This window comes from Papaver somniferum, unplaced genomic scaffold (assembly GCF_003573695.1).
Source record: "Papaver somniferum cultivar HN1 unplaced genomic scaffold, ASM357369v1 unplaced-scaffold_79, whole genome shotgun sequence".
Taxonomy (NCBI): Eukaryota; Viridiplantae; Streptophyta; class Magnoliopsida; order Ranunculales; family Papaveraceae; genus Papaver; species Papaver somniferum.
Window position 1 is genome coordinate 362,668 of NW_020650859.1, and position 142,329 is coordinate 504,996.

The 142,329-nt window shown below is 37.6% G+C and overlaps 12 protein-coding genes, 2 long non-coding RNA genes and 3 other non-coding genes across 25 annotated transcripts; 9 read left to right on the plus strand and 8 right to left on the minus strand.

Moving 5' to 3' along the window:
* Positions 1-12,841: 12,841 nt before the first annotated feature.
* Positions 12,842-14,103, minus strand: LOC113344656. The gene is made up of 3 exons (XR_003357889.1): positions 13,967-14,103; positions 13,730-13,857; positions 12,842-13,555 (listed from the first exon to the last, which is right to left on the minus strand). It is a non-coding gene; the product is annotated as an uncharacterized LOC113344656 (long non-coding RNA).
* Positions 14,104-19,343: 5,240 nt separating this feature from the next.
* On the plus strand, positions 19,344-23,986 carry LOC113344738 (probable pre-mRNA-splicing factor ATP-dependent RNA helicase DEAH5). Its single transcript, XM_026588673.1, has 2 exons — positions 19,344-22,770; positions 23,288-23,986. Exons 1-2 carry the CDS (start codon positions 19,487-19,489, stop codon positions 23,679-23,681), a joined length of 3,678 nt encoding a protein of 1,225 aa, XP_026444458.1. The 5' UTR covers positions 19,344-19,486; the 3' UTR covers positions 23,682-23,986.
* Positions 23,987-24,312: 326 nt separating this feature from the next.
* On the minus strand, positions 24,313-24,386 carry TRNAV-AAC. The gene has a single exon. It is a non-coding gene; the product is annotated as a tRNA-Val (tRNA).
* Positions 24,387-27,994: 3,608 nt separating this feature from the next.
* On the plus strand, positions 27,995-28,768 carry LOC113344570 (uncharacterized mitochondrial protein AtMg00810-like). Its single transcript, XM_026588520.1, has one exon. It carries the CDS (start codon positions 27,995-27,997, stop codon positions 28,766-28,768), a length of 774 nt encoding a protein of 257 aa, XP_026444305.1.
* Positions 28,769-32,807: 4,039 nt separating this feature from the next.
* Positions 32,808-56,592, minus strand: LOC113344694 (serine/threonine-protein kinase ATG1c-like). Of its 3 annotated transcripts, none has more exons than XM_026588620.1 (14): positions 56,543-56,592; positions 36,689-36,763; positions 36,540-36,598; positions 36,322-36,386; positions 36,058-36,151; positions 35,891-35,971; positions 35,684-35,792; positions 35,523-35,595; positions 35,243-35,413; positions 35,030-35,157; positions 34,561-34,916; positions 33,863-34,130; positions 33,582-33,652; positions 32,808-33,451 (listed from the first exon to the last, which is right to left on the minus strand). In XM_026588620.1, exons 2-14 carry the CDS (start codon positions 36,750-36,752, stop codon positions 33,212-33,214), a joined length of 1,779 nt encoding a protein of 592 aa, XP_026444405.1. In that variant the 5' UTR covers positions 36,753-36,763; positions 56,543-56,592; the 3' UTR covers positions 32,808-33,211. The 3 variants fall into 3 exon arrangements, with proteins under 3 accessions (XP_026444405.1, XP_026444404.1, XP_026444403.1); XM_026588619.1 differs by lacking the exon at positions 56,543-56,592 and adding an exon at positions 37,088-37,654 and having other exon boundaries at positions 34,561-34,784; positions 36,689-36,806; XM_026588618.1 differs by lacking the exon at positions 56,543-56,592 and adding an exon at positions 37,088-37,654 and having other exon boundaries at positions 36,689-36,806.
* Positions 53,271-56,102, minus strand: LOC113344695. Of its 4 annotated transcripts, none has more exons than XM_026588623.1 (5): positions 56,015-56,102; positions 54,381-54,539; positions 54,255-54,296; positions 53,752-54,176; positions 53,271-53,555 (listed from the first exon to the last, which is right to left on the minus strand). In XM_026588623.1, exons 3-5 carry the CDS (start codon positions 54,289-54,291, stop codon positions 53,376-53,378), a joined length of 642 nt encoding a protein of 213 aa, XP_026444408.1. In that variant the 5' UTR covers positions 54,292-54,296; positions 54,381-54,539; positions 56,015-56,102; the 3' UTR covers positions 53,271-53,375. The 4 variants fall into 4 exon arrangements, with proteins under 4 accessions (XP_026444408.1, XP_026444406.1, XP_026444409.1 ...); XM_026588621.1 differs by having other exon boundaries at positions 53,752-54,182; XM_026588624.1 differs by having other exon boundaries at positions 53,271-53,683; positions 53,752-54,182.
* On the minus strand, positions 55,207-55,925 carry LOC113344572. Its single transcript, XM_026588521.1, has 2 exons — positions 55,595-55,925; positions 55,207-55,505 (listed from the first exon to the last, which is right to left on the minus strand). Exons 1-2 carry the CDS (start codon positions 55,923-55,925, stop codon positions 55,246-55,248), a joined length of 591 nt encoding a protein of 196 aa, XP_026444306.1. The 3' UTR covers positions 55,207-55,245.
* Positions 56,593-58,400: 1,808 nt separating the features above from the next.
* On the minus strand, positions 58,401-60,531 carry LOC113344573 (endoglucanase 25-like). The gene is made up of 3 exons (XM_026588522.1): positions 60,372-60,531; positions 58,890-59,062; positions 58,401-58,784 (listed from the first exon to the last, which is right to left on the minus strand). Exons 1-3 carry the CDS (start codon positions 60,529-60,531, stop codon positions 58,401-58,403), a joined length of 717 nt encoding a protein of 238 aa, XP_026444307.1.
* Positions 60,532-63,769: 3,238 nt separating this feature from the next.
* TRNAV-CAC lies at positions 63,770-63,843 on the plus strand. The gene has a single exon. It is a non-coding gene; the product is annotated as a tRNA-Val (tRNA).
* Positions 63,844-70,193: 6,350 nt separating this feature from the next.
* On the plus strand, positions 70,194-70,267 carry TRNAV-CAC. Its single transcript has one exon. It is a non-coding gene; the product is annotated as a tRNA-Val (tRNA).
* Positions 70,268-71,660: 1,393 nt separating this feature from the next.
* On the plus strand, positions 71,661-76,167 carry LOC113344724 (PRA1 family protein A1-like). Its single transcript, XM_026588661.1, has 8 exons — positions 71,661-72,022; positions 72,132-72,172; positions 72,277-72,355; positions 72,448-72,534; positions 72,635-72,723; positions 72,836-72,907; positions 73,007-73,134; positions 75,761-76,167. The coding sequence occupies exons 1-7, from the start codon at positions 71,865-71,867 to the stop codon at positions 73,108-73,110; spliced, it is 630 nt and encodes a 209-aa protein (XP_026444446.1). The 5' UTR covers positions 71,661-71,864; the 3' UTR covers positions 73,111-73,134; positions 75,761-76,167.
* Positions 76,168-77,279: 1,112 nt separating this feature from the next.
* Positions 77,280-79,886, minus strand: LOC113344557 (uracil phosphoribosyltransferase-like). The gene is made up of 12 exons (XM_026588511.1): positions 79,632-79,886; positions 79,408-79,554; positions 79,256-79,334; positions 78,941-78,999; positions 78,769-78,846; positions 78,583-78,664; positions 78,357-78,405; positions 78,212-78,273; positions 78,024-78,091; positions 77,829-77,884; positions 77,685-77,732; positions 77,280-77,571 (listed from the first exon to the last, which is right to left on the minus strand). Exons 1-12 carry the CDS (start codon positions 79,725-79,727, stop codon positions 77,520-77,522), a joined length of 876 nt encoding a protein of 291 aa, XP_026444296.1. The 5' UTR covers positions 79,728-79,886; the 3' UTR covers positions 77,280-77,519.
* Positions 79,887-88,624: 8,738 nt separating this feature from the next.
* LOC113344561 lies at positions 88,625-90,674 on the plus strand. Its single transcript, XM_026588513.1, has 2 exons — positions 88,625-89,458; positions 90,487-90,674. Exon 1 carries the CDS (start codon positions 88,634-88,636, stop codon positions 89,360-89,362), a length of 729 nt encoding a protein of 242 aa, XP_026444298.1. The 5' UTR covers positions 88,625-88,633; the 3' UTR covers positions 89,363-89,458; positions 90,487-90,674.
* Positions 90,675-96,909: 6,235 nt separating this feature from the next.
* On the plus strand, positions 96,910-98,098 carry LOC113344541. The gene has a single exon (XM_026588492.1). It carries the CDS (start codon positions 96,963-96,965, stop codon positions 97,968-97,970), a length of 1,008 nt encoding a protein of 335 aa, XP_026444277.1. The 5' UTR covers positions 96,910-96,962; the 3' UTR covers positions 97,971-98,098.
* Positions 98,099-103,650: 5,552 nt separating this feature from the next.
* On the plus strand, positions 103,651-104,899 carry LOC113344574. Its single transcript, XM_026588523.1, has one exon. It carries the CDS (start codon positions 103,651-103,653, stop codon positions 104,725-104,727), a length of 1,077 nt encoding a protein of 358 aa, XP_026444308.1. The 3' UTR covers positions 104,728-104,899.
* A 14,801-nt stretch (positions 104,900-119,700) lies between these two features.
* On the plus strand, positions 119,701-122,543 carry LOC113344726 (20 kDa chaperonin, chloroplastic-like). The gene is made up of 6 exons (XM_026588662.1): positions 119,701-119,811; positions 119,895-120,064; positions 121,222-121,401; positions 121,488-121,643; positions 121,940-122,017; positions 122,159-122,543. Exons 2-6 carry the CDS (start codon positions 119,900-119,902, stop codon positions 122,330-122,332), a joined length of 753 nt encoding a protein of 250 aa, XP_026444447.1. The 5' UTR covers positions 119,701-119,811; positions 119,895-119,899; the 3' UTR covers positions 122,333-122,543.
* Positions 122,544-123,574: 1,031 nt separating this feature from the next.
* Positions 123,575-126,978, minus strand: LOC113344563. 4 transcript variants are annotated; one of them, XR_003357870.1, is made up of 9 exons: positions 126,811-126,978; positions 126,653-126,692; positions 126,485-126,539; positions 124,975-125,039; positions 124,692-124,727; positions 124,510-124,537; positions 124,240-124,316; positions 123,993-124,058; positions 123,575-123,906 (listed from the first exon to the last, which is right to left on the minus strand). It is a non-coding gene; the product is annotated as an uncharacterized LOC113344563 (long non-coding RNA). The 4 variants fall into 4 exon arrangements; XR_003357868.1 differs by having other exon boundaries at positions 124,510-124,580; XR_003357867.1 differs by having other exon boundaries at positions 123,993-124,067; positions 124,510-124,580.
* Between the last annotated feature and the right edge of the window lie 15,351 nt (positions 126,979-142,329).

Sequence of the window (142,329 nt, forward strand, 5' to 3'; positions counted from 1 at the left end):
TGAGCTCAAATTGTGCTCTGGGCTTTTGGTTAACTATGGAATGGGCCTTAGGAACTGTGGCTGGGCTTAGTGAACTGTGGCTGCAACAGCAGCAGTAGCAGGACTGCACAGCAGAAGGGCAGCAGCACAAAGTGAAGCAAACAATGCAAAGCAGCAGAAGCAAGAGCTGCACAGCAGAAGAAGTGGCAGCAGAAGAGAACAATGCAGCAAAGGAGTTGCAGCAGCAACAGCAGCAACACTGGCAGCTACACAGCAAGGGTAGCAGGTGCAGGAGAAAGCTGCACAGCAAGGCCAAAAAGAAGTAGCAATGCAAGCAGTGGTAGCAGTAGAAGTGCAGCAGCAAAGTGACAGAATGCACAAGGAATAGCAAGAACAGCAACAACAGGGTGAACAGCAACAAAATGAACCAACAGGGTGAATAGCAAAATGAACAGCAACAAAATGAATAGCAAAATGAATAACAAAATGAATAGCAAAATGAACAAAAATGAACAGCAAAATGCACAAGGAATAGCAAGAACAGCAACAACAGGGTGAATAGCAAAAACTAAACAGCACAACAGGGTGAACAAAAGCAAAACAAAACAAGAGCAACAGAAAACAACACAAGAATGAACCAAGGCCTAAGGCCAAGGGCAGGGTTGTGTGAAGAAACTGAAATGAGGCAATACTAAGGCAGCATACAGGCAAAAAGGAGGTATACTAAAAGAATGGAAGAGAACTAGCTTGCTATAAGCACTAGTTTCTCCCAATGCACAATCAACACTACAACCTAAGCATACACAAGAATGGCAAGAAAATCAGCTTGCTTTAAGCACTGATTTCTTGCCATTGCACAATCAGCACATTGCTTCACAGATACCTAGCCTAGCATTCCATCAATTGACAGTGAATTTAAACATGACAGTGAATTGATACTAACAGTGAACAATAACAGTGAGTAGAATTAACAGTGAACATCAAGCATTAACAGTGCATGAGACCAAGTATTAACAGGAACATTAACACAACTAACATGAACATAACTGAAACTAACAATAAACAATTAACAATGAACATGACTGAAGTTTAACTGAAACATGGATATGAAAATTAGCAGCAAATTGAACTGAAAAAGTGAACTGAAAATTAACAAAACATTTAACAGAACTTTGAGAGTTCTGGATGTTGGCTACTCCAAACATAGTTTCTACAACACACCCACAGTCTATTTATAGCTCACAAACACAATTTCCCTAAATTACAAAATTAGGGTTCTTCCCCAAAAGTCAGTTGAATTAGGTTTTTCAAATTACCTAATTTTATGGCACAATTTCTCCATTGTGATGTCGACCCATCCTTTCTCTGACTCTCCTGTATCACTCCATGCCTTCAATTTCACTCTAGCTCAACCTAATTTACCAATTTTGCACGCCTAGGGTTGCTGATAGAGAACGTGTAAAAATTGAGAAAATAGGTGGCTAAGGAGAAGGGAACAGATGGTATTGGTTGCTTTGATGGATAGGGTGATGATGGTGGAGGAGTGGTGGTGGCAGTGGAGTTGGTGGTGATGATGGTGGTGCGGCAGTTGCAGGGTGATGGCTTTGCAGAGGGGGGTGGTGGAGGAGATGGCTCGACTGTTTGGGAGAAGGGGGGTGTTTGGGTAGGTGGTATAGGTTCGGTTGCTAGAGTGTGAGGCGGCTTCATCAAATTTGATGTTCTGCGATGCTGAGTCATTGGATGCGAAGCTGGTAGGTAGATCGGACGGTGATGCGGAGGCAAGCGATGATCGACCGTTGGATTATATGATACAACAAAATGAACGGTACTTGATGGGGTTAGGTACTGTAGTGTAAGTCGGAGATATCAAACGTTGATGAACAGCAAGGGAGCGACCGTTGGATTCAACTACCATCTAATCTGAAGGCTTGGAATTTCAGCGCTGTGGTGCTCGGCATAGACTTCAGATTTTGATGATCCATGAAGGAGCGACCGTCGGATGCTTCTGAGAAATGATCTGATGGCTGAGAACGGAGGCGCTTTTGTGTGTAGAAAATGAGGTTGTGCGCACCATTCTTCGCGGCTTCCTTGCGTAATTTCTCCCGGCTTTTCACTACTTTTCTGCTCTTTTCGCTCCGTGACTCATCCGAACTTTATTTATTACCTAAAAATGCAAAATTAATTAATAAAAATATTTATTCTTGAAAACAATGAAAATACAGAATATGGGATAAAATGTAGAATTAATGCATAAAAGATGAGTTAAAATGCCAACAAAAAGGGATAAATATATACAATATTTGGCACTCATCAACATGCTGAGTAGAATAAAAGGAGAGAGAATACCCGATTGTACGGCGAAAGCTCGATTAAAACTCCGTTATTCAAGGCAAAAATCCATCATATTAGGAGTCACAATGGATGAGCACAAAATATATACAAAAGAAAATTTAACTAACACATTTTCTACAAGAAAATTTGGTTTTTAATGGGATTGGACTTTTTGGAAAAATTTGGTTTTGGCGGGAGACATTTGGTTTTGATGGGAAAAAGGAAAATTTTGGTTTTTATGGGAAACATTTGGAAAACTTTTTGGTTATTTAGGGAAAGAGTGGACCAGTTTAGTCCACATAGACCGGGTCCTCCAGGTTGGTTGTTTCAATGTCGGGTGGGAATGGTTCAAGGAATGGTTTTAATCTCTGACCGTTGACTTTGAAAACGTTCTTGTTGGAAATCCTCCAGCTCTACAGCTCCATGAGGAAAAACTGTGCGTACTAGGTACGGACCCTTCCATCTGGAACGCAGTTTTCCCGGAAAAAGATGTAATCGGGAGTCATACAGCAAACTTTCTGACCAGGAGTGAAGGATTTGCGCAGAATACGCTTATCATGAAACATCTTCATCTTCTGCTTATATAACTTGGCACTATCATAAGCCTCATTTCTCAATTCTTCCAACTCGTTGAGTTGAAGTTTCCTTTGAATTCCAGCTTCGTCCAGAGAGAAGTTCAGCTCTTTGATTGCCCAGTAGGCACGATGTTCTAATTCCACAGGTAGATGGCACGGCTTTCCATACACTAGACGATAGGGGGACATGCCAATTGGTGTCTTATAAGCTGTTCTATAGGCCCACAAAGCATCATTCAATCTCAATGACCAATCTTTCCTGACGGGTTGACCGTCTTCTCCAGAATGTGCTTAATTTCCCTATTAGAAACTTCTACTTGTCCACTAGTCTGAGGGTGGTACGGAGTAGCAACCTTGTGAGTTATGCCATACTTGCGTACTAAAGACTCAAAGTACTTGTTACGAAAATGTGAACCGCCGTCACTGATGATAGCTCTAGGGGTACCAAAACGTGCAAATATGTTTTCCTTTAGAAATGAAAGTACCACCTTGTGGTCATTTGTTCTGGTTGCTATGGCTTCTACCCACTTAGAAACGTAATCAACTGCGACTAGGATGTACAATCTACCGTCAGAAATAGGGAATGGACCCATGAAGTCGATCCCCCAAACATCAAAAATCTCCACAATCAAAATGGGGTTCAATGGCATCATGTTTCTCCTCGAAATGCTTCCTAGCTTTTGACAGCGTTCACAAGCAACACAATAATCATGGCAATCCTTGAACAATGATGGCCAATAGAATCCACACTGCAAGATCTTTGCAGCGGTTTTCTTGGCACTGAAATGGCCTCCACATGCTTGGTCATGACAAAAGATATCACATCTTTCTGTTCGGTGTTGGGGACACATCTCCTAATGATTTGGTCCGGCAGTACTTAAACAAATATGGGTCATCCCAAAGGAAATGTTTAACTTCAGCCAAAACTTATAGCGGTCTTGTCTCGACCAATGTGAGGGCATCCTACCTGCAGCAAGGTAGTTAACGATATCAGCAAACCAAGGAAGGTCTGAGATAGACATCAGCTGTTCATCTGGGAATGATTCTCTAATCAGCTCACATTCATCAATAGACTCTAAAGTTAATCTAGACAAATGATCAGCAACCACATTCTCACAACCTTTCTTATCACGGATTTCGAGATCGAATTCCTGTAATAAGAGTATCCATCGAATAAGGCGAGCTTTAGCATCCTTCTTGGAAAGAAGATACTTCAAAGCCGCATGGTCTGTGTATATGATGATCTTAGACCCTATCAGATAAGATCTAAACTTGTCTAATGCGAAAACGACGGCAAGCAATTCCTTCTCGGTAGTTGAATAATTGAGTTGGGCATCATTAAGGGTTTTGCTAGCATAGTATATCACATATGGTAGTCTATCAACTCGCTGTCCTAAAACAGCACCAACAGCATAATCAGAGGCATCACACATAAGTTCGAACGGAAGTTCCAATCGGGTGGTCGGACTATAGGAGCGGTGGTGAGAAGGGTTTTTAATTCCTCCCATGCCTTCACACAAGCAGCATCGAAATTGAAGGCAACATCTTTGGAGAGAAGACTGCACAGAGGTCTGAGATTTTGCTGAAATCTTTGATGAATCGCCGGTAAAAACCAGCATGACCTAGAAATGATCTGATCTCCTTCACAGAGCAGGTTGTGGTATGTTGAATGAGGTCACTTTAGCTTTATCCACTTCAATTCCTTTTTCTGAGATGATGTGTCCTAGAACTATTCCTGAATTCACCATAAAATGGCATTTTCCCAATTTAGAACAAGGTTCTTTTCTTTACATCTGGATATCACGAGGGCAAGATGCTTCAAACATTCGTCAAACGAGAACCAAAAACAGAGAAATCATCCATAAAGATCTCGAGAAAACTATCTATCATGTCAGAAAAAATGCTCATCATGCAACGCTGAAAAGTAGCAGGTGCATTACACAACCCAAGGGCATGTCTATAAGCAAATGTCCCAAAGGACACGTGAACGTAGTTTTTTCCTGATCTTCTGGTGCAATGTGAATTTGGTTATAACCGGAAAAGCCATCTAGAAAACAGTAGTGACTGTGTCCAGACACACGTTCTAGCATTTGGTCATGAAAGGGAGCGGGAAGTGATCCTTCCTTGTTACTGTGTTCAACTTCCTGTAGTCGATGCATACTCGCCATCCTGTGGTTGTACGAGTAGGGACTAATTCATTCTTGTCGTTCTGAACTACAGTAATGCCTGACTTCTTAGGCACAACTTGAATGGGACTAACCCATTTGCTATCGGGAATTGGGTATATGATACCCGCATCAAGTAGTTTCAGGATCTCTCCTTTGACTACATCTCTCATGTTAGGATTAAGTCTCCTTTGCATTTCCCTAGATGGTTTGGCATTCTCTTCGAGGTTAATGTGGTGCATGCAAATGGTGGGACTAATTCCTTTGAGATCTGAGATGGTCCATCCTAAGGCCTCTTTGTGTTCCTTAAGTACTTCTAAAAGCTTACTTTCCTGTTCCGTGTCTAAACATGATGAAATAATGACAGGTAAGTATCAGAAGAACCTAGGAATGCGTACTTCAACGTACTAGGCAATGTTTTCAATTCAAGCTTGGGTGGCTCAACAATGGATGGAATGAGCTTGGAATCAGAGAGTAAGGGTGGTTCCACTTCATATCTTCCTTCAGTGACGTCCATTTGAGGTACAGATTCGAGCAGAGATAGGACGTCACTACAGTATGCATCATCATAGGAATCTGAGTTAAAGTTCTCCATACATGCTTGAAAGGGGTCGGATAGAATGTTAGTCAACGAATCTTGTTTAATCCTTCAATCATATTAACTTCATGCACATCATCATCATCAAGATTCACAGGTTGTTGACTAATATCGAACACATTCAATTCTACCGTCATGTTGCCAAAAGACAGTTTCAACACTCCATTACGACAATTAATGATTGCGTTGGACGTAGCCAAGAAAGGACGTCCTAAGATGACAGGAATGTGACAGTCTGGGTTTTGTACAGGTTGAGTGTCTAAGACAATGAAGTCTACGGGAAAATAGAATTTGTCAACCTTGATCAAAACGTCTTCGACCACTCCACGAGGAATCTTGACAGATCGGTCTGCCAGTTGTAGAGTGATAGATGTTGGTTTCAACTCCCCAAGACCTAACTGCTCATAAACAGAATATGGCAGTAGGTTAACACTTGCACCTAGGTCTAATAACGCTTTATTGACCGTGTGTTCTCCTATAGTGCAAGAAATTGTTGGACATCCTGGATCCCTAAACTTGGGTGGAGTTTTGTTCAGAATGATGGAACTCACCTGCTCAGCTAAGAAAGCACGTTTTTGCACATTGAGCTTGCGCTTTTGAGTACACAAGTCTTTGAGGAATTTAGCATAAGCAGGGATTTGCCTAATTGCTTCAAGAAAAGGAATGTTGATGTTGACTCTCTTGAACAGATCTAACATCTCATTATAATGGGTACTTTTCTGTTGATAGATCAATCTTTGAGGAAATGGGGCAACAGGAGAATGAGTTGGCAAAGGGACATTCACAGCAGTAGAATTGTCAGGCTTTCCAACTTGCTCAGATTCTTTGGTTTTCTGGGGTTGTGGAGACAGCGTGGAATTTGTATCAGATTCATTAGGTTCGCCCACGTTGTTCTCGATGATTTACCACTTCGGAGGGTGGTAATGGCATGGACTTGATCGGGTGAGGTTTCAGTGCAGGATGTTGTGCCTGTTTGAAATATCCTCTTTGGATTTTGTTGGGGTTGGCTAGGAAGTTTACCCTTTTCTCTCTCACACATTTGATCCATCTTTTGATCTAATTTTTCTGACTTTGCATCAAACTCTGGAACATTCCTCTAGGGATAATCTCTTGTCGGTATTGTGTTGAGGATATGATTGTTGAGAGTTTGATTGTTGTTGAGGGTTTCTCGGGTGTTGATAACCTTGATTGTTCTGATATCCCTGATTGTTTTGATAGCTCTGATTGGGTTGAGATGGTCCTCCCTGAGTGGGTCCTTTGACCATGAAAAGTTAGGGTGGTTTCTCCATCCTGGATTGTAGGTCTGTGAATAGGGTTATGCTCTTGTTTTTGAAACATGGCATGTGCCTGTTCAAGCCTAGATTCCTGGACTGCAAGCAAATCGGGCAATTTTGGAATTGATGGTTGGGATCGTTACAAGCGGCACATACAGACGAAGCGACATGTTCTCGGAGAGTAGTGGTGGAAGGTTTTGAATTTTTATGTAGTTCTAACTCTTCTAATCTCCTAACTATTGATGCCATGTTTGCTCTTCCCTCGAAATCTGCTTCAATCCTAAAAGCCTAGCTTCGGAAGTAGTCTTTCTGGGTTCACGGATGGATTCCCACTGTTGCGTCTTTTCAGCTACTTCAATCAAGAAGTCCCAAGACGCATCAGCAGTTTTGTCTACGAATAGACCATTACACATTGACTCAACCGTTGTTCGGGTGGACACATCTAGACCTTCATACAAAATTTGCACAAGTCTCCATTTTTCAAAACCATGATGGGGACATTGGAGCAATAATTCATTGAATCTCTCCAGGTATCTAGCTAAGGTCTCACCCTCTAATTGCACAAAGCTATTCAGACTTTGACGAATTGTCGCAGTCTTGTGATTCGGGAAAAACTTTTTGAAAAACTCCTTTATGAGGTCATCCCATGTCATGATGGATTGAGGCTGTAAAGCATAAGCCAGGCCTTTGCCTTATCTTTCAGGGAGAAAGGAAAGAGCCTTAACTTTAGGGTTTCGTCGGACATTTGAGTGAAACGCAGAGTTCCACAAATTTCCTCGAATTCTCTCACGTGGTGGTAAGGGTTTTCATTCTCAACACCTCTAAAAATAGGGCATCTGTATTGTGCTTGATTTCAGCTCATAATGGCCATTAGCCTCGGGTAGCACAATACAAGAAGGTTGACTGGCTCTAGTTGGGTACATATAATCCTTGAGGGTACGGGGTTCTCCCATTGTTTCAGATTGGTCCGGTGTGTTTTCCTCAGAAGTTGTGGGTATGTCAATTGGGTCTATTTGATTTACTCTAACTAGTCTATTTGATTGGTCTCTAAAGGTTACAATCATATCCCACTCATGAAATAACAAGCCCACAGATAAGGAAGAAAACAGGGCCCATAAGGATTTGGTTTTGAAAGGGTTAAGTGGAATTTGGTTTTAAGGAGTGGAATTTTGGTTTTAATAAGGGATTTTGTTTTTGGTCTGAAATTGGGCTTTGGAAGAGTTTTTGAACTAAACCTAGCATAAATTAGCACAACCCATAAAAGAAAATAAAAACAATAATAATAATTACAAGCCCATAAAAGAAAAATAAAAGAAAATAAAAGAAAAAGAAAATAAAAATAAAAACAAAAATAATTATTACAAGCCCAAATTAAAAATAAAATAATTATTACATACCCAAATTGAATATTTAATGAGGCCCAAGTGGGTTACTCATGGTTTTAGGCTTACTTGGTTAAGGAGGGAAGCCCAGTTAGGCTTTTGTTCCCTTTTAGTTGCACAGCCCAGTTGGGCTTTAGGATCGTCCTACACAGCTCTCGCTCAAGCCCAGCAGAAACAGGTGGAGCAGAGCCCAGCAGCAGCAGCAACGAAGCCCAGCTCACAGAAGACCACGAGCCCAGCAACAAAAGGAGGCAGAGCCCAGCAGCACTTGGTGAAGCCCAATTCAGAAAAGTACAAGCCCACCAGCTTCACTTCAGTTGGCAGCCCAGCAGCTTCACTTGGCAGCAGCAGTTGCTTTGGTTCACCAGCAGCAGCAACAGCAGCAGCAGACTTTGGCTTGGCAGCAACAGCACAGCACAGCTTGGCAGAGAAGGCACCAGCAGCAGCAGCAACAGCAGCAACAGCAACAGCAGCAGCAACAGCAGTAGCAGCCTTGGCAGCAGCTTGGCAGCAGCAACAGGTGAGTGAACAATGAGCACAGCAAGGCCACAATAGCAATGAGCACACACAACTATGCAAGCACAGGCAGGCCACAACAGCTATGAAAACTTCAAAAATATGGCAGCCAGCTCCCCGGCAGCGGCGCCAAAAACTTGGTGTGAAAATGGGGAGCACACAAAACACTTGCAAGTATACAAGGCCAAGATTTGTAATAAAAGGATGAGTAGGGGTTTGTCCACAGGGAGAGGAGCATACAAGAAGTCTTCCTAGCTAAAGTGTGTAGTGAGCTAAGGGCAGTGAAGGGTGACAGTGACAAGTTTCTAGAGTAGAAGTGAAACAAAGGCAGCAACCTAAGGCAAGGGTATTGAGCAATAGTGACTGACAAAGAGAAAAATGCAGAATTGTGTGAAGTAACTAAGGCAATTGAATCCACCTTGTGCCCTAATCAAGCAATGCAATCTAGGTTTAGTTGGAGTTCCTAAGCATACATCTAGAATGAGATGAAAATCAGCTTGCTCACTGATATGCCCCTAGAATTGATTGTCTTTTGACAGCACAATCAATCACAGGCATGCCAGAGCACTGAGTACTTCTCATTGCTCAAGCAAACAGGCAATAAGAACACTATCCTAACCATGCATCATCCAACAGTGCACTAGGCTTCATCAGAGCCCTAGTTGCATTGAATTAGCTCATGCTAGACATGAGTATAACCAAAGCATTCATACAACAAACTAAATTCAAATGCAACAGATAAACAGGATACACACATACACACTGTTGCTAAACAGAAATTGGAAAATTGAGAATTGATTCAATAAATTGTTCACTGGCTAGCCCAGAGAGCTTTTCTACCACACCCATATCATCAATTTATAGTTTTTTACAACACCCTAAATTTCTACAAACCCTAATTGGAAAATCCCCAAATTTGAAAACCCTAATTTTTTTAAATTACAAATTAACTCACTGATTTTCTGAATTGGTCTCCCCAACGCTCGACCCATGCCCTGTTGATGTTCCCTCTGCTCCTCCTCAGCTCTACAGCTCCCAATTGCGTCTACTGATGCCCTAGCGTTTCTCTTTCTTATTTGTAGCACCTAGGGTTGATGCTAAGAACAAGAAAGGGACATACTAGGGAGCTGGATGATGGTGAAGCTCGAGGTGGTGATGGAAGAGATGGTGGTGGCAGTGAAGTTGCAGGCGGTATGGTGGTTCTGCAACTGATTTTGGGAGAAGGGGAGGGTGCTCGACTGTTTTGGGAGAAAGGGAGTGTTTGTTTGGGTATAGGGTATCGGGTTCTACGGTGTGAAGCGGGGATAGCGCGTTTTGATGATCTGCGACAAGGAGCGATGGATGGGAAGATGGTAGGTGGATCCAACGGCGATACGGAGGTAAGCGTGGAGCGACCGTCGGATGAAGGGATACAACGAAACGAACGGTGCTAGATTAGGTTAGGTGCTGTAGTGTAAGGCGGAGATATCAAACTTTGATGAACAGCAAGGGAGCAACCGTTGGATTCAACTACCATCTAATCTGAAGGCTTGGAATTTCAGCGCTGTGGTGCTTGGCAGAGACTTCAGATTTTGATGCTCTATGAAGGAGCGACCATCGGATGCTTCTGAGAACTGATCTGATGGCTGAGAACGGAGGCGTTTTTGTGTGTAGAAAATGAGGTTGTGCGCACCATTCTTCGCGGCTTCCTTGCGTGATTTCTCCCGGCTTTTCACTACTTTTCTGCTCTTTTCCGCTCCGCAAGTCATCCAGACTTTATTTATTACCTAAAAATGCAAAATTAAGTAAGAAAAATATTTATTCTTGAAAACAATGAAAATACAGAATATGGGATAAAATGTAGAATTAATGATCAAAAGATGAGTTAAATGCCAACAAAAAGGGATAAATATATATACAATATTTGGCACTCATCAATAGTATCCTTTTGATAGAAGTCAGTTCCCCTCTTGAGAGGAAATCATCAAATCCAATTGTATAGATGTTGCCTCTTTGACTCCGTAGACTAACCTCTGCAGCCCATAAACTGTCGGTCCAAAAATCAAGAAATTGAATGATAATGTTTTTCATTCAAAAGAAGGTACAATCCCTTAAGAAAATAGTATAAAAGTATCAGTTGCTAGCATATTTTCTCTACAGTTATTCAACTGAAATTAAATCCTCAATTTCATTACAGTTCAACAACTACATTTCCAAAGTGTGTCCTTTACAAGTTCCAAAACAAACCACAAAACCCCTAGAAATCACCAACAAAAACCCGAAATTAACAAAAATCACATCATCAAATGACCGATGAAACTTCAAATCATGATGAATCAAAAAATAAAACGTGTTTGAAGTTTATGTTTCTTCCCCTTACCACTAAACCAAAGTCAAAATCGAACCTATGAATCATAGTTTGTTAAAACCTACTTATTTGAAGATATGAGAAGATTTTGATAGTAAAATGTCTTAAACGTCGATTTCGCAGCCGTTTATCACCATGATTTGAGCGCCCAAATCCGAAGAAAAAAAAATTCCTTCAGTATGTGTTGTTTCTGCCGATAGGAGGAGGAGCTCAGTATTTCAATTTCTGTTTATAATGGTTAAGGGTTACTTTAGGTAAACCATATTTTTTATTTTTCCGGAGCAGACCGTCCAAATTGGTTAATAGAAAAGTATATTTATAAATATTTTCCATTTGAACAGTATCAAAAACTAGGAATCTATTTCATCCAGGAATTATTAATTTTGGTCTTTTTAACCAATTTTGTGTATATATTTTTTTTTTTATAAAAAAAGGATAAGGCGAAAACACCTTACCATAGGGATACATCTCCGATAACATTACAACCAGGACCATTACAGAGATATTGTAAACAACATGAATTACAGAAATAAAGTGAGCAACATAAAATCAAAGAGATAATTGAAAAATTTAAGAAAACTTGACAATTAAGGACATTAATAACTCTTGAAAAATGGCAAAGAGAATCACTAAACAATACCACCAGTTGGATCCTTCCCTTGTGAGGTTTAGATGGTATTATTTGGAAAGAAATGATTTCTTCCAAATCAATTAACAATTTTACACAGGGCAAAAAAGTTAGGATCCAAAAAAAGATCCATCCATCTCTCAAGGTTTTGGGTGTGTGGCAATGAACTTCCACACTTATTACTCCTCTCCTAGTCACGAACATGAGAGGCATGATCATACCATGAGAGGGAGGATCCACTTTTTTGTAGCAAAGTAACTGAAAGGGGACCAAATCGGTAGTGTTCGTCAGAGATGTAATCTTGCTTCTTTTCCTCTTCAAATCAGAAATTGTGATTTTTGATCTTGGAGTTGAATTAGTGATTTTTGTTGTTGTTTCTTCTGTGATTGTTGCTGCTGTAGTTGGATTTCTGGTGATTTCTGCTGCTGATTTTGAACCTAGTGACTGTGTTGTTGTTGTTCCTGATGTAAGAGATGTTGAAGGAGAAGTAAGTAAAACCGAAACCGTTGAGTTTATTGATAAAGAAAAAATTGTTGTGTGGTTGAAACATTGAGATCCATCTGATTTCCTTGACAAACAAAGAAAACCCATCTTCCCCTTGATTCAGAAGACCACTCAAACGAAGAAACAACAGACAGACTCAACCAAGTACAATCTAAACTAATTGAAAACTTAAAAAACTTAAACAAACGAGATTTTGAGGAAATGAAAAAGAGGAAACGCTGGAAGAAGATTGTTTGAGCATTTCCTGCTCAGATCTGCTAAAAAAAGAGCCGAACTGAGCAGGAGAAGGCTCCAACGGCGCTAGGGTTTGGTTGGGTTTTTTTTTTGGAGAGAAAAGTTTTTAGGAGAGAAGAGAGAGATGACAGACGAGGATTAATTTTGTGTTTTCTAAAAGGATATATGAATGCTGGTATTTGGCGACTACAAAAGCCAGCAATTATGTCAGGACATGGAGAGCATGATCTAGGCCTAATGAGATATCCAAACAGTAGATGAGGATTGCTATTCTGTTTAAAGTTTTCCCAATATAACAAAGATGGATTCCCAATAGATCTCACCAGGAGATAATCAAATGACCATTTTTAGGTGACTTTGATCAGTCACCATTTAAAATCATACTACCTTCCTACAAAACAAATTACGTAATATCCTAGAACTTCTAAGAGCATCTCCACTTTGTTGGTCCTTGGATCATATTGGTTATATGTACACATGTGCCAGTCCCATTGAGACCATGACTACCTCTAGGGGATTAATGATTATTAAAGCTTTCCTCCGTGAATGCCTTTTTCTTCTAAAAGTACGTAGTCTTTTGCTTATACAAGCTTGATACTCATCAAGCCATTCAAGGGCCTCTACTTCTGCCTCATTCTTCACTTTCTCATCTGATCATTCTCATTGTCCTGGGTCTTACACAACTCTCCAGAGTATTTGTATTCTTGTGTAAACAGGCATTCACCAGCCTTCTTCTGCTTCTTGCCTTCTACAAAAACTTGTTTTTCCAATTGCAATATTGCGCTTTTCTTCCATTCACAACTTGCTATACAAGTGCGGCAAACATTTCAATTTTGAGAGGAAAACTCATTAAGGTTCCTTTAACTTTTTCTTTCGAACGATGTGTCCCTAAGGTAAAGAAGTTTCTTCTTGTGAAAGTTGTGTTGGTTCATCAAAAATGTTGATTGTGTGCAAAAGAACAACTAAAATATTAAACAAGCAATACATGTTTTCAAAGAATCCACCATGTATAGAAACGACACCTGCAAGCAAGCAAGCAACGACTATTAGATAGAGGTCAAAGCAATTTCTTCATCTTAATAACAAATGACTAAACATTCTAACACTACTCAGTAGCTGCAAAATTATGATCAAATGCTGTTAAAATATAAGAAAAAATCCCACGAAAATAAATTGACATGAATCCATAAGTTTACCTTCATCTTGGATCTCCGTTTTCATCCATTGAATATAGAAATCTTTGGTGACGAAATCCATCAAATGAAGAGGAATCTGAAATTGAAGCTCGATTTCCTTCCACCAACCCAAGAATTAGCATAAGGATCTAATTCAGCATCACCAAAAAAAAAAAAAAAATCAGTTTTCAAAGAGATGATTTCATCAAAGAAAGAAGTCAAGATGTAATCAGCATTTCCTTGGCCCTGTGAACTTACCGCATATTATATGGAACCAGAATTATAGTGCATCAGAATATTGGAGATGAAAATCCTAATATCAGCGACTTTCGAATCTCGACTCCGATTCCTTCCCGTGTGTTTTTGAGAGGATAAGTCATTATGACATGATTGATTCTGCATATGCGATCCAGATTAACATCAAACGCCATCCTTATTGAACAAAAAAATCAAACTGAAAGTGTTTTTTGTTTCAGATTTGGAGGAGATTGAAAACAGAGAGAAAACGGCACAGAAGAAGATAGGATCTCCTTTTATCTAATAGTGTGTATTTATTATAGCAAGGCCATTTCGGAAACCCTAGGCCCTTATCAAGTTTATTTATTCTCACACCTTATTTACACCAGAGGTTGGAGGTAGCAAGACTGCATATGCTGACTGATCACCGGATTACTCGATAAGAAATCCAATCGATAAGAAACCTTCATCAATTTTGGCGGGATGTGGATCCCAGAACTCTTTCACCTCTCCTCACACAGGTTTGGCTACGGGATTTGCTTCTCATACACCAAGCATCATTGTGGTGTTTGACGGCACAAAAAAGAAATGAAAAGAAGATGGATAGGATGTGTTTTATTTATCCTCACACCTTTTTTACACTTGAGGTTTGGATATACTGTAGCTGCAGGTGTTTTTACTTTTTACTTTCAGAAATGAAAGACCCCGGCATGACTGCAATTCAGGTGACTGATCACCGGAATACTTTTCTGAACTTGTATATTTACTTGCGTCCTCTGAGCTAAACTACAATCTGCTTCATGTCAATTTTTTTGTTGTTGCCAATATCCTTCTTTCTGTTCTGTTGTAGTCTTATTTGTTGCGTCCTTGGGGAAAGAATCCACTAGAAAAAGAAGAATAGAGAATCAACTTTTTCTTTGAAACCACTTCCTTGTAGCGTGTTTTTGAGAGGATAAGTCATTATGACATGATTGATTCTACATATGCAATCTAGATCGACATCACATGCCATCTCTAATTGAACTGAAAAATCAAACTGAAAGTGTGTTTTGTTTGAGATCCGGAGTAGATTGAAAACAGAGAGTTGAAGACGGCACAGAAGAAGAAGAAGATGAGTGAGAAATTTGATCTCCTCTGGCTAGTAATGTTGGCTAGCAAGGCGCTTTCCGAAACCCTAGGCCCTTGTCAAGTTTATTTATTCTCACACCTTGTTTACACCATAGGTTGGAGATACGGTGGTTTCATGACTTTTTATTTCAGCAATAAGAGACCCAGGCACGACTGCAGTTTTAAATGTGACGGTTGCAGTTGGTCTACAGGGTGGGGGAACGTTTTATTTTACAAGTTTCTCGTGGTAATCTTCCTTCCCAGTAGACTGGTTCTCGTCAAGCCATTTTCTGGGTCTACTCTACTGCTGCATCAATCTACACTTTCTATCTGATTCTCATTGTGATGGGTCTTACTCAGCTCTCCAAGATGTTTCTGGCATCCATATTTTCTTTAAACTTCTTCAGAAAAATGTTACATAAAAAAGTGTACCTGCTTGTTGCTCAGCTGTTGGGAGCTGTCTCTTCATCCTATGTAACGAAGTTTCTACTTGTGGAAGTTCTGATGCCATCTATCTTGAGTTGATAGTAGACATTAAGTTCAGGGTTCATAGATTCATCAAAAGTGTTGATTTCCCTGCCAAAGAAAAGCATCAAATGTATCAAAGAAACAATACATATCTTGAATGTAAGGAACAACATCCAAATTCACAACATATCTGGAGCTGACAACAGCAGATGTATATGTATGCTTTCGATTGTAGATGATCACCTAATCGCACCATTTTATCAGCTGGACTATGCACCATGTATAGAAATCGACATTTTCAAAATTCAAGAATCCAATCAGTATACCTTAGAAGGGTGTCCACATTTGGTTCACCAGTTTCCTTGTAGTGTGTTTTTGGGAGGATAAGTCATTATGACATTATTGATTCTAGTTACACATGTCTTCACACTTTACTCATGATTAGGCTGACATCATTCAATACGTCATCACATCTGAGAGCGTGCGCACACTATTAATTATTCTTTATTCGCGTATAATATATGTGTGATATTCTATTCCTACATTTTGCCTCTTTTCGTTTCGTTCTTTCTTACTCAATGAGGGAAATGAGAAATTTAACTTGTCCTATCGCACATGCTTATCTCTTCAAATTCCATCTTGAAGACAAATATCAAATTCAAGTCTTCCTTTTTATGTGTGTCTTTTATACCACACATCTTTTGACACGTCTCTTCAACCGTCCTTTTTCACCCAATCAATCATTCTCATTAATGAGGTAAATTCCTTGAATACCGCGAGTAATTTCCCTCTATATTTTCATCTTCTTCATCTTCACTTCCTTTTTGTTTCTTCTTTCTTCTTCTGCTGCTGCTTTTTCCTCTACAACTCTCTTTTTCTTCTACTACTGTTATTATTTATTTTATTTTATTTTATTTTTTTATAATTCATTATTGATCTTATCGTTTTCTCATCTTTTCCCTTCAGTGTTTAATCTAATCTTAATTAGATTAAATCCTGATTTGTTCTTAATCCTGATCTTAATCAGATTAAATTCTTCTCACTTTCATCATTCTCATTCCTCTAATGGCACCAACCGCAAAGAAAAACGAAACATCCTTTAAAATTTTGAAGGTTCAATTCAGCACAAGAGGCTATTCACTTTCACTTCCTCCTGGATCTAATTGCTCGTCTAAACTTACTCTTGACTTAATCAACTCAGAAAAGTGGACAAATCAAAGGGTCATCGTTTCTTTAAAACAACTTTTAACCAGTCTCCCTTTCCCACTGTACGATCCCGATATTCCTTTATTTTATGAAATTTTAGGTGATAAAAGATTCGCGCGAGGTATTTTTCAACTAAGCGTTGATGCTATTAGGATAGTTCTGGAATATGCTCGTCGCGCAGCGGGTTTAGGAACTTCTTATGCGTACGAAGTACGCAACATATTGCATCGTGACAAACCAATTAATCATGTTGATTATACTCTTGATAATTTCTTTTAATCATTATTATGTGGGTCTCATGAAGAACGAATCCACTAAGTGGGATATTCGCATAAGAAAAAAAGATACTTATACTGAGGATGAGAAGATCATGCGATATGTTGATTGGAACGATAATTCAAATCATACTGCCCGTAGATCTAATAATACCATTTGGACGAACTGTCCTGTGATTCTAACGGGTCCTTTCGTATCTGATAGAGTTGTTGATCATTATGATCTTCCACTCCCTGGAGGGATTTCTAACTATCACCCTTGGGAACTTGTTCTGTCCAAAGAAGAGAAAGAGGTATGTTATTTTCGTATAAGTATCTCATTTGTATCATTCGCAAACTTTAAATTTCTTACGTATTTTAACAATATTACAACGAATTCAGGCTATCAAGGGAAAGAGTAAGGTTAAGAAATTTATGAGATCTAGTGATGCGACAACTTCGCAGAATGATGAGGTAAAGAACATTACTTATCTTATTTTAATAATATTGTTGCCTCTGTTGCTTATATGTATCATTCGCGCAGATGGAGACTTCTGGTGCTAGAAAGAGGGGTAGAGCCAAAACAAAGTCTACAAGAACCCGTAGCCCATCTTCCCCTTCTAATGTTGCTAAGAGGCGTAAAAAATTTATGATTCGGATTCTGAATCTGATGATGATGATTCTTCTCCCATCAAGGATTTAATTAATTCGTTTATGGGTCAACTTTCTTCTCTTTTTGCTGATTCGATGTCTATTATTGGTAATGACGAGTTACATCATTGTTTTTATATGGTTTCAAAGATCTGTGATGCCCCTTGTTTAGACGATACGTTCCTTCGCAGATCTTCAACCTTGCTAAGTCCGAGCTTCCAATTTACTCTTGGTTCTCTTGTAACTTCTATTTCTTTGTAATTTCCTTTTAAGAAATTTTAATCTTTGTATTCTAATATTAATCACTAACTCCTACAGGTATCTCGCATGTCGTATGCAATATCTTCAGATTATGAAAGAAGACTCAAATCTCTTCAATCCAAGCACGAAGCTGAATTTTCTACCTCTGCGGATACAATTTCAGAACTTCGCAAAAGGAACGATCAGCTAGCTGGTATACCTATTTTTCTCTTAGATTAATATACTTTGCCTTACTCATTCTTTCTATATTTTCTTTTAATTATGTATTCTTACAGAAATCTATTGTCTTTCTGACGAAGCAGCTTCTCTGTTTCGCTCCACTCATCATCCCATTGATGATGATACTCTCCTTAATTATCTCAATTCTTCCTTAAAAAACCTTACGGAAGATAATAAACTCCCTAACTCTTGAGAGACTCAGATCAGAATATCAACTTCTTAATATTGATCATAGAAGTGCTTTGACCACTTGTTATAGTTATAAACGTCGTTTTCTAGAATCCAAATCTAGGATTAAGGTTTTAGAAGCAAAAGTTAAATCCCTTTATTACTGAGAAAGATCAAGCTGTTCTCATGGGTGCAACAACTTTAAAGGAATTTCAAGGAACTATTCTCCAAGTTCAAATAGAACGAGACCTTGCCATAAAAGAGAAGAACGAACTTATTGAGTGAGAAAAATTGATTCGGTCTCAACTTCTTATAAAAAGCGACGCTGAATTTGATTGGGCTGCTAGGGTCTTAAGCAACGCTGGAGAAGGTTTAGCTGTGAATATGAGCCTTGAGTCCGAACATTCTGGCTTGATTAAAGATATTATGACCAATAATGAAGGTTAACTTTGACTTTGGGTTAAAGCATCTCTACCATCTAACAAATACTCCATATCAGAATCTCCATCAAGGGGTATGTAGTATTTGTTTTCTCTATCGTATAGAGATTCACTCATCTCAAATTTGTCACTGGGATCACTCATTTTGGTTGGGTGAATCAAAATCTAGGGTTTCACAAATATCACAAAAGTTTTTTTTTTTTCTTCTCCACTAAACTTTTTTATTAATAACTCTAAAAATCTGAGTTTAGAGTTATTATAAGTGAAAATTAATTATCAACACTAATCTTGGTTATCAACACTAAGCTTGATTATGAACACTAATCTTGATTATCAACAATAAGGGTTAATTAGTCATTTACAAATTTTTTAAAATAAAGGGCACTTGAATTACTCATGTAATGACCGTTTTTGTCTTATTAGCTTGCGGCCCCTCTAATGGAACTTGCCGCCCCTATAACAAGATTGTTGCTAAAAGCGGACCTGTAACCAAAAACAAAAGGTCCAAACCATGGTCTGCTGGTCGGTGGGAGAAAACCGAAACCGAAACCCAATCCAAAACAGAACCGGCTTCCGCCGAGGGATGGATCTGGATCAAGGATTTCAATGTTTCCAAACACACCCTCTCCTTCTTTTCACAACAAAATCAAATCCTGAAGTCGTTTTTTCCTTTTTCTTTTCTAGGGTTTACACCCGAAAACCCTTCTCCATCTCAAAATCTCCATCATCATCATCTCGGATTCTGAAGTTCTTATCATCAATCAATCATGGCGGAATTAGACAGAGTAACAAAAGGTTTGAAGGAACTGGAATACCTCTCACTTGTATCCAAGGTATGTACCGAACTCGAATCGCATCTAGGTTTTTCAGACAAAGTATTAGCCGAATTCATAACTGAAATTGGTCGTGATGCTGAATCTGTTGATGAATTTGATTCTGAATTGAAAAACAAAGGTGCTGAGATGCCTGATTATTTCGTTCGTACACTGTTTACAATTATTCATGCTATTTTACCGACTAAATCTAAGAAGGAAGATGATGAGCCGGTTTTCAAATCTCTTTCGATTGCTGATGGTAAAGCTAGGGTTAAAGAATTAGAAAAAGAGATTGAGAGAGAAGCTAGAGAAAGGCAGAGAGAAGAGGATGAGAGTAAACGGAAAGAAAGAGATCGAGATAGAGACCGAGATAATAACGATAGGCATCGAGATAGAGATGGTAGAGATGGTGGTAGAGGAGGTAGAGATAGAGATGGGAGAGATGGTGGTAGTGGAGGTAGAGATAGAGATGGTGGTAGAGATAGGGAGGCGGATTATCGGAGTGGTGGTGGTGGAAGGGATAGGCATAGAGATAGAGATAGATATGATGAAAGAGATGATAGAAGAGGGGAGAGATTTAGAGGGGAAGAGGATGACCAAGGTTATAATAGGAGGGACGATAGAGGAAGGGAAAGGGATCATGGTCGTGGTGGTGGTGGTAGAGACAGGGGAAGGAGGAGGGATGAGAATTATGATGTTAATAGAGGAGATGAAGATTACGGAGATGAAAAGATTGATAAGCGTCAAAGTGAGCCTGAATTGTACCATGTGTATGCTGGTAGAGTTGCGAAGGTGATGGATACAGGGTGTTTTGTGTCGTTGAATGATTTCAGAGAAAAAGAGGGTTTGGTTCATGTATCACAGATGGCTACTCGAAGGGTTGCTAACGCTAAAGAATTTGTGAAACGGGATCAAAGTGTGTTTGTTAAGGTGATTTCTTTGTCGGGACAGAAGATGAGTTTATCGATGAGGGATGTTGATCAGGATACTGGGAAAGATCTTATACCTATTAAAAAGACTGCTGAGGATGAATCGCACAGGACGAATCCTCAAGGTTCAAATCGTGGTCCGAATTCTAAAGTGGGGATTTCAGGGATTAGGATCTTGGAAGAGGATGAGGATACTGTTCCTTCACGCCGTCCATCAAAGCGAATGAGCTCACCAGAAAAATGGGAAGCAAAACAGTTGATTGCTTCTGGTGTGTTGGATGCTAGTGAGTTTCCTAATTTTGATGAAGATGGGGAGCCTGGAATGCTTTATCAAGAAGAGGGTGGCGAGGAAGAGCTCGAGATTGAGCTGAATGAAGATGAACCAGCGTTCTTGCAAGGGCAGAGTCGATACTCTATGGATATGTCACCAGTTAAGATATTCAAAAATCCTGAAGGTTCTTTAAGTCGTGCAGCAGCTCTTCAATCAGCTCTGATAAAGGAGCGTAGAGAAGTTCGGGAACAGCAGCAGCGGACAATGCTTGATTCTATCCCAAAGGATCTCAATCGACCATGGGAGGACCCAATGCCGGAGACGGGAGAAAGACATCTTGCACAGGAGTTGAGAGGAGTTGGGTTATCAGCTTACGATATGCCTGAATGGAAGAAGGATGCCTATGGAAAAGCACTGACATTTGGACAGAGATCCAAGCTCTCCCTCCAGGAACAAAGGCAGAGTCTACCAATATACAAATTGAAGAAAGAGCTGGTTCAAGCTGTGCACGATAACCAAGTACTGGTTGTTATTGGAGAAACAGGTTCAGGAAAGACGACTCAAGTGACTCAGTATCTCGCCGAGGCTGGTTACACAACCAAAGGTAAAATTGGGTGTACACAACCTCGTAGGGTTGCTGCTATGTCAGTAGCGAAGAGGGTGGCCGAAGAATTTGGTTGCCGTTTGGGTGAAGAAGTTGGTTATGCCATCAGGTTCGAGGACTGCACTGGACCTGATACTGTTATCAAGTATATGACTGACGGTATGCTTCTTAGGGAGATTTTGATTGATGAAAGCCTCTCCCAGTACTCTGTTATTATGCTTGATGAAGCTCATGAGAGGACGATCCATACTGATGTCCTTTTTGGTTTACTCAAGCAACTCTTGAATCGAAGACCTGACCTTCGGTTGATTGTTACATCTGCCACTCTAGATGCTGAGAAGTTTTCTGGTTACTTCTTCAATTGTAATATCTTCACCATTCCTGGGAGAACCTTTCCGGTTGAGATCATGTACACAAAACAGCCGGAGAGTGATTATTTGGATGCGTCATTGATCACTGTGCTGCAGATCCACTTGACAGAACCTGAGGGTGATATTCTTCTCTTCTTAACTGGTCAGGAGGAAATTGATCACGCTTGTCAGTCCCTGTATGAGAGAATGAAAGGGCTCGGGAAAAACGTACCGGAGCTGATTATCTTGCCTGTTTACAGTGCTCTTCCTAGTGAAATGCAATCAAGAATATTTGATCCTGCTCCTCCTGGGAAGAGGAAGGTGGTCGTAGCTACTAATATTGCGGAGGCATCTTTGACAATAGATGGTATATTCTATGTCATTGATCCTGGATTTGCAAAGCAGAATGTGTATAACCCGAAGCAAGGGCTTGATTCACTTATCATCACTCCCATCTCACAAGCATCTGCTAAGCAACGAGCTGGACGTGCTGGTCGTACTGGACCTGGGAAATGTTATCGACTGTATACTGAGAGTGCTTATCGTAATGAGATGTCTCCTACTTCCATACCAGAAATACAAAGGATAAACCTTGGATCTACTACTCTGCAAATGAAGGCGATGGGTATCAATGATCTACTTTCTTTTGATTTTATGGATCCTCCTTCACCCCAAGCTCTAATATCTGCCATGGAGCAGTTATACAGTCTAGGCGCCTTGGATGAAGAGGGGCTTCTGACCAAGTTGGGTAGAAAGATGGCAGAGTTTCCACTTGATCCTCCTATGTGTAAGATGCTCCTCGCAAGTGTCGACCTCGGATGCAGTGATGAGATTTTAACAATCATTGCCATGATTCAGACGGGGAACATCTTTTACAGGCCTAGAGAGAAGCAAGCACAAGCAGATCAGAAGAGGGCAAAGTTTTTTCAGCCTGAGGGAGATCATCTCACGCTTCTTGCTGTGTATGAGGCATGGAAGGCGAAGAATTTTTCCGGACCATGGTGCTTTGAAAACTTTGTCCAGTCGAGATCTCTGAGGAGGGCGCAAGATGTGAGGAAACAACTTCTCACCATTATGGACAGGTATGGTAACTAGTCTTGGATATATCATTATATTGTCACTTAGGAATCTGATAATTCTTTTCTTTCTCCAAGTTACTTTTACCTGGCATAGATCTTGCCTTTAGTTGGGGCAAGGGTAAAATGAGGTTTTATCAAATAATATCTTACTAGATTTTATTTCCATTGAACACTTGAGAGATTAATCAGTTATTCTTTAAAATCATTATGTTTGATAAAGCCCACTGGATTGCAGCACAATTATGTGTCTTTTATTAAAAGTCATGACTAGGAAAAGTCTTCAACTAGGAGGAGAAGTTATTGTCTGTTCCCAGCTCACTGTCACTTCTACACACTAATTAAAGTTTCGTTGTGTTGTCGTTTGCTGTCCACACCTATGATCTTGACAGATGTTTGTGCTTACTAAAATTAATTGGGCTGCACCATGGTCTCTCTGGAATTGAATGTTATGTATTTTTTTTGCTTCTGTTATGAAGATCCCGAGTGCTTAATTACATCCTGCTGTCCGTGTGCTTTACAGGTATAAGTTGGATGTTGTATGTGCTGGAAAGAATTTCACGAAGATAAGAAAGGCCATTGCAGCAGGATTCTTCTTCCATGCATCTAGAAAGGATCCCCAGGAGGGTTACAGGACACTAGTCGAGAACCAGCCAGTTTACATTCACCCCAGCAGTGCTGTTTTCCAGCGTCAGCCAGATTGGGTGATCTACCACGAGCTGGTAATGACTACAAAGGAGTACATGCGTGAGGTAACAGTGATTGACCCTAAATGGCTAGTCGATTTGGCCCCGAGATTCTTTAAATCTGCAGATCCGACAAAGATGAGTAAAAGGAAGCGGCAGGAGAGAATTGAGCCATTGTATGATAGATATCATGAGCCAAATTCATGGCGTTTAAGTAAACGTCGTGCATGATTTTGTAGCGTTATTTTCATTTTCTGATTAAATCTTTTAAGAAACGATCAGAGTGGAGTAATTTGTAAAAGATGAGGGATAATGTTGCTGAACTTGATGTTGTAACAAAATCCCAGTTTTGTACATTCTTTGAGTTTTACATGCCCATTCTCATAGAGATGCTTGTCGTTCCCTAAGTTTGTGGAACGTTTTGGTTTTTAAAGATTAAATTATTAGTAGAGTGAGGCAGTTTCTTTCTTTCTTTCAAATGTATATTGGATTGGCAGATAACCAAGGAATTTGAAGGCTACAAGGACATTTCACCATCCCCTTGTGTATTGCAGTAGTAAAGTTTCAATTTCTCCTCCATTCATCATCTGCTATCTGTCACTAGTTTGTCTATAAAAGAAGACCTGCATCTCTTTTGAAAATATATCTCTGTCAATTTTCCACCTTAGAATGGATCAACAATTGAAGCAATTTCCTGTAGTAACTCTGCATAATTTCAGTTGAGTTCGTCAGGTTTCTTGTTTTTCTTTCCAGTAATCATTCAACAGCATTTCCAGGTCAATTTACCCGGGCCGTTTACAGTTTTACTCTTCTTGCATTTTGCTAAAGTAGATCGTGAAAAAAGAACAAAAAAAAACAATCATGGCTTCGCCCAGGTTTGAACTGGAGACCTTCAGTGTGTTAGACTGACGTGATAACCAACTACACCACGAAACCTTTGTTATTAGTGTTCCTTATATACGTTGAATAAAGGTATCCAACCCAGATTCTTTCCTGATCAACCAGCATACAGATTTACACAATGCCGGAGTGTCTACAATAAGCCAAACTTTAAACATTCAGACGTTATTTCGTAATTATAATCATATATTTACAATGAACAACTAGAATAAACAATCTACAAATAGAATTTTTTCCAACGTTATGTGCCAAAATACTTGTTAGCTAGGCGTAGAACCCCAAACATGTTTGAGTGGAAACCATCAGCCAACTAGATTCTGGGAATTTCATCCATCCACATGCACAGTTGGATGCATATAATGTACAAACTTGGGGAAAATGGTTCCAAGGTTCTTCTACCATTGAATTTAAAGAAAACCTAACACATGCATCACCGACTCTCTATCTAGGTCATTACTACTCTTGTCTGCTATTCAACAAGACATAACTAAATCACATCACAAATCATGTATGCAGAAACACTGAAACAACCAGTATCTTCAAATTATATTCAAGATTCGATCACCCAATTTCTGGTATGTTTGTTGTAATTTTGCATCATTTCAGTTCAGACAGTTAGGCTGCTTGATCTTCTTGCGGTAATCATTCATTTTTCCACAACAATATTTCAGCGTCAATTTACCCGGCTAGTTTTCGGTTCCTGAAACCAAATTTGTCAAGATTTTGTTGCTACATCTGGAAGTTACTAAGCTTCTCAAACATCCACTCCCTTGGATAAGAATTTTTTATTAAGTACTTAATAATCATGTCAATTTCTTCTTGTCTCTGTATGTATGTTTTGCATAATAGATTCCATGACCCAAAAACTTAAGCCATTCAAAATAGCACCAAAAATTTCAATTACCTGCCAAGTATAATGACATAATCATCCAAATATTTTAAATCATTGTTAAACTTTGCAGCCTAAGGCGCATTGCACATTGAACTGAATTCCAAACTTGTTTCCTCTTTTGGTTTCGATTGCATTCATTGAATCTGAATTTCAGTCTACAACCTAACACATGCACCACCATGGTGACCATCAAGCTAAAGTCTAGACTTCAGCACTAGAACCACCATCATCATTTGATATTAAGGGCAACTTAATAAGAATGTTGTACAATAAATATTGGGTATTAAATGTATATTCTTGTATATATTGCAATATATTCACTTACCTAGATATAAAGATATTTACCTTTGTTAGGAGATTACATAATATCTTTTTGCATCAAAGCTTCTATATATGAGCCTCTTTTGTAACGAGAAAACCAAGAGAAATAACACCTTTCTTCTTCATCTTATTATCTTGTCTTGATCTTGTCTCGTCTCGATTCCATTATGGTATCAGATAAATCTACTTCATCTTCACCTCAAAATCATAATTCGCTTTATGCTCTAGCTTCAAACGATGGACCAGGAACTATAATAACTCATGTGGTTCTCAAAGGATCGAACTATGAAGAATGGGCTAAAGGGTTTCGTATTTCACTGGGTGCGAAACGGAAACTTGGATTCATTAATGGTAAAGTTACTAAACCTTATGCTGATTCTCCTGACTTGGACGATTGGTGGACTGTTAATTTTATGATTGTTGCTTGGATATTTAACACAATTGATCCAGTTCTTCGCTCTTCAATTTCTTATCGTGATACTGCATTTGATCTGTGGGAAGATATTAGGCTTCGTTTTTCTTTAGGGAATGGAATCAAAATCTATCAACTAAAATCCGATGTTGCTGACTGCTGGATCACGCATAGCCTCCTTGAATGAAGTTGGTTCAACATCATTGGAAATAGCTGCAACAAAATTGCGATGTGCAACAGAAAAAGCATTACAATTCACATAATGTGTTATAGGATAGGGAGTACCTGAGGACTTGATTGATATAGGTGAAGACTCGGGGGGAACCAATGTCGTGTTAGTCTTCTTAGGAATACCCTCCCATCGAACAAAATCCTTGTTTCGAGTGTTATCAAATTTGGTGCGTTTACCTCTTCCCAATTCTTTATTAGACAGGGTTACGGTATCTGGGGAAGTAATAGAAGTAGGAGATGCTGCTGAATTAGGAACCCCTTCAGCAGAACTCACAGCTGAGTTACGAGACCCTTCAGCAGAACTCACTGCTATGTCACGAACGTCGTCAGCAGGGCTCACTGTCAAGTTGCGAGCTTCTTCAGCAGAACTCACTGCTGAGTTATGAACTCCTTCAGCAGAACTCACTACGAAGTCACGAAATTCGTCAGCAAGGCTCTCATCATGTACAGCAGGCTCAGAATGAGGAAGCACTTGTACGTCTTCTTCTTCAGTGCTGTTGACTGTGACCTGAATTGTTTCCTGGGGTGCAGATGTACTTCCTGAATGCGCCTGTTGATGTGCAGTAGTGTCAGAAGTTGGAGCAGCAGTGGAGTAAGAACTAGTAGAGTGTAGTAAGTCACTGCAATCAGCCTCAAAGTGAACAGCAGACATGTCCCGACATGCTAAACCAACATCCTCATCAGGATACAATGAGTGCAGTTGCAGACGCTCCTTGCTGTTAGCTAAAGGAAATTGGTCTTCAAGAAATTTTACGTCGCGTGACTGAAAGTACTGTCCAGTATCTAGATCAAATAAGTGCCATGCTTTCTTCCCGAAGGGATAGCCAAGAAAAATACAACGACGACTTCGACTATCAAATTTATCGCAAGGATTAAGATTTTTCGCATAACAAAGACATCCAAACACTCGAATAAAATGAAGAGTCGGAGCTGAACCATAGAGAAGTTCATATGGTGTCTTGAAATTAAGCACTCGAGAAGGAGTTCTATTGATCAAATATGCAGCGGTTAGCACACACTCACTCCAAAAATCAATTGGTAAACAAGCATGAAAACGTAAAGCACGGGCCACATTGAGGATATGACGATGCTTCCTTTCTACTCTTGCATTTTGCTGTGGTTTCTTAACAACAGAAGTTTGATGAACAATACCGTTATTCCGAAAATAAGAAGATAGACCTTTAAACTCAGTCCCGTTATCACTACGAAAAATCTTAACTCTCTTTGTAAACTGTCGTTCAATCAACGCAAAAAAAGTTGTAATCAAACGAGGTACCTCGTCTTTGCTTTTCATCAAATATACCCAAACACATCTAGAAAAATCATCCACAATAGTTAAAAAATATCTTGAGTTACAGGCACGATTTGCACGATAAGGACCCCAAACATCACAATGGATTAACTCAAACAAATTAGCTGCTTTATTATCACTCAGCGGAAACAAATTACGAGTTTGCTTGGATCTATGACAGACTTCACAAGCATGAAAATCAAACTGACTACTACTACTGACTTGCGGTGGAAACTGCAACGCTTGTAAAGAAGGATGCCCAAGCCGTTTATGCCATAATTCTGTAGAAGCATTTTCTAACACGACGTTAACACGAGATGGTTCCCCCATTATCAAGCAATAAAGCCCATCAGTGAGCTTACACAGACAAATCTTCGTCCTCAAGGTATGGTCCTGTATAACACATTCAGAATTAGTGAATTGTAAACTGATAATGTGCTGGAAACAATAGAGTTGCCATTCGAGATTTTCAAGAGTATCTCAGCAAATGTTTTCATATGAAGGACTTGGGAAAATTAAAATATTTTATTGGTATTGAGGTAGCTAGAAGCTCCAAAGGGATCTTTCTTTGCCAACGTAAATATGCTCTAGACATTTTGACAGAAACCGGTCTACTTGGATCTAAGCCATCTAGTGTTCCTATGGAGGAAAACCATCGTCTAGCTCTTGCATCAGACACACTCATGAATGATCCTGCTCGTTATAGAAGGTTGGTGGGGCGACTGATTTATCTAAATATTACACGACCGGATTTGTGCTACTCGGTTCATATTTTGTCTCAGTTCATGCAACATCCAACTCAATCCCAGTGGGATGCTGCACTTCGAGTTGTTCGCTATTTGAAATCTAGCCCTGGCCAAGGTATTTTACTAAGGGCAGATTCAAACTTAGTTCTTAACGCTAATTGTGATGCAGATTGGGCTAGTTGTCCACTTAGTCGTCGTTCACTTACTGCACACTTTGTGTTTCTTGGCGGTTATCCTATCTCTTGGAAAACGAAGAAACAAACAACAGTTTCTCGCTCCTCAGCCGAAGCAGAATATCGTGCCTTAGCTTCAACAACTTGTGAGATTATCTGGTTAAAAGGATTACTTCGAGGTCTGGGTATAGGACATCCACAACCAGTTTCGCTTCAATGTGATAGTCAAGCTGCCTTGCATATTGCTAACAATTCGGTCTTTCATGAACGTACAAAACATATCATTTTGTGCGCGATGAAATACTACGAGGTACCATTATTCCATCTTATGTTCACACTACTTCTCAGTTAGCTGATATTTTGACTAAAGCTTTGGGACGTCAGCAATTCCAAAATCTTCTTCTCAAGTTAGGCATTTCGACTCTTCATGCTCCAACTTGAGGAGGGGTATTGGGTATTAAATGTATATTCTTGTATATATTGCAATATATTCACTTACCTAGATATAAAGATATTTACCTTTGTTAGGAGATTACATAATATCTTTTTGCATCAAAGCTCTTCTATATATGAGCCTCTTTTGTAACGAGAAAAGCAAGAGAAATAACACCTTTCTTCTTCATCTTATTATCTTGTCTTGATCTTGTCTCGTCTCGATTCCATTAATAAATAATGAACTGAAGAAATTTTTTATATGTCCTTTGATTTTTCAACGCCCAATGAGATTGATGCTTGTTGTTCCCTAAGTTTGTGAAGCATGGATGTTTTGGTTTTCAGAGTTTTCTTCTTTCATTTCCCATGAAAAAAAGTAAAATAGTGTGTGTTTTGGATCGGGTGAGTCGGGTTTTCACATGTATATTGTCAGATAGCCAATAGCCAAGAAATTTCAAGGAGGATGTGAGTAAGGGTCTGCTATGCACTTTTTGATTTCTCTGTATTGTTAGAGAGGTTTTTATTAAAGGGCTATGTTATGCACATGCTACCACAAAACACCTCAACCAGGACATTTCACCATCTCCTCGAGTATTAGAGTGGTAAAGTTAGGTTGGGGATAAATGCAGTGGGTTACTGAATTTGGGAGGAGGACAGGGCACATGAACACAAAGACTTTAAGTTTCTGCTGAACTCAAAACAAAATAACCAAACTTGGGTGTTTTTACCTTTTCTTTAAAAACTGAAAACTTCCTTTCTTCTGCCATTTGTTGTTTGTTCAAATGACTTGCATATATTCTACTTTCAAACTTGTTTCCTCTGTTTTATCTCTCAGTTTTCACCGATTTCCGATTGATGTAATTTTGAAGTTAAGTCAGTTAGGATGCTTGATTTTCTTTCAATAATCCTTCTTATCTCAACAGCATATCCTCTTAAAGTTACCCGGCCAGTTTCCGGTTCTTGAAACCAAATTTGCCAAGATTTCCAGATCTGGAACTAAGCTTCTCAAACATCCACTGCGTAAGCATTTTTTTTGTAAACAAATTATTTATGCATTTCTGCAGTGCTTGTTAAGTTCTCCATAATTATGTTTCGAGTCTCAATATCAAGTGCATACTCCTGTCTTTATGTCTCTTACTTTATATTGCAATTGACATGATGTTTACTGAAACATGCATGCTAAGATCTTGTTGATAGATCAATATAGTGTGTGGAAATTAAACAGCATCCTCTAATGCAATTGTTGTTGGACTGTTCTTAATAACTTTAAGTTTTTTTTTTTTGTGCATCTTTTCTAGAATCTAGACTTTGGATTGCAACAAAAGGGCGAAATGCTGGGTTGTTTAGCACCAAAGATGGGGACAAGAACAGGAAAATTAGGAAGACCATATGTCCTTGTATTTTTGTTAGCAATTGTCTTGATAGTTGGTATGGGCGAACTTGGAAAACGCAGAGCTATTCCGTCAGCGTATTGTAGATGATGATCCTTGTGGTGCTGTAGTCAAGGTACCAGTCCACTAACGATGACCAATTCTACGGAAGTCTAACTACAAACACTGGAGGGATTGTCTAAGTTATTGGTCTTCATGTAATATATGTATGAGCGGACTCGAAATATTAAGCCAAAGATTGCATTTTGCGGACACATTTTGTAAACTAGATTTTTTAGTTTGTTAGAACTGGAGACCTTTAGTGTGACTGACGTGATAACCAACTACACCATGAAACCTCTTCGGTTAATTGATGTCCAATTTCCTTTCTATCTTGCGGAAAGTATATGTGCTTTTTTTTTTGACTCAAAGAAGGGCAATATATCAATGGAAAAAAACAGTACTACCACAAACAGTGGCAATGCTGTTAAAAGAAAAAAACTACGCAAAACTCAGTCTGATCTGAGAAGAACTACAAGCAAAATTGAAAGACAAGGCTAATGAGATCCTAATACACCTTCCCAGTTATACAACACCATGTTAAGAGAAACATTCTCAAAAGTGTCTGTACCCAAAGACCAGTTGAAAGTATGCTGAAAATAAATAGTTAGGCATTTTCTTTCAGCCCCATGAAAAAAATTAGCATAGTGTGTGTTTTGGATATTGGGGGAGATGGGTTTTCTTTGACAATATTGTCAGTCAGATAACCAAGGGATTTGAATTTTCAAGTGCATGTGCTGCCACCAAGCACCTCAACAAGGACATTCCACCATCTTCTTCAGTATTACAGTAGTAAAGTTTGAGAGAATTCATACAGTTGGCCTTGAGAAATGATCCTGTTGTATTGGAACCAGAGTCAATAACGCTCTTGGTTCAAGGCATCTCTCTCAAGATTCCCTCTCAACAGGTAGAACTTCAAATGACTGTTCCAAACTTCGAAAAAAAACGTTTTAATGGGATGGCAGAATGTCTCAGACGCAATTCAAGCAAAAAATAGTCAGGGAAATGTCTGCACAAGGTGCCTATAGTTTTGGTTTTTTCGTTGATTTTTTATAATTCTGATGTTAACTTAGATTTTCATCTTCTTAGAGCACTGCATTAAAAAAGTGCGTTGCAGTGTTGAGCATGTGGAATTTCCTTTACATACACAATTGGAAAATCAATCGCGGAGGTATGTACATCGTTTTAAACTTGAAACTAGAGTTTGTAATTGTATCGTTTGTAGTACTTTTCAGAAGCTTATATATTTTTATGTGATTTCAAGCAGGAGACTGATATATTATTCAATTTGCATCAAGACTTTTTGCCAGGGAAGCATCGCATAGTTAGAGAACTTGGGATAACCACAAGAAGAAGTTGAGGAAAGATGAAGAGTTGGAACTGATTAGAGCACATAGGGCTAATGAACTGTAGTGAATACATGTAATGAACTGTAATGGAAAATCAAGCTAATGAAACTTAAGTCGGATTTTAGAATTTTACTCTTCTTACGTTTTGCTGGCACAGTTTGTAGACTAGATTGGCTAAAAAAAAATGGTAATGGCTTCGCCCAGGTTTGAACTGGAAACCTTCATTGTGACTATACCATGAATATCCAATTTTATGATCAGACAAGGGTAAACCTTTGTTGTGATTGTTGAATGTAGCAGTAGAAGTTTATTGAATTTGGGAGGGAGGAGGGCACATGAAAGGAGACTTGTTATTGGCATAGCACCACCAACCTAACAATTAATTTCTTGTCATTATCTTCTTAAGATGCATTCAACATCTCACTCACATGTACCAAACCCTCCTTTTCATTATCATCTTCTAGCAAGATAGCTGTAACAACAATTAATTAATTGTCTATAAAACAAGACCCTACCTTCATCATCATCAACTTTTCACTTCTGTTCAAAATTTTGTCAACTTCTTGTATATTCAAATCTCTACGACATTTCCTCGTCAATTTACCCGGCCAGATTTTGGTTCCTGAAACCAAAATCATTTCTTCTTTAAAGTATAAATCAGTCAAGATTTTGTTGTAAAAGCCAACGCTTAAGAATTATTTATGCAATTCAGTTATATTCTTGCAATTACCATGTTGTTTTTTTACTGAAATATGCATGTTGATAGATAGATTTGTCAGCACCCTTTTATGCAATTGTTACTGAAATATGCATCTAGACTTGGGATTGCAGCAAAACCGACTCTGAGGGCGAGTGAAATGCTGGGTTATTTAGCACCAGATCAGCTGGGGACAAGAACAGAAAAATTAATAACACCAGGCTCAGATGTTTCCGGATTAATTGGAGGAGTAAATTCTGTTGATAATTATTGGTATGACCGGACTCGAAAAAAGCAAAGCATAGGGTGAACTGGAGACCTTCAGTGTGTTAGACTGACGTGATAACCAACTACACCACGAAACCGTTGTTATGAAAGATGGCAGTTCTCCGCCCTTGTAAAAGACGAAAAAGAGAAGAGAAGGAGGCTTCTAGATTTGTGCTGGAATGTCTACAAACTGTATTCATACTTCATATCACAATGGAAAACAAGGATAAAATATGTACATTATTTATTTCATATAAATCAGAATTTTCCAAGTTAGGTAACAAACTGCAAACATGCTTTGGCTGGTTGTGGCCTCCGGGACTACTAAACCTTCCAGCTAACCAAGAGACTTGGAGAATTTCATCCATCCTGCAGAATTGGATGCATAGAATATACAAACTTGGGGGGATTAAAAGAAAATGAAAATATTAACATCAATTAGTCCATCAAGCTAAAGTCTAGACTTCACCACCACCACCATCATTTGAGATCAAGGGCGACTAATTAAGAATGCTGTACAATAAATGATCTGCAGACTGTACAATAAATTCAACCCATCTGAAATGCCCCAGCAATGCATTGCAGAAGCAGCATCAAAGGTTTTCAGAGAATCAAGTATATCAAGGAAGGCATTGCTGGTCCTCACTGTTGCAGACGGCTATTCTCTGAGATCTCGATTGGTTTTGCCTGTTCTTTAAAATTTCAATGTAGGACTGCAGCCGAAACCTGTCCGAGTTTGCGAGTGAGAAGGGAGGGTTCAGGATTAGTGAAGGTGCCTCCGCCAGTAGGAATACCAAGAGACGCACTGCCTTAGAGTACCGGCCTACCGCGCTCTCCATCTCCCCCATCAGCTCATCCACCTGGCACCCGCAACAAAACAAGGAAAAGAAAACAGGTTCTTACCAGTAATTAGTTCTTGATTTATTTCATGTTTCTTTGTACATTGTAGCTTGTTCAAAATGCATATATGTTTACGAGAATAATACTCACAGCGCCGTGCCTGCCTGATGCAAGAGCAGATTGGAATATTATTTCCATGGCGTCTGGCATCTCTACATTTCCTGAAACCATATCGTACTATTAAAGAAATTCTCTAATGGAATTCAGAATATTTAAAATTTATTCCTATCTAGCACCATATATAGTAATACGAAGGATACATAAGCGTACAGAAAATAATTGGGATCCTATATCTGGAAGTTTCAAGTAGCGTAACAAATGCTTCACTTGAACTGTAATTAGCGGATTAAACAGTGAAAAGTCTCACATACCATCCACTGGGACAATACCCGTAGCAAGCTCCTCAGCATGCCCTACTTCAAGAAGAAACTCCTTCTCGATCTGGGAACAAACTGCTTCAGGCCCTTGACTGCCAAAACCTTTCGGAGATTTTCCTCCCCTGAATCGAGTTTTTTCTTGGGTAGGACTTCCATCAATAGCTGATGCGGCCAGAGTATGGCAAATATGCATTGCTTGCTTCCAAATTGCCAGATTAACCAGCTGGAGTGAGAAGGCCTCTAACTGGCTACCTGAGTCAATCTATTCAAAAAACAAAAACAAAACATGAGTTTTCGCAGCTTCATCATATTATTAGTTTACTATCTGTCACTAAAAGTACCATCCGGAATTCTATATGTTTTCTGGTTTTATGATGTTTTCTCAGCTGTCACAAACACAGCAGCGTACTGCACAGCGCAATATTCAGATCAGCAGAGATAAACCACTATAAGCAAGATATACACTGCGGTGTGAAATTTTAGAGTTGTCTGCCTCAGGTTGGCATCTTCTGCAACTACGAAACCATATAATCGTAGTGCATACATGACCATTGCAATTCCTCTGGAAACCAGACATATTAAGTGTGACAAGACTAGTAAAACATGTTATAGTTCAGTACTTTAGTGTTCTAAATATTCTGATTCTCAGTTACAAAAACAGAAATTTCTGGAGGAATAAGATAGTGGTTTACCTTCTGATTCACTAATTCCGTTATGGCAGATGCAGATTGCTGTAACGACCTAATCCTTGTCAGACAACGAGCATATGACTGATCCAAAGCATCTCCCACATCCATGGATCCTTGAGATGACCCGGAAGGTAAAGAGTTGTGGCTTTCCGTGCTCCCAGCTTCATAGGTTTTCTTTGTTCCTGTACCGGCAATTGGCCCTGGAACGCTGTTTTTACATAGAGAAACTGTAGAAGAACTATCAGATTTGCAAGGCAAATGATGAACCCGGCTGGCATTTGATGATAAAGATGAGTCCTCCATAGAGTGCACAGGAACAAGTACATACTCCAGGTCAATGTTTTCTAGGGAATCCATAACTGTGAATTCCAAGAAAACTAGATATTAGACAAATACCGAGTTTCTAGGTCTTTTGAACAATTACAAGAAAAAATATAATGAGATAAAGTATAAAATAGTAAAATCTGGTCACCTCTGGAAGAAGCTTCTGATGGTATTTGGTCCATGGTTGTAGTCGGCTCTCTGATATTTCCATACGAAGTCATGTGATGATCAATATTTGAAACAACTGTTTCTTGATTGTGCCTAGCATCACCAAATCTGTAGGTATTATCTACAATGATGTTAGGAGTCCGCAACAAACTACCCAAAATCAAGGAGAAACATGAAGATATATAAAGCAAACCTGATTGACCCTATTAATGAAGGATGGGATGGACTGGCACCAAAACCACTAGTATCATCATCTAAAACGAAAGGCAGACAATCGTCTTGAGAACTTGCTTCTGGATGCCTTCCAAGTATGCATTCAGCCGCCGCATTAACAACTTTGGTCATTGGTGCAGAGTCTGCAGACCTACTTTTCATCAAAGAAGATCTCATAATTTGTAACTGAAATCCGGACGGATACCTTTAGCAAAATTATAGTCCGATTCACTAGAACAGGCAAGTGGAGTTCTTATTACCTTAACGATTCTTTACATTTGTGGGTAGAAAGAAACAGGTGGCCAAAGAACTCTTCGAATGTTAACCGCTCCACTGGATGCATGTAAATGCAAGAATCAGGGAGTAGATCGGGGATAACAAGCAAATGGGGAAAGTACAGATATGACAACAAGAATCATACCTGGATCACGACGTAATAACTTTCGGCACAAATCTGTGCAGTCAGAGCTTAATTCCTTAATATCAGTGGGGAACTGCAATTCTTTTGATTTCATGATGTTTTGCAGCAACTAGACAGGAAACGAGAAAAAGGATCTATCACGAGTTGGCAGAAGCACAGCATAATGGTAACGAATTTTAGACACAAGTAGCAAGACAACTCTCATACCTGGATTTGGTTATTTCCGGTAAAAGGGGTTTTCCCTATCACAAGTTGATAAAGGATAACACCTACACTCCAGAGATCTGCCTGCATATACAGATTAAGATAAATCAGGTAAGAAATGGAGATACAAAAAGATTGGCATGTCATTCATGTTAGGGTTGATGTGTCACCTTTGCGTCGTACTTCTGGAACTGCATTATTTCTGGAGCCATGTAGAGAGGTGAACCACAGAGTGTTTCAGCTAAACCTCTAGGCTGTAACGACCTGCAAAGAAAAGGAAAACCGTCAGGATTACAAGTGAAAGAGCATACATTTTAACAAGTTAACCTATGTCCTTTCTGGTTCAAAGCTGTGACTCTGCATTTTCGATTCCACATTCGACCATTACAAAAAATAGACAGAAGAGTGGTACACGTTCAACAAAGAAGTCTGACCTTGCAAAACCAAAGTCTGCAATTTTCAATACCGCTTGATCACCATTCGTGGTCAAGAGGAGATTCTGAGAAGACAATTAACAGAGCACAGTGTTAAGGTTGAATAAGCTAGAAGAGTAGCATCTCGAGTAGATAAACCAGTAATGTACGACCACACCAAGTTCTTGTATGCATGTACGAAAGAGGAAGAGGAAACTAGAAACGGGTACAAATGTTACCTGAGGCTTTAGATCTCGGTGTATAACATTATTCTGACGGAGGATTTGTAGACCAGCAGCTGTTAAAAGGAAGAAATGTTAGACCGCCAAATAACAAAAAATGAAAATCGTTGTAATTTGTAAAGACACAGGGTTGTCTATCTTAGTACCCAATTGCTGCATGAAGTGTTTTGCTGTAGCTTCGGTGACTTTCCCTTTACGCTGGATATGCATAGAGAGATCACCTCCCTTGCAGTACTCTAGTATAAGATGTATCCTCCCTTGGACCTAAATTGCACAAATCAAGTATAAATTTTTTTGAATTTGGACTGGAATTAGTCTTCCTAGATCAACTTTTTCCAGGTAATCAACTCAATGCATCCTCCCTTAATAGAAATCAAGGTTACTGAAAGTAATTTAATCCCACCACCACCAATTTGCAATATTTTCAATCAGGATCATTAGCACTAGTATAATCACAGTGTTCTCTGGTGATTCTCATTCATGCATCCACAGAAACAGTAAAAATATGAAATTGAGAAATCGAATTGAATTTAAAAAGTACCAACCTCGATGATGTCGTGTAATCTGATGATGTTTGGATGATTGATATTCTTAAGAATGACAATCTCAGAAACAAGACTCTCCTGCAACTTCTTACTCAACCGATCCATAATGATTTCCTTGATAGCAACTTCCTGACCGTGAACTCGATGTCTTCCATGCCATACGAAACTGAACGAACCTGATCCAATCTGTTTACCAACAATATAATCCCCAATCACCCTGCTACTACTATTACTGTTACTTCCTCCTCCTCCTCTGCTCGATGATGATTGAGCCATTCTGTGTCGCTCCCAAAATCGAAATCAAAACCCTAAAAAAAAAAAAAAAAAAAAAAGACCAGAAGAAGATAGACGAATGGAGGATTGGATTACTGAGTCAGTGACAGTCAGAGGTTAAGATGAGAGAGTTGGATAAATGAGTCAATTTCGTCGATTAATAATGGAGGTGGTTTTTATTTAGTTATTTAAACGTGGATCTAATCGTCTGTCTGTCGGCCTGAGACGGCGAGGCCTGAACCAGAAGAAGTGTGTGGGAGGGAGGAAGACAGGGAACATGAGCAGTTAATGTGGATGTTTAGTACGAGTCATGACTCATCATTATTCATTCATTTATTTTATGCCGGACCTGGTCCATGATTGACGTAACCTAACGCGTGCACTAGATTAGATTAGACTACTGCTAATAGACACCCGATGTAATTTGTGGGGTACAACTCCACGGGTTCTCACTTAGTAGGATTTGTGTTGTGTGGATAAGATGGTATCTACTAGGGTGGTGGTGGTGGTTGGGTTTTACTTCAAGGTTATTTTCATCTTTAATACTAATCACATTATCTTAGAGTGTGAGATACTAATTACACTATCTGTTTTAACTGATACTAATTCGGGAGTTGATTTCTGATTTCTGATTTCTTCACACTATCTCACACGTTGGATTCGGAGTGTGAGATATTAATTACACTATCACATGTTGGATCCGGAGTGTGAGATACTAATTACACTATCTGTTTTAAGTGATACTAATTCCGGAGTTGATTTCTGATTTCTTCACACTATCTCACACGTTGGATTCGGAGTGTGAGATATTAATTACACTATCACATGTTGGATCCGGAGTGTGAGATACTAATTACACTATCTGTTTTAAGTGATACTAATTCCGGAGTTGATTTCTGATTTCTTCACACTATCTCACACGTTGGATCCGGAGTGTGAGATACTAATTACACTATCTGTTTTAACTGATACTAATTCGGGAGTTGATTTCTGATTTCTTCACACTTTTATTATTACGCTATCTCACACGTTGGACGTTATTTTTGCGAATTAAAATCAAACCGTAACAAATTTGAAGGATTTTTTTTATACTAAGGAAAAATTTATTGGTTAAGTTTAACTGTTACGTGGATGATCTTCCTCCAAACCCATACCTCAAGGTGCTAAATATATTCAATGGTGGGACTAGGCACGTTCATCTTGCGTCCCGCCTCACTCAACCCTCGGAGTGTTACAAACATTTAAGGAGGGAGTAGGCGCGTTCATGTTATGATCCTCCAACCCATACCTCAAGGTGCTAAAAATATTCAAGGGAGGGAGTTGGCGCGTTCATCTTATGCACCTCCCACCCATACCTCAAGGTGCTAAACATATTCAAGGAAGGAGTAGGCGCGCTCATCTTATGACCCTCCCACCCATACCTCAAGGTGCTAAAAATATTCAATGGGGGAGTAGGCGCGTTCCTTTTATGCCCCGCCTCACCCACCCTCGGGGTGTTCAAAACATTTAAGGGGGGAGTAGGCGCGTTTATCTTATACCCCGCACATCCACACCTTGAGATATTAAATAAATTAAAGGGAGTAAGTGTGTTCTTCTTATGATCCGTCTAGGTAGGCGCATACCTCATATGCACCTCAAAGTATGGAAAAAAAATATATTTATATTAACAGATTCAACCACCATCAACTTAAAAAACCATCAAAGTCTAAATAAGAAATAACACCACAACAACTCGGCTTAAAATTAGATTAAGCCAGAAAAGACGAAACTGTCCGCGAAATAGAAGGCAAAGAAAATGCATCAGATTGATTAAAGGGAAGACAGCTCATGTTGCGCATGTTCAAGAGCATTTCGGGCACCCTTCTCTCCAGCTTATGCACGAAGTAGCTCGTCGCTCGCCACTCCCACCTGGGCAAGAAGCTGTTCCAGCACCTCCTTCCTTTGCTTGGTCACCCCACGACACTTTTCCAATTCTTCCTCGAGATTGGTTATCCGAGCAGTAAGTCTATCAGTAGGTCAATTGTGTTCATGAATGTAACGCTAACTTTGTTAAATTATTTTGTATTTATGCTTTAAACTAATGGTCCATCAGTTGTCCTTGAATTTACATTATGCTTTATACTTTGCTCCATTTATATTTTGCAGGAATTGGATGAATCCAGAAACCACCTTCAAATTAGAAAAGGCTAGAAAAACAAGAAAATTAAGGCAAGACATCTTGGCTAGCTGTTAAAAGATGTCATAAAATTTTACTCCTCATAAAAAATTGATCATTAGTAACGAGTTCGCTACAGCATAGGCGTTAGGCATCAATAAATGAATCAGCAACAGCAAGGTAACTGAAAACTATAATTCCATTGCTACTGATAATGTTGTAATAGCAGTAGTTGAAAAACTATTGATGGAGTTGAAAAACTAGTTGCGTGAGTACCAGTCTGCGAACTCAGTCCGCAGACCCAGTGATATGAAATGAACATATGGCTAACCATTTGGTTAAAATTGTTGAACCAACAAGTGCATACGTTTGGGTACAGTTAACAAACCTAGACGCGTGCATTGTCAAGTGTGTATAACAAGCTAAGTTTTTGATATCACGGTTGAGAAATATTAGCTTGAATCTAAATCAGGTTTTCATCTAACGGTGAATATTGATTGCTTTGTTACCAACGCAAAATTCTGATTTGAAAGAATATATAAAGGAGACATCTAATATTGTGCAAAACTAATCCCCACACCTTACGTGTGATACTAGTTTGCGTACTAGAGTCGATTCTCCTTTAACCCTATGGTTTTCGTTTCTTAAACCGGGTTAACGACTTAAAGACTTCATTGGGATTGTGAAGCCAGACAGATACTACTTTTATCGTAGTTGTGTGATCTGATCTTGCATCTTCTATTGTACAAGTACAATCATATTGATTGGCTTGAGATTGATATCTCCGATAAGAAAGATATAAAGAGTAATCACAAACACCTTCGTCTCACTGTTTGTGATTCCATAACATCTTGTTTCGCTACCATACGATTGAGATTGTTGTGAGGTAATTGATAACTCTAGGCTGTTCTTCGGTAATATAAGACCGGATTATCATTGGTTCCTGTTCACCTTGATTATTATCAAAATACGGAACAAAACCTTTACGGTTTATCTGTGGGAGACAGATTGATTCTTTGATAGACTTGTCTGTGTGAGACAGATTTGTTTATTGTCAAAGCCTGCGATTTTGGATCGTAAGCAAGATGTTGAACGCAGCTTTCAAAGTATACATATATCGCTATTTATTCAAGTATGTGGTACCATTAGAATCTTATGAAATCTTTAATTACACCTAATCGAAACATGACGTATGTTTCGCTTTTAAGTCTAATTTAAGTTTATGAGATAAAAAATGGTTTTAGTTTCATCTCCAATATAACTTCGCTTTTTCTGAAAATAATTTCATCTCCAATATAACGTTACTTTTAAGTCCAATTTAAGTTTATGATTGATCTTATTCTGAATAGGATGCCATATTAAAATTTATGTTTGTGGAAACAGTGACAACACCAAAACAAGAGCTATTATTTGAGCTGAGGTGTTTTTTTATGTTGGTAAATTGCAGATTCTTGTTTTTCTGAATTTTATAAAGTTCTGCAAGTTTTGTGTCTTGTGCACACTCTTGTTATGTTCGCTAATACCAGATAGTTTCTATTGCAGAAAAATCATAATGGGAGAAGAAACTTGGACATTGTGCTTTGCATTGTAGTTTTTTATGGCACCTTGTCCAGACAATCGTGGATATTTGTTATTACAACTCTGAATCCATATATATACGAATTCATTATAATTGAATACTTTTTTTAAGCTTGTGAGATAAAAAATGGTCTTAGTTTCATCACCGATATAACATCTCTTTTTCTGGCATTTCTTATAAACCAACTTATCTACGCGGAGAATTTTTTATTTTTATTTTTATTTTGAAGGTCTTTGCAATGACTACCTTCTTATGATTGAGCTTGTTCTGAATGGGATGTCACATTGAAATTTCTGTTTTCGGAAACAAGGACAACACCAATTGGAATAAGAGTTATTATTTAAGTTGAGGTGTTTAAAGGCATTTGTATTCAGCGGATTATATGGTGATAAAGATCCTAGTTCATCAACACATTATAAGAAAATAGGTCTCTTGCGGATAAATTGCACAATTGTCTGAAAAACTAGTTGTTGGTCCTAATTTTCGCGTCTAAAAAAATATTTGTCGCTGGAAAAAACTGTTCACTTCTTGCAACCAAGTTTGTTTATGGAGTTATCTTATAACTAAATTGGAGAAACTACATGAATATGTTGGATGCTATTTAAGTTCAACCACAAAAAATGTTGCGACCAACTCTTTACGAGTTGCTAGCATTCTCTATCCACTATTTACTTGCAACTCAAAATGTCTATTTTTGGAGGTTCAACAAATATGTCCCTAATATCAAACCGTTATAACATATATGCGGGACGAATACGTTTTAAAAAGAGATTCTAACTCGTCATGGTTCAAGCTAGTAATTAAGTTTCGTTTAATATATTTTAGATTTATCATCTCTTGATATAAGTAATAAGTTTCGCATTTAGGAAAATAATAATAAAAAAAGATTTTGAAATGATAGAAAAAAAGTGATGTCCATGAAGAAAAGGAAAATCTTGTGAATTAGGTATCAAAATATGTTGGAAAAAAAGGATTTTCGGTGAAATAAAAAATTGAGAAAGAAACAGCATATGATGAAGAAAATATTTGACAAAATTTCTTGTTTAGAAACAAAAATTTAAATAAAGAAAATAGATGAAGATGTTTGGTTCAAAATATGTAAATAGATTCTAAAATTTTGTTCAATTTTTGTTCTTCTTTCAGATGCTTAATATTCTTCATGAAAAGAACAACTTGAATGATATGCAAATATGATTTGTATAATATTTAGGGTATTTGGAATTGTTGAGATTAGTCCCACATTGCAAGCCATGTAAAACAAGGAGTGTCAATTAGAGATATTGTAATGAAATCTAAAATCATGTCCATTATTTCATTCCTGAGAAGTTTCTTGATGAAATCCTGTTAAAGTTACTACCCAAGTCAATTTCAATTTCTAGGTGGGTGTGCAAACATTGGTATACTTTACTCACTAACCCTAGTTTTGTGAAAATCCATTTTGATTTTGTTGTTCGAACAGAAAACCTAGTTTGATTCTTGTAACTAATTACGAGAATGGTTATAATATCATCTGTTTAAATCAAGATTCAATATCATCATCTGATATTGAATGTGAAGGAAAGTCTAAATTTTAATGTGGTTGTGAACGTAATTATGATGAGTGATTTTACGTAGAATACCCATTTGAAAAGTTAGATAAACAAGAGGTTTCTATTTTTGATGTTTATAATTGTTTACTTTGTCTACTTATTTGTGAAATGACTGAAGAAGAAATTGAAGACATTATCTATTTTTGGGATTCTAATAATAACGAATTCAAAATATTACCTAACCCACCAAGTGAATTTTTCATGTGGTATAAAGATCATATAAAACTATTCATATTATGGGTTTTGTTATGATGGTAGCATTTAGGATTATAAGTTGATTAAAAATTACGGCAATTCCTAAAGAATCGATGAGTCTTGGAGTTCAGAATTACATTTTATAATCAGACTCATGGGAAAACAATGAGGAATTCATACCTTACTGGTCTTCATCGCTTCATAGAAGTTCAGGCGTGTTGGTTAATTGAGCTCTTCATGGGTTGTTGGTCACACCTGGAAATATTACTTCTAATATTATAGTTTTCTTTAATATTTGCGATGAGGAATTCGGTGATTTTTCTCTGCCGGAAGCTGTGGAAAATAATGATGTCACTAAACAACTCGGAAGATTGGATGGATGTATTTTATTACTTTTCTCATCTCTCGGTGTTCGAGATGATTTGTGGGTAATGGAAAATATGGTACTACAGAAGGAAAGTATGGTATCATACCATGTGTCAGACTGAACGAGGATACAAATGAGTGGTCGCGTTGAGATTATTCCCACATTCTATGAGTTATCTAAGATCCTGCAATTTATAAGCCTTGATCAACACTAACCTTGCAATACGGTTTTCGAGGTTAATTAGGCCCATAGATTTCAGTAGAAAACATTTGGATATTGATCAACTAACAATGATGGAGGCGATTATGGTGATAACGATGATACTGAATATTTCAATTATGTTTGATGGATATATTCAAGGATGGTATTACGCTTTGACTGTGTATAAGTTCAAATATAATATGTTTTTGTGTATTGAGATTTGTAATACTCTAATAGTTAAGATTCACTTGGATTTGGTCTTTCGAAAAATGTGTGACTAATCCTACTTTTTAGGAAAGTTAACATATTTAAAACACATTCAAAAAATATGACACATGTTAAGTTTTAAATATATCACATGTCCAAATAATAGATGTTTTTGTGCTTTGAGATTTTGTAACTATAATAATGTACTTGATTTTTAGGAAAAACATAAAGACATGCGACAAATCCTACTATTCAGGAAAGTTAACTTGTTTAAATTTGTGGTATTAAAAGCAAGAGATAAAATCCAACAATTTAGGAGCAATGTGGTCAAACTAGTGGGGAAGTGTTTTTTCGCATATGAGTCTTTTTCAATCCTATAAGAGCATCTCCAGTATTTGTTGCTAAAAATCATATATGGAGGTATATTATTTAGACCTTTATTTATGAAAGTTTATACATTTCAAATAAATATTACTTTTTTGATTATAAATCATATTCAATAGTGTAAGGTTTTAACCTTAATATTTATAGTTGGGTATAACTTTTTTTATCGGCTTATTTTAATTTTGAACAACGATTAAAATAAAAAAAAAATTAGTTAAATTGATGACATGAAAGTTATTCCGGAGATCTAGACATATGAAAACCTTTGTATTTATTTTTCCATCCCTTCTACTTTCTTGAAGACCTTCAAGAGTGGACTTATTTCAAATGGGGATCTAAAATCACAAGTGTATAGGGAAAGTAAAACTTTCATCTTCTATTGGAGATGCTCTAAAAGATATCATTTTTTGATGTCGTGACTGGAAACAGGGCCGACCCTACCATATAAGCAATCTAAGCTTGGTTGAGGCCACAAAAATAAAAAAGCCACAAAAAATATTTCAAATAATATAGTGTGAGCCAAATAAACAATGAGTATATTTTCATGTGATTAGTTAAAAAAATTGGTAATAACTAGCTTAGATTACTTAGTTTGGTCTCAGGTCAAATGGTCAATTTTGAAAAGTCAGATTTTTTTTCTCAAACAAAGTTCATCGTAACCTCAAAAAATGATGCCTAGACCATTATGTAGTCAACCTTGGCCGAGATGGCCGAGATCTCGCCGAAATTTCCATTTTCGCCTTTGAGGTAGTCGGTATCGACTTTTTGGTCGAGACGGTTTTTACCGGGAAACTCGCCGGAATCACTGAATTTCGGTTGAAATTTTGGCCTAAATCTCATCTTGGATTTAACTCTTCTTGGTTTCCCTATGATTCAATTGAATCTCTTCAATTATCATCGACTTCATGAATCCGATTTTTTTACCGATCAACTAGACATGATATGTATTGATCAACCAGAAAAATGTTACTTGTAAGAAAATTAATACAAAACAACGTTTTCATTCTCTATAATCTCTAACTCAATTAACGAGCATATAAATTATAATTTGAAGGAATTTTGTTCAATCAATAGGGTTTGTTGTTTTTATCATCATCTCTATGTAGTCGCTGCTATAGTTCAACCTCTAGTACTCAAACTCTATCATATCACCTAATGGTTGACCAGAAAACATGCATGTCATCATCAGAAGTAATAGTCGGATTAGTTCACCCATGACTTAGAGTAATCAAAAGTTGGGTTTTTTTTTTATTAAAATCAGAAGAAGAACCAAAATCACAAATGTTATTAGTCGATCATGATAGAGGATTACTCGGTTGAACTCACACGTGTTGCTATCTTAAGACTGTTGTCCAAACTATATCTTGATTTCTATTCTACATTTAGTCAGACTCGAATTAAGATAAAAGTATGTAGTTGAAATTCGAATATTATTTCGTTCCACCGTTTGAAGGCGAAGATCAACATGAGCATTTGAGAACTTCAATATCAAAAGGTAAGTGAAGACTGAACCACCTATTTCTTAAGTTTTCACCTTTTTATCTTTGATCTATTGTCTCATGACTAAATGAAACAGTACATGCATAACAGAAATTCGAGTTAAGTTTATCTTGAATATATTCTCAAAATATGACTATTTAAGCTTAAGAACATCCATTCATACTTAATGAATATGGTTAAAGAACAATTTATTGTTTATGACTTAAATTATGATTCAATATTTAATCATTTGAAAATCGCCTGGAAAAGTGATATGTGTCATTGATGTTATTCATGAATGTTTCATATTGATTATTAGAGAGATATAGAACTATTGTTAATCTGGATACAGGATAGTGTGCATACCGGTTCACATACTGGGAGAACTGTTATAAATCCGGATCAACAATAGATATACCTAGTACCCGTAGCGGCACCTATAGTTCGGCAGTGACTTGGTGGTACGCATACCCGATATCCATACAATAAAAATTCTGTGACTCGTGAACCAAAAACGGTATGCATACCCAGTATGCAAACCGGAAAAAATGTGTTGGTTTTGATACCGAAAATGGTATGCATAGGCATGCAAACCATAAACTATTTATGAGTTCCTGAACTCTTTATTCGTCTTAAGGGTATCCATAAATGGTACACGTACCATGACAAAGATGTTCACGAACAGGTACAGTACATGTATTTACCCTATCGAATATCTTCATATGCATCAGTATAATATAATCAGCATTTAAACAACTCTCTAAAAACATTTTCTAGACATTTTTGATCATATGTATGATTCAAAAAAAGTCTTAAAAGTGTTATATGAAAATGGTTAAGCTTATGGTTCAATTGGATAGTTTCGGCTAACCTACATGAACTAGTCATTAACCACAGTTTGGTTAGAGTCGTCCTCTCATTCAAACCCTTCTAGGTTTTAGCGATTAAAAAAGACTTCACCTATGAGCTATGTACATTGTTCGGTCAGGCGTCAACCCAGCGCTTAGCACGCCTTTGGCGCTTAAGCCCCAAACGCTCTCTCCTTTTACAACATAGCATGTGAGAGCCCTAACGTTTCTGTTTTTTCTGGATTTTCTATTAAAGATGGCCCTGCTCTTCTTTCAGAGTCATCTGCATAATCTTTGAGAACTAGTGCAAAACCAAAGAGGTTGTCTTAGAAACCCATGTTGCATCCCGACTCCCGAGTACTTCAAAAAGAGGTATCGAGGACCTATATTTTAGGCGATTCTTCAGACGATTCCAAGCCCCTTTTTTCCCGTATGTTGGACTTATGTAGTTAAAATTTGGTGTTGCTAAATCAATACATGATAATATTAAAATTTTGATTTTAATTATGTACAAGTCATGTTAATAACAATATATATGATCAACGAGAATAAGCCATTAATAATTTCATCCGAGTATTTATCGGAGATTAGGCGAGTTCTAAGGCCGAACTGATTGCTGCAAGCTCCAAGCTCCCCAGCCGAAAATGGGCCTAGGAGTGAGTTAAAATACTTTGGTTGCGTCATCATATTGATCTTGTGTTTCCTACTTTCAGCTTGTTTCCATAATTCTGTCTTGTTCTGAGTTCTAGGAATGGGATTCTTGCTGGTTAAACAATCTTGTATCACCATTTCAACACCTATTGACCTTTGTTTAAGTCCCCTGAGGATAAATGTAACAAAATCTTTAGGAGTGTGTTTGCTAGTCCATGACCTAAATTTACCATTCTCATCTATCCATGACCCAAAATTTACCCAGTAATCCATCCATGGCAGACAATTTGTTATGCGACCAAAATTTTGAAATCTATTCCCTGGCTTAATAGATGTCACTCTAATGCAGAACACTCGGTTTCACTTTGATTTTAAAGTTTGAAAGAACATACTTTGAATAGCAGGGGTTTGGAGGCTACTCTCTGGAGTCAAGAGACTTGTTTCTCTTAATATTTTCATCCGGAGAAAGACACGATCGATCGATCGAAAGCAAAGAAATTCTTTCTTCATATGTATTCAATACCATTTATATAATTTTTTTAAATCAGCAGCTGATCGTTTCTTACAAAAAATACCACGGCCATAGGTAGACTTCTATACATTAACCAAGAGCGGAAACTGTAAAAACATGAACAACACAACTGGGATACTTGCTAAGACAGTCACGGGAATGTAAACCAAAGATATCTGTTCCCTAAGAGCAATAACTAGGGTTGCTGCAAAAGCAGTCAACATGGTTACTATTGAGATGAAGAGGGTAGATAGACCAATCATCAATTTCTTCGGCAGAGAAAACAGAAAATCTCTCTCCGCATAACGTGTGATTAATAAGGAGAAGAACATCAAGATCGAAGTGCATGAGGTGAACAGTGAAACTGCATCTGCCAAGATGAACACTGCGAAGGCACTTGAACTAACAAACATAGGGAGGCCCGTATCTTGATTGTTACCACCAGGTACTGTGAATACTGCTGCAAACATGTTGGAGAAAATATATTCTTGTTACTTATATTTCCTTAGTCTACTAGGTTTCCCAATTTACTAGGTCTTTCCTAAACTTAGTCTTACGTAAATATAGTTCTTTCCTAGAATATTTCTATTTGTTGTAACCTATTTTGTTGTAAACTTCACTATATATATCAATGTGAATAAACAAAATATTTACTGTTGAAAAACCATAAACACTGTCTCCAAACTTTGATTTCTTCATGGTATCTTCGTGCTAGGTTTCTCTTTAGGTCCTCTTCTTCGCCTAAATATCCTTGCAAATCGAAGTTTCTTTCATCGTCAACAGCAAACCAATCCATCTTCTAAATCGCTCCAACCAGTTTATAAACCAAACAAACACAAAAAAAAAAAAAAAAGCAACAGCAATGATTTCCTCCATCGTCAAGCAATAGGGTCGTTGCTCTCTCAGTCCAGCACCAGCGACGCCTCTTCACCAGTCAAGCATCAGTGATGCTTCTCTATTGTCAGGCATCAACGACGTTTCCTACATCAGTTGACAGCATCCATGGGAGACATTCCTGATCACTCTGTTGACACCAGCAACAATAACAAAGGTTCTTCTAATACTAATCCTCACCTTCATCCTTCTAGTCCTTATTATGTTCATCCAGCAGACAATCCTACCACTATTCTTTATCAACCCGTTCTCACAAGTGAAAACTATGCCACTTGGGTTCGTGGTTTTCGTAAGGCCTTAAGTGCCAAGGCCAAACTTGGCTACATCGATGGCACAGTTGTTAAGCCAGAAATTTCAACCGATATACCGTACTGGCAACGCTGCGATGATCTTGTCGGCAGTTGGGTTTGCAATTCTTGTGAACCCGCAATTGGTCGTAGTGTGATGTCTTTCGAAACTGCTCATGAGATGTGGATGGATTTGAAGAGCCGTTTTGCTCAATCCAATGCAACAAAGTTATATGCAATCAAACAGTCCATTTCAACCTTGAAACAAGAACACCAGACTGTTTCTCAATACTACACACAACTCAAAACTCTTTGGGATCAATTGGATTCTTTTCGGCCTCCCACTGCTTGCATCTGTAATGCTGGTAAGTCCATCCTTGAACACCATAACCAAGATCGTGCTATGGAGTTTTTACAGGGTCTTCAGGAGCGCTTCTCTGCCTTGCGCAGTCAACTTCTGGTCATCGAACCATTGCCGTCAGCAGCGAAACTTTACAATCTCGTCAGGCAAGAGGAAGAGCAACAAGGCCTCAACTCTGCTGCTGTTCCTCTTCTTGACTCTGCGGCTTTGTCTGCTGCTCGCACAGACAATAGAAGCTACCGCAATCCGTCCCAGTTTCGCCCTGTCCACAGCCAATCCAACGGAAACAAACGTCCACGACCCTTTTGCGATCATTGTAATCGGCATGGCCATACACGTCCGGTGTGCTGGAAGCTTCATGGTTACCCTACCAACGGCGGAAACGAGCCCTCCAAAGCCGCTGCTGTTGATGCCAATCACGCCTTAGCTGCTGTCGCTTCTCCTAGCCAGCACTGCAACGCGTCTGCCATGCTCCCAGCTGCGCCTGTCACGTTCCCAGCAGCCCCTGCAATCACTGCCGAACAGTACCAGCAACTGCTCAACCTGCTGGCTCCACCACACAGCGCTGATGTCCCTTCTCCAGCAGCCAACTTCGCTGGTAAGTCTCCTATCAACCGTCCCTCATTATTTGCTGCTCACGCCTGTTTGTGCACCTCTGGTACCGACTGTTTGTGCCCCTCTGCTCATTTGTGCAACGATGATTTTTCCCTTATGCATACAACTCCAATTTGCAATTCTGTCTCAATATTGCCGTCTTTTCCCTCTTTGCCAAAAATATTGGCTTGTTCTCTATCTACTTGGATTGTCGATAGTGGTGCTACGCACCATATATGTTCTTCTTTATCATATTTCAATACTTATGCGTTGGTTGACAAACCAATTGAAGTCCAATTGCCAGATGGATCGTTTACCTCTGTGACTCATGTTGGTAATATTGATTTATCACCTAAAATCAAATTACTAAACGTCCTTCATGTTCCCAGTTTTAAGTTCAATCTCATATCGGTTAGTCAATTAACGAAAACAACCAATTGTTGTATTAAATTTTCTCATGATTCGTGTGTCTTCCAGGACCTTCAAACGAACCAGGAGATTGGATGGAGTAGGCGCATTGCCGGCCTATATCATTTTAGCTTCCGTCCTTCTGTTTTTTCTTTTATTGCAAATAAGAGGCCAATGGATATGTGGCATTGCCGTTTAGGCCATCCCAGTGAGGATTGTTTTCGTTTCTTATCTCGCACTTTTAATTTCATTGACTCCAAGAATATTCACTCTTGTATTGTGTGTCCCTTGGCTAAACAAACAAGGTTACCCTTTAATAAAAGTACTTCTTCTTCTTATGCTTTCCAGTTAATTCATGCTGATCTTTGGGGACCATTTTCCGTGGCATCCTCTACGGGTGCCATATATTTTCTCACTTTGGTTGATGATTATACTCGATGCACTTGGGTTTATCTCATGGTTGCCAAATCAGAAACTCTAGTATGTTTACAGAAATTTTTCCAATTTGGGATTCGGCAATATGGTCACAAAATTGCTACCATAACTTCTGGTACTCATACTACATTTATTCCACAACTTCAAACTTTTCGTTCTGATAATGGTTCTGAATTCAAATCTAAAGAACTTCAGTCTTGGTTTCATCAGAATGGTATTTTACATCAAACAAGTTGTGTATACACACCTCAACAAAATGGAATTGTCGAACGTAAACATAGACATCTTCTTAATGTCGCTCGTGCATTACGTTTTCAGTCTAATGTCCCTTTACAATTTTGGGGTGAATGCATATTGACTGCGGCATATTTAATCAACAAAATGCCGACCCCCGTCTTATCACACAAATCCCCTCATGAAATGCTATTGTCCACATTACCGTCTTATTCTCATTTACGGGTTTTTGGTTGCCTTTGTTTTGGTCGCAATCCACGTCCGTCTCACAAATTCGATGCTCGTGCTAAACCGGGCATTTTTGTTGGCTACCCTTACAACCAGAAAGGCTACAAAATATATGACCTTGATTCCAAGACAATTTACGTATCCAGAGATGTTGTGTTTCATGAAACACTTTTTCCTTTTCATGATATTGGTTCTCTTCCGCATTCAACTATCACCCATCATGCACGCGACTCTGATCTTGCGTTCTATGACTCCATTCTAACTCCCAATGGAGATAACTCTACTCAACCCTCTACTATTTCACAACCATCCCCGGCCCCAGTGGCACAGGACTCCCTTTTAAATTCTCGACATCCCTTATCTACCGCCGAAATGCCATCGCAAGATAATTCTGTGATGCAGACCAATTCCTCTACTTCGCAAACTGCAAATCATTCTCCTCCTCCATCCTCATCACCAGCTTCTCCTGTGCCGGATATATCATCCTCACGGCCAAATCGTACAAAGTCCGCACCTTCGTACTTGAAGGATTATCACTGCAATCTTCCGAAATGCAATTCCACTTCGGTTTATCCAATGACTAAATATCTGTCGTTTGATAAATTTTCTCCAGCTCATAAAGCTTTCCTAGCTCAGGTTCTCCTTACGGAGGAACCCAAAACATACTCACAGGCCAAACTATGCCCTAAATGGAGAGCAGCTATGGCCAAAGAAATTCTTGCTCTGCAGGCCAACGACACTTGGATTCAGGTTGATCTTCCTCCCGGTAAAGTGGCAATAGGCTGTAAATGGGTGTTTAAAATTAAATTTCATGCCGATGGTACAGTGGAACGATATAAAGCTCGCCTAGTGGCAAAAGGATACACTCAACAAGAGGGCATTGATTTTTATGACACTTTTGCTCCAGTTGCTAAACTCGTCACTATGCGTGTGCTATTATCCATTGCTGCCATTCGAGGATGGTCCCTTCATCAACTTGATGTCAACAATGCATTCCTTCAAGGCGATCTTGATGAAGAAATATACATGAAATTACCCCCTGGTTTAGGTTCTGCGGGTCCCTCCAAAGTTCTAAGATTAAAAAAATATTTATATGGGCTGAAACAAGCTTCTAGGCAATGGTTTTCCAAATTTTCTTCGGTATTACTAGCTGAAGGTTTCCAAAAATCGTTATGCGATAATTCTCTCTTCACTTATCATAAAGGGAATACTTCCATTTTTGTCCTTATTTATGTTGATGATATCATTATCACCGGTACTGATAATATTTTCATCACCTCTCTCAAATCCAGACTCGCGTCTTATTTCTCAATCAAAGATTTGGGAAAATTACAATACTTCTTGGGCATCGAAGTTTCTCGTTCTTCCAAAGGTATTTTTCTTTGTCAAAGGAAGTACATTCTGGATATCCTAAAGGATTCTGGACTCACTGGAACGCGCACTTCTTCTTTTCCTATGGATGCGCATCTAAAACTGACATACGAGGATGGTACGCCTTTACCAGATCCTAGTATTTATCGGCGCTTAATTGGTCGACTTTTATACCTTACAGTCACACGACCAGATATCACTTATGCAGTGAATTATTTAAGCCAATTTATGCAACGTCCTCATTCTTCACATCTGGATGCTGCTAATCATGTTTTACGTTACCTTAAAGGTACTATTGGTCATGGAATTTTTCTGGCCTCTTCCACTCCTTTGATACTCAAAGGATATACCGACTCTGATTGGGCAGGCTGCCCGATGACCCGCCGATCCACTACTGGATACCTTGTTACTATAGGTTCTAGCCCAGTTTCCTGGAAATCTAAAAAGCAACCCACAGTTGCTCGCTCTTCGGCTGAGGCTGAATATCGTGCTCTTGCACATTTAACTGCAGAACTACAATGGCTTCGTTATTTGTTTCAGGATTTACGAATTCCTTGTATTCTTCCAATAGTTGTTTCCTGTGACAGTCAGGCAGCTATTCACATTGCTCAAAATCCAGTATTTCACGAGAGGACGAAGCATATCGAAATTGATTGTTATTTCGTACGGGAGAAACTACTCAACGGCTTAATCAAACCACAACATCTACCGTCTTCTGAACAGCTTGCAGATTTATTCACAAAACCTTTAGGTGTCAAGCAGTTTCAGCATTTGGTTAGCAAGTTGGGTATTCGTTCTGGATCGACTCCTCCAACTTGAAGGGGGGTGTTGGAGAAAATATATTCTTGTTACTTATATTTCCTTAGTCTACTAGGTTTCCCAATTTACTAGGTCTTTCCTAAACTTAGTCTTACGTAAATATAGTTCTTTCCTAGAATATCTCTATTTGTTGTAACCTATTTTGTTGTTATCAATGAGAATAAACAAAATATTTACTGTTGAAAAACCATAAACACTGTCTCCAAACTTTGATTTCTTCAAAACATAACAGTTGCAATGAGAGTTGCAACGAGCATACAAGCTTGCGATGTGTCTTTCACCCATGCTGATCCTTGTTTCAATAAGTCTTCGTGTTCTTTTGTGAACAAAGCTTTGGGTTTTAAACCATCTTTGTTTTTCATCTGCTTGTATTTCTGCGGATCCATTTTCTCCACCTCCTGTACGTTTCATTGTGAATGGTGATTATCGTACTTGAAACCGGTTTCCAGGTGTATATATAGCCATAAATATGAGCTCAGGCAGCTCTCATATTTGTATCTCTCTGTGTGTCTGGATTTTTTTTCTCCTAAAATCAACAACCTAATTAACCTTGAATTAAATGAAATTAGTAGTACGTACTGTAATTCAAATTACCTGATACCATTGTATCTCTCTCTGCATTTGTAGAGTCGCGCCATAGACTTTATCCAGCTGTGGTGATGGTTCCCAAAATCCAGCACAATGCAAGACATTGTTATCATTTTCATCCACATGACCCGTGACCTGGTTATTTAGTCCCCTTTGACATAGAATATCAAATATCCGTTCTTGTCGATGTATAATAGCATTTTGCAATAAACCACGCCCAAATTCATCATCTATGAAATGTATCATGTTAGGTGGCCTCATGAGCATCTTAAATAACTCGCCAATCCCATTAATACTTGCCAAGTGTATCGCATCGCACGCCCCTGCCTCTTTCAGTTGACTGTAACTGAATTTGTAAAGATGGCAACAACAGATTTCAGCTATGTTGGAGACTTGTGCAAATTCCATCAACTTGTCTTCCATTTGTTTTACTGGAACTGCAACACATATTATAAGTTACACGTAACCAATCAAACTCATTATTATAGCGAGTACGTAGTGCTACATACCTATCAGTGACAATAGAGTTTTCCAACGTGGCGACATCAGAACTGTGATTGAGCAAAAGAACGAGAGTACTATTAATTTCCCGTTTAAAGAGTTTCCTTGTAAAATACATTCATCGTATGGCTTACCAAAGTAGTCATAAACTTTCCAGCTCCTCCAAAATCCGAAATTATATCCACTTATAAATGCAGAAGGTTCTCCCGCCAACACAATTAAAGCATTCGTTCCATTCTTATCTCGAGCCGTAGCTAATTTTGGGGATCTCTCGAGTAAGTCGGAAGCAAAATCTGCAGGTATGTACCTATGTTAGTTAAAAAAAAGGTATAAATTTGATTGATTAGGACTTCCATTAATTTTGTGTGAATAATCAAGGTTGATCATGTATCTAGCTACCAAATAGTTCAACTCTGAGGGCAGCTATAAAAAGAGTAGCAAGATCTGTATCACTCAGTTGCCTTAAATCTGTTTTATCAGCGGGTGTCACCGAATAAAGAAAACGCAACATTTCGTCGTCTTCATTGATTGCAGATGTAACAAGTGGTATATGGCCACTTCCATTAGGACATAGTAGAGGTCCACGATTATGGAACGCCATCATCACAACCAGTTCCAAGTAATTACCTTCCACTGCAATTGATAGGGCAGTATTACCATGATCCGTCTTCAATAATAATAATTTTGGAGGCATCCTTCGCATTAGATTAACAGCAAAATCAAATCTGCCTAACTGAACGGCAACATGAAGAGCTGTTGACCCATCTTCGGTAATTCTAGCAGTAAACAGTTCGTCCTCCTGTTCTTCTAACTTCCGTTGGAAGGACTTCCAGTCATTAACGTGGATGTAACGGAGTATTGGTGCGTATTTAATGTATGCCAATGTTGTAAAATCTTTTTGGAGCAAGATAAAGAGATATGTCAGAAAATTATATCACGCCGATTGGCAACAAGGTCGATATATCAGTTGTTTAATTTGCTTAGAGATATGTCAGAAAATTATATCACGCCGATTGGCCCACATGACATGTTTATGATTTCCAGAGCTCTCTTATTTTTATCGGACCATGTCATGCTGCCCATTTCTCCGCACTCATTTCCATCCACAATATCCCATAGATATTCACTTTCCAGAAGCAATTCCATGTACGCTCTCCAGGTTTGGTAATTGCTTAGCGTCAAGATTCTATCAGCTTCTTCGAATTCGTTTAATTTTTCCTTCGCTTCTTGGGCTGCTGCTAGCACCATAGTGTATCTGTCTGCAGATGGATACAGGATATGTAAAATAAACAGATAAATACACATATTTTTAAGCAGAAACGAGAAAAAAAAAATACATCAACCTTACGTTTATGTTCAGTAGAACTTGTGATTAGTGCTAAACTGTCCCAAGCTTCTTTGGCGTCTTTTATGTACAAAATTGCAGGCAACATCTCTGGTCCACAAGATGCTTTGATGGCGTTCATAGCCTTCTTATTTTTATCTTCCCAAAGAGACAACCGATATTTCGCAGAATACTCATAGGGTTTAAAGTCCGATCCGTCTATAATACCCCATAGATCTTCGCCAAAGACGTTGTTTTTCATATTGACTTTCCAAGTATCGAAATTGCTTAACGTAAGAAGTCCATTATCAATCACAATTTCATCTAACTGTGCTGTTAATGGCGGTGATGCCATCTAATTATATTTCGCCTGATCAATTATCAATTCCAAAAACCAAAAACCAAAACAAGATATGTAAAAATGAAGTTGTGTATGGTACTTACCAAGCAAAGGCTTCTTTTGAATCTGAGAAAGTTGCACGGATTGTTAATGAATCAACACCAAACTGATGGTCTCTTTCTTGATTTGAAACTTAAAATGCTGCAGCAACCCAGCTAGCTACGTTAATTAAAATTTATAAGACTTGCACAGAAGAGAGAGGATTAATACACTTATTTCTTAAGCAACCCACCCCAATTAATTTGTTTATTTTTAATCCAAATCAATTATTGGAGATGTGTAAGTGAATTATAATATGGAAATGGTATCAATCTGCTGAGTTCACGGTGGTCCACAACACTCTGTATGGTTGACTTCAAATGAACTTGTTTACAGTCGAAAACCTCAACAACAGGCAACCATGGTTAAAATAGCAGTCCAGCTATGATGGGTTACCCTCATCTACCAAGCATGCAGTCGGAGGTAAACACCAATCGCCCTATATGTACATCAACCATAACTTCAGTGGGTGGTTGGATATACCACTAATAACGGTTTGAAGAACAAATGCCCACTGACTAAAGAGAGATCACCTCCCTTGCAGTACTCTAGTATAAGATGTATCCTCCCTTGGACCTAAATTGCACAAATCAAGCATACATTTTTTTGAATTTGGACTAGAAATACTCATCCTAGAACAACTCTACCTAACTTCTTATAGGTAATCAACTCAATGCATCTTCCCTTACTACAAATCAAGGTTAATTTAGTCCAACCAGCATCACCACCAATTTGCAATATTTCAATCAGGATCATTACTAGTAGTATAATTTAAGTATCTGAAGATTAATTTGCAATATCAACAATCCCAACATCATACGGTTACACGACATCGTCGAGGTTAGTACTTATACTACTAGTAATGTCGAGGGGCTAAGATCATGCCGTACTCTCCTTAGTCTTATGCAAGTTCCGCTAACTTGCATATCGTTGTAGCTCACTTTCGAGACCATGCCCAATGCACCATTGGTATATGCCCAAGTCGAATGGCTTGATAGTAAGTATGAGCATCCACTAGCTGGTATGAAACTTTCCTCATCAAGACTGGCCGCAATCATCTCTTGCGTCGAACAACCGAGCTTAGATGATATGAGAGACCAACGTGATGGACCGACAATGCTGCAACTCATTGAGGCTGCCTACGTACCCCTACTCTAAAGGGATCAAGCACAGACCGTAGTTCATCCTCGAAGGGACAAGCAACTTATTCTAACTCGTTTGCAAGGATGTAGCCTAGCAAAATGGTAATGGCCTGGTCTGTAGGTCATTTCGTCAAAGATGAACAATGATTATGCATCATCGGGTCCAAGACATGGCATAGTGATGCCTAAGCATCAAATTCCCTTTTCCCAAGGCTACGCAACTATAAATGATCCTTAGGCATCATTTATACTCTTCCGGCTAAGCTACGAAGCTTACTTGGCACATAATCTACATATGCACCTTCCACCAAGTACCCCTCCCTATATATGTCTTAATGGAATTTCTACAAGTATGTTTTAGGGGGAAAATGACATGCTTGATTCACTGCTCATGGCAATGATTGCGCAACACTCCTTCGGCCAGCCCTCTCTGGCACACTCTTCCATATTGTACGATGATTGTGCAACACTGGTTCCCGTTATTGCACAATGATTGTGCGACATTCTCTTTGATGTATTGCATAATGATTATGAAATATTCTCTCGTCCAGCCCTCTCTAGTCTGATGCACAATGATTGTGCGGTATTGGCTCTAGGCCAATAACTTTCGTAATGCGCAATGATTACGCTGCAAGCTCAAGGCCACCTACCCAACTGGCCTACTGCATCATGATGATACGAGATTCGGCTCTTGGCCAAATGCCACACATAATGCGCCATTTTGGCGGGGTATTGGCCTTAAATCAATCTACCTCTTACCAAGCAACGGAAGCTTTGAATGAAGCTTCATTTCAGGCCATGGCGCATCTTTTAGCATGCGCCATGCTAAAAAACACAGGGTGTTACACCAATCTCCTCATTTTTACCAACAAAAATGTCTAACTTAAATAGAATCAATTAACAGGCGACTACATTTTTCATGTTCACGGAGAAAAAATCGAAGTCACCCATAACAAGCCAAGATAAGTTATTCTTAGTATTAATATTTTCAATTATCTTCCTAGAAAGCAGTTTTTCCTTTGTAGTATATGAACTACCATAATATCATGTAAACATGCAAGGGTTGCTATTGACAGGTGTTATAATAGCACTTATATGGTTGTTGGAGACAATACAGAATGAATATGTTTAGGTTGGATTTCACCAAGAGCTATTCCACAAGCTTATCGATAACAACCTTGGGTTCAACAAACCACAAGTTGGTAATACCTATGCTACCAAGAATATAAAGCTTCTATTTTTAAAGTGCTCATGTCAATGGAGGGAACATTGGTGGTATTTTCGAGAACATCGTGCTCATGTCAATGGAAGTCGCAGCTTTGCCTTTACCTGATAAAGCGACCAGTGCAGCAACCAAACCTTCATTACCTGCAAGTGTTGGCTCCGTGTAATAGTATCTTGAACGCACATCGCGAAACCCATCATGCTTGTCAGGTCCACCAACCATGGCTCCAATGATTTTGTTAGGGTCTGGCTTCTTAGTATCCCTCCATTTCCATCCTCCTTCACAAGTATATTTAATTTTATTCTTAGGAATTGATGCGGCCCTGTGGTGAACATGTTTTGGATAAAGCTGTCCGTAGCCAACAACATAACTCATCTTGCGAGGATTCTTTCCAAGGATATAATCAATCTGCAGGAAAAAAACCATAAACTGCATTTTAGAGTGCGGTCATCTGCAGCAGCCAAAAGAACCCTACTGGAATTGCTAAGAAGAGAGCAAACTGGGAGCACATACCTGGGTTTTGGCAAAATCATGCATTACTTGAGTTGTGTACAAATTAAGTCCACAATACCATCCTGGTATACCGGCAGCATCAAGATAATCGGCATATAGGGTTGCTAAAAATGCAGCTTGGACAACAAATTGAAGTGGCTGAGGAGCTCCACGGTTTAATTGTATCAAACCTCCTGTAATGGGAAAGAAATGACATGAAACTCCAAGAGAGAAAGAAGACGTCGGAGTTCTATTTTTCCAGCACATCATTGAGATATCAACTAGTATTTATTTGCATATCCGTTGACAATTCCAAGACATATGACTGAAAAATTACCAAAAATAAGATATCCTAAGGTATAAAAATATGATGATGAGGTATCCTAATTAGAAACTATTACAGTATTTTTTTTATGATTAGTCTGACCACAATAGATGCAAAAAAAAATTAAGAAATTGTGAAATCGTAATTAGTACGAAATGTTGTAGTACGCAATCAAACGAGACGAAAATCACAAAAATTAAGAAATTGTGATTGCGACTTAAAACTTGGCCCATAGTGTTTAGTAAAGCCATAATAAATGAAAAATCTATCAGGTAACAACGCAATCAAAATTTATAGTGTAACTTCAGATATGCCGTATGATTCAAATTTACCTTCTCTTCTGGACCTCGAGACCTACATGTGCACTTGAAACTAGGAACGTGAGTGGATATTTGGTGCAACCCCAGCAGCACGTTTCTGGGTGGTGTAGTTGGTTATCACGTTAGTCACACTAATGGTAACCCGGTCTTAGACATTCTTTAGTTTTATTTTTTGCTCCCTCCGTTTTTTAAAAGTAGGCTTGTTTGTATATAAATTATTTTGTTCAACGCCAATTGGTGGTGTGTTTGGGTCAGTGTTATAAATTACGTTGTGAAAGAGAAAACAATCAAATACCAAAACTTCACGTTTTCTTTCTTCATCCTCCCATCGTCTCCTTGTTAGACACTTTAATGGGAAGAGAAAAAACCATAAAATTCTTTGTTATGCAAGTAAAAAGACATTACATGTATTTATGTCTTATTACTCTATCTCCATAATTTTAAATAATTATTGGTAAAAATGTTTTGGTCCAGAGTCCAGACAACAAGAAATGCTTTATTAACAAACAATCCGCACAAACACGGTTGATCCCGATAAAATCCAACGGGTCAAATGCTCCCTCTTAGAACTTCACACGGCACACCCAAGTTCAAACGTGGGCTTAGCTATTTTGGTACAAAAAATATTTAGGTGACCAATTTTGTGGTACAAAAAATCCAACCATATTATTTTTAATAAATTAAAACAGTTTCGATAAAAAGTGGCACAAAAACCCAGGTCACATAATAATGAGTAAATTTAGTTTTTATTATTCAAAAAAAAAACACAAACATACCCTTTTATCTTCTTCTTCTTCTTCTTCTTTCTTACGTCTCCATCTCCCCACCACCAGCAGCAACAAATATTTCCACGAACACCAGCAGCAACAAATATTTCCACGAACACGAACGCCTCCGTCTCCTTTACGAACACCTCATTCTCTTTTTCTTCTACTTTTATGTTCAGATCTATCACCGACAGTAGCTTCGCCACCATCAAACCAGTCGCTATGTCCAGATCCGTAATTAACATCATCATCACTACTTCAACCTCCTCCTTCTATCATCTAAAACCACCAATACCTTCAAATCCGCCACCAACACCTCATCCTCCTTTATCCTCTACAATCAACACAATACTTGCAGATCCGACCTCATTCAATCGTCTACAACCACCAACACCACCAGCTTCTGATGTATCATCACCAGCAAATGATGATTCATCTTTATCGTCGAAATCAATTTTTGTGTTGGGGAAATGACAGATTTATGTTCAAACCAAAATTGGTTTCATCAAATTCTGATGCAACCAAAATTGGTTTCATCAAATTATGATGAAATCAAATTTGGTTTCGTCATAAAACCAACCTATATTTCTATCATGAAACCAAACATTTTAATGATGAAAATTTTGGTTTCACATGATTTTTACCTAGTTTATTCGACCTGGCTTGGAAGACGTCGTGTTTGGTTTCATCGTTGAAGTTATGTTGGTGAATCACAATATGTGGGAAAATGATGAAATTGTATTTTTTTTTATTGAATATTGATCTCCATGAAACCAATTTTTGATGGTGAGACACATGTGGATTGCTTTTAGTTGAAACTACTTTTAGTGAGGAGGTAATGGTAGTGGTGGTTGTGGCGGCGACGGGGGTGGTGCAGTTGACGGTGATGATAAGTTTCATCTTATTGTGTTTCATTTTTTCTTTCTTCCTTCTCCTTTCTTTTATGATGAAACCAAACTTTGGTTTCATCTAATTTTGGTGAAACCAATTTTGGTTTCATCATTTTTTCTGATTGGTTTCATCATTTGTTTCATATTTTGTTGAATACTGATCAATGAAACTCATTTTTGGTGGAGGTGGCGGCTGGTTGTTGTTGGTGGTGGCCAGCGATAATGGTAGTGTTGCTCGGCGGCAGTGGTGGTCGTCGTAGGCGGTGGTTTGTGGTGGTGGTGGTCGGCGACGACGGTGGAGCAGTGGTGGTCGTCATCAGCGGTGGTCTGTGGTGGTGGTCGACGGTGACGGTGGTTGGTGGAGCAGTGGTGGTTGGCGGCGGTGGTTGGTGGTGACCGGTGGTTGGTGCTGGTGGTGGTCGGCGGCAGATGGTGGTCGGTGATGTTGCTGGTTGTTGGTGGTGGGTTATTGTTGTTGGTGCTAATATAATAAAAATTAAAAGTGAGGTTAATTTTTGTTTGTGTGGGGATGATTTAAACTAGAAGGATAATATAGACAGTTTATGTTAAATGGGGTTTTTGTGAACATTTTGTTTTGTTGGAGTTTTTGTCTATAGATGGTGACACCTTTAGAGTTATAACTCGCGGCCAATCATTGTGTTATAATACGTGTTCCTAGATGCGGAAACAATGAAAAACAGAAACTTCAAGTCTTCTTCTCTTTATTCGAGTCGAGTCTGCAACCAAAGAGTCTAGACGTTGAAATGCAACGCACTAGCGGGACCCAGCTTTTGTTATCTTTAGTCCAGTTTGAAGAACACATGCCTACTCACTCGCTGTATCAAAGAAAGGAAAACAATCCAAAATCTGAAGCAAAAATTGGAAATGAAATTAAAGAAACAAGAAATCCCTTCAAGGATTTGAAAAGGCAAACTCCTTTTATTATTGAATCGGCAGTCACCAATTCTTTCAAGAAGAAATCAAGGTCAGTTCATGTTTGCTACATTTAATCATTGTGTTTAAATCGGTAGTTATCGTTTTGTATCTTAACGATGAAATGCTGTCTTTGTTATTGCCCATGATAGGTAAGCCTCCTAAATCAGCAGTCCTAGATAAAGCTGAAGAAATCCAATCCGGCTTGAATCCAAATTACCCTAGCTTCATCAAACAGCTGCTCCGTTCACATGTCAGTGGGTAGTTTTGGCTGATAAATACGAATTTCTTTAACTTTCCTAAATCATGTCTGTGTTAGTGACATCAACTTTCCTATTAACAGAAACTTCCAAAGGCATTCTGCACTCCGAATCTGCCAAGAAAGAACATTCTTCTTGCTTTGTTGGATGAACAAGGGGATGAATACACGGTCAAATGCGTTGCTCCAAGGTTCGCACTGAGTGCTGGATGGTCAAGGTTTGCCACTGCACACAAGTTAGTTGAGGGAGATGCCTTGGTTTTCCATTTAGTCGAGGCTTATAAATTCAAGGTGATCATTAATTATTTGGTCTCTTATTTTAATTTGCCTTCCAATTGCTTCCTCGATAAAACATGTCACAGATTTTTCCTTATCCTGTTATCAGTGCAAACATTGTTAATATGCGTCATGATTTCTGAAGTGAAGAATGCAACTAATGGAACTCGTGCTGAAAACCACGCATAGTCTCAACCTTCGGTCCCTTCCCTTAATACTAAGCTTGAACAGCATGATGAACATACTAGTGTTGGGGCAATGGAGACAGAATTCTTCGGGAGTTTGGATAGTTTCAAAATAGTAGTTGACGGCCTGCTTTTAGATACCGAGATATCTGAAGATGTTCGAACTAAATACTGCGAGCTCTGCTGCAGTCAGAAATCTTATCGAGGGACAAAACTGCAGAATCATTGCCGGAATCATCTCCGAAATAGTAAATATTGTGGATGCCATCAGATCTAGCAGTAAGCTCAGTACTCCGAAGGATAAATTTAAAGCATAAGAGAAGATCGAGCTTGAAATCTTGCAAACACATGGGGATGAATGTCTTGCTTGCTCGTGTGTCCATACTTCTGCAACAATCTTCAGCATTCGATTACAACGCTGCAGTGATGGAAGAGAACCGTTTGGAAGAGGAGATAGCAGCTCGCCAAGTAAAAATTCTTGAACTAAGACATGACTGGGTGAAACTGGAAAGACAACTAAGAAATCTGAAAAGCAACAGAGAGAAGCACGAATCAGCATTCCAAAGTATCGTAAACTCTCCATGGCTGGCATGGGGTACTGTTCTGTTCTCAAGCTCTTGACTAGTTTGTGGGATTACATGGGTACGCATGATAAAGGTACGGAGCGCAAATTCCATCTGTTTTGTGCAACTGTTGGTGCCAAGTCTTAACTGGGAGCACCTTCCGGTTGGCCTTCCTATGTTCAGGACCTCCTCAGGTAGTTGAAGAGCCTCAATGATTGTTCTAAGTGTCTGTAATTATTAAATACAAATGAAAGCGCCTTAAATTTAGTCTTGTACAAGTGTTGTTCGTTTAGGAATGCTAAAACTGCAGCGCTTGTGGGCTGTCTATTTGGATGATAAGCTTACACTGTAATATAGATTTTGGTGAAGCTTTAACAACAAATGTCTGGGTGGTGTAGTTGGTTATCACGTTTGCCTCACACGCAAAAGGTCCCCAGTTCGAACCTGGGCTTAGACAAAAACATTTGTTTTTTTTATTTATTTTTTGTTGCGCCAAAATCTATCGCTTGCATAATCAAAAGTCTTGCTAAGGGTAAAAATATATTATCCACTGTCTTAAAATTATGGCGGAGACGATCAACATGGTTTTAAAATCTAGTGGTATTCCCAATACTTTTGATAAAAATAAGCTCATAAATCGTTTGTACTATATTTTTTGACTAGGGATTAATACGGCAGCGCATAATTTTTATTTGATATGCATTTTCCAGCATTTGGATATTAAACTTAATATTTGTCGTGTCACTCACTTTATCCAGCATTTGGATATTAGACTTAATATTTGTTTGAGATGATACTGCATTTCTGAATTTCCTTTATTTTAGTGACCGTGCAAAATCAAAACATTGGAAAAGGTTAGTTAATAAAAAGATTACATCATCTGAGTTCATTCGTCCTGAATAGTTGGGTAGGCCCGATGTGGCTAATCTCGACCATCTTCTCGCCGGAAATTCTTGTTTCGGCTTTCAAATTAACGAAATGCTTAATTCCACCGAGACGGAATTTGGCCGGAATTGGATGGAATCGTTTGGATTTTTTGGTTGAATCTCGGGTGACTAGGCCGAAATTAGCCGGAAGTTTGAATAAAGTCTTGTTTCTATTTTAATAAATTGGTGGTATTTACACGCAATTATATGTGAAAACATTTGAATAATGCTTGATATACATATTATATGTATAAATTTTGAAAAGAATTTTCGGTAGTATTCCGAGATTTCATCGAGCACCTTACCGAGAATCTCCCCGAGATAAAGTTGTCCCAATGTCTCGATCCCGACCGAGATGAACCAGAATCCGAAATTAACTACATTGGGTAGGCCTTAAAAATGTCCAGATCCTTGTTGACTTTTTTCCCTTTAAGAATAGTCCAAAAAGATTAAAACCTTGTATGGACTCAACAATAAATATCACATTCTATTTTCTTACGAATTCAATAGGTACAGATCTATAGTTCCTCAAAACTTCTACATATTCTACAACACTGGCCCTCCAAATGTGTGGTTATTCGCTACTCAAAAATAATGAAATCATGGTTAGCTAGTCTGTCAAATGGTTAACCACTTAACCTGATAACTGTAGACTCAGTTATCCATCATTGAATGAAAATGATGCTAAAATATTTAGTAAGGAATATTTTTGTGTGAAATGCCTTATGGAATCTCTTGATGCAATAGTTTTTACAATCAAATTTTGTTAGTTCTTAACTTTTTTTGACAATATTATGACTCATCAATTGGCATTATTTTGGCGTTTGTTACTTGAAAATTTAAAATCATGTAAGCGTGCGAAGAAAAACCTCTTAGTAAGGTAGGAAAACAGTCTTTATGACAAAATTATAGTAGTTAACATGTGTACGTTATGAATATCTTCTTTGCACTATCTTATAGGTAAGGATGGCTTTGTATCGGAAGAAAGGGTTCCAACAACTAATTGGTCCAAGATAATTCAGAAACCAGTAGCATAAAAACCAACTACTTCCTCTAATGCTTCAGTAAATGTAGTTCCTAAGGTAAATTCTCAACAAGCTCCTGTTAAATACAATTTTAGAAAAAATTAAGGCAAGGGAGGCACAAAAGGCCTCCAATCTTTACAATGAAAGTTATATATTGGAACCTAAGGGGCCTTAGAAGATCTAGGGCTCAAAATAAGTTGTGGTCTCTGATAAATCAATTTCATCCTTCATTAGTTTTCGTTGCTGAGCCTAAAGTTGTTTGTAATGCTTCTTTCTGCAATAAATTGAATCTTCCTGTAATGCAAAATAAAGTGATTCATAATTCAATTGGTAATCAAAAAGGTAATATATGGCTTTTTTGGAATAAAACCTATCCAGAACCAACTGTAATCTCAATGTCAAGTTAGATGATTACTGTTAGTATTGGAGGTGTTCTTGTTTCTGGAATTCATGCTCATGTGGGTGTAGTGCAAAGAAGATTTTTATGGAGTGAGATGGAGCTCATAAGTGATTTAAAGAAACCATGGGAAGGTATTGGGGATTTCAACTCTATAATTTCTTCTGAAGAAAAGATTGGTGAAAGAGCTGCTAATAGAAGGGTGATGTAAGAATTTAATACTTGTCTTGATAATTGTGAATTAATACAAGATCCAAAGTCTGGGTTACAATTTTCTTGGTCTAATTGTCAACATGGGAATAAAAGAATATTGAGTAATTTGGACAGAGCAATCTATAATCATTTGTGGTTTCAAAAATTTGCTGATTGGGGTTATAAAGATGGGTTGAGAATTGCATATGATCATGCACCCTTGTTAGGTGAAAGTGCAAGTATTCCCAAGCCTTCAAATATACCTCTTAAATTTCAAAAAATGTGGTTAAGTCATCTAGGTTTCATGCACTTGGTATCTACTTGATTGAATGAAGAAGTTGTTGATGATCCTTCTTTTGTTTTACTAAAAAATTTAAAAAATTGAGGAATATTTTGAGAGACTGGAATTGGAGTGTGTTTGGTAATGTCAATGTCAAAATTAAAGAAGCAGAAGATGAAGTTAAGAAAGCAATGGAGTTATCAGACAACAATCCTGCTGATACTGAAATGTTGAATAAATTGGTTATGACTAAAAATACTTATAATTCTAGAAAAGTGCATCTCAAAACAATGTTACAACAAAAAACTAGAACTAAATGGGTCAAGAAGGGTTCTGCCAACACTACCTTTTTTTCATACTAATTTGAAGATTAGGCAATCAAGAAATTTCATAAGTGAGCTGGAAGACAGTAATGGTGAAATAATTTCAGACCAAAAGAAGATAGCAGAGACTTTAGTTAATCATTTTGAGCAAAAGTTCTAATTTCAAGAAACTGAAGAAGCTGATTCTCTTCTTGAAGTCATTCTAGAGGTTATTATTGAACAAGATCAACATATGCTTGATGCAACTCCAAGTACAGAAGAGATAAATGAAGCTATTTTTAGTATGTATCCAGTAAGCTCTCCAGGTCCAGATGGTTTTTCATCTTGTTTTTATAGAGCTTGTTGGCACATAATTCATGAAGATTTTGTTCAAGCTATTCAGTTTTGTTGGCAAAGAAGATTCATACTAAAAGGGCTTAACTCAAATTTTCTTGTTCTGCTTCCCAAAATTGAAGGTGTTAAAACTCCAAATCACTTTAGATCAATTGGTCTTAGCAATGTTAATTTCAAGACAATCACCAAAATAATCAATACAAGAATGAGTTCTTTGATGACAAAGTTGATCAGTCCTCAGCAGGTGGCATACATTAAAGGAAGAAGTATACAAGAGCAAATCATTTTAGCATCTGAGCTGATAAATGAAATGAGAAAAAAGAGAAGAGGTGGAAATGTGGCTCTGAAGATGGACATTTCCCAGGCATATGATTCAGTAAATTGGAATTCTTGTTTCATGTTTTATGTATGGCTTCTCAAAAACTTGGTGTCAATGGTTGCAAACCTTGTTTGAATCTGCAAAGATTTCAGTAATGATAAATGGTGGACCACAAGGTTTTTTTCCTGTTGGTAGAGGACTAAGACAGGGTGACCCCTTGTCTCCAACTCTGTTTGTTATTATGGAAGATGTTTTGAGCATATGTATTCATAAAATGGTGCAAGAAGGCAAGATTGAATCAATGGTCATAAGAAAAGCTATACATCCAACACACTTGTTCTTTGCTGATGATGTTTTTATTTTCTTTAATGGGTCTAAGAAGAGTGTAGAGAATCTCATGAGTTTGTTAGATAAATATCAAAAAGGATCTGGACATATTATCAACAAAACTAAGAGCAAGTTATTCATTGATGGAACTTCAGCTGTAAGGAAGAATAAGATAAGGGATCTCATGCAAATGGAATTAAGCCATTTTCCAGATAAATATCTTGGTGTTATACTTGCTCCTAGCAATGTTAAGATATCCATTGTATAACCAATGGTAGAAATGATTCAAAAGAAGCTAGCAGCTTGGAAGGGTAAGTTACTTTCTTTTCAAGATAGAGTGGTGCTTATAAAATCAGTTCTGAGCAGTATTCCAATATATAATACGGCAGTATACAAATGGCCATCATCAGTCATTAAAGTCTGATTATAAGGAATTTCTTATGGTATGGAGATGGAGATGTCAGAAAATATACAATATTATCTTGGAAGAAAGTTTGTACACCTTACATTGAAGGGGGTTTGGGCATTCAAAGATTGGAAGTAATCAACAAGGCTTTCCTAATGAAGATGATGTGAAGAATCATAAATTCTAATGATGAATGTGCTCTGTTTATAAAAGCTAAGTACATGAACAAAAATGGTCAATGGATTGAGAACTGGAAATTATCTTCTATTTGTTCTGGATTGAAGTGGGCATGGAGTTCTTTAAAAGAAAATCTCAAATGGTGTATTGGAAAAGGCAATAATATAAATATCTGGTTTGATAACTGGATTGGTGACACACCTTTAGTTGACAAGATTGGATTTAGTGACTATGAAAAAAATAACTTTAACATGAAGGTGTCAGAGCTGATACATGATGGAAAATAGAATATTCCTTCAGAACTGCAGCAACTGATTAACTTTATGTGTTTACCTGACATGGGTGGAGAACAAGACATTCTCATTTGGACTGGTCATATGCAAGGTAAATTCACTACTTCCTCGGCGGTTTGATTACTAAGACATAAAGAACCAATTCTTAAATGCTCTGAGTATATATGGAATACCTTTTTACATCCCAGCACAACAAGTAATGTTTGGAAAATAATTCAAGGTATTTATGTTGATGATCCTGCCATGGTTAAAAATGGTTATGAACTAGCTTCTAAATGTTGCATCTGTGAGAAAAATATGGATAACATGTGTCACATTCTATGGGACTGCACCTTTAGTACGAATATCTGGAGTTGGTTTTGAATTTAACATTCCTAAATCTTTTGATAACATATGGAAAAGTGCAGAGGATAAAATCCATTAGTAAAAGAAGCATGGACCACAACTGCATGTTCTGTTATTAAAGAGCTACAGTTTCAAAAGAACAGAAGATACTTTGACAATATTAAGCCGAGCAGTTATTTAAGAGCATAATTGTAAAACTTGTGTTTGAAGGAGGATTAAGAATGAAAAGTAACATTTGGAATCAAACTTATGATCACAGAATAATATCTTTCTTTGATCTGGGATCTAGAACTATTAAGTTTCAGAGTATTAAGGAATGCTTTTGGTTTCCTCCTCCAATTGATTATATAATGTTTTGCTGTGATGGTTCTTTATTTGGGAACCCTGGAACAACTGGATTTGGAGTAGTTATCAGAGATCATGTTTGTCAGGTTGTTGGAGTGCTTACTGGAGGCTTAGGAATTGCAACCAATTATGTGGCAGAGAATTATGCAATTGTTTGTACTGTGGAATTGGCAGTAGAATGAAAAATGATGAACATTATTGTTCACTTTGATTCAAATTCAGTACTTGAAAATTTTGCAAGAAATCAAGCTCCATGGTTTGTCAAAGTAAGATGGCAGAGAGCAGTCAGCAAGTTATCCTCTGTCATTTTTCAACATAACCTCAGAGAAATAAATTTCGCAGTAAATACTGCTGCTAAAAAAGGTGCAAGACTAGGTGTAGGAGAAAGACAATTTTTCATGGGGAGACCAAATTTTCTTCCCAGAGTTGAAATGTAAGGAGTTACTTACTACAGATTTTGTTAGGAATAATCTTCTTTCTTGTTTTTTCTCCATTTTTTCAGCCTATGTAGTTGGCTTCTCTTAATTTTTGTTATCATTTTGTAACTTCTTCTTTGGTTCATTAATAAAATATGTGATTCAGAAAAAAGAATAAAAAAACATAATTATATTTCTCTATAAATATTATTTTTACAATAATTATTTTCATCCCACCAAATCAAACCCACTGCTAAATTGACAATGACGTGGCTGAATTTTTCTAATTTCTATGTTTTCTTCTCTCTTCTAACACTCGGTTTCAACTTTAAAGTTTTTCTAGAAAATATTAGCATGTTCTTACTAGGTAGGACTTTGTCGTAGTTTTTTTTTCATCTTGTAATTTCGGAGCTAAGAGCAGCTTTCTCAGACAATCTCTGCAAATAACAATTACGAGTCCTGCCTCCAAAATGTTACTGTTAGTATACCAATTAGCTATGGAGTCCAGGAGCAGCTTGCATCCACATCATAGTGCTCCTCCACTCCGTCTTCCACATCAAGATAATTCCCCAGTTTCTCCATTTTTTTGTTGAGTGATTCCACAGCTCTTTAAGCTTATTCTAGCTATGGCGTAGGAATACTAAAACCGCAGCGCTCGTGGGCTGTTTATCTGGATGATAAGCTTACGCTGTAATACAAATCTGTCTGGGTGGTGTAGTTGGTTATCACGTTTGCCTCACACGCAAAAGGTCCCCAGTTCGAACCTGGGCTTAGACAATTTTTTTTTTTTTAATTTATTTTTGAACCATTTTTTGGGGACCATGCTTTTTGTGAGGAGGACCATGATTCTATTTTAGGCAAGACATTATAAGTAATTCTAAGTCACCCCTTATCTAAATGTTTTTCTTAAATACCAAACTTACCCTCCTTAATTAAATGTGTTTATTTAATGATTAATTAGTTATTAGTAATGATTAGTGATTAGTATGATTAGTAATGATTAGTTACCGTTAAGGCATTAAGAAGTTCTATTACAAAAAAACTAAAAATTTTCTTTGCGAACAAACGGAACGACCAGTAAAAAGTTGGGTTGCAAAGAAACTTTAAATTTTTTTCGCCATTAATTTCCGTTACCTAAATTTATGACAAAAAACGAACTTAATGATTAGTGATTAGTATGATTAGTAATGATTAGATACCAATAAGAAGTTTGGTTACAAAAAATTGAAAATTTTCTTTTCGATCAAACCTAACTACATATTTGGTGTGAGTTCGGTTACAAAATTTTTTTAAAACTTTTTACGATCAAACCGAACTTAAAGTTCGGTTACCACCAAAAAACGAAGTTAATGATTAGTAATGATTATTATGATTAGTAATGATTAGCTACCAGTAAGAATTTCGTTACAAAAAATTTGAAAATTTTCTTCCGAAGTTAGGTTACAATTTTTTTTAAATGTTTTTGCGATCAAACCGAACTTAAAGTTCGGTTACCCAATTTATGACTAAAAACCGAATTTAATGATTAGTGATTAGTATGATTAGTAATGATTAGTTACCAGTAAGAATTTCGGTTACAAAAAATTGAAAATTTTCTTTGCGATCAAACCGAACTACATGTGTGAGTTCGGTTACAAAAAAATTTAAAACTTTTTACGATCAAACCGAACTTAAAGTTCGATTACCCAAATTTTATGACCAAAAACCGAACTTAATGATTAGTAATGATTATTATGATTAGTAATGATTAACTACCAGTAAGAAGTTCAGTTACAAAAAAAAATGAAAATTTTCTTCCGAAGTTCGGTTACAAAAAAATTTAAATGTTTTTCCGATCAAACCGAACTTAAAGTTCGGTTAAATTTATGACTAAAAACGGAACTTAATGATTAGTGATTCGTATGATTAGTAATGATTAGTTACCAATAAAAAGTTGGGTTACAAAAAATTGATTTCTTTTTCCGAACTATATGATTAGGATAGAGGGTAAATTAGACACCTCACACCCCTAGGACACCCCTTATAACTGTAGAGTAGACATCCTATCATTTAATGGTCCCCTACAAAAAAAAATGCATGGTCCCAAAAAAATGGCTCTTATTTTTTGTTTCCCCCTAATACATAGTGACGTGTTGGCCCAATCACCGTCCCAGTGGTACTACCACCAGTTATTACGTGTTCCCAGGTGAAAGAGAAAACAATGAAATACCAAAACTCCAAGTCTTCTTCTTCTCTTTATTCGAGTTTCTCTGCAACCAAGAAAACCAATAATACAAGCAAAAATATAAATATCATCATCTGATTTTCTGTTTCCATCAGATTATTTTTTACTATTTTTAGGAATTTTTATTTTTCCTGAAGAAGAAGATTCAACATGGATTGGGGTTCAGTAACAGCAGAAGATCTGATGGATGCATTAAGAGAAGTAGATTGGTCATCACCACCGCGTCCTCTCACTGAATTCTTCTCTAGATTCACACTCCCCCGATCTTATACCAAATGGAACTCGCGTATCAAATGCAATCTCTACTAGTAAGACTTCTAATTCGCCCTTTTTTTTTAATTCTATAAAACCCTAATTTTATTTTTTAATTTTCATCAAGATTGATTTTCTAATTCAAACAATTAATATTTGCTGCAGCTACAGGACTAATTACTTCCTCATGATCATCTTCATTCTTGGTTAGTACTGAATTCCTCTTAATTTATTTTAATATCTCATGTTTTTTTTGTTTTTTTTTTTTGAATTAGGGATTTCAATTTCATCAATCTTTCTTTTACTGCAGGGATGGGATTTCTTAGGAGACCTCTTGCTATTGTTGCTGCTCTCACGACTGCCATTAGCATCGCTTTCCTCAATGATAGGTTGGTATCATCATTTATTGCCCTAATTCTTTTTTATTGTGGTTTACTGTGGTGGTGTAATAGTAACACTAGTGTGGGTTTATTGATTACAGCTTTGCAGTTACTTTTAATGAGAAGGTTACCAGAACCGTGAGACAGTTCTCGCCACATATGGCTGCAAAGATGAGGCCACCTATTACGTTAGTTTTACTCATCATTTACCTTCTGTTGTATGTGCAATTTAATACTGTAATTGAGCCCGTTTGTTAATTTTGGAATGTTATCTTATGTTAATTGTAGTCCTGTTATTCGTGGGCGTCCATCAAAGAAAAGAGCTATTCATATTTGTGGAAGGCCTAGGTGGATGTTTGTGGCAGTGTTTGCTATGAGTAAGTTGAAAACTCTGCTGAACTTCCTTTTATTGTCAATTTCTTGTTGTAGAATTTTTGTTAGTTAATTTCTTTATAGCTAATTGCAATCTATTTCCCTTTGTCTCTGTAGTCAGCTGTTTCCTGTGGTTCACGTCATGTAGTCTCTTAACTGTTTCGTGGGCACTGCTTATTGGCATCCTCGGTAAGTTGGAACTTAAGATATGCTTCAGTTGTGTAAATTTGATTCTTCTCCTCATTGAGTGTGTTCCCACTTTTCCTGATTTTGGGGTATCTTTTGTAGCCACTGTTTTGCATGCAAGCTTTCGAACACCTAACCTGAAGGCTCGCCTCAATACATTCCGCGAGGAATTCCGTGCAGTTTGGCGCAATTATAGCGAGATGTAAATGGGTGGTCCTAGTTTCAAAAATGTAAGTTGAGCTCTCTTTGTGTCATAATGTGTAGGTTGATTCGCCAGTTATTTCTGTGATGTGAGAAGGTAATTTCTTAGTTCAATACATGATTTTCACAACCCTGCAGTTCTTTTGGTACCCTTCTAAGTTCGGTTCTCCTCTATTTTCAGTCACTGTTGGTAGTGGTTAGGCCTTCCTCGTCACTCTCGCGCTTCTTGTATATTACAATTCATGCTCATGGTATCTTTGTACTTCGGTTTTAGAACAACGATGATCGATGAATCATGTTAGACAATTACTTGCACATCTAACATGCTTTTTATCATAAGACCCTGGACTCTGTTAATTGAGAAGAATATTTCTGAAATGATGTCAATACGTATATGGGTTTAGATATATGGTGTGTGCTCTTTCACCTTCCGGGTGAATTAAGACTCAGCAAAATCTCTAGTTGTATAGGTAAGCCAGTTATGGTGGATGAACACACTCTCAGTAAGACTAGGTTGTCCTATGTTAGCGTGTGCCCTGAAATTGAAATTAATTATGCCTATCCTAGTACTGGTTTAATCTATTGTGATGGAGCCCCCAGCTAAACACCAATGGGACCCCCCTAAATGTTGGAGCACATTTTGGTCGCTGTCTTTTCATTATCCCAAGAAAGGGATTAAGACTAAAACCCAATAAATCTTCCTACTTGCAACAATGGGCATTTGAATACTCTCCGTTAAGAAGCTTCGACCATCGAAAATGCTGGTAAAGAAAGATCGGATATTAAGAATATGGAGGTGGCTAGCGAAGGCTTCTAAATTCAGATCTCCTCTATTTTCGGTTATTGTTGGTAGTGGTTAGGGCTCTCTCGTCACTTCCCTGCACTTGTTGTATCATTATAATTCATGGTCACAGTATGTTTGCATTCAAGTTTAAGAACATTGATTGTTGAATGGTGTTAGACAAGGTTCTACTTACATCTAACCTGCTTTTTATCATAAGACCCTGGACACTTTTAATTGAGAAGAATATTTCTGAGATGAATTGAATACCTATACGGGTTTTGATCTATGGTGTGTGCCCTTTCCCTTTCACCTTTGGAAAAAATTTAGGGCTCAGCATAGGTAAACTAGTTATGGCGGATGAACGCACTCTCGACATGACTAGGTTGTCTATGCTAGAGTGTACATTGAAATTGAAATTGTTTTTACCTATCCTAGTAGTATACCCTTGTTGATTACGGTTTAATTTATTGCGATGGTGCTCCCTGTTGAATACCAATGGAAGCTCCCTAAATGCATTTGGTCGTTAGCTTTTTCGTTGCCCCAAGAATAAGACTAAAACCCAATAGATCTTCCAAAAAAGAATCCACTTGCCACTCTCCGTGAAGAAGCTTTGACTATGGAAAATGCTGGTATAGAAAGATTGGATAGTAAATGGAGGTGGCTAGCGAAGTTTTAAGTTCGGTTCTCCTCTATTTTCTGGTTATTGTTGGTAGTGGATAGGCCTTTCTCGTCACTCTTGTTACTTTGTCTTATACTTGAAACATGCATGTATATTATAGCTGCTTTAGTGGCTCCACTTACCTGGTTTTTATTTGCACATGTTTGTTGGTACTGTAAGACACCATACGGTCATCTTGGAGATGGACCAGTTAAAGTCATGGACAACTTTTGTTTTGCTTCAAGTTTAACTAGGGATAGTCTAATTACTCTCACAAGCTGTAGAAAAAACTGTTTCTCCTCTCTTAAAAGAATTAGGTAGCTCTATCTAACATCTCTGTAGTACTGTTTGTCTCAATACATTTTTTAAAATCAGAATTCTCCTCGCACTTGCGGTATTTAGAGCTGCTTCAGCGGCTTGCCTGGTTTTGATTTACTCGTGTCAGCTGGTACTAGTAGTGAAAGACACGATATAGTGACCTTGGATCTTGATAGGCCAAATAGAGTAGTGGAGAAGTTTCTTCTCATTGCAAATAAAGTTGTTAGTGATAGCTGAAGCTGCTTAGGAGTTTGGGAGGGAAGATTGTCAAAAACATTGTTACCTGGGTACTGGGTGCCAGTAGAGCTAATTACTCTCAGATGCTGCAGAACTTGCTGGTTACCTTGGTTATTATGGACACACTGGAGGTACATTCTTCAAAAATGGAATGTGGCAGCTCTATCTATTTCTATTTGTATGGCTGTTCATCTTGATACTTATGCACTGGAATACAGTCTAGCAGTCTAGATACTTCCACTACAGATAAAAATGGGATGGGTTGTGAACGTAGATGGCTATAAGCTCCGGTTGTTGCAACAGGTTATAAGTCAGTGTCCTTGGAAATGCTTAATCTCCGTTTATATCTGCATGTGTTTGCAATGTAGAGTATCGTTGTGGAAATTTAAGTATAATTGTCACTTACAGGCGAGGACATTCAACTCCATAATAAGTACATTTTATGTTTTAGATCAGCAATTAAATTCAGATGTTTGCTTCATTTTTAATTATATGTATTGTTACCTTCATCCTAGGTCATTTTCATCTTTCTTCTGTCGCTAAGTTGTCAAAATGCAAAACTGCAATTATCATGGATCCGTTTGCAGGTCCATGTTTTGCATATTGGCTGATGATATTTGTTGACATGCTTCCTTTGTTTTATATTGTCTTCGGGCAGGAAGATCGAGCAGGGGGGACATAGACATAATTTTTAGTGGCAATATATGATTCCACTCCATGGGTGAAGCAGCTACATAAATGAGTTGAATGCAGCGGAGAAGGCTCATGCTAATTGCAGATAACATTTTGTCATCTTTCTGGGATGGGTTTACATATGTTCCGTACTGTATTACATGGGGTGACGTATGTGTTCCATTTATACATCCTCTTCATTCGTCTCCTATTTTACAAATTACACATTGCAATTTTTTTTTTTTTTAAGTGGTGGAATTTAAACTTTGATGCACACCCTGTATATGATAACTCTTAAATATACACGCCCTACAGATACTCCATGTCTGAAACTGAATTAGTTGTAGTATTGAAACTCTTAAATATACACGCCCTAAACTTGTGAATCGCTCAGATTTCAGTCATGAAACCGGAAAAGGCTTATTAGTGGTTGAATGAAAACTTGGACTACTTTTGTGTCAGATATTTAGTTTGAACTGTTGGTTATGCACCCTGTTGATGATATTAGCAGTATGAACTGCACCTGCTCGAGCTTACCTATAAACTGTTGGTTGTGCACCCTGTTGATGTATAAACTGCACCTGCACAAGCTTACGTTTCCAGGGCCAAACTCAATTCACAGTAGAGCCACCTATCGGATAGGTGAAAGAAAAGTGAAAGATTTGTTGGCAGGAATATCTAATCCAGGTAGTATATTTTTTTGGAACATGGGGCTTAGAAAGGAATCAAATCATGTGCACTGTGAAAAAGAAGAAGAAAGGCATTTTGCTGCCAGATCTTCTCAATAGAATCCAGAACGTAATTAGATATCCAGTGTGCTGTTCTGAGCCAGTATATCATCATGAATTGCACCTTTGAAGTTGAAGAACAACTATACCCAAGTGACCCCAAACACCAGCCTGTATTCATTTGTGTTTGTCCCATGTGCACTGCAACCCCTTTCTCCCTTTTATATTCCTCTTCTTCAACAGTTGATGGCTTACAACATCTCTTCCTCTCTCTAAAGGTCTGCTGTCTATTACAGCTTCACTTAACTGCATACACAAGTCCAATTCACTTTCAGCAGAATCGATTAAAAAAATATACACCTGGTAGGAGGTCCCCATGTTAGAAGAGAGTTAGTATAACTAACTAGAACTGGATTAATGTTATGGAAGAAGAGCAAAGCTTTGAGTTATCATCATCTTCGTCAGTTGCAGAAACAATAAGCAGTTACAGTTTTGTTGCTAAAGCTTATGATACAGATTTTCAAAATGATGATGGCTTGGTACTTGAATTGGGCCGAAGCCGTGGCCTCTGCTTGTGTTCTGTTGATTCTGGGAGGTCTAGTTTGTTGCTGCATCAGTGCAGGACCTAGCCGCAGTGGTGGTGGAGGCGGGGAAGGATGCGGTGGTGTTTAGTTTAGCATTTTTTCTTTTTTGACAGAGTTAATCTTTTTTGTATGTATTTTTTTCTTCCAATTTTGTGAGAAATCAGAGAACCATGTAGGTAGACAGTCAAGATCATTGTTGTGTAAGTTTTCATTCACCAAAAGCACTGTGTAATCCTATATGCAAAGTATTAGTTTAATTGGATTACAATCTAACTCCAGACTTTTTATGTTCATTGAAACTGCAATGGAGAAATCTCAATTAAAGAAAAACTAAATGCCGCAGTCAGCTGGTTCTCCAGATCGATATAAATATTTTAAAACTGATAATAGAGCTACTACAGCCTAAAAGAAGAAGCCTACTTTTACAACTGTTTTATGTTCCAAAGCTACGGTCTCCTGCATCTCCAAATCCAGGAATTATTAACCTGCAAAATTGAATACACCATCTCAAATGTTACAAGGTTTAATCCAAGCAAAGCGAATGCATTTACAATTCAATACAACACAATTATTCGGATATGCCCAGTGAGAAAATTACCCTTTTTCATTTACAGTGGGGTCGATTGTTCCAGTGTACACATGAAGTCTGAAAAATTCATGAACAAAAACATTGTTTCAGTCTGCAAGGAAGAGAACTACAATTGAAATACAGTAACATATGAAACAAGTGACTAAATTTTACCCAGGGAAGTTCTCGCTTAGCTTCTGAAGAGCTGGAGGAGCAGCTAAGGCCGATATCTGCCATGAGAAATACACATGATCAGCAAGGAAAACTAAAAAGGAAAGAGGGAATTTGAGATTTTACATATTAGCACGAACAAGATAGAAATCCCACTCAAAGACAATCAATTCGATATTTTTTAAGAGATCTAATTACCACTTTTATCTGCTTGAAATCAACTCCCCGGTCCCTCAACATTTCAAGTGCTGCAACAATTGTGCCACCTGATATTGGTTTCCCAAGCCATTGGGGAAATACGCCACAATCAGCATATACTATTCTTATAAGCTGGTGTTCTATGAACGAAAACCTATGTCAGACTACAGAAAAGAAAAGAATATTACCTGTTGCCAGCATTGGATCCACTACAAGCACACGAGATCCTTCTGGGAGTTTTTCAGGCAACCTTCACAATTAAATACCAGTAAATGTGTGAGGCATTCACTTGCGTAAGTAGGGAGAAGTGAAGCAAGGTTTGCATTCTCTTACTTGTTCAGATATACAGTCGGCAATAGGGTCTCCTCATTTCTGCTTATTCCTTTACCATCCAAACAGCAATCAAATGAGATCGTACTGAATCAATAAAAAGGGATTTCTGAAATCCTGCAAACACCCCTCTCAAGTAGAGCTAGACCAGCTCTTAAAATGGGTGCAATCTGTAGTATAAAAGGCCATATATAAGATGAGTACAATCTGCAGGATAAAGGGACTGTACCCAAATGATAGGTTTTAGTGGCAGGCAAGATTGAGGAAGCATGCTCGACTAGAGCAAGACCAGCTCTTAAGATGGGTACAATCTGCAGGACAAAAGGGCATAAATAAGTCACTCCACACTCCAAAGATAAGCTAGGAACTAGCACTAGAGCACAAATCAACAAATCTAAAGCAGCCACTTACTAACCGTTACAGGTTCTCGCGGATCAATAAATTCAACAGAAGCAACACCCAGTGGCGATTGAATCTCCCCCGTTACAGTAGGCTGCAACGGATAAAAAAAAACCCACAAAAGAATAAACAACATTGAATTGCTTCCACGAGCTCATATCCTCAAACAACACAAAAGAAAAGCTCACCAACCAATCCCTCGACGCTTCATAGATAAGTAACCTCCCCAACTCAGCCATTGCATTCTCTACATTGCAAAACATTTTCATAAGGATAACTCGAAATTGAACAATTCCAAGAACAACATCTGCCTAATAGATAATAATACAATGTGCTGAAAGGGCCATATGGAATTAAGGCATATTATTATCCACTAAACAATGTTCCCCTAATACAACAAAAATTACTACTAAATTCCATTGATAAAATACAAAACAAGAGATAAGATTTGATAGTTGAAATTAAAAAAAGAAAACACAAAGGAGGAATCTTATTGAACTTACTGAAGACAGGAGGAGGAGTCTGTTCATTCCTGAGAACAGAAACCCAATGTTTAATCAATGAATGTGGTGGAACAAACACCTGGAAAAAAAACAAAATCAGGATTTCTATTTCAATTTCAATTTTCAATTTCATGGATAAATGATAGACATACCAGCATTCTATCATCAGTAAGAGGCTTGTTGTTTACTGGTGTTTGAGCTGCTTTCACCACAAAATTTCTACAGTTTCCATCAGAAGGAGGAAACCCCAATGAGCTGCTTGTAGTTGTTGTAGACATCGAAGATTTGATAAACAAATTCTGAAACCAAAAAACAATATTTAATTAGGGTTTTTGTTACCGGGCTGGGTTTAGTATATGTTTCTATGGGATGTTACCAGTGGTGTTTTGGATAAGTTGAAATCCTTGATTGATCTCGTATTTATCGCCGTGAGTCGCGGACAAGGAGTCGGAATCACACTGAAATTCGCCATGAAATGGATTTCTTTTTGTATTTTGAGAAGATGAGATTTCTGTTAATTAATTTGTTGTTCGACGCAAGGAAGGGACAATAATTGCGGGTATTATCCCCTACGACATGACATATTGGTCATATACATCATCTCAATTTCAAGTTAGAAAAAGGAAAACTGTTGTTCACCGAATAACTTATAATATGTAAACATATCTCAAAAAAGCAATGAAGAATCCAAGCTCACTCATTTTAATCCAAACTTTTTGTGTAAAAGTCTAATTTACTTGGATGCTTATCATCAATGGAAACGTATCATGTAAAAAAATTCACAAATTTTTTAAGCTCATTTTAGTCAATTTTTTAATACAGAGACGAAAATAAAAGTAAGTTTAAATTCCTAACTTTTTGCTTCAACACACGAACAAAAAATTGGATCATGCCTACAACATAAAAAAAAGTCATTACTAGGAGGTTTTTCGAAGTATCTCTCATCCTCAGTAAACTTTCAATATGAAGCGATCATGGAAGGTAAAAACCATAGATTGTGTTTAAAATTTTGTTACACTTGTTTTTGGTGATGATTGACGATGAGAAGCTGAAGAATAGATGCCTCGATAGATGATATTTCTCCTATATGTATGTTTGAGGAATAAATAACCGACAATGCTGTCACCAGATTATCAAGTCGAGATTTATTTTGATTCGAATCTGTCTGTAAGTACAATTCTATTGCTAATGATACCGGATTTGCAATGTCTCACTTTGCTCGTCATCATAATGATAGAAGATTATCTTTTAATTTTCCTTAATTCGTTGGAAAAAGATGACGATGTGGTAGGAAACTACTTTTTAAATTTACAAAAGGATGATACCGATAAGAATACATATTTTTTTGATTTTTGCATTGTTATCGAATTAGATGCACTAGGCCTCTTGATTGAACCAATGAGTAATTATAATTATTTAGCTTGTGTTAAACACCTCAATTCAGTTGGTTTTAAAAAAAATCGCACCAACGAAAAACGCATGTATCAAATATTATCTTATTCATTTACAACATGTATACGAAAAATTAACTTAATTAGTTAATTACGAAAACGCATCTCATGTGTTATAATTGCCGATAATATTAATGAAATGTGATATACTTAGATATAAATATAGAAATTACATGAAATTATGGTTGTTTCAATTTAAGAAAACAACATCACCATGATTAAAAGTAACCACTTAGAGTACCCATAATGGCTTTTCTCTCTATGATAAAGATTTTTTTTTTTTAATTATTTACGCGATTAACTTCTTTGATAACTCTTGTCTCATCATACCAACTATATACCAACATATCAGGGTTGATGAATTAGATAACTTATCAAAATTGTTGGAAGTATATGTACTAATAAAACATTGAAAATATATAATATTGCACTAACAGCTGAATCGAGTCATAAAATTTTCTTCTTTTCTCGGATTTATTACCTTAGTCTTTAGCAACAAGCCACATTACTTTGACTTATTGGTAATAATTTTTCTTCCATCACCATCTTATGCTTACCACCCTCTCAAAAAAATTAAGTAAGAACTGACATAAAAATTTCCATTTCCTGTCCAAATTGCTTTAGAGCTATTAGATTTATAAAATAAGTTTCCATGCATTCATTTAATATCAGACTTGGAATTTCCAAGCCCAGTAAATTTTATTTCCAAAATACTTGCACTTTCTGAAACTTTTCAAAATTTAATGGCCGACCGCCTCAATTCGGTAACACATGAGACATTCTATAATTAATTGAAATTAAGAATGGGTTGAGAAATAAAATCTCTTACCTTTGACCATGTAGAGACGTTCTAATCAACTAATATAATGGGGACATTGATCCTTATAGAATGCGAAAAAAGATCCAATAAATTATTTCGTAACATATTTATCTACGAGAACATCCTCCTTCAGTTGATTGCATCCCTTTGAAATGACAAGAGATAAAACACTTAAGTCATTGCTTTTTACAAATGAAGAAAAAGACTAAGATAATAACATGAATCATGCTTATAACATAAATAAATCAACAATGGGAGGATGCTTAGAGTATCTTCGGAAAACTTTGAAAATGAAGCGAACGTAGAAGAATAAACGCGTGGTTTGTATTCTATTTATTTTTACACTTGTTTTAGGGTTCTCCAATTTTTTTATATTTTGGATTGCATTTGGTAAGGTAGTTTATCAAACTAGAAAAAGTTGGAGTACGGTTTATTAGATTTTTATTTAGTGTTCCAACGAGCAGGTTGAATGTTTTGATATCACGTAAAAGCCCCAATATTTGTGACTATTATAAAAAATCAAGATATTGTCATCACCACACAATTTTATATCAACATGTTGCGAGGTTCATAAGAAATACTATTTTGCTGTTAGTAATTTATAATAAAATAAAACTTGGACTTCCATCTTGAATTCTATATCAACATGTTGCGAAGTTCATAAGAACTACTATTTTGCTGTTAGTAATTTATAATAAAATAAAGCTTGGACTTCCATCCTGAAAGTAATGAATTTAGTTCTTATTGCTACCAACTTGATGAGATGACTGACAATTATGCTTCCGATGAAGACAAGAAATCAAGTGTTGCTCTTCTATGTGAAAATATTAATTTTGATAATTGTAGAAATACATACATCAATCTTGATAATCTTTTAGAATAGAACCCAATCAAGATGGAAATATTAATTAACCCTTCTTTTGGAAACCCGATGTTTAATGTTTCAGGATCACCCATGTGTCTAGAAGCTTGCACACCACGAGTACCTGAATCATCCTATGCGTTGACATGCTCTTATTGTTCATTCAAAGGACATGGACTTTCAAAGTTTTTCAAGTACAAACACAAGATGAGATATGTGAACAAGATTCAACGAAGAGCAGAAGGTCTTGCAAACAAGCTTAAACTCGCGCAGAAAGCCGTTGCGGTATGTAAGATTTTATCTTCTACAAAGAAGCTAGTTTCCAAAGACAAGTCTAGACCAATAGAGAGAATAGTATGGTCTAAACCAGTTGATAGACAGGGAACGATGAATTCATCTCAAAAAGGTGTTGGTGGAAAAATCGTTGTTCACAGTAGCACAACCTGATTGTGTCATTTTTGTGCATCTTGTCTCATGTGCCTGATTAAAAGAGACAAGATCGTGCACACCTCATGCTTTTGAAAGAAAAAAAAATGTTTTGTTTTTCTTATGTCTTGCCTATTTTTTGAGTATGAAAGTCTTTCATTTTGGAAAGGATTTTTCTGTTTATTCAAAAAGAAAGGGTTATTCTCGACAATTCCTGTCTTTATAGGGTTATGATTTGTGCGAATACAAACCTTTTAAAGGTTTTGAAACCCTACATTCCTTTTTCCTTCTCTGATACTCTTTATATCTTAAGACTGCTTGTTGAGTTTTGATTGTGAATTCCTTTCACAAAACCGTTTGCATATGGATACTCCAAGCGTCATGTCTTCTGATGGAAAAAATTTCAATATGATTGTTAAGCCATCAATCACTAAGGAAAAAGAGAGATCTCCATTGTCTCCAACTTTCAAAATAAAAAGAAAGAATGTGAGGAAGCCAAGAGCTGTTCCTTCCAACTCTCAGAAGTTTTCTGATGTTATTGAAGAGTTGAAGAAGATAAGGAAAGAGATCCATCAAATAAAGGCTTGTGTTTTAAGATCACTGGAAATTCAGAAATCCCTGGTTTGACAACTTCATCCAAGAAGGTTCATCGGTATTGATTCCTTCCTCCATGAACCATATGTGTCTATGGATGTTGACGACAAGGAGTTCGGGGATGATAAGGAATTTTTCAAAGATCTTAATGCCTAGGAAACTTCTTATAGAGAATTTAGATGAACACGATCGCTCGATCAGAAGCGCAAACATTGAAATTTAATCTAAATTTATTAAGTAGGAAATACTATATAGTCCTGGAAAAAAATATAATTGAGTAATTTTGGTCTAGTTGATGTATTTGGTCGTTTTTTTGAAATATTATTGTTTTCCTAAATATTATTATTTGATTAAATTTAGGACAATAGCCACGCATAATGACATCATCAACGATGTCACAGTCTTTTGATAATAGCATAAATGTCGTTTTTCTCCTTTTGTTCTAGGTTTTAAATTTATTAAAAACAATGATAGTGGTATTATAATTTTTGAGAATGGTGGTTGTAATACAGAGTAAAGGTTGTGAAGGGGGTGCCGGTGGTAACACTTAAGGAAGCAGAGTGGTGGCGCTAGTACGTGGAGAAAGAAAAGCTGGTGAATAGATTTGGTATTGATGGGTTTTCTGGTGCTAGCGGTGGAGATGGAGAAGATAACGAAGTTGTGAAGAAGAAAACTAATAAAGGTTTAAAAGTATGTTTTATATGTTTGTTATGACGGTCCATATCACTTAGGCCAATATCTTAGCCGTCCATCATGACTAGAATTTTAGATAGTAAGGGCATATAGCCCATTCTCTCTTGTTTTTATGTTTTGTTTTTTATTACAAAACTAGTTACAAAACCCCTAGGTGAATAAACTAGTGATAAGAAAAAACCGGTCATATTATTTCTACAAAATAAAAACCGTTTCAAATAAAATTGGGACAAAAACCCCAAGTCAAATGATAATGAGCAAATTTAACTTTTTTTTATTTTAAAAAAACCCAAATGTACCCTTTTATCTTTTCTTCTTCTTCTTCTTCTCTGATTTCTTCTTTCTTCCGTCTCCTTCTCCCACCACCTTCATCACCAGCAGCAACAATGGATCTCCACGAGAAGAACGGCGCTGATTCAAGAGATGAAGAATTCGAGAGACGTTTTCTCTCAATCATTAGTTCATTCATTTCCCTAAAACTGAGAAAAGAAAGAGAAAGCAGCAGCCGCTGCTGTTAAATCCGAGAGACCAGATCGAGACGCTGATTGAGAAATTGAGAAGGAAATAAGATTTGAGATGATGTTCATAGAGCGTAGAGAGGAAGAATCAGCAAAAAACTGTTGCTAGAATTTATTGAGATCGAGAAACAATGAAGAAATTAGGGTTTATGTTCTGATGCTGAGCTGTGGCTGCATTTGATTCAAGAATACAGATAAAGACAGATGGAGAGTTGGGTTTGGTGCTGTTTAAGAAGACCTGTTGCTGTTAATCTCAGAGATGAAGAAGAAATTGATGAAATCAGGGTTTCGATGTGAATCTCCAAACGAAGAACAAGAAGGGAATTGGGTCTATCGATAAGAGCAGAATCAAACAAGAAATTGGTGATGTTAATCTCAGAAGACCTGTTGGGTTTGGTGAACAAGTTGTTGCTGGTTGGCCTTCTTGGCTTAGTGTTGTTGCTCGTGAAGCTATTCATGGTTGGATTCCTCTTCGTGATGAAAGTTTCGAGAAATTGGAAAAGGCAAGGGTTTCTTCTTCTTCTTTTGTTATTTTTCTACGATTTTTTACTGTTCTTGAATTGCTCATTTCTGATCTAATTTGTGTCGTTATACATCGGAATGTTGAAGTGGATTAGTACGTCGATAAGGTATTTTTGTATTTGTTCATGTGATGCAATTATGTGAATACTGCAATTTTCTGACTGTATCTTTAGATTGGACAAGGTACATACAGCAGTGTTTTCTGAGCACGAGAGCTTGCAACTGGGAGGATGCTTGCCTTAAAGAAAGTTCGGTTCGATAACTTTGAGCCAGAAAGTGTGAGATTTATGTCGCGGGAAATAATGATTCTCTGCAAAATGGAGGGACTAATTACTTCTAGACTTTCAACTAGTGTATATCTTGTTTTCGAGTACACGGAACATGATTGTTGGTTTATCATCTTGTCCTGACATCAAGTTCAGTGAATCACAGGTTCGTATATATGGAACTCTAGATGTGTGTTTTAGTATTCGGGAATTACCAATGTTAAAGGGTTTGATTTGTTCATGTTGTATAGGTTAAATGCTATATGCATCAACTACTATCTGGCCTTGAACACTGTCATTCAAGAGGTATAATGCACAGAGATATCAAGGGATCCAACCTTCTTGTTAGTGCTGATGGAGCTCTGAAGATAGCTGATTTTGGCCTGGCAAATTTTGTTAGTGTCGGGCACATTCAACCATTAACTAGTCGAGTTGTTACTTTATGGTATCGGCCTCCTGAACTTTTGCTTGGATCCACCAGCTATGGGAAATATGTTGATCTATGGAGTTTTGGTTGTTTATTCTGTTGATATGCTGTGTGTTTGACTCAAAGGGTTCAGGTTGTTGATGTGGTTGATTGGGTCTGTGGTGTTGAATACCAACTCGCAGATGGAAGGAAATGGAGTATTATAGGAGTAGTTGTTGTTGCTTAAATGAAAGGGTTGCAGGAAGTGGTTTTAGGCTGATCTCGGAAGCCGAGGAAGGACATAATTTGCTGGAGAAGGCAGTAAAGAAGTGCAACAGAAGTTACAGGAAAGTATGAGAGGCAGTGCTGTTGTTGTTGCAACAGAAGTGCAATGCAGGGAAAGAGGTTCAGGTGATGGAAGTGATTGCAGGACAGCTGAATGAGTTGGCGTTGCTGCAATGTAGAGAAGGAATGAAGCTGGTGATATGCTGTTGTTGTAGAGAATATGCAAGAAGTCGAGCTGAATTTGCAGAGAAGCTTATGCTGTAAGCAGTGATAATTGCAGTTACAGCATTGGTCTGTGATTGGGGTTTTGTCGCATACTGTTCAGGCCATAGTATAAGGAGAAACGAGGGTTTCCGCTACAGATTAGTGAAATTCAGTGATGGAGCTGGACATGGGAAGAGTTAAGAGCTCTCTGAGCTGAGATGCAAGAAGGATGGTTTGATTTGGGTTCAGCTGATTAACGGAAGGATCAACAAGGGAGTAGATGCATGTGCAGTGACTGGTGCAGGTGGTGTTATGTCAAGTGCAGGATTGTGCAGTTGTAACATTGGTGTTGACTGAGCTAGCCGTGTTACAAGTGGTTGTGGTCATGATAACTAGATAAAGATGGTGATGTGTTGGGGTTGCTTGCAATTGAGATTTTGAGTACAAGACTGAGCCATGAAAGAAGAAAACAAGGTCGTGTGCTGGTGGAATTGTAAACAAAAGAGCAAGGCAGGGAAGCTAATGTGATGCTGGTGGAATTTTTGCTGGTGTCTGAGCATCAAGGAAGCAGTGTTGTTGTTACGGAGCTGCTGTAACACAACAAGACTCTGCAATGTAATGAAGGTGTTGCAAGTAAGAACTGATGGTGCTGATGATTTCGTGCTGAAGAGAATGGAAGATTGCGGTTGCAGATGTTGCACCTAGAAGACATAGAAGTTGGTTTGTTGGTGGCAATGGATTGAAGAGGATATGGAGCAATAGTGCACATTTGCACCTGAACTGAAGGGAGATGCCGCTATTGCCGAGAGAAAATGAAGTTGCAGGAACTGAAATGACAGCTGTTAGTGTGATGAAACCAATTATGGTTTCATCTTATTTATGATGAAACCAAAATCGGTTTCATCGTATTTCAACGATGTATTTCTATCCATGAACATATATAATACCTCTTATAATTCTTCTTGCAGGTGAATTCTCACGAAACCAAGATGAAACCAAAATCGGTTTCATCATATTTTTTGGGTCGTGGTGCTGGTGGCGGTGCGGCGGGTGTTGGCGGTGGTGCTGACTGGTAGCGGTGGTGATGCAATTGCTCAGTATCGGTGGCGACGGTAGTCGGAGACGGCGGTGACGGTGGTGGTCAGAGGTGGCGACGGTGGCGGTTGTCGGCGGCGGTGGTGGTGGTCGACGTCGGAGGTGGTCGTCGGCGGTGGTGGTCGGCGGTGCTGGTTGGCGGCGGTGGTCGGTGGCGGCGGCGGTGGTGGGTGACGACGGTGGTGGTTGACGGCGGTGGTGGTCGGCGGTGGCGCTGTTGCCGGTGGTTTGTTGTTGTTGGTGGTGATAGTATATTTAAAAGTGGGGTTGATTTTTGTTTTTGTTGGGGTGATTAAAATACTAGAAGGGTAGTTTAGACAGTTTATGATATTTGGGGTTTTTTTATCACTTTTATTTGGATGGGTTTTTTATGATGGGTTATAACCCCTTTGGGGTTATAACCGGCCGACCGTTTTTATTATGATAAAGGTCTGTTTCATATGTTTATTTTGACCGTCCATATCACACAGGCCAATATTTTAGCAGTCCATCGTGACCAGAATTTTAGATAGTAAGGGCATATAGCCCATTCTCTCTTGTTTTTGTGTTTTGTTTTTTATTATGATAAGTAGGATATAATATGAGCATTGTAGAATTGTAGTACAACCGTGCTGCATATTAAGTTCCATACTTTTAGTGCATGTTTCACAGTTTTATGTGGCATTTGGAGAAAGAGAAGCTGGTATTGGCATCGATTGATACTTCTGTTTTGCTTGAGCTGCTCTCTCTCACACAAAATTTTATTCGGAATTCTCTATGTCAATTTAGCATGTTGGATTTTTCTTATTTTTTTGCACCAGCTAGTTTGGCAACGACCATGGAGTGTTTGACATATATGCAGTACTGTCAGTATATTCCTGCAAATGATTTAACCACAGCGACAGATCACAAGAATATACACATTCAGCTCATCTCATCCTTCTTATCGATACACCATTTTTAAATTGTGTTTAATAATCCAATGGGCTGAAGGAAACTTCTCTGTCTGTCCTCAAAGTCTTTCGTCAACTATATGCTTTGGCGTGTAAATTTGACAAACAAGCTAGCTACATGCATCCACATTAATCCACTGTTTGGAAAAGTCTTCGTTCTGTTTAATAATCTCCAAGACGTGCATAGTGGGTACGGTTGGCCCGCGAGATGGTTGACTGAATATTAAATCAAAATGAAGCCATATATAATTAGCACAACAAGCCGGGATTATATACAAATTAAGATTGAGAGAGACGCACAATAATGGCTCCAAGGAATAACGCTGCAAAGACATCTTCACCAGGTGGAAATGAAACTCTCCGGCACTTTACTCATCCTCATGTTTTAATCAAGGAAGCTCTAGATCAAACAGTTTATACCAGTAACAGGTTTGGATGTGATGGCTGCGGCATGGATGGTGCTGGTGTTAGATATCATTGCAAGCCATGCGGCTTCGATCTCCATGTGGACTGTGGTACATGTCCTGAGCAGCTCACCAATTTCATTCATCCTGACCATCCATTGGAACGGATATGGGAGGGACCGGAGAGTTATGGATGGCGTCCTTGCAATGTCTGTGGTGATGAAGTCAAAAGTCTGTTTTACAAATGCTCATCCGGTGATGCTGAAAAAAGTTACCATGATGAGGGGCATTACTTCTTCCTCCACCCTTCATGTGCAAAACTTCCACCGCAATTAATTCTCAATCTTCAATCGGTTCCGGTTATTCCTGTTGACACTTGCTGTGCAATCTGTGGAGACGTTGTTTCTTCCTCTTCGTGGAGTTACAGATCTGATGCATATGGTCTCGTTATCCATCCTCAGTGTGTTACTCTTCCAAAGGAGAACGTTCATCAGTCTTCTGGAACTCGTTCTTCGGCTCTATCACAAGTGGAACAGGCTGAAGCGGATGCAGATGCTTTGGCAGCTGCTATGTACGCTGCTAAAATGTCTGCAAAAACAAATAAATTTATTCTAAAAAATCTCATTTAAGTGACGCACCAGAGAAGATGGAACTTCTTTCTGTGTTGGATTGTCCGTCTGTTTTGGAGCTGGATCTTCCATTATGGGGTTGGATCTTAATTTCAGGTCTGCCTCACTTTAAATTCATGTAGTTTTGATTGTAATATTTCATCTAATGTTTTAGTTCTTATGCATGTATTTCTTTGATTTACTTAAGAATAAAAGTTTATGACTCATTTTACTCCTGAGAAATTATTAAAAATCAGAATTTTGTAACATCTTCATCGATTCAAGTCAGAACTCTTTAGGATACTCACATTCTATAAAAACATATCATATTAATACAACTAGAAGAAAAATCTGATTTAGTTTAGTTAAAATTTGGAGAAGTATCACAATTGGAATTTTTGTTATATCTATGACTATGAATTCAAGTAAGAAATTATGTCCTTCCACATTCCACTTTCCCATTTAAGAAACTAAACACTGGTCTCGCTAAAGTACTTTTGAGATATCCTACCAATTATGCTCTTGAACTTCCCTGAAAAAAATATAAACCAAGTATAATATGAAGAACCATATCAAAAGACATTTCAGAAAACATTCAGACGATAAAAAGCACCACCATAATGCCAATCCAAACCGGTCACGGTCAGGAAAACGTGTTGTTAGTAGTCCCTATATATTCTTTAGGAGTCTTTTCGTGGTGGGTGGGTTTGTAGGATTTAGCTACGTAGTCAAGTTATGGAATATATTTTGTAATCACTATTTAAGATATGGAAATCAATGAGAACGATATCGGAGGTTAGGGCTCCTCTGTAAGCCTTGGCCGTTAGGGTTCATCTGTAAACCCTTCTATCTTTCATATCTTCAAAACCATTACCATATCTTTCGGAGGTTAGGGCTCCTCTATTAGCATTTATTTACATTTTCATTGTTTTGTGTCCTTGTGCCACTATATAGGTGGTTCAATTGTATGCAAGTTCCTCTTGTGTCACAATGATGTCTCATGAAGTGACAAAGACTACAAATTTAGCTTTAGATTGTTGCATTGTCAGTGTCACTGCCATTATGTATTATAAATCTGTTGGTGCAGTGCTTAAGATTATTTATATTTTCTTCAATTTGAACTCTAACATAGAAACTGGTTGCAGACGAAAGTATGTTTCTTCTGTGGTTCAAACTTCCCGGGAGATGTTTCAAGATAGCATGAAAGGACTTCCATCTACAGATCACAATTTAGCAAGGAGGAAGCCCTTGCTGCTGGAAGAGAAGATGGTTTCAACCATGCAAATGCATATTTGATTGAATTGGAAATTGTAATTAATTATACAAAAGTTGCTTATATTGTTGTTTCATTCTGTAAAAATGCTTTGATTTATACGAAATTTCTTTGAGTTGGACTAGCTAATACACTGAAGATCTAGGTAATTCATCTGCTCGCTTAGTTTTTCAGGATTTGAAACTGGTAGATAATTGAACGCTATCCTTCTTATTGGTTTTAGCATTACCAATTTTGAGTAGTTGAGTACTAATAGGTTGACTTCAACTAAGACGTTGCTATTACTTAGCCGAAACGAGGCATTTCAAAATTCTGAACAATGGAATACAGGTGGTGTTTTTATTGTTTTGCATCTAAAGTAATACTTGAGCTGTGAGAAATGTATATGGGTCAATAAGCTAACCTTGAGGCCGCAGAATGTACCTAACTCAAAGGCTTCATGGTTCTCAGCGAAATATCTAGAAATATGCAAGTTTAAATTTCTCAGTGGACTTCCCATTGATTAAAACCGAGAAATGTGTGGTCTTTAAGCAACCTTGAATCCACCTTCTCCGTTTAGGACCAAAACCAAATCTATGTTGAATATGGTCTAGACACCCCCAGTTCAGTCTATCATACGATTTCTGAATATCAATTTTACACACAAACCCCGGTTTTCCTGATCTCAACCTCGAGTCTATGGCCACGAGAACACTATCAAGGATCTGTTTGTCCTCAACAAACGCACTTTGACAGTGAGATATAATATCTGGAATCAACACCTTCAATCTGTTTGCTACAGATTTGAATAATACTCCCTCGCTTCATCTTCAATTTCAGCTTCTGAAAAAAAATGAACATCTCCTACTTGGATTTTATGATTCCAATTTGCCTTCTTTCTACCGTTGGCTTTAAGCTCTGAAGTTTCTTAGCAAATACAAAACTTTAAACTGAAAACGATTCCACCAGACTTTAACACTTGATAAAATGAATCTTCCAACAACCAATACTTTTCCATCCTATATGGGGACCTTGCAATTTTTTGAGGACCACATTGTAATGTAATCGGTGCGCGGTCTGACGCCGGGGAGCGCCTAATACAACATAGCCGGCTCACACGAGCAGCTCCCATCCTCTTAGAAGTAAACATCCTTCTGATATCCAGGAAAATGGGCCTTCTTTGTTTGAGTTGCACTGTTATGCTCGATGTGAACTTAATCCCATGTCGAACTTTTGATGTCCTCCGAGCATTCTGATTTAGGGAAGGGAACTATTTATTATCATCAGTGTTGGATTAACTTCAACATAGAAGTCACTAACAAGCTGGTTAGGACAAGATTAGAAAATTGATGTAATCCTAAGGGAATTAGAAGTCATCTAGTTCTAAGAAAAGGAAAGACATGTAATAAGGTAATAGGACTAGGAAAAGGAATTCATAGTTCTATATATATATGATCACCAAAGTTGTGGTTGATCATATGAGCAAGATTAGAGCTTGTGTTTAGTTTTGAGAGATTTTCTAAACATCAATAAACAGAGTTGTCTTTATATAAGCTAAGTTTCATCTTGCAGTTGCCATTAATTGGTTTCAGAGCTTGTTTCTGAGCCATGGAAAACGAAACCACCATTGTGGGTGCAAAACAGTTCACGCCACCATCAATACAAGTTCCAATCCTCAACGCCACAAACTACACAGTATGGGCCATGAGAATGAAGGTACTGATGAAAATCTACAAAGTTTGGGAAACAATTGATCCTGGTACATTGGACCCAGAAAAAAACAATGTTGCCATTGGATTATCTTTCAAGCAATACCAGAATGTCTTGTTTTACAAGTTGGTGAACATGAAACTTCAAAGAAAATTTTGGATGCAATAAAGGCACGTAATCTCGGAGCTGATCGAATTAAAGAAGCCCGTCTGCAAACCTTAATGTCTGAATTTGAAAGAGTGAAGATGAAAGACACTGATACTATTGATAACTTTGCAGGAAAGCTATCAGAGATAGCCTCAAAAGCTGCGTCACTTGGACAATCCATTGATGAAGATAAACTGGTAAAGAAGTTTCTCAATAGTTTACCAGGATCCAAGTATATTCATATCATAACTTCTCTCGAACAAGTCTTAGATTTAAAGAAGACTATCTATGAAGATATAATTGGAAGATTGAAAGCATATGAAGAGAGAATCCTTGATGAAGAAAACAATGGAGAAACTCAAGGAAAACTCTTGTACACAAATTCTTACCAACAAAACTCTGCGACAAGAGGAAGAGGTCGTGGAAGAGGTGGTAGAGTAAACAGAGGCCGAGGAAGGGGAGGAAGGTTTAACTCACAAGATAGAACAACAAGTCAGAATGATCAAAACCAAGAAAAGAAAAGAAGGATAGATCAAACATTATTTGTTACAGATGTGACCAGGACACTTCTCCTCTATATGCCCTGAAAGAATACAAAAGATGGAAGAAGCAAACAAGAATGAAACAAGGGAAGCAGATACAGCTCTTTTCATGCACGAAGTTGTATTCTTAAACGAAGAGAAACTAATACCAAAGAACTACGAATCATATGATGGAGAAGAAGGAATCTGGTATTTAGATAATGGATCCAGCAATCACATGACTGGTAAGAGACACTACTTTTCTGAACTCAATGAGAAAATCAAAGGACAAGTGAAGTTTGGGGATGGATCTTCTGTAAAAATTGAAGGGAAAGGATCAATTCTATTTCAGAGCAAGATCGGAGAACAGAAGCTTGTCACAAACATCTACTTCATCCCAAACTTACAAAGCAACATTCTAAGTTTAGGACAAGCTACAGAAGTTGGATGTGATGTTAGAATGCGACAAGATTATTTAAAAGTTCATGACCCAAGTGGAAGACTTTTAGTTAGAGTCTCACGCTCACAGAATAGACTCTACAAGATAAGTCTCATGATTGGAAGGCCATTGTGTCTGAATATGAGACTGGAAGATCAGACATGGAAGTGACACGCAAGGTTAGGACACATAAGTTTCAGAACCTTAAAAACTATGTCTCAGAACAAGATGGTTCGAGGACTACCGAAGATAAATGATGAAGCAAAAATATGTGAATCATGTTTAGTTGGGAAACAAACTCGTCAAGGTTTTCCAAAAGCAAAGACATTCAGAGCCTCAGAGCCATTAGAACTTCTCCATGCTGACTTATGTGGTCCTATCACACCACAGCAGAATGGAGTGGTAGAGAGAAGAAATCGAACTCTAATGGAGATGACAAGAAGTTCTTTAAAGGCTATGCAGGTCCCTAATTATCTACGGGGAGAAGGTGTACGACACTCCACATACCTAATAAACAGGATACCTATGAAAGGTATGAAAGACATGACTCTATATGAAAGTTTGCGAAAGAGAAAACCAAACATAGATCATTTAAGAGTGTTTGGTTGCAAAGCATACGCAAAAGTTGATTCTGCAAATCTTAAGAAACTGGATGATCGATCTCAGACTCTTGTGCATTTAGGAATTGAGCTTGGATCCAAAGCTTACAGATTATTCAATCCAACAACGAAAAGAGTAATAGTGAGTCGAGATGTGGTATTCAAATCAAACTGGAACTGGAAAGAAACTAATGATGGCCCAAGTAGGGATCCAGGAATGTTTCACATGAGATGGGGTCAAGTACTTGATGAAGGCGAAGGACCCATAATCATCAATACCAATGGAAACAATGATGTTAATCAAGAAGAAGAAGAGAATAATGAAAACACTGAGAATAACGAAGAAGTAGAAGAAGAAGAAGAAGAAGAAGAAGAAGAAGATGAGATCGATGAAATAACTCAACCCATTCCACTGCGAAAATCAACAAGACATATTCAAAAGCCACAGTATCTGGAGGATTATGTTCTTCAAGCTGCAGAAGAATGTGAGATTATGCTACTTTCTGTTAATGATGAACCAAGGAATTTTCAGGAAGCAAAGGTCTCGACTAAATGGACACAAGCATGTAGAGAAGAAATTATTTCAATCAACAGAAACAAGACTTAGTTTCTAGTTGATAAGCCAGGTGGGGTAAAAGTGATTGGCCTCAAGTGGATCTTCAAAATAAAACGGAATGCTGATGGTACTGTCAATAAATACAAAGCAAAGCTTGTAGCTAAAGGATATGTACACGAATCAGGCATAGATTTTGATGAAGTTTTTGCACTAGTTGCTAGAATTGAAACAATACGCTTATTAATTGCAGAGGAAGCATCAAACTCATGGGAAATTCACCACTTAGACGTTAAGACATCATTCTTACATGGTGAATTGCGAGAAGATGTGTATGTTGAACAACCAGAAGGTTTTGAAGTAAAAGGACAAGAGCATAAGGTTTATAAGTTATCAAAAGCTCTATATGGTCTAAGACAAGCTCCTCGAGCCTGGAATACAAAGTTAGATCAAATCTTAAAGGGAATGAGATTCATAAAGTGCTCTAAAGAAACATCAGTATACAGAAGAGAAGAAAAGGGAACGCTTCTTGTGATTGCAGTCTATGTAGATGATTTATTTTTGACTGGCAACTCCCTTAAGGTGATCAATGAGTTCAAGAGAGAAATGTCATCAAAGTTTGAGATGTCAGACCTCGGAAAACTCACTTATTACCTTGGCATAGAAGTTCATCAAGGAGTAGATGGGATTCAGATTAAACAAGAAGCTTATGCAAGGAGAATTCTGAAAGAAGCAGGACTTGAAACTTGTAATCCAACAAGAATTCCAATGGAATTTGGACTGAAAATTTCAAAAGCACAAGAGGAGCCTGAGATTGATCCAACAAGTTATAGAAGAAATGTTGGATGCCTAAGATACTTATTACACACAAGACCAGATTTGGCTTTCTCTGTGGAAGTAGCAAGCCGTTATATGCAGAGTCCACGCAAGTCTCATGGTGATGTAATAAAGCAGATATTGAGATATCTAAGAGGAACAATCAGCTGTGGATTGAAGTATGGTCGAGGAGGATCAAAAGAAATTGTTGGGTATAGTGACAGCAGTCATAATATTGACCAAGATGATGAAAAAGGTACAACTGGTCATATATTTTATCTAGGAGAAGCACCTATTACATGGTGTTCACAGAAGCAAGACATTGTTGCCCTCTCATCCTGTGAAGCTGAGTTTATGGCTGCAACAGAAGCAGCTAAACAATCAATATGGCTTCAAGAATTATTGGGTGAAATCAAAGGAAGAGAACCTGAAAAAGTTCTCATCAAGATTGATAATAAGTCTGCAATTGCACTCACTAAAAATCCAGTGTTTCATGGGAAGACGAAACACATTCACAAAAGGTATCATTTCATACGAGAATGTATCGAGAAGGAGATCATCAACGTTGAACACATACCATGAACTGAGCAGAAAGCAGATATATTGACAAAGGCATTAGCTCGGATCAAGTTTGAAGAAATGAGGAAATTAATAGGAGTACAAGATTTTTCACAAGCACAGTTGAAGCTTAAGGGGGAGAATGTTGGATTAACTTCAACATAGAAGTCACTAACAAGCTGGTTAGGACAAGATTAGGAAATTGATGTAATCCTAAGGGAATTAGAAGTCATCTAGTTCTAAGAAAAGGAAAGACATGTAATAAGGTAATAGGACTAGGAAAAGGAATTCATAGTTCTATATATATGATCACCAAAGTTGTGGTTGATCATATGAGCAAAATTAGAGCTTGTGTTTAGTTTTGAGAAATTTTCTAAACATCAATAAAGAGAGTTGTCTTTATATAAGCTAAGTTTCATCTTGCAGTTGCCATTAATCAACACCGCCATTTTGAAGGTAGAAATAAAAGGAAGTAAATCAATCCACCTAGTAAGCGAATAGACTATAATTAATTTTCGCTCACCTTTAGCTCTCCCTTTTACAAAATCAATTGTAAAAATGAAAGATCCATTTATTACGAGAGGATAATAGTAAAATACAATAAAGTCTAACAAATGATTCTTCTAGGTCTTTTTACGTAACGAAGTAATGTAGGGCATCTGACAGTGATCGCATGAATCTACAGCTTAACGATTATATCTCCGCAAGTTGGCTTGTTGGGTGATAGAGATTTTGTACATATCCCATGCATTGCCATAATTTGGTCAATAAATTTGACAATCTTGCTGTATTCATAAATATCTATTGTCAATATTCAAATGTTTGGAGGATTAGTGAATAGTCGTTGCATATACTTGGCTGGATGTAATAATGTTTGAGCCAGTCGTTTTCTGTCTGACCAGTGAATTTTCCTGGTTAGGAAATTATATATATCATCTGCAATTTCTATATGATCAGCACAACAAGCCTGTGGTATAGACACTGATTAGATATATAGAACCAGAGAAAGATCGGATACATAGCAAAATGGCTCCAAGAACCAAAAGTTCTTCACACCAAGAGAAAGAAACTCTGAGACACTTCACCCATCCTCAACATGTACTAATGAAGCAAGCTTTCGAAGATATACAAAACGAAGGTTATGATAATGACGAGTTTGTATGTGATGGATGCGGCATGGATGGTTCTGGTGTTAGATATCACTGCAAACAATGTGGTTTCGATCTCCACGAGGATTGTGCAACATGTCCTGAGGATATCACCTCTTACATTCATCCTAATCATCCATTGCAACGGATGTGGAAGGGACCAGATGGTCAGTCGCGTCCTTGCAATGTCTGTGGTGATCAAGTCAAAGGTCTTTTCTACAAATGCTCATCTGGTGCTGCTGAGAAACGCTACGGGCTGCATTACTTCTTCATTCATCCCGTATGCTCCAAACTGCAATTGCAAATGCGCCATTCAATTGACGCAAATCATCCACTCAAGCTTCAATCGGTTCCAGTAATTCGTGAGGCCTGGTGTGCTATCTGTAGAAAACTTGTTTCTTCCGCTTCGTGGAGTTACAGATGTGATCCGTGTGGAGTCAATATTCATCCTCAGTGTATTACACTTCCATATCAAAATGTTCAGTCTTCTGGAACTCGTTCTTCTGAAAATCAATCTTCTGGAACTCGTCCTTATGGAAATCAATCTTCTGGAACTCGTCCTTATGGAAATCAATCTTCTGGTACTCGTCCTTCTGGAAATCAATCTTCTGGTACTCGTCCTTCTGGAAATAAATCTTCTGGAACTCGTCCTTCTGGAAATCAATCTTCTGGAACTCGTCCTTATGGAAATCAATCTTCTGGTACTCGTCCTTCTGGAAATCAATCTTCTGGAACTCGTCCTTCTGGAAATCAATCTTCGGGAACTCGCTCTTCCGCCGTATCACAAGTGGAACAGGCTGCTGCAGATGCGGATGCTTTGGCAGCTGCTATGTACGCTACTAAAATATCAGCAAAATCAAATAAAAATATTTTAGATTGTATTTAGTTAGTGCATCCAACGTTTTGTGTTCAGATTGTGTATCTTACATCCATAGAAGATCACCCATTATGATATGTCAAAGTGGCAAATTTATTTGCTTTTCTACCGTAATAAGATATTATGATTTTTTTTTATCTTTTATCAAATAAAAATAGAATAAAAATATTAAGAAATTTTGCCAAATTTCAACACGCCACCACTGTTTGTCCTCATACAAAGCATTGCCTTAACTTTATGCATCGCCGTGAAATTTGACAATCCTGCTAAGGCAAAAAACCAAGGCACAACAGCCAACTAAATTACTGTCTCTAGGCTCTTAGAACTTTTTCTTTGCAGGGGTTCTCTTGCCGCGACCTACAACTCTTGACTAGTCTCCCTATTCCATAATAGTCTTGCTCGTTCCTTATCTGTTCTTGAGGACTTGTACCTGTAGGCGATACCTTCATAGATATTTTCCTTTCCTCCATGAGGAACACCTAATAAGGTACTGCATCACAGAAGTTTATCCATGTGTTGCTCTTTAGTCCAAGATTTCGTCTTCAATGGGTTTAAACTTCTCCACACGTCTCTTCATAATTGGTTTCATATATCTGACTCCTCACTTGAGTCTACACAATCATCCACGAACATGTCTTATTTATTGTGTTTATCATTGGTGTTTCCTTGAGACACAAAAGTCTCCACAGAAGGAAGGTCTTCATTAACCCCAATAAGAGATTCAAAAGAATTCTTATTCTTGAGCTCTTCTACTTTCTTTTCATTCTCTTTGCTACTTCCCTTGTTCTTTCTCCTGACATATTTCCATTCCACATCAGGGGACTCTCCCTTCTCCTCATCAGAGATAAGCACAGCGCTATCTACCATCTCTTCATTAGACTGTACATGGACTTCCCCTTTTTCTTTATTGTCAGCGTTCTGCTCATTCCTAGGAGTCCCCAAAGTTCCAAACTTATCGTTATCAGTCTCGGAGACAATGTTTACATTCATATCCGCATTGACGATCTCTATATCTAGTCTTTGTGCAGTAAACCCCCTCCGGGCGGTCGTCTGTCGTCGTAAAGTAGTCCCCGCGAAGCTTTCGGGAAGAGGGGTAGTCTTGTGCGTAAGCATAGCATTTCTGGTCGAACCCGACCAACCCAACTAAGTAGAACCGAACCTGATCATACCACATCACATCACTTATTCTACTGGATCTTACGGAGCCTGGTGATGCACGACATGATTCGTCTCTAATCATAGAAAAAATTCTCCTCAAGCGAACCATCTTATCTTCTGTATGGGGCGTACGTCAATTCCAATGTGGCGGATAAAATCATATCTCCTGGATTATAAAATTATATTTGTAGGCGCCAAAGGAGCTGCATAGCCCCCGGGATGGGATCTTCATCTCTACCTCAATCATCCCACCAATTGGAACAGCTAGGCAGCTATGAAAGGAATCAAGAAAGTTGGGGGCAATAGGTCCCCTTATTCTAGCTGGGCAAGAAAACGCCCTTCCCTCAAAACTAATATTCAGTAGGGTGGTTCCAGTGACGGCAAGCAAAGCGAAAGGAAGCTCATATGAGGTTAGATGTGCTTCCAATGCCAATAAAAAGTAACCCATCCAATGGTCTTTAACATCCAAAAAACCGCCAAATAAAATGCGTCCCAAGCCAAAATATCACAAGTACCGCCTCGTCCCAAAAATTAGGTTCTTACCATTCAATGAGCATCTTGTATTTCATAGAATTTTGGAGAAATATAATCCTTACGTAAGGGTCATCCTATCCAACTTTCAGGCATCAAAATAAGTTTCAGGCGTGGATGATTATCACAAGAGATTCCCAACATATCATAAGATTCCCGTTGATATAAGAAGTCCAATTGGAGCAATACTTGAAATAAAAATCCATAAAAAAACACATATACTGAGATCAGCTAAAACAAGACGATATCCAAAAGGAATTACTGAATAACTTAGTAAAATGGATATGACTGTTATAGAGGGTGCGAGTCTGATTAAAAGAATATCCCCTCTAGGCCATGCGGGATCTCCATAATAATTATGACCCATCCCTTTTGCCAATTTGGCTCTTAATACAGGATCATTCAAGTCAGGTTTTTTTGTTATTGGGATAGGTGAATTCGTATGGATCATCCCTCGAAGGAACCAGACGTGATAATTTTTCATCATCCGGCTCGAGCAAGAATCAAAGGAGTAAAATAGATCTATATAAAATCTATATGTCATCCATATCCACACATATATAACTCTATGTGAGAAAAGATTTATCAGATGCAATTTTCTGGAGTTGCAACTACCCATTGCAAAGAATTCAGTTCCTGCTTGTAACTGCCCAATACCCGCCTACTCGGGTATTGTATGGATATGCAGGAAGGGGGTGCTCCTAGGTGTGTGTTTGTTCGCGAGAAAGAATTCTGTAGTTATCCAGTTTGGGGGGTGTGGACACACTTGCGCGAATTCGGGTAACCGCTAAAATGGAGGAGGAATAGAAAGGAAACTCCGACCAGGGATGGTCCTTGGCCTATTTCAGGTTCACTCGGGGCTTTAGAAACTATCGTAGGAGGTGTGATGTACATGCATTCATATCAAGGGGGTCCAAGACTTCTCAATTTAGGTCTCATCTTGATACAATATACCATGTTCGTATGGTGGCGGATACCTTGGAAGGACATCATACCTAAGTCGTACAAGTACGGATACCTTGTCGCGACTTCACTCCAGTCACTAGCCTTTCCTTCGGCATCCCCCTCCTTGCGGTTAAGGTAACGACTTCGGGCATGGCCAACTCCCATAGTGTGACAGGCGGTGTGTACAAGGCCCGAGAACGAATTCACCACCGTATGACTGACCAGTAATTACTAGAATATCACAGAATTTTTTTTTTTTTTCTGAATTGTTCATTCAATTCATTTCAAATAAGTTGTATCTTGTTCAGACCAATAAAAAGAGCGGGAGTTATAGTTGAAGCCGCAAGTAGAAAACCGAAATAATTAGTTAGAGTAGGCATACATGAGCTAAATAAGATACGTTTTTTTATACATATGGTGATAAACATTTACCTAAGTTTACATTACATAAAAAAAAACTGACAAAATCTGCTCCAATTAAAGGTTTTTGATTCATCGGTCATTATGGAAGGAACTAACAAAGATAGGGTAACAGAAGTAGAAAAAAGATTGATCTAGTGATCCATAATCTGTAACATCTAACAGAATTAAGCCTTGGCTAAACCTTGGAAATCTTAATGCCATAATACTTTTCAAATCCTCCAAGCCATTATCCTACTGCAGTAATTCTTGCTAAGAAGAACGCCCATGTTGTGGCAATTCCACCCAGAAGGCTAGCCAAAAGTCTCTGTTTGTTGAAGGACTAAACCGAAGTAACCGCGGAGCTAGAAGCGAGGGCCACGTTGAAAGGTGTTGTTACGGAGAAGTGGATTCCTTCCTGAAGAAAGGGCTGATTATCTATTTATGATTATAGATAATCATAAATTGATAAATAATTTTGATATAATCATTTTCAAAATAAATTTTTCCAAACACTTTTTTTCAAATAATTGATTATCTTAGAATGATGATCTCGAAAAGGAGAAGAAAGAACAATGATCTACGATATAATTTTAGTCATATGTTCTTTTTTTGTCTCTCTCTTGATAGTTTAGAGAAAATAAGAAGAAAAAATTCAATTTAAGTTTCTTAGAAAAAATAAGAACGCGCAATTGGGGGATAGAGAAAAAAGACAAAAATTAGATCCAAATATCAAATCAGTGTCACCCATTATCTAACTATTTTTATAAATTCCTAATCTACCCCTCACTAATCATGCTTAATGGTTAATTATAATTAGTTAAGTTAATAAGTTCGTTTGATGATGATTGGTATAAATCATTAACGTTGAATTTGCTGATACAACAACATTAAATCAAGATATTTATGATCATGAAGCTTTAGGTGATGAACCAACCCAAGAAAGTAAACATGCTGAACATACAAGTACTCCAATTACCCTTGTATAGGTATTAGTGTATTGAAATTTGATATATTTTCATTGATCCGCCATTGTTATGCCTGAAAAACTCAGCGCGGACATGGTCGATTCCCAAAAGAACCATGCCGGTTTGAGGACAAAAACATACAGAAAAATTTGTCTGAAATAGCAAGTACCGGCATGGTATTCATCCTGAATAATAATGCCGGAACTCAGTACCGACATGGTCTTCATCCTGAATAACCATGCCGGAACTCAGTACTGGCATGGTCTTCATCCTAAATAACCATGCCGGAACTGAGGAACCCACTATCGGCATGGTCTTCATCACTACCAGCATGATCTTCATCACTTCTGGCATGGTCTTCATCATTTCCGACATGGTCTTTATCACTTACGGCATTGTCTTCATCACTTTCGAATGTTAAAAAAAAATCGGTTTCAAAGTGAGGAGCCGGTAGAGAAGGAGAAGAGAATTTGAAAGGGAGTGAGGAATATTTAGGTTTCAAAGCCCTAACCCTAAAAGAGATTAATAAGAGCTGAAGATGGAAATGGGGGATATGTTTTTGTTTTCTGATTTTAAGTTTCTTAATTTTTATTTTGAGGGAAGGGTGTTTTAGTATTTTCGCCTCAAAAAACACCTCTTAGCAGACACCTTTGGTTGGGGGAAGTAATTCATATCCCCCATTTAGTTTTCATATCCCCCAAACGTGGGTTCAAAAATAATTGATTATAATAAATTTTCAAAACAATTTTTTTTCCTGTTTATGGAAATAATTAATTTCTTCAATTATGATTAAAATAAGCAATTATTATGATAGTTATCAAACGCATATAGAATCCATTATAATCTGCATAAAGAATTATAGACTGATAATCCATTAAAAAAATGGTTACCAAACTGCCCCACTATGTAAGTTTAAGACTCGGGGAGAGCCAGGGAGATACAGACACACATCTAACAATTTGAAAAAAAAAATTATGAGACTTTCTTTGGTATGAACCATTTTTTGAGGCACACTCAGAAAATTTTGCGCACACAAAATGATTATCCTAGCTAGAGTGGTGTTGGGCGTCCGTAAGATCAACCACGACCAAGATCATCTCCTTCAGTTAGTCACTCGCTTCCGGGTTCAAAATTTTATTCTTTCGTACCTTGGTAACTTGTTGGTTAAGATACCGCCAAAAAGTATCATTTTTTATGAAACGAGACGAAAGTATCATATTTTTAGAAAACGGAGTGAGAATATCACTTTTCTGGAACGAGATGAAAGTAGTTGACGCAGTTTCAATGACTATTAATACTAGTTTATTTAGGATATCCCATTTTTGCCACAATTCATAAGAATATTTCATGAAGTATTACACACGGTAATGGAGTATTTATTCATTCTTTGATGACCAAGTCTGTACTCGTTTGCTTGTTCTTATGTTCATTCACTTGTTTGTTTAATCGTTAGACTGAATAATCCAATTCAGGAATAAATCACTAAGACGTGCAGTACTACGCAGCACTGACAGCAATAACCGACCAGTTGACTACGCTAGAAAAATGTATATCCAATTCCAGAAACTACTTAATTAACGCATGAGGCCAAAGTCATACTACAAGTGGCCATAAATAATATCCACCACAGCTTTCCTAAATATTTCTATATAGACAGAAAAAGCAAGTTGAACCTGAGAGGGATATTGATGGAACAGAAATGCACTCTGCAACACTTCACCCATTCTCATATCTTATATAGGGAGGTTACCAATCATTACGGAAACCTAACGAGAGATGGTAATCCCAGCGATGAGTTCATGTGTGATGCCTGCCACACCCTAGGTTCTGGTGCTAGATTCCATTGCAAGCAATGCAGTTTCGACCTCCACGAAGAATGTGCAAATTGTCCCGAGTACCTCAGCACTTACATACACCCAAACCACCAACTGGAACTAAGGTGGGAGGGATCAACCAAGAAAGATTACGGTAAATTACGTCCCTGCGATATCTGTGGAGATCAGGTCAGAGGTCTCTTCTACACATGCTCGTCCGGTGCTGAGAAACGCTATGACGATGGTCGGCACTTCTTCTTCATCCATCCTTTGTGCTCTAAATTTCCACCCCGTGTGCCTCATGTAATTGACAAAAATCACGCTCTCAGGTTTCAGTTAGTCCCTGTTATTCCCGACTCCTTTTGTTCGGTTTGTGGAGACGTTGTTTTTTCCTGTTCTTGGAGTTACAGATGTGATCCGTGTGGTGTGAATATCCACCTTGAGTGTGTTGCTCTTCCGTTCGATGATGATCATCATCTCTCTCGAACTCCTTCCTCGTCTCGATCACTAAAAGATCCCCAAACACAGACGTCGCACCAGCAAAAGGGACATGCTCAACCTCCTCGGTATGGCGGTTACACTGGGACGGCGCCATTCACACCACCACTGTACAATAATAACTACTGTCCACGGACTCCACCTCCTAATAACTATTATCCCTATCCACCACCTAATGATACTTACTACTATCAACAGCCACCACCACATCCCCACGGGTACGCACCAACGCCACCACCACCTTATTACAACCATCATCAACCGCATGCTCCTCCCAAGAAGGATTCTACTTCTAGCGGTGACGATATTGCTCCTCCTAAAAAGGAAACTACTACTTCTAGCAGTCATGGCAGTAAAAAGAAGAGGTCCGCTAAAGTCGTGGGAAGAATTGCAGTTAGCCTTTTGCTCAGTTCAGTTCTCGGTATCGTTTTGCCCATGGGAACTACGGGATGAACTTTCCTTGCAATATTGCAATCAATCTTGTAATTAATAGTGATTCTTTTCTTTTGTTTTCCGGCCATCTGGGGTCTTAGTGTGCTATATTTTGTGCTTTGTTGCATCAGATGTAAAAAATAAAACTAAAAAAATAATTTAAACCCAAGCATCACATAGAATTTCTCCTTCATTTTGTGAAGATGAATTTCCCTGATGAAGCATCACATAGAATTATTCTTTCGTGGAAACAGTCTGGAAATCTATGCTATACTTTAACACCAAGTAGAGGTGGACGGGGGCAATAGAATTTGTTTTTCATAGACAATATCTCGATCAACATTCAAATGATTTCAAGGTGTTGAAATATTAAGGGCAATTTACAGAAATAGAGCTGTTTTTTTTTTATGGTTTGCAAAGCTAGGCCTGTTTTTTTATTTATTGCAAAACTAGGCAAGTTTTGGTGGATGGAAAGTTAGCTGCAGTTATCTGCCACCTATCCATATTTTCCCAGTTTAAAAGACGATTTAGTCCTTCAAACTCCCCCTCTAATATCAACGACAGAGATTAAATTATAAAGCGAATGACCAAGATCTATTTATAGAAAATCGAAGGCCTAGACTCCGGCTGTAATAATTCAATTTTTGCATGTTCTGTAGCTACAAAACCCTGCATCTGAACACTACTTCACTGCATTGCAGACCCTTATTCTTGTCCTCAACTGAAACACGACACCAATCCAATTCACCAACATCATTTATGTAGCTTCTTGACCTAGTAGCACCATTACATCATTTCTTGCAGCAACCCATTTCAGCTTCAGTGCAGCTGCAATATCCATGAGCAGCAACCACCACAACCACTTCAGTGCCTGTAATATCATCTCAGCCTCGAGTAAAGCTGTACTCCATCTCATCAGCATCACTAGAACCATAGCATTCCCTTCATTTGTAGCAACAACATCATGTCAGTTCCTGCACTCTAAAATATCAACACAAATCCTTGACTGCCAGCTCCGGACTCCATCATTCTTCCATTGCAGCGGCAACAACAACAACAACACCCTCAAAATCTCGACGTGAATCTTCTCTGAATTCCACCACCATCGCAAACCATATCACCAGTGATATCTCATTCACCTGCAACTCATACAAGCCACCAGCCATAACCACTACTGCAAAACCTAGCTGACATCTAATTTCATTTTCACTGACATACAAGTACACCATCTCTAACATACGACCTGCAACATCAAACCCTTCACAGTTCAAACCCATCTGCTCATCATCGTCTCTATCAGAGACAAGGCAATCTCACATTCAATTCAAACCCTAATTCCAGTTTCTTCTCCTTCAAAACCATAGCTGTAATTTGGTTTTCTCATCTGATCTTAACTGAACTAGCAGACCCATCTTCATATTTCGAGCAACAAAACTCAAATCTAGAACAACACAAACTCCTTCAACAGCAACAACATCCTCATCTCCATCTCAGATTCAACATCCATGAACATCAACACCACTCCCTGTAATTTTTGCATTCAACATTCTTTTCGGCTCAAATTCATACAAAATACAATTCAAATCTTCATTGATATAAACCCTAACTTGGTTGTTGTCATAATATTCATTGAAATTCACATAACTGCTCATATGATACGACCAACACACTGAAACCCCCAAATACCCATTGTTGCTGTTGGGAAATCACGAACTGCAGAGACCCCATAATGCAGATTTGAACGCCGTCTGTAGAAGATAGGTTCATGGTTATTCTCTTGATAATTGCAGACACAATCCTTCATCACCGGAAACTATTTCATCACCTGATTTTACAGGGGGTTAGTCCTTGAGTGATTTCTGGGGAGTTGAGTGTATTTTAAATCTCAGGAATTTTGAGAGAGTTTGAGAGAGTGTAGGGAGTTTGAGAGAGTTTGGTGTTTTTGAGTTCAGGGAGTTTGGGGGAGTGTAGGGAGTTTGAGAGAGTTTATTAGAGGGAGTTTGGGGGAGCTTGAGAGATTTCACTCCTAACTCATTCTCTTTTAAGAAACAATAAACCCTCATTTGCAAATAACATTGATCTTTAATCAAAAGAAAAAAATAAATGAAAATGATCATATCTCTGTATCAATAGTATGTTATTTTGTGCAACGAGATAATTTTTTTCCTTTTCAATTTAACGGTCTCCATACAATTCTAACTCCCTTTATTTATTTCTGAAATTAGGGTTCTTATTTGGGGTGGTTAAGGGAGTAGTGGTTGGTTATAGGTGGTGATGGTGGTGGTGAGAAAATAGTTTTAACGGTGGTTGCAGAAGTGATAATGTAATTCAACTCAGGGAAGCGCTAATTGTGAAGACTTCTACATTTTTTTTTGCTGGTGCATCTTACGGGATATGTAGATCTAAACAAATCTATATATCCACACGTTTTCATGGACTCTAGATCACTATCCTAATATTTTCATAGAAATGATTCACCGTATCATAATGGCCATCATCTGATAATCATTTCATCATGTTGGGAACAACATTTTTGTTGCTGAGATTTGAGAAATCCGTATGATTTGAAAAGAAAGATTTTGAACCAAATTTGGTTGTGAGACCAAAATAAACTAAAATCTCTACTCTTTTGAGAGATTTGTTGTGAGACCAAAATACACTAAAAACTCCTTCAAACTCCCAAAGAAACCAACTCCCTAATATTGTAGGGTTTTATGACTAACAGGGAGTTCAAGAGCTTTTTTTAAACTCCCCAGCGACTAATAGGTATTTTCTAGGGAGTTTAGGAGACTCCTCTAAACTCCCCCACGACTAACGGGGATTTGGAGAGACTCCCTCAAACTCGCTCAGGACTAACAGGAGAAAACCCAAATACATTAAAATCTCTCGAACTCTCCCACGACTAACCCCCTGTTAGATTTCAGTTCCTTTCCTCCAGCTCAAGAATTTGTCAACGAGCTATCCACGAGATATCCTTGTATGAGATTTTGAAGATAAATTGACTAGTCAGCGCGAGATATTGACGGAGATAACGGATTTGGATGAAATCCGTTCAACTTACCTAGTTTTGCAATAAATAAAAAAACAAGCCTAGAAACGAAAATGAGGATCCGGAATAGACCTATTTTTGCATATAATCCAAATACTAAACTGCAGATAGGACTTCTTCTTCTAAGCCTGCAAATGGACCTCATCATCAACGGAACTAGCTAGCTCTCCGTCACAACTGATAAGATATCCAAAAGAGAGCTTTTAAGTTGCCAAGTCACCAACCTACTTTAAATAAACTGAGGCTTCGATGGAGTTGGAACTTGTTTTCCAACTGATAAGATTTCCAAAATAGAAGCATGACTTTCTTTCCAGTTTTGTATGGTATATGAATTGTTACTAATCAAGTATTCAAGGGGCAAGGGAAAGATAATAGTTTGGCCTTTGACCAGGAGCCGACAATGACAGATGAAAATGTATAATTAATGTAATATTTATTCCTTCGTTCTCTAAGGACATAGTCTGCATCAATATATAAGATCTCTTGTTTGTAAATTGTTTGTTCGTCTGACTGAATCACAATGAAGAATAAATCACTATGATGTGCACTACTACGCATGCAAAACGGCCGGTAGCAATAATTGAAAAGTTGACTACGTATAGTTAATCAACGAATATCCGCAGGCTGCCTGGATATATTATCTAGTAGACAAATAAAGCAAGTTACCCCAGAGAGAGATAGAGAGAAGGAGATATGGCTTCAGCGCGTAAGAGTTTTCCGGCGAAAGAAAAAGAACGGAAACACACTCTGGAGCATTTTACGCATCCTCATATCTTAATCAGGGACGCTTCCGATAACGATTTCTTATGTGATGCCTGCCACACTCAAGGTTCTGGTGCTAGATACCGTTGCAAGCAATGCGATTTCGATATCCATGAGAATTGTGCTGATTGTCCCGAGTACCTCAACGGTTACATACACCCTAAGCATCGACTGGAATTAATGTGGGATGGATCAAGCAAGAAAGATTACGGTCAATTACGTCCTTGCGATGTCTGTGGTGATCAAGTCAAAGGTCTCTTCTACACATGCTCGTCTGGTGCTGAGAAACGCTATGATGATGGTCGACATTTCTTCTTCCTCCACCCTTTGTGCTCAAAATTTCCATCACAAGTGCATCATGTAATCGACAAAAATCACCCTCTCAAGTTCCAATCAATTCCGGTTATTCGCAAGTCCATATGTGCAATTTGTAGAGACGTTGTACCACTGTCTTCCTGGAGTTACAGATGTGATCCATGTGGTGTCAATATCCATCTCGAGTGTGTTACTCTTCCGTACAATAATCATCAGTCCAGAACTACTCCTCACACAACTCGATCACCACAAGATCCCCAAGCGCAGATGCACCAGCAAAAGGGACCTGCTCAACCACCTCCAGCATCTCCTCCACCACCGTACAATAACTACTGTCCACCCCCTTATATCTATTATCCATATCCACCACCACCACCTAATTATAATTACTATTATCCACAGCCCTACTGGTACCCGCCAATGCCACCACCACCTAACCATAACAACCATCCACCGTATGCTCCTCCTAAGAAGGAAGCTGTTTCTAGTACTCATGGAAGTAAAATGAAGAGGTCTGCTTCAGTTTTGGGAAGAATTGCAGTTAGCTTGTTGCTCAGTTCAGTTCTCGGTGGCGTGCCCATCGGATGAACTTTCAGTCCCACCTTATTTGCAATCAATCCTGTAAATAATGATCGAGTAACTCTTTTCTTTTGTTTTCCGGCCATCTGGGTCTTGTTGCTTTGTATTTGTATGCCGCATAATGTAAAAATAAAATAAATTAAAATGACATTAAATTTTTGATAAAAATGTTTTATACAATTTTCCTGTACGAATTGACATTTTAGCCAAGTGGTCGAAGGCACGAGGTTCAACTTCAAATGTACTGCCTGGGTATCTGTTGGAATAATTTTCGAATTATGCCTGCACAACAAATAAAATCAAATACGAAACAAATAATGTTATGGGTGAGTCGCGGATTAGGTCCATTTTTTTAAGACGTTTTGCGGCCTTGTTCAAGATTGTGCAGGCAGTTTTTCAATTGCGCGTCGTCCCCAGGATAAAACAGCCGAAATCAATCTCTTACACAATCGCTCTTGCACGATAAGAGCATGTGCCACTTCTACACTTTCATTGTTGCTCAGAATCACTCTTATAGAAAACAAGAAGATGCTCACACTTTTGTTTTCTTTCCAAAAATTCATTTTTATTTTCTTATCTCAAAAAAGTAAAGAGAAAAAACTCTCTCAATAGAAAAAGGTTTTCAACATCATCCTAAATTCCTTTCATCAAAAATTGATTTATATTAGCCAAAGAATTAAATGAAATGCATTAATAAGATGTTAATTAGCATCATTAACCAATTCAACGAAAAACAGTTTTTGACATTAAAAATAAAATAAATTTATTCTTTAAAGGAAAAATAAATATCATCATAAAACCATTTAAATGAGACACTAATTTATTGTAAATAAGTAATGTTTTTAAAACATATAATCCCAACAATCCCCTACTTATATTTTTCAAAACATTGAGAAAGAACATATAGAGTTGTGCATAAGCAAAGGTGTCTCGCGACCTGAACCTTTACGTATTGTTAATAGGCTCTCTTAAAATCTGACCATAAAGTGAACATAAGTCTTGAACTCTATGAGATAAAAAGATTGCTTGACACACACGATTATACTAGTGTAAATTCTAAAGTCAGCACATTACGGTCCTGCGCTTTTATCCCAGTTTAATGAATGATCCAGAGAACTGCCCATATTCTCATAGAAAGCGGCCTACACGATGAGTTTATCAAGAGTACTCCTGAAAGTACCCCACTTTAAATTGAGATATAAACATCATTAAGAGTATAAAAAGTTAAAATAAAAAATTAAACTCAACCTTTATTCATTTCAGGATATCATGCCGTGGGATGAATTCTTCAAAAACATGATTCTCGCATCTCCATATCATCCATGACTTCGTCTAATCCCTTTGAACCTATTTCTAGGTTGGGTATCCATCACAGATGACTTAATCTCAATGGGCATCAACCTCATCCTTAAGATGTATTCACATCTTCTTATCAATCCTTTCGTCAAAGGACTAATGAAAACTCTTTTTAAACACTATATAATCCATTCTCATAATATCAACTCTTATAATTGTCTTTACATTATCAATTCTTGCAATATCCGCGGTACAATCACATTAGATTAATATGTCTGTTCCTCTATCTATTAGAGGATCGAATCGCTCCATCCCTTAGAGGATTCATCTGAAAGGATGTCCAATCAGCTTCGCAATATCCTTAAAGGATTGCGGTAACCATTTAGATAATGTATTTCTAGGTGTAAGGTGTGTTTGAAACACCTCATAACCTTCTCAAAATTTTACCAATTTTACATACTAGAATTAGTAAATCTGAATATAAAACCCCCACTATGGAAGTAATATATTAAACCCCCACTACAAAAAATGCTTATATATAGTCTATCACGTAGCAAAGAAACATATTAAGCTACCATATTCATGTATAGTGCAATCACACACAATCTCAAAAGCACTTGCACTAAACCAAATGAGTGAAAACTAGTTTACAATTATACTATATATATTTCTATCTCTTTTAAAATTCTATTTTCATTGAAAAATAGATCCAAATAAAAAATTTACTTTTAACAACATACACCATCTTCATTCAAGTCTTTCATGTCAAATAGTAAACTAAGCATGTTTTCAATTTCATATTCATCCTATACGTTAGAATAAAAATTCAACAAATCATCTATGCATACAAAACAAAGAGTATTGTGCATTTCGCTTTCATCAATTCTGAAACCATCCGAATGAATCAAGTAAACAATTTATTTCTTTTAAATTGTTTTAAAGTTGTTTTCAGAATATAAATGATAAATTATCTAACTTATATGTTTTCTTTTAGTGTAGAAACTACACAGTTTTTCCATGCTCGGCTTACATAGATTCTCATCTTTAACTTACATAAAAGTATATATTTCTACTTATGACTATAAAAAATCATACATCGTAAAAACAACATCAACAAAACAAGCATGTAAATTAATTTTGCGACATGGGAGTGTCAACAACCTTCTGTTTACTTGTCTTAAAACAATAGGCTCATGAATTTATTTTTCCAAAGATTAAATTTTTGAAGAACAAAGTTATTTTCCATGAGAAGTTATCTTTCGGATTTTAAGCAACAAAATATTCATGACTAAAATTTAGTCTCACTATACGATATGCTTTTCTAGTTTCATTCTTAGTGAATTACTTGTCACCTTCATTTTTCTAGTTCTTCTAGTTTAAATCAAAGTTTGTAAAACATAAGGTATAGAACCCCCACTATTTTTTTTTTGATTCAAACAAGAATTTGAAAACAACATCCATAGACTCCAAAATTTGTGAAAAACTAATGAGCCAATGATCTAAACCCAAAATATTTTGCACAATATAGTGAATAAAAATTCAAACAATTTTTTTGAAAAAACATTGCGTAATTCACTATTCAAAGGATCGTATTTGATATCAAGACAAGTTACTCGAAGCATCTTTATAAAATTCTCAAATATTTTATTTCATCCAATATCATTGCAATTTGCGTAAGATTTGAAGACATACATGCTTTAATGAGTTAGGTAAGATTATTACATACATGTTACTCAAAAATTCACCAGGTTTGTAAGAAAATATAATATGCTCATATTCATCACTAACTCACTGATTTCTCAAAAAGCATGACAAAATCTCATATTTCAAATATTGAAAATTCAATTTATATTATGATAAAATTGTAATATTATATTCAAACATTTTATCCATAACCTATCATTCGTAGTATTGCAATGATCAAATTCAACAAATTTATAATCTCAATCTAGGGAACCTAGATTCTTTCTCATTTCGGAAGTATGAACATTTTTAATAAAATTGTTCTACCAGAAGTAAACTTTGAGACCATACCAATGCCGAAAATCCTAGTGATGTGAGTATATCTCAACACCACTTTCTTTCAAACGATTTGGTTCAAATTTTGAACCATAACCTATCAAAATAAACATGGTGTAAAACACCAATATATACCAACCTCTCACCGTATTCACAATTCACATTAACTTAGCTTGAAAAACGTTGATAATAATATTTGATATCCTTGCAATGTCATGCAAGAATAGCAAATAAACTCATAATAAATATTATGTTCATTTCTTGGCGAGAGTTGATATTCACATTAGTTTTGACTAGGTTTCTAATTATTTCGGTTTTGGGGGTTCGTATAAAATTCCATCTCATAAGTTCCAAACTTATATGAGTCACATGTTTATTGTCATACACAATAACTCTTATTTAATAACATAGTGGTTGTCTTTACTACGACTCTTTGCAGGGAAAGCAAAGACTACTCTATTGCTTGCTAAATGCAATGCAGTCTGTAATGTCACAAGCTGTAGTTGTCGGTTCCAGTTGCCGCTTGGTTCGCAGAAACATTCTTCATCTTATATCACTTACTTTTGTATGTTAATGGAACCACCTGAAATCACCTGACTGCAGATACGTATCTTGGCTTAAATTTATATTGTTTGGGCACTCAGCAGTTTCCATAGAAAGCCTCTTACTAATACTGGAGCTCTCTTATTCAATTTGTTCAAGCTACCTCTGAGGAAGTTTGATGCTTGTGGTGCAGGATGCAGATCAACTCCTAGAAAAGAGAGTAAGATCGCGTTTTTCCCACAGGAAACTATTGTTTCTTCCCCCCTCAAAAGAAGACCTACAGATGTGAGGATTTCTGAACCCCACTTGATGAGATATGACATGATTGCTTCTAGCTACTGCTTCTAATGTTATGCTTTGCGATCTTGGTATGTAGATTGTTGGAGCACATACTGTCTTTGCCAGCAGATTCAAGTTTTCATCGTGATTATGTACTTGAGTTTAATGAGAAAATTCATGTATCCTTCATGTGATTTTTCCATTCTTTTGTGATTGTGTTCAACAGTAATTCGTGCTCATTCAAGTCTGGAGAAACTAACATCCAGTCAGAATTGTATCCAGGGACGTAATTATCCTCGGACAGGATAGAGTTGCTGACTGTTGAATTCCTTAATTGAGGTCTCAAATTCTATAGTGCATATTAGGAGACCAAAGGTATGCATGAAGAGACTGGAAACTAAAGAGCAGAACTCGTACAATTTCAGTTCTGTTATGAAAGGTGAAATACCAGCTCTTTTTCAGTGAGTATGTTAATCATGGTATTCATAACTGTGATATTGACTTCATCTGATGCTATCCCGATCTATGTTACTTATTATGAAAGGGATAGATGCTTAATGGTGTGTGAAGTGTTGTGCAAAAATCAATGTAGGTAGTAAAATCTTCTTCCAATAAATTCTTCAACATATCTCTTGGTTGTCTCTTTGCAGGCCTTTGAACACCTTGAACAGCGTGTTCAATTTCGCTCAGTTAAGCTACTAGTCTCATCCCATGAGCTTCAGGAGAGCTTGAAAGCAAACAGTTCCAGTATTCCGGTAAGTTTTATTATACTCTTTATCTGATTGCAATCTGACGAATAATTAGGACATGAATGTAGCAGGATTTAATTTATCAATATTGCTAATGCTGAGGGTTTTATTTTCATGTTTAGGGGAAAATTCAGACACTAGTAATGTGGTAAGAGGCAAACGAGAAAGTGAGGGTGTCAACAATGCTGGATGTTACCATTTTTTGTCATCAAAATTGACTATGTTTTGGAAAGTTATTCCTCTAGTTTCTTATTTGATACCAGACGTTTTCGTGTGCCATGTACTTTTAACTATTTGTATTAGTTGATTGTTAGTATTTGGAGTGGTGGTGTGTTAATAGTCCAAGCATACTTGGTGAGCTAACAAGTCAGGTTGGCAAAAGTAAATTTTAAATTTGTAAGTTGAACAAGCCTTCTGTAGACTGGAGTGTCCTCTAATTCCTCTGGTTGCAGCTTTACTTCCCTGTCCTTCCCAAAAGATGTTGCAACTCTATTTGTAGTGCGCAGGTTCCAGCTTTGAGTTGCCATGCCATGAGAACTGTTGTTGAGTTACAGCCTCGGATTGGTTCCATAATATCTATCAATTTGTGCCGAACCCCATGACTGAGTTACAACCCATTTTAAACCAACCAACATTTTTCACATTACCAGATTACCTGAACTTTTAGTGAATTATTTGGTATTTGAATCACTAGGCTTATTCAGATCTTTTGTTAGTCAATTACCGCATTGTTTTTTTTTTGTTTTTGTTTTCAAAATTTTTCATACTTCTAACTCCTGCCCAGTGGCGGAGGCAACCAACGGCAACTGTACCCTTGCCTATATCTCCTCTGGTAGTACTCATTTTAAGCCCAATCAGAAAAATTTGTGTTCTTGCCTACCCTAAAAAGGCCCAAGTTCATACCAAAATAAAAAAAACAAGACAAAAAGTTGAAACGCACTTCTATTTGCTTGTGTTTCCCCTTCACCCCACGCTAGTTCTTTGAAATTATAGAAGAGTATACGATAGAAAAATTATCTTGCTAACATGCATCTTGTTTCATATGTTAAGTTATTTTATTTTGTGTCATGTTTTTTTGCTTGCCTACCCTTAGGGCTGAACATGGTTTCGGTTTTCCGTTGGAAACCGACCAAACCAGACCAATAAGGAAGAAATCGAACCAAACCATTTAGATTTGGATTGGTTTGGTAAAAAAAGTTGAAAAACCGATATTACTGGTTTGGTTTTGGTTTTGGTTTGACCTGAAAAACCAAACCAAAAACCATTGGAAAACCGATAAATATAGACCGTTGATTAATATCAGATAGATTCAATCCACACCCTACGTATTTCTTAAGTTATAACCTAAGTATACATTTCGTCGACCTAATTTTCACTTCACATCTCTTCGCCTCATTCTTCAGTTCATAGACCAGAAACTAAAGTTAGGAGAAATCAAAAATCAAATCATGAATCGTGAATCGTGATCTCTAAACTCTAGTAGAATCTAATCATCCCCTCATTCTTCTTCTTCTCCTCCTCCTTCTTCTCAGGCGAAATCTGTTCATATGAGTTTGTAACCTGTCAGTGTTAGCTAGGGTTTACTAGTAGAAGGTATCATCTTCATTCTTCAGACGAAATAAACAAGTGAACATTTAATTTCTTTTAAGAGGTATCATATTTATGTAACTTGGGTTACTTGATTTACATGATTTATATTTAATCTAGGGTTTACTAAAATGATTTAATTTTGCTTGTTTTGTTTTTTTGCAGGATTAAGTTGATTTCTTTGATTCAACTATGGAGGAATCAGGATCAACACCAGTAAGATATTTTTCCTCAAGAATTTAGAAAAATAGGATTCTAAAATTTGCGGTCTTCTTTTACCAATTCGTTCAAGTGATTGGTACCAGTGTGTCAATTCGTTCTTTTACCAATTTTTTTACTAAAATCCAGCTCTTTTTTGCGCACCCAACTTCAATATTATAACACTTGATAATGATGATGTTGATTTAGCAGTGAACTGATATTCATAATATTTAGTTAAATATATTGATCTATTAAGTATTATGACCTGATTTACATAGGCTTGTTCATAGTTGTGAGTGTAAAACAATGACAGATATGTTCCAATAAAACTCCAACCTTTGGATATCTACGTGTAGACAGTGGGTCTCATGGGATTAGCTCTAGCTGAGAGGACATCCAGTGAATTTATCTACTCCTTAATTACAAAATACTTCTTTGTGCATATAAAGTGTATCATCTATCATCCAGCCAACTCGAAAATAATTAGTATCTGTATATTATCCACCAATCTATGACTTGAAGGGACTAGAGATATTGTATAGAAATACTTTACTTATCTTTTTAAAAAGCAAAGTAGTATTTGAATGCACTTTACTTATCTTTTTAATAAGTAGTATTTGAATGCACTTTGATATGCTTTTTTTTTACATGTTATCTGATTGGAATTTCTGCCTTGTTTATATTCAGGCTTCCGTTAACTCAAATGCATTGTTGCCACCACTACATCCTCCTCCAAGATCTTCTAACGCCTCAACAGAAGTTAGTTCAGTTGGAAAAGTACCAACTACAGGTGAAGCTCCATCTGCAAGAGAAGAAGAGGAAAGTTTTGATGATGAAGGAAAAAATGAGCTGGAGACTTATTTGAGAGAGAAACGAGAACCGCGGAAAGAGAAAGTTTCTTTTGATATCTTAGGTTGGTGGAAGACGAACTCGACTAGGTATATTACTTTGGCACTAATCTCAAGAGATATATTGGCTATACCCATCTCTTCAGTGGCATCTGAATCTTCCTTTAGCACTGGGAGGCGTATTCTCGATCCATATCGAAGTTCTTTACTTCCCACAACAGTTGAGGCATTGATTTGTGCTCAAAATTGGTTGAAGACGCCGATTGATCTTGATATTTCTTCCTTGGGACCAGAAGAGGAAGTTAGTTCAGGTATTATTTCATTTGTTAATTTGTTTGTAGAATTTTTGGACACTCACTGTATACTACTGATCGTGCATTTGTTCGTTGCAGAATTTTTGGACTCTCTCTCTCTAAATCCATGTTCGTAAACATAACAGATGATGATGTTGAGGACTAAGGAGTACCAAGGTAATTCATCTCACCAATTGGATTAGTTTAAGTTGGTAAATATTTTTGGAAGCATGTTTAGAATGACTGGTTCAATTATTATATTAGTGGCTACCTTTTCAAATCCGTCCAATCAGGTTTAATTTATCTGTTGTTGTGCCGTTTCGCATCAACATTACTTTAAGATGCCAGGACCAAAAGTGAATGTTAAAACACAAGCACGACAAAATCTAGATCCTGATTAACCAAAATTTACTTTAAGATGCTTAATGTACGTGTTAGCCATCTAGTTTCAGGAAATCAGAAGGGATACACAATATTTTCATTCAAACTAGAATCGCATTGGACTTATACGTTCACGAACTTCTATTGCATTGTAAAAGTGCAACACATGGTGTTTTCTTTGGATTTAATTTAAAGTCTTAATGTGCTAATTTAGTGCCTCTTAAACCTGTTAAGTTATTACCTGGTAAAAATAGTTGGATTAATCATGTTCAGTTAGCAAAGAAAGATAGATTCCGAAGTTCGAAACCAAAATCAAATATAATCCCAGAAGGTTTAATTTAGTGGATGCATTGTCCTCCTGATGGTGTGTTTACATGTCACGTCTTTTCACTGTTAGCATTTTCATGTATTGCTTGCCATCATGATTAGTGGAAATATACGTGAATTAGATTCTAACTACCAGTTGCTTGCCATTTTCATATACATGCAGTCAGCAACCCAGGAAAGTCTGAAGCTATCAGTTGATTTTGTGGATGCATAGATGGAAAGTGTCGATGTTGTTTAGATGTTATGGAGACTGTGGATGTTTAGGTAGTTAGGTGGCACTTGCTTAGTTTATTTTTTTTATATAAGTTTTGGTGAAACTGAAAGAAGATGTAATCTACTAATCTTTATCTTTTGAATTGTGTTTAAGAATGTTATGAATTTGGATTGTGTATGGAATGTGAATGCCTGTAGCCTGTAGGTAGGTTTGAAAATCTTTGAACTATGTTTTTTTTTTCTTAGATTTGAACTTTCAGTTTCCTGAAACTGACATAGCAGTCGGTTAACCGATATCCGTTGGAATAAACCGAAACCGGTTAGAACCATTAAGAAACCGAACCAATGGTTAATGGATTGGTTTGGTTCATATTTTAAGAAACCGATAGTATTGGTTTCGGTTTTGGTTTGGCTAGAAACCGAACCAAAACCGACCATGAACAGCCCTACCTACCCTTTTTAGAAATTCTGGCTCCTGCCATTCTCGTTTTACTTGTTGTGTAGGAAGAACATCATAGCACCCAAATATTATCTGCACAAGGACTATAGAACAGAAGGTCAATATATGTTTGCGAATACATCCTTGCCGCTTTGTTTTATAATACTAAATCTTTTGTCTTACAATTAGGGCTGAACATGGTTTCGGTTTTCCGCTGGAACCGGACCAAACCAGACCAATTAGGAAGAAACCAAACCGAACCATTTACTAATGGATTGGTTACGGTGTAGAAAGTGGAAAACCGATAGTGTTAGTTTTGGCTTGGTTTGACCTCTAAAACCGAACCAAAAACCATTGGAAAACCGATTAATTTTTAAACTTAGTTTCTACCGTCGATTTAGAAGTATTAGATTCTACCCATTGATTTAGAGGATAAATAGAAACCCTAAATCTAATATTTCATTATGATACTCTCCCTTTTTCTCCTTCTCCTTCTCTCAGCCGCCTCCCTTCTCCACCCCCAACTACGGTCTTCCTTTTTTTTATTTATCAATAACTAAATTAAGATATATTATATATCTTCTTTTGATCTCTAGAATTAGAGTAAGCTTTAACTATTCTTGATTTTTTTATTTTATTTTTTTTTGTCTGTATATTTGTGTAAACCAATACTATCGGCAACTACGATTTTTTTATCTGTAAATTTGTGTATTTTTTTTTTGGTTTGACATAATTATTGGTTAACCAAAAATCACTGGGACAAACCGAAACCAACTGGAACCATTTGGAAACCGAACCAATGGTTAATGGATTGGTTTGGTTTAGATTTTTAGAAACCAATAGTATTGGTTTCGGTTTTGATTTGGCTAGAAACCGAACCAAAACCGACCATGAACAGCCCTACTTACAATCCCTACTTACAATCGTAATAACTAAATCCTCTGGACTCGCAGTAAAGGAAAGGAAAGCAACTGCGGGACACGTGTTAACTTGAGGGACACGAGGACAGGGAACCGGAACGACCCAAGAGTCTACGGTTTCTGGATTCCGGTTCCTCCTGGAACCGATTCAACCCATAACCTAAAGTCTCTAGAACAGTCTTATCTTTCTGCATAAAATCTCTACTTCCTCCTCATCAGTTTTACAACTACTCCTCCTCCTCCTCCTCCTACAGTCTAGGGTTTTCATTTCTTCTTCACCCGTAAAACCCTAATCCTCTCTGCAGGTATCATCAAAATCCCAATCTTTTTATCGTCTGATTTTGACCTAAAACTAATGGAAGTCTAATCTTTTTAATTTGTTTTCTAGTTGTAATGGCGACAGTACAAGTAACTGGTTCAGGAATTGGATTATTGCCTTCATTTGAAGGACTTAGCAGATCCAGTGTTAAGTTTTCAACTTCTTCTGCTGGTATTGCTTCTTCAAAGAGGTCTTTCAGAGGTCTTGTTGTTAAAGCTGCTACTGTTGTTGCTCCAAAGGTATTCATTTTTAATCTTCAATTCAGGGTTTGTTTTGGTTTTTATTTGGATAAGATTTTGGGATAAAGCTGAAACCTTTTTTACATTATCTTGATTTCTTTGCTGTGAATTATTAAGGGTTTATATGAAATCTCAGGTTATTGAATTCATAGGGGGTTTTAGGGATGGAGTGAAGCTTTACCAATTGGAGTGGTGGTTGGGGGTGGGTAGAGTCAGGATTGGTTGGAATTGTTTGGGGTTTTGTATGAAAGCTCAGACTATTGAATTCTTAGGGTGTTTTAGGGATGGAGTAGAGTTGATTCGGGTGTATCACACTTGTGGTACATTCAGGCTTTGAGTGTTCTACTTACTGGATTATTGATTGAATGAGCTACCCAAATTAAAACCCCTGTGAATTTTATTGTTTGCGTATTTTCTCTTCAGTTTGAGTGAACTGATAGAATCCTTATGAGTTTGCTGTTCGGATAAGATTTAGGGATAAAGTTGAAACCTTTTTACATTATCTTGATTTCTTTGCTGTAATCTTTGGTTGGAATTGTTAGGGATTTGTATGAAAACCAGGCTATTGAATTCTTAAGGTTTTGTTTAGTGACGGAGTATAGCTTAACAAACTGGAGTGGTGGGTTACATTGGGGCTTTGTGTTTCTTACTAATTGAATTGTTGGGTAAATCCCTGTGAATTTTATTGTTTGGGTATTTGTTGTTGACACATGAATTTGCTAGTGCTCGTTAGAATGAACTGATAGAATCCTTGTGATTTTGCTGTTTGGGTAGTGATTTCTTAGCCATTGTCTTATGAATTGCTGCTTTTGTTTTCGATTGGAAGAAATTTTGAGTTGACAAATATGTGATTTTTTTATGTTGTTTGAGGCCGGCAGCCATGTGTCTGATTTGCTTTCTGTTGAGACACGAGAAGGTTTGTGAAATTAAAGGCTCATTGTGAAACTAACCATTAGGCATTATTATGCGATTTTCTTTGCTCGGTGAGTTTATTCGAAGCATGTTTAGGTAGTGGATAACATTTGCGAACTTGCTGGTGGATAAGAATGAAGTGCTATGACTGTCAATTGGTATTTGATGGATTCTATTTTTGTTCACTTGTTGTTACTCAAATCTGTATATAGTAAATGACCTATTTTGCTCTATTGTTTCTTCAGTACACTACCCTCAAGCCCTTGGGAGACAGGGTGCTCGTTAAAATCAAGACAGCAGAGCAGAAGACCACAGGTGGTATTTTGTTGCCTTCTACCGCTCAGACTAAGCCACAAGGAGGTGAGGTCGTTGCTATTGGGGAGGGTAAGACCGTCGGAAAGGCCCAAGTCGATGTTAGTGTGAAGGTAATGATCAACTCAGCTATGTTTTTTTTTTCTGATATCTATGGTTTTGAATTAGCATTGACAATTGTAAGCTGATTTGTTGGCAGACTGGTGCTCAAGTCATTTACTCCAAATACGCCGGAACTGAGGTGGACTTCAATGGAGTAAGCCATCTTATATTGAAGGAAGATGACATTGTTGGTATTCTCGAGACTGAGGATGTCAAGGATCTTAAGCCCCTGAGCGACCGTGTGTTAATCAAGGTCTGTTCTCACTTTAGCTTGTTAGATTTTTCATAATCTAGAGAATTTAAGGTAGCTTGTTAGATTTTGATAGAAATAAAAAGAGCTGCGCCGGAATTTTACGGGGAAGGGTTGGACCTTGTACTACGAGGCACAATAGTAGTATTGGGTTCATGTGAACGTAATTGCTTTTACCCAAGCAGGAAATCTTTTAGATTGGGGAGTCGTTGTGTTCCTTTTGTTGCACTCTAATTTGTGATTACATATTTGAGTGTTTACTTATTTAAAGTGGCTCTGACACATGATCGCGATTCCAGGTTGAGGAGGCAGAGAAGGAGACTGCTGGTGGATTACTTCTGACAGAGGCTAGCAAGGAGAAGCCCTCCATTGGAACGGTAAGCAAACTTCTGTTTGACGGGTTTGAGTTACACATGCATAACCTGCTCATATCAATCAATATCCATGTACGGCCTACCTCTTGTGGTGTTTGTTGGTTAGATTGTAAAGTAAAGCATTGCTTGTTTTCTGTGTCTTAGGTTATTGCTGTCGGTCCCGGTCCTCTTGACGAGGAAGGAAAGAGGAAGCCACTATCAGTTGCTCCAGGGAACTCTGTCTTATACTCCAAGTATGCTGGAAACGACTTCAAAGGCGCTGATGGTTCTGATTACATTGCTCTTAGGGTAGCCGATGTGATGGCTGTGCTAGCTTAGAGTGATCCTGTGGCTATGTAGAATAATTTTGACTGAGATCTTTGAGGCATTGTAGTTTTTATTTTTTCTTGCAAAGAATAGATTAATGTTAAAACATGAGCAGAGCAGAATCAGATTTATCACCATCAAAACATGGGGTATGTTCCAGAATGTTATGAACTTTTAGAGCTTCAAAATGGGAATCAAGCTTCGGGAACCTATTTATGCTTTTGCTCAAACTGTTGGCATTTTAGTAACTAACTGGGAACCTGCAGAAAGGTTTGCTTGCATTTACATTGATGTTCCAGGGTTTGTCATGCCTCAGAAAACACAAGCTACATGAATTCATTGGGTAAGAAACTACAAAAGAAGTTGATTATTCTGGATGTTGTTTAAGCAGAGTTTCTTTATACAAAATTCAAGATCCCAGGTATTACAACTTCAGCGAAAACATAAAACACAAACAAGGCAACAAAATAAAAGCAATATAACAGTACAGCTTTCTAACAGCGCTCAACTGTCTTTGCAAATCTCTCCTGATTCCAGAGTAACAAGAATCCCTACTAGGTACTTGAACTACACAGAGTGATTGGTATGTAAGTAACAAAATGCATCCTTTGTCAGCAGAAACCAGTTTAGCCAATACAGAATGAACATCAACAGTGTTGTAACATAAAGATCACTATGGCCAGCAGAATGGCAAAAATTGTAACTGTCTGCAAAGTACCTCTGCACCAAAACTTAGCTGGTCCATGAGTTGAGTTGCTGCAGAAGGAAGGATTTAAGAAGATGTCCACTAAGTCAAGTACGCTGCGAGATTATCAGCCGTAGCATTGAGTCTATTGACTCTCTTCGGAACAAAATTGAACTCAACAAAATTCATATTATAGGTCTTTGTATCAATTTTACAGTTGGAACACTAGTGGAAAACAGACATTCCGCGGCCCTCAGAACAGGTCATATATAAGAGTTAAACGACCTGTTCTAGGGTTCTCTGAATGGGTCGTTGATAAAGCGTTTTTTAATTGCACGGCCCCTTACGCGTGGGTCTCTGAACAGAGACCGTTTCTTACGGTAACTAGATGCTGATCCCGTGCGCGTGGGTCGTAGATTTGAATTATAATATAAAAAAAATACAGATTCAGATCAGCTGAAATGCCTGAATCTGAATTAATCTGACTGACATTGAAGTCAAACTAAAGTCAAGTCAAATTAAAGTCAAACTGAAATTCAAATGCAACTTCAAATTAACTGAAATTCAAATACAACTTCAAATTTGACTGAAATTTATAATCAAACTGAAAATTTTAACATTCATTCATTTTATCCATTGGGTTTAAAATTACACAAAAAAAGAGGAAATTTTGAGTTCAGAACAATATATGTCCAAGCTAGCTAGTAAGTTCAAACAACAACATGCTAAACTAATTGATAAACCAATAGACGATGTTCCGACAACGTGTGACAGGCAAGAATTGAAATGTTAAAACTGTAGAGCTGATGCCAAACCAAAAGAAACATATAAAAAATGCTTTGAGACTATCATGCCTCTCACTAAGGTGTAAGCTCCAAAGTAACCAGGATATCAAGAGAACCTACATATCAAAACACAACAATTCAGAATTTGTTAAGGATACGTAACAGTCATGAATATTACAAGCTGCAAAGATGAACAACTTACTCTACAGTTAAGCAAACAACCTAACAACCCTTGTTACCACTTTCCATGACGAATCTTAGTACACCACTGCAGGCCCTAAGCACAGAAACTTCATTAGTGATGCATAAAGAGATGGGTCAATTATTGCTATTTTTGGATTGATTGGCAAGACAAACTAAATGTAGATGGTTCCAGGGAAAATAAATCCAAATTTCGCACAAGAGATAAAGGTCAAGGAGAAACAAATGCGTCCATTTCTAAAACTTACATGCAGTAGAAGGGTAGGTGTTGCACTATAGATTTGGCTATTTGTCCAAAAGCAACCAAAAATAGTCATCTCGACAGCTGTTACAAACACAACACAAATGTATGAACGCCCATACCTATAAGTACCGATACTTTCAAGGTTTGGATGGAACAATTAAGAATTGACAAAGGATTTATTGAAAGTTAAGATACACAATGAAATTACTATGTATACTTCTTTACAGTAAGGGAAATTCTATACGAAAAAGGCTTCTAGGCCATTGAAACTAACCTTTATCAAGATCTGTAACTTCAAAAACCTACAATTGGAATTTTATCACCAAGTTCCATAGAGACAGGATGCTACACAGTCACATACCAAATGAGAAGGCTCAAAAAATATAAAAAAACTTAACATAATTCCAAGGTAAAGCTATAACATAACTTAACCAATTGAGATGCAAAGGCCATCACCTTAGAACCAGTTGCAGAACTTCTGATGAATGCAACCTGGTTAAGGGACGGATTATCTTAGTGCTTATTCAACATGAAATCAATAATACCATAGATGCAGAGATAAAACATCAAATACTGATGAAGAACAAAACCTTCTTTTACTGTAGGACTCTAAAACAGGACAGAACTGAAAACAGGGAACTGAGACAAACTGATCCAAGCAGACATGTAATTTACCAAATTTTACACGCCCAAGACTTACCAAATGTTAAACGCTACAAGAAAAGGACAAGATATTCACCTCTACCAATAATCATTATTGCAACCAATTTAATTACATGTGCTATACTGAGAGGGATGAAGAACCTGTGATTCAATCACGAAGAACTAAGTAAGTAAGCTGCAATTAGATTATATACCAGCACAATCTTTAGAAACGAATTTAATGTGTAACCAGTAAGATGCACTTTACAACCACTGCTCAATAATTTAAAAACAATTTTATCTTCCTACAGAGGAATCGATTCGGTCAACCTTGCTTAAGGATTTTCACATTGAGGAGCTTGTCAATGTGAAAAGGTCACATGATGCAAATAACATTCCTTACAAAGAGTAAAATGTTGAACTAAGCTATAAGCTATGAAATATGTTGCTTGTGTTGGACAATGGCACACTCACCTATTATCAAATTCATATAATAAAGATGCAGAATAACATTCTCACAGCAGAATCTAAGGTGAATATTTAGGCATCAGATATGAATATTTATCATGATTGACAGACAGAGACCTTAACGTTTATCAGATTTGGACACTACATATGCACATAGATGCACATATGGGATCCACAGATCATTCATTCCCTAAAATCATTCACTGAAAACAAAAGCGAGACCTTAAAATCCGTGGTAATGAAATATAAAGGTTAAACTTCTCATGTTAACAGTTTGAAATATCTTTTTTACATACCCATATGATGCAAACTTTCTAAATTTATTAGAGTCAATACCGAGAATAAAAAATTTGATACAAAAATGTAACAACTAGTCATACTGTCTACACGGTTTCTAGCCTATACAGATAACAAATTGAGCATCTTAAGTAATAAAATCATAAGCATAAATTAGCGAACCATGTTAGATACGCAATATTTATGGTATATACAATGAAAACCAGCTATAACTTGAACTAAAAGATGACAAATTCACACAAAAATTACAAACCCATCCAAATATCTGATACCTAACACAGTTCCTATCAGTTTTTTCTCAGAGTCTTAACATCACTTTCACAAGCAAAAGACTGCAAAAACACCTAAGCATATATACATCTCGAGTCAACCACAAGAAAATTTGTAATATGACGGATAAAGAAGGTATGACCTGCTAACCAAGAAAAAAGGTGGGACTGATATGATGTATATGAACTAATCAATTACTTATATTACAGCAAAGGATATCATCAGTACTCACAAGTGACAACAATAAAGGTGGTAGTCTGTAGATATATAGACTTCATAAATCTCATTTTTCCTTCAATAAGAATATGCTACTCAATTACAAAAGCAGTTTCCTATGTTAAGTAAAAACCAGAATATATTATCTACCATTCCAAGTATCTACGTACCAGAGGATCCTTCCATATCAAATGAGACAAAATCAGTAAGAACCTAAATCAATTAACAACTGAATCTAAACAAACCCCAAAATCAGATAAAACTTTCACATCAAAATCAGTTACAATTAAACATATCCACCCATTACCTAGACCCTAATATAAAATCAAGTTGAAAGAAAAACCTAAATTCTGTACCTGATGAAGTTTGTAAAATCAAACCCTAATAACCGCTCCAAATTGAGAAATCAACCTGAAATCAACATGAAATCAACCAATAATCGAAACATGGTTAAAACCCAATAAAGAGAATCAACCAAATCAACAAAAAGAAAAGAATTTTTTTTAAAAACTCAATTACTGTACCTGATGAACCCTAATAACCGCACCAAATTGAGAAATCAACCTGAAATTAACCATTGATCGAAAAATGGTTAAAACCCAATAAGGAGAATCAACCAGATCAAAAAATAAAGTTATAAGAAAAGAAAATAAGAGAACTTGAATTCAAACCCTAACTTTACCTGATGTTGTTTGAAAAATTAAACCCTGCGCAAAATTAAGAGATGTGAAGATTTATCGAGTTTCCATTAGGTTTCTGTTACGCTTTCAAGCGAAAAAAATTCATGGTGGACTCTGGTTCGTGGTGGTGGTGTTTAAGGAAAAGGTGTTCTGCTGCGGATAAGGTTTGGGCGAAGTGAAGTGAGAGAAAGATATCGAAATATATATAGGCTCGTTAATACCAAAGTTGAATCTTGACCGTGCAAATTGAAACTACCAGATCTGAATCGGAGGTTGAGGGTCGTTAAATCGGTAGCTCCTTGATGGCAAAATAGTAAATAAAATTTCTAGTTCAGAGAAGGCTAACTAGGCTCTCAGAATTTTTCCGTGTTTTTACCGAACCAGAGACCGTTATCTTTGGTCCACGTATCCGCTACGGTCAGTGAGGGTCTCTGATGTGGGTCCTAGAAACCCCATTTTCCACTAGTGGAATGACGAATTCTACAAGGAATGAAGGAGACTTTCCTTTGTAGAACACGTGTCCACACGTTCAGCAAGAAAGCTATTCACTTCAGCAACAAGAGGACTTGTGTCGACCAAAATTGAGCCTGCAACCAACACAGTTTTATCCTTGTCCCTCGCAAATGCAGCAGCATAATAACAAATAGTAGCAACAGCTGCATACACTTGCATTGACAACATTGGGAGCAGGAGGACTCTATTGACATCTCAAGTGAGAATACTGGTCATCATAACCAGGAAACTCAAGTTCGTCAATATCAGCAACATGACTTTTTGTACTAGAAGAAACCATCCTTGACAATCTATGTTATAAAAGGCCCCTTGGGCGCTCGCCTAGGCGCTCTAGGTGGGCGAGGTGCCAAAGTGGCGCCTAAGTAAAAAAGCACCAAAGGCGCCAAATTAGGCTTACTGCTGTTGTTTTCTAATTGTTAGACGCTCGCCTGGGGAGCTGGGCTTGGCGCCTCGCCCCGCCTAGCACCTAATACAACATAGTTGACAATAGCCCGAATGTTGATGAAAAGTTTCTCAAAAACACCAGCTTTCCATACAACATGCCTTTATTACCTTGATCCACTTAAGCTCAATACATCATATCTTGGTGGTCTTTGCCATGGAATGGATATTGCAAATCTTTTTTTTCCCATTGGAAACATGTAATATCCAGTTTTCCTGTTGTACTGCCACTCAATGATTCTTAAGCAACCAAAAAATACTGACTTTTATCTTGTTGAGGCTGAACAGGATAGAGACTTCCTGTAAAAGTTGTGATTATAGACGTGCCACGGAAAAAAGGAACTGCAGTCTACCCATCGATCTCAATCTTCTTGAATGTCTTTTTTCTGCTATCATAAAAATGCAGAAAGTTAAACTTTCTATAAAGTGACTGATCCTCAGAGATCCGATTCCTTTCGCCGCTTCCTTGACAGTTCTCCAGTTTTTTGTCGTTGCCTCCATAATCTAACATCCACAACAATGCTGTCACTTAACTACAGTTACGCGCCCTTTTAACATGATTAGAGCGATATTCCCGTTACACACATGATCCTTGTAAATATGGTATAAATTCAAGAGGATCAACCTCCAAGTTATACAAAAATATAGATAGAGAATAACTCTGATCCAGAAAGTAGTACACTGCTATAGCTTACACAGAAATGGAAAAGTGATCAATCTCCTAAAATCTCTCTCTTGAGGTGGTATTTATAGCTTTCTAAAATTCTCTTTGGTTGCTCGACATCGTACAGATGTAGGATTTTGACATTCCAAATATTCTCGTACGTCGATCTGCGTACACGTGTCCTTGCCGACAGCCTCTCCTTTCAGGCACCCTCTTGATGGACTCTGGGCAGCCTTATCCGGGACCCACCTTTGTTGACGTGTACCTTCGGTCTAAAAATGACCGTTGACTGTCATAAGAAAAGGATTTATCTTTCTCTTCTTCATTTTTCATCATACATTGTCTTTCCAACTTCTCATAAGCTGACACTCCCACCAATACACAATGTATCGGCGCACTCTCCAAGTCCCCAAGGCGCACTCTCTGTATTCTCTCTCCTGGCACACTCTTCGTGACTCTCCCATGGGCGCACTCTCCAAGTCCCCAAGGCGCGTTCTCCATCTTTTCTCTCTCCTGGCGCACTCTCCATGACTCTTTCTCGGGCGCAGTCTCTAGGTCATTTTCATGGTCTATTCTTATTCTACACATGTCCATGTCTTCTCTTCGAGCATGTTCTTCTTATTCTCCAATTTGGGGTATCTACATTAAGTCCCATGACTGTTTGGTTAGGCGTCGGGCTATCCAGCAGTCATATCATCAGTCCCCTAATAAAATATTTTTTTTAATTTTTTTTTAGGTCCCCATTGGTTGTAGTGTTTCCCTGCATGCTTCATTTTTGGTCCACACTGCACCTTAAGGCGCATCCTTCGATCATGGCACTTGCGCCTCTCATTCTAAGTACACCCTCCATTCTCCAATTGCTTTTGGCGCACTTACCAGCTTCTTTCCCTTGTTCTCCTTTTGAGCATGTCCTTCAATCACGGCGCATGTTCTTCTAATTCCACGCGCACCCTCTGTCTTTGGGCACATTCTCCAATTTCTTTTGGCGTACTCTTCGTTAATCGACACACCCTCCATCCTTCAACGCATCTCCTAGTTGCTTTTGACGCACTCTCCAAGATGGTGCACTCTCCAATTTCTCTTTGTGCATGCTCGACTATTTTGATCCATTGTCTTGATCATATTATCTTAGGTAAATTTTTTGTTTTTTCACTCTCTCAAATTTAAGTCCCCTGATTGACTGGTTTGACGTTTCGGCCGAGCAGCAGTTATAAACCCAAAATTCTAATTCTTCATTTCTTCGTGTTATTACGGGTTATAATTTACCAGTACGCTCTTTTCTTAATTTTGGGGTATCCATATTAAGACTTAGAACACTATTCTTGGTGAATATCTTCCACAACAATCTTGTGGAGATTAAACTCTTATTTATACTCAGAAATATAGTTACAGAGTTATTGATAAAACCAAATATTGTTACTGATATTGAGAACGATTTTATAGCTAACCAAAAGAGAACGACTAACTAGCCTATAGACTAGTGCTGACTGACTGACTAACTGAACAGAGAGTCTTGAGGAAGACTCTATGATGTACGCTTAACACCTCCCCTCAAGTTGTACTTGAGTGGATGAATGTGCAACTTGTCCCGTATGTACTGAAACCTAGGAGAAGAGAGCCCCTTCGTAAATATATCAGCCAGTTGGTCTTTAGAACATATGAACCTAACCTGTAACTGCTTGTCAGCTACCCTTTCCCGCACAAAATGATAGTCGATCTTTATGTGCTTAGTTCGTGCATGAAAGACATGATTTGCAGTGAGATACGTCGCACCAAGATTATCACACCACAATGTTGGAGATGATGCAACAATACCTAGTTCCTTAAGTAATGACTGAATCCAAATAATTTCAGAGGTTGCAATTGCAACACCCCTATACTCAGCCTCCGTGCTCGACCTAGAGACAGTCTTCTGCTTTCTGTCACTCCATGAGATTAAATTCCCTCCAAAGTATACACAATACCCACTTGTAGACCTTCTGTCATATAAACTGCATGCCCAGTCCGCATCAGAATAAGCATGTAAAGAGAAGTCCTTGGATGAACTTAGATGTAAACCAAAGTCAATAGTATGTTTCAGATAACGGATGATCCTTTTCACAAGCTCCCAATGCTCCACAAACGGCTCATGCATATATTGGCACACTTTATTAACTGCCACTGAAATGTCAGGCCGTGTCAGATGAAAATATTGAAGTGCACCAACAACACTGCGATACAATGTTGGATCTGCAAACTTTTCTGAGCCAACTTTCTGAATCTTGACATTTGAGGCTAAAGGTGTCGTCACTGGTTTAACACCATCCATCCTTGTTCTACGCAGAAGATCAGTTACATACTTGCGCTGAGTTAAAAAAAATTCTGATCCTTGCCTGAGAACCTCAACACCCAAAAAGAACTACAAATCACCCATGTCTTTTATAGCAAAGGCTTTTCCGAGATCCGCAATGAGCTTGGTATTCATTCTTGGATTCGACCCTGTGACTATTATATCATCAACATATACCAACACATAAATTGTGTAAGAGTCAGAGAGCAGGATAAATAAAGAACTGTTAGAAATTGATGCTTTAAACCCAAGATGCAACAAGTGATTGGAGAGTTTCGAAAACCAAGCACGGGGAGCCTGCTTAAGACCGTAAAGCGACTTGTGCAACTTACAAACATGATTGGGAAAATTTGGATCTACATATCCAGGCGGTTGCGTCATGAAGACATCTTCTTCCAAATTGTCATGTAAAAAGGCATTCTCAACATCCAATTGTTTCAGCTGCCAATGATTCATCACAGCAAGTGATAATACAAGCTGAATAGTACATGGCTTTACAACAGGACTGAAAGTCTCTCCGTAATCAACACCAGCCTGTTGATTGAAGCCTTTTGCAACCAAACGTGCTTTGCGTCTTTCAATACTCCCATCCGGGTTTTGCTTAACACGGAATACCCATTTTGAACCAACTAAATTCATGCCAGGCTCATACTTAACCAACGAGTACGTACCATTTTGAATGAGAGCATTGATTTGATCGTCCATAGGTTTCCTCCACTTTGGATCTTTGTTCTCCGTAGAAAAGCATGTTGGCTCCATGAAATCAGACTCAGGAAGAGGATGCTTCGTAGCTTTCAAGCACAATTTTTGAATGGGTTTTGAGATACCTGCCTTAGCCCTTGTAACCATGGGATGAATGACTGCAACTTGCTGCATAGGCTGTTCAACTTCGTGCTAAACATTATGTTGTATATGCTGATTTAAGTCTAAAGATCTGCTTGAGTTTGCCTGAGAAACATTGAGTGGGTCCATATCCTGCGCTGTAGAAACTGGAGATTCTTGAGCAGATGAAGATGCACTTTCAGTAGACAACACTGTTGGTAGGCTAGTAGGTGAATCACTGTGAACAAGTGAGTGCTGAGTACCAGATTCTTGAGCTGCTGAGAGATTTGGTTTCCTAAAAGGATGAGAAAACAGTACACTAGTACAAGAGGGCTTTATACCTGAACAAGACGACGGCAGCTGCTGTGGAATAGGCATGAAAGGGAATGATCTCTCTTCAAAACGAACATGACGACTAATATAGATTCTATTTGTTTCACAATGCAGACACATGTAACCTTTGTGTGCACTGCTATATCCTATAAAAACACACGGAAGTGAACGTGGTTCAAGTTTATGTTTATTGTATTGGCGAAGGCAAGGATATGCTAAGCATCCAAAAACTCTTAGAAAGGTATAATCAGGTTGCTTTTTAAATAGGAGTTCAAGAGGAGTAATATTCTCAGTTGTGGATTTCGGCAGTCTGTTAATGAGATAGCAAGAAGTAGAGAATGCATCAGACCAAAAGGACTGAGGCATGTGTGCATGAAACAATAGAGCTAAACTCGACTCAGTTACATGACGTATGCGACGTTCTGCAATTCCATTCTGAGGTGAAGTATGTGGGCAATAAAACCTATGTTGGATTCCAGACTCATTCAGGTAAGATGTGAATTTTTTGTATTCTAGAGCATTATCAGATTGAAAAACCTTAATGCTATGGTCTGTAAGATTTTCAATTTGCTTTCGAAAGAGAATGAATGTATGCAATGCATCAGAACGTTGGACAAGAGGATATATCCATGTAAAATGAGAATAAACATCCATAAAAAGAATATAATAACGATAACCAAGTCTAGACAGCTGGGGTGAAACCCAAATATCAGAGACTATCAAGCTTAAAGGCTTGTCATAAACAGTTTTGCTAAGAGAGAAAGGCAGTTTCCTGCTTTTACTAACATGACAGGAGTGACAGAAATCAAAACTATTACTTAAGACAGGAATTGAATATTGATGACAAATTTTGGAGACCGTACGCAACATTGGGTGACCCAGACGTTGGTGCCACAGTGGTAGAGTAGAGGAGACATGAGCTTGCGGCTTTATTGAGGGTGCTAACATGTCAATGCCCGAAAAGATGTAGAGACCATTCCTATTCATCCCTCGCAGCAGTGTTGCCCCCGTTTGCTTATCCTTCACAACAAAGTAAGAAGTGTGAAATTCAAAAAATACATCATTGTCTTTACAGAATTGGGTAACTGACAGCAAGTTTGTTTTTATTTGTAGAACATGATAAATGTTGTTTAAAACAAAAGATCTTGACTTATAGAGGAATGAGGCATTACCAACATTGGCAATGTTGAGTGCATTACCATTACCAACGTGTACTTGCTCAGTACCATCATATTCATGAGGTATAGTGAGATTCCTCAAGTCTGCAGTAAGGTGATGAGTAGCTCCCGTGTCCGTTACCCAACCATTATCAATCTGACCACCTGGTAAAGCAACGTATGCTGCAGGTTGACGTTGATTGTCACTACTTTTCTCATATCGAAACCAGCACCGATTTGCCGTGTGATTTCTCTTCTTACAAATCTGACAGACCTGATCTCCCTGATTACCTCTTGGTTGCTGCTGAGTGTTGTTGTAGTTTCTTGGATTGTTGTTGTTGTTCCTCCTGTTGTTCTGGTTATTATTGTATGGAAATTGGTTCCCTTGATTGTTAAAACGCCTCTGATCAGGCCTGCTGCTTGCAACAGCAACATTAGCCAAAGGTTGCTGCAAAGACTGTAATTGTTGCTCTAACCGCATATCAAAGGTTAGTAAATGAGTATAGAAGCTATCTATAGTCAGATTTTCAGCAGTGCTCAAGGATGTTACAATTGGATCATAAGATTGATTTAGACCATTACTAATGGCCTGTTTCTTCTCATCATCTGAAACCGTGCATCCAGATGCAGTAAGCTGCTCAAATAAATTCTTAGCTTCTTGCAGAAATTGTTTAAGAGATTTATTACCTTTATGTAGTGAATGAAGTTGCCTTTTTAGGTTCACCTGATGTGCACCTGTAGAGATTTATTAACAGAAATTTTCCCCTGACTGACTAGTTAGGTATTTGGATCGTCCAGCAGTCATAAACCCTAAAATTTCTGTGAGTATTATTTTTCAAGTCCCCAGGTACATGTGGTGTCTTTCATTTCTCATTAAATATCTCTTTGCCCCTTGCTCTGTTTCCCGTCTTATTTACGAAAAGATAAGTTTCCTGTGTCAGCTCTGATATTCCATTGCTTTATATACGTGCTTAGGTCATCCGCTCCAGCCATTATGCAAGTTGTCCAGACAATCACGATCTCCCACTCCTTTTTCCATCTTCTTACGGTCCATTCTATTCTGCATGACCAAGAGCTTGTTCATGCCGATATTCCCTTTTTCTTTCTTCTATCGTGCATCGCTATATCTCCTTCCCCACTTCGTAATTCAACTTTCTCTTTACCGTGTTAGTGGCATGTGTTTCCGATTTATTGAGGATTATCTCCGCAATGGAAACTAAGCGAAGTGTGGAACTGAGTGAGGAGTTGCTGAAGGAATGGGAAGGAATCATCAAAGATGCCGAGGCTTTGAAATTCAATGTTAAGTGGTTTCGAGAAGGATTTGATCTACTTAAGAGCCAATGGATGTCTGATGATGATGAACAAGTATTGGATGCAATGCAGGCGGAATATGTCGGCCTCTGCACAAGAAAAGACGAACTTGAAACTGATCTTTCAGAGGTGAAAATTAAGATGAAGAAAGTTGAGGCAAAGATTTCATCTAAGCGAGAAGCTATTCGTGAAAAGTAGACTCAGAAATTCATTTTCCAGAATGAACCTGTTCTGAGTATAGTGCTTAATTAGCTTAAGTTTTGAACTTTCTCCATGGTAGCATATATCTTCAGTCTGTCTAAATTTTTTTGCGTCTTGTAAATGGGTGGGTGTATGTCAGTAATTTTCTCACAGTTTGGGTGTAATCTGTATTTGTAAATTGGGTTGTGAATGATCTGCAGTATCTGGTGCTGATTACAGCAAAGTAGTTGTAGCTTATTTTTCGATAAAGAAAGTAGTTGCTGATTCCAGAATTCAGTCTCCAGGTTCAGATGTTGTAGACTTTTGCTTCTCCAGGTTCAGGTTCTTCACTCAGTTTTCTCTGTAATATAGAATCTTGAAATCTGTCCAAATTGACCCAACCCCAAGGTAGTAGTATCAGCCAATTTAGCAAGGTTACTAAAGGCAGCACCAGGAAATGAAATGTCTCGGACCCACATGATATCTTCTAGTTCTAAGTTCGTATAATGTAGAGGTTTGTTTTCGAGCTTGTGGCATGATGTTATAAACACCCTTCATTTTTTTGTTATAAACACCCTTCATGATGTTATAATCGGAAGAAGATATGGTCTCAATTAAAAAATAAGTGAACTAAAACTTACGAATCTACTTCCTATTTACGTCTTATTTGATGTTTTGTTTGCGAAAATCGGTTTTAAACTGAAAAATAGCAGTTACAGAATAAGGGTCGTCAACCTCTATAGTTATATACCGTAACGATTTTTCATCTGCATATTATTTTTGTATGAAAAATCGTTGATGTCTAAGGTGTAAGAGATAACGACCCTTTATCTGGATTTAAGACTTTTTTTCCGGAATAGAGTCATTAATATATTATAGAACCAATTGACGACCTACTATGACGACCCCTTTTTATACACTAACGACTTTGTATGACTAAAAACTACCTCTCTGACCAAATAAATAGAAGGATCGTCAACTTAATTCCATAGAATCATCACTAATGATAACGACTATTCGGTTGAGTCGTTAATGTATAAAGAAAAATGTTAACGATTTTTTCTTATTTGTCCACTAAATGACAAAAATGATAAGGAGTCGTTTTTGTATGCATCTAAACGTTAACGATAGAGCTGTCAATTTTCAACCCGGCTTGCGGGTTGGACCTAGCTTGGCTTGTTTCAACCCGTCTCGGTTTGTCCCGTTGGCTAAACAAGCCGGTTAGGGTTAGCATATCTAGCCCTAGTAGAAAACAAGTCCGGCTAGGGTCAACACGCGGGTTACCTGTCAACCCGTGAGTATATGCTCATATACTCATATGTCTGGTTTTAGAGTTGATGTAAAACACAAAAATATTTTTCCCCTGATATTATTTTAGATTTTTCAATAATCTCAAATTTATATCTTATTTACTCTTGAATACCAACCAATAACTTCATATTTACATACAATAAAATCAAAGAAGCCTACAATTAAGAAATAAAAAACACATTTTACGCTTATTACGTACATATTAAGAAATAGCAATTAGCGATTAAATCCTTCGTATTATTTTAGATTCATCAATCCCTTCACATTCCATATCAATAAAATAGAGAGATCAAATCCAAAATAAATTGATTCATTAGCACCAGAAAAATTAAATTCTTTGTAAATTGAAATACTTGAATTTTGCGTTGCTTAGTAAAACAAGCCAACCGTGAACCCGCCAAGCCAGCCCGTCTAGGGCTAGGGTTGGGAGTTTGGGCTTGTAGATGAATAGTATTAGGATTAGGGCTGACCCTAACCCGCCAACGGGTTGACAAGCCAAGACCGGATTGACCCTAGCTTGGCCCGTTGACAGCTCTAGTTAACGACTCTTATTTATTCTTCCATTAAATGACAAAAATGATAAGGAGTCATTCATGTATAAATCAAAATGTTAACGACTCTTATTTATTTATCCACTAAATCATGAAAATGATAACGACCCTTTTGTGTGTAACGACCCTTTTGTCAGAATGATAAAATGATAATTAGAGTCGTTATGGTATAAAATAATACCTTAACGATTTTTCATAATCTGTAAAAGTTGCAGGTTTGAGTCGTCAACTTTTGTGACAATATAGTGACGACATTACAAAGTCGGCAGGGAATAGATCTCCGACATTAACGACTCTTTGTCTGAATTGTGACATAGTGCCTATGATAGTATGATCCCTCTAAAACTCTTCTTCTCAACTCAAAAAAACACAAAATTATTTTAGTCCCCAAATTTTAATTTTAAAGTCTGGTTTTAGTCTAACCATACTATTAACTTAACTTAATTAGCTATTAACACTAATCATTTAAGGGCAATTTAGCAATTTTAAAAAGATGAATAAGGGGTGACTCAAATTAGGTTTTAATGATCTTTTTTGTCCTCTAATGAGACCCCTAATTATTTTTTAGGGTCCCCAATTAAGCTCTGTTCCGGAAGCAAGTAACTTGTGCTAGCAATTGGAGCTGCAAAAGGTAGTACAGCAAAGGCAAGAGCACCAGCTCCATAAAGAAACCAATTATCCTTTTTTGAAAAGGAAAAATTATAAAGCATACTTATCCTCTTGTGATCGATATAGGGTATAATTTACTAAACAGAATTTGCGGTTTGTTAATTTCACGATGCTTTTTAAATTATATTTTACCAAACGTTTATGCCGCTTTATTTTCACATCTCAAGAAAAGCAACGCACAACACCCCTTAACAGAAAAGTCCTTTTCTAAAACTCACGGCAATACTTTGAACCAGATGGATATTCCAGATGAGATGAACTCTCTGTGTGTTATGTTCGTCCGATCGCCTCTCCTGCCGGATTCAATATCTTTTTGCACATGCTAAAAACTGGCGGGAATGGGAAGAACCGAAAGAACCGCACCGAACCGACCGTTGGTATTATGAAAACCTAATTTCTATCCATCCACTTATTTATACCTCACATTCTCACTCTCGGACTCTCTTCTTCTTCTTCAGTCACAGAGGCCGCCTCCACGATCACCACCTTCGATCTACTATGACTATTTAGTTAACGAGCTTGTTTGGTTGGTTATCTTTAGTTCTTCTTCTTCTTCAACCAAAAACACCTGCAACTTCTCTTCATCTTAAAATCCAATCTCTTCGAGATCATCGCTGTAAGTTTTCCGCTCTCTCTGTGTATCTTAGATTTAAAATCTGAACTCATGTATCAATTATCGTCAAAGATTGATTATATATATATATATTTTTCAATTTTAGGGTTCATTTTTTTTTTCATTTTTCGAATTTGAAACCCCAGATTTTGGGTTTTACTTAATTTGTTGATTTTGGTAGTAATTGCTGTTAAGTTAATGTATCAATTGAATATCAATTATAGATTTGGTATATAATCAAGTTATAATATCCATTTTGCTAGCAAGAATGAGCCATTTTAGCAGTCAATCGAGTTAATCTATGTGCGCGCATGCCCTAATTGTGAACTACATTTGTAATTAGATGTGTATTGATGGTTTTGCAAGTCTGCAAAATGGTTGTTAACTCAAATCATTGCAGATCCTAATGGGGTGGCCTGAAAATTTGCGGAAGTGATTGCTCAATTAGTTTGTATTATATATGCTTAAGATGATTTCAGAATCTATTGTTTATCTTGTAGATAGTTTTCGATGCTTTGAATGTATTTTTTTTTCTTTGCTTTATTAGTTCACTGAACACTGTTGGATCTCTAGCTATGTTTGCTTTGTCTTCATAAGGATTTACAAGTACAATAATTGAATTAAGTGCCGATGTTGTATGATTTGTGTATTCTGTTGTTCAGTTTTGTGAAACTTTGAGTCTTCGTAAGACTTCTTAGTTTATGGTTCTATACAGACAGAAACTTTGATTGTAGACGGGATCCTGTTGTGGGAGGTAGCATAGTTATCTTGATTTGAATTGTAGAAAGGAACATTGATTCTAATTTTGTTTCAATTTGTTTAAATATCTTAGGGGTTCTACCTTCTAATGGATGATGAATCAAGTCAATCTATTGCGGTAACAAGTAAGATGTCAAGTCCATCTGATAAGGAGGAGAAGGGACAGACAAGTCTGATGTTACTACCCCCAATACCAGGTGATAATGCTATACTAGCTGCTTCCTGCTATAGTTATGAAAAGTGCAGAAGGGCTTTAGTGGAGTTTATAATTAAGGATGGGTTGACATTCAGAATAGTAGAATCAGAAGGTTTCAGGGCTTTTTGTCAACAGATGGAGCCTAGGTTTGAGGTCCCAGATTGTATGGATATTTACAGAGACCTTTTAGTCATCTACAAAGAAGAGAAAGAAATGTTGAAGAACTATTTCAAGGAAAGCAAACAGACAGTATCTCTCACAACTGACACATGGACATCACCAAACAATCTTAATTATATGTGTGTAACAGTTCATTACGTAGATCAGAATTGGAAGTTTCAGAAGAGGATTATCATGTTTTGCCAAGTTAAGAAAGGTCTTACAGGTATAGCCATTGGTCACATGTTGGAGAGGTGTTTGCTGTTGGATTGGGGACTTGAAAATGTGTTCAGTGTGACTCTTGACAAAGTTAATGATAATGCTGCGACAATCGATTATTTGAAGGCCCGTGTAATTGGTTGGACAGGAGCAACCGAAAGAGCTGAATACATGAATGTAAGATTGCTTTATTTCTTTTGGTAGTGTGGATGATTTACTTAAGAATTCAATCATTGCGATTTTTAATATTTTTATGGTTTTTCATTTTTATCAGGTAAGATGTGCTGCTAATGTTCTTGGTCTTGTTATAAAAGATGTAGTAGGAGTCTATAGAAACTCGATTGGGAGGATCAGGTCAGTTGTTAAGTATGTTACTAGTTCTCCTGCTAGGTTGGCTAAATTTAGAAACTATGCTTGGTTAGCAAGGGTTGATTGCAAGAGGAGCTTGATTTTAGATATGAAAGATAAATGGAATTGCACTTATTTGATGTTAGATGTTGCGGAAAAGTATGAAAGAGTTTTTAAGAGTTTAGAATGGGATGATAAGGACTTCAAAAAGAAGTTCATTTTCTCCGAAGATATGTCTCTTGATTTACCTGATACTTCTGGTTTTGATATAGCTATTTCTGATGATGAAGATTTGTCTTCTAGTTCTTCTTCATCTGGTTCTGAATCTGATGGGGAAGTTGTGGATACTAGTCCAAGAAGAAAGAAGCAGAAAAAAACAAACACAAAGAATAAAAGGCCTCGTAAGCATGCTCCCTGTGCAAGGGATTGGGCATATGCCAGAGGTCTTGTGAAGTTTTTCAAAGTATTCTTCGATGCTATTGTTGAATTTTCTGCTTCAACTCAAGTTACAGCACATTCATTCTTATGGCAATTGGTAATCATCCATGAACATTTGGTTGAGTTTAGAGATAATGTAGCATCAGATCCTGTTATTGCAAGTATGGCTGATCTTACGCTTCTTAAGTACAATGAGCATTGGGGTGCATATGAAAAGATGAATTCTGCCTTGTTTTTTGCTACTTTGTTTGATCCACGAGAGAAAGAACGTGGACTGGAGTTTAATCTTCTGTGTTTATTTGAGAAAGATCATTGCAAGGTTGGTAGTGTTATGAAAAAGGTGAAACAAGAATTAGTGAGACTCTTTGAAGAGTACAAGTCTATGTATTCTGTAGCTGAAAAGGGATCAACTAGTGTTGTTAAAATAGTTGACACTCCAGTTCTTGGGAATAGAGAAAGGGTTGAGGCCATGCTTAACGCAAGGAGGAAAAGGCATAAAAGAAACCCATCCGGTGTTGGGGAATCAACAGAGTTGGATAGGTATTTGATGGATGTACATGAGCCAGATGTAGACAATTTCGACATATTGGCTTGGTGGCAGGCCAATAGTACCAAATATAAGATACTCTCACAGATGGCGAAGGATATATTAGCCATGCCCGTATCTTCAGTTGCATCTGAATCAGCATTTACTGCCGGAAAGTGCGTGCTTGATCCATGGAGAAGCACTTTATCTTCTAGGGCAGTCGAGGCATTGTTATGTACACAAAGCTGGTTACAACAACCCATTGCTCTTGATCTTCTGTGTGACTATGTACCAGATGATACCTCCAGCATTGAGAAAGGTAATGTAATATTTTCTTTTTAATTTTCTTTACTTGTCAATTCAAAGTTGTGACTTTAACATAAAGTTCATTTCTTGTTGCAGAGTTATTGGGCCCAATGCCAAGGGTCTTTGATCTTTGAAAATAATGATAAGAGGGATGATTTCACTTGAAGTTGGTCTACAGTTTTTTATTGCTTTTAGTTGAATTTCCAAGACTTATGATAGCATTTATTTTTTACTTTCTTATGTCAGAACTTTGAAGACTTATAGACTGGTTGTTGTTGTTTTTTACTTTCATAAGTTGAACTTTTATGACTTAAAAATTCAACAGACCCTATGACCCTATTTAATTTTGTGCTTTACTTCTTCAGGACCATGTACCCTTATTTGTAGGCTAGGAAATGCAGTACTATCATCTGTTTGGGTCTTGCGGTCTATGTTGGGATCTGTTTTTCATTTTCGTTTTTTCCTTTTGTTAACCATGTATGCATGTGCCTTACTGCTGCACTGACTATGCTTACACGTTACACCTTTACTGTAGTATTTGATTTTTGCAAAGACCGGATCTTGCTGGTATCAATTTTTTTTGTTTTTACTCGTCTGACTGAAATTACCTGAATTGTCTTGAGATGTTCAATGTATTTGTTTTCTGAGTCGGGTTTGACTCAACTGACTCAAAATTATGTGCATCAGTGGCTTGGTCTGGTTATTCAGAGACATTTTATTCCTATTCAAACGGGTCTGAATCAGAAATTAGATCCGAGGCAAGTCCCAAGTCAGATCCGACTCAAACTAAAAAAGCGGTGTGATATCTGACTTGTGCTGAGTCGGAAGCAAAGGCTGACCCAAATGTCATCTCAGCAAAAGATGTTAGAACGGCAAAAAAAAAAACAATGAGCAAAACTCTATTGCCCTCTATGGATTGTTGTGCTAATTCTTAAGGATAAAAATCCCAATCGACAAAGGGAGCCACACCAACTTCATCTCACCATGTCAGGGCTTTTCATGGTGTGGTTAGTAGCCGGTGGCACATTACATTGTCTTTTATGCCGTTTGAACTTAACTGGTCTTTTGTGTGATTTCTCCATAAATTTGCCAATACAACTTCAACAAAAAAAATCCAAGAAAATCCTCTTTACTTTGTTTACCAGCATTCAACTCCAAAACAGACGTTGATTATTAATTGGTTTGGTAACCAGGCAGTCTGGACTGAAATGAATTTTCTAGTTGCACCTAATGCATTTCAGATGAATTTATAGTTGCAGGTCAGATCATAAGTGTCCATCATAAATAAAATCCCAATAAATTTTGGGTTTGTCTTCTTCTGCTCAGCTGGTGAGAAAACTTTATATAAATGCCAACCCCAGCCTTCCTTTTCCTCCCATCTCCAGAAAACCCTAGATTTCATACCAAATATCTTCTTCATACTTTAGTTAGGGTTTCATGTAGTTCTGATTCAGTTCGCACTCATGTTTATATGTGTTCCGATCTTATCTTTATCTTTCAGTTTTGATCTGTGTTTTCTTTTTTTCTTTGTTTTTCTAATATCATTTTCAATTCAGTCTCTTATATTATTTCAGTCTTAAAGTGTTGTTTAGATTATCTCTTTGGTTTTTTATTTTTATCTGATTTTTTTCTCTTACAGTGTTGGTGATTATTGTTTTAAGTGTAGATTGTACATG

Coding starts and splice junctions, on each gene's coding strand:
- LOC113344574 (XM_026588523.1), top strand. CDS start 103,651: ATGGAACAGAAATGCACTCTGCAACACTTCACCCATTCTCATATCTTA.
- LOC113344541 (XM_026588492.1), top strand. CDS start 96,963: ATGGCTCCAAGAACCAAAAGTTCTTCACACCAAGAGAAAGAAACTCTG.
- LOC113344738 (XM_026588673.1), top strand. CDS start 19,487: ATGGCGGAATTAGACAGAGTAACAAAAGGTTTGAAGGAACTGGAATAC. Junction 22,771..23,287: donor CTTCTCACCATTATGGACAG/GTATGGTAACTA, acceptor TGTGCTTTACAG/GTATAAGTTGGATGTTGTAT.
- LOC113344561 (XM_026588513.1), top strand. CDS start 88,634: ATGGCTCCAAGGAATAACGCTGCAAAGACATCTTCACCAGGTGGAAAT.
- LOC113344573 (XM_026588522.1), bottom strand. CDS start 60,531: ATGATGATGTTAATTACGGATCTGGACATAGCGACTGGTTTGATGGTG. Junction 59,063..60,371: donor GGAAATATTTGTTGCTGCTG/GTGTTCGTGGAA, acceptor TTCCCATTACAG/GAGGTTTGATACAATTAAAC. Junction 58,785..58,889: donor ATGATTTTGCCAAAACCCAG/GTATGTGCTCCC, acceptor TTTTTCCTGCAG/ATTGATTATATCCTTGGAAA.
- LOC113344572 (XM_026588521.1), bottom strand. CDS start 55,925: ATGGCATCACCGCCATTAACAGCACAGTTAGATGAAATTGTGATTGAT. Junction 55,506..55,594: donor AAGTTCTACTGAACATAAAC/GTAAGGTTGATG, acceptor ATCCATCTGCAG/ACAGATACACTATGGTGCTA.
- LOC113344557 (XM_026588511.1), bottom strand. CDS start 79,727: ATGGCGAATTTCAGTGTGATTCCGACTCCTTGTCCGCGACTCACGGCG. Junction 78,274..78,356: donor CCGACTGTATATCTGAACAA/GTAAGAGAATGC, acceptor TTAATTGTGAAG/GTTGCCTGAAAAACTCCCAG. Junction 77,733..77,828: donor CTAAGCGAGAACTTCCCTGG/GTAAAATTTAGT, acceptor TGAATTTTTCAG/ACTTCATGTGTACACTGGAA.
- LOC113344695 (XM_026588621.1), bottom strand. CDS start 54,291: ATGTCGCCACGTTGGAAAACTCTATTGTCACTGATAG. Junction 54,183..54,254: donor AACTCTATTGTCACTGATAG/GTATGTAGCACT, acceptor TATGTGTTGCAG/TTCCAGTAAAACAAATGGAA. Junction 53,556..53,751: donor GAGAGATACAATGGTATCAG/GTAATTTGAATT, acceptor TGAAACGTACAG/GAGGTGGAGAAAATGGATCC.
- LOC113344726 (XM_026588662.1), top strand. CDS start 119,900: ATGGCGACAGTACAAGTAACTGGTTCAGGAATTGGATTATTGCCTTCA. Junction 120,065..121,221: donor CTACTGTTGTTGCTCCAAAG/GTATTCATTTTT, acceptor TTGTTTCTTCAG/TACACTACCCTCAAGCCCTT. Junction 121,644..121,939: donor GCGACCGTGTGTTAATCAAG/GTCTGTTCTCAC, acceptor TCGCGATTCCAG/GTTGAGGAGGCAGAGAAGGA.
- LOC113344724 (XM_026588661.1), top strand. CDS start 71,865: ATGGATTGGGGTTCAGTAACAGCAGAAGATCTGATGGATGCATTAAGA. Junction 72,535..72,634: donor AAGATGAGGCCACCTATTAC/GTTAGTTTTACT, acceptor TGTTAATTGTAG/TCCTGTTATTCGTGGGCGTC. Junction 72,724..72,835: donor TGTGGCAGTGTTTGCTATGA/GTAAGTTGAAAA, acceptor TTGTCTCTGTAG/TCAGCTGTTTCCTGTGGTTC.
- LOC113344694 (XM_026588618.1), bottom strand. CDS start 37,363: ATGGCTCAATCATCATCGAGCAGAGGAGGAGGAGGAAGTAACAGTAAT. Junction 33,653..33,862: donor GGGTATTGTCCCAGTGGATG/GTATGTGAGACT, acceptor ATATGGTTTCAG/GAAATGTAGAGATGCCAGAC. Junction 33,452..33,581: donor CATCAGGCAGGCACGGCGCT/GTGAGTATTATT, acceptor TGCGGGTGCCAG/GTGGATGAGCTGATGGGGGA.
- LOC113344570 (XM_026588520.1), top strand. CDS start 27,995: ATGAAGGACTTGGGAAAATTAAAATATTTTATTGGTATTGAGGTAGCT.